Genomic DNA, 144179 nt, shown 5'->3' on the forward strand with positions numbered 1-144179 from the left:
ACACAAAGCAGCGACTTGGATCTCTTATGACTTAAAGAAGTAACGCTATAATGGCTTTTTGTTTTGCTGAACTGTGGATTGAGCTTGGAATCCTGCCCTTGTGTGGAGGCAAGCCTGCCTGGAAACAAGCAAAAGGCACCGTACACAATGGTTACGGAAAAATCTAGGTGTGAGGCTGCTCAGTCACCCAGTTCGTCGGGCAGAGCCCGCGGGTCCCTGTGGAATAAAGGAAGGAGTCCAGCCACCAACCAGAGCAAATAGCTGTAGACCAAAGTTTATTGCACAGCAGGTTCAGAGAGGAATTTTGAACCCCAAGGGTGGGGTGACAATGACTTTTAAAACTTTCCTACCATATCCCAGAATACAGTTCGTACAGCATCACTGATACATCACTGACATGTCACAAAAGGGGAGGGGTAGCAGGGGTTACATTAGTTCAACCTTGGCAAAGATGTCCAGACAAGTCCTTGGTACAAGATTAGCATAAGCAGACATGTCAGGGCAAGACCCAGGTATAAGATTAGCATAGGCAAACACCTCTGAAGTCCCACCACCCAAAGTACAATAGAACTTCCTTTGCATGTCTGGACCCCTTGGCAAGTTTGGTGATGGGATTAGGCTTTCCTTGGCCAACAATCAGCTCAGCAATTGCCACCTCTAGGAACTTCCTGGAGTCCTTTTTCGAGGGGAAAATAGCTTTGGAATAGAGGAAACTGGCAAAGGAGTTGATTTTATATAATATTTTTAAAGCTAGGTAACTTCCCTGAGCTGTCAAGTTGAAAGGATACATTCAGGTTTAATATTTGTAACATTTAGCAACTTTAAAGCTGTGCCCCCCCCCCCCGTAATTTCCATAAAGACAATGAACCCAAACCTCCCAGCACCAGGGCAGCTGTCCTGCAAGCTCCTTTCTTTAACGAGGTTGTTTTTCTTGCCTTCGTTCTTACACCCCCTCCCTCTCCTTTGTTCAGGATTTCGTGCTCTTGCTTCGGAGACTCGGTTTGAACAATACGCCGCAATTTCTTCCTTGTTGATGGGGAATCACAACCCGTCAAGCCGAGCTTTTGAGAAAGTTTTGCTACTAATCAGCGTGATTAGCTCGGAGTCCACTCTCCAAAGAAGGGTCACGATCAGGCCTCGGCTTGCAGCACAGCACACAATGCTTGCTCGCATTTCAAAGCTCTTGCCCTGCTAACAGACCGCCCTGCACGTATCTGGCTGAAGTGTAGCACACACCGCCGAGCCGAAAGGAGTTCAGTGGCCTTGACAACTGGCAGGCATAAACTTTTATGTGTCAAGCTTTCCGTGGCAAAGGGCTATTATTCTCTGGCACGGCGAGAGCAGCGTGCGCTTTTTACTGAGCGGAGGCCCCTCCTTTTGCATCGCAGAGCTCCGTGGCCCGGGGATATTATGTGCATTGTACCAAACAGCAGAAGCCAATCATACATTATTCTGCGAGGCGACAGCGGAGGAGCACCTTGACAAAGGACAGCTGCTCGTTGACTTCAACAAGCTTTGGAATCCTTCCACACAGATCAAAGGGGAATTTGGCAAGTACGAACCAGAAAAAAAGGAGGAAATTGCTGAGGACTCATGGCTTTGTCTCAAGACACGTCCTAACGAAGGGAACCGAGTCTGTCGTTTTAAGACTGCAAGAAATGCCTTGCTAGATCACACCAAGGTCCGTCTAATGCAACATGTTGCTCCCTGCTGTCATAACACGGGAACAACTTTCTCCAACCTCGTGCCCTCCAGACATTTTGGGCTACAACTCCCATCAGCCCCACCCAGCATGGTCAATGGTCAGAGATTATGGGAACTGCAGTCCAGAACATCTGGAGGACACCAGAGTGGGGAGGGCAGCATAAGGACCTAAGAGCCCTGCAAGATCAGACCAAAGGTGAATCTAGTCCAGGACCCCATTCCCCATAGTGACCTAAAGGTAAAGGTAAAGGGACTCCTGACCATTAGGTCCAGTTGTGGCTGACTCTTGGGTTGCGGTGCTCATCTCGCTTTATTGGCCGAGGGAACCGGCGTACAGCTTCCGGGTCATGTGGCCAGCATGACTAAGCCACTTCTGGCGAACCAGAGCAGCGCACGGAAACGCCGTTTACCTTCCCGTCAGAGCAGTACCTATTTATCTACTTGCACTTTGACATGCTTTCAAGCTGCTAGGTTGGCAGGAGCAGGGACTGAGCAACAGGAGCTCACCCTGTCGCGGGGATTCGAACCACCGACCTTCTGATCGGCAAGTCCTAGGATCTGTGGTTTAACCCACAGCGCTACTCGCATCCCCATAGTGACCTACCAGATGCCTATAAAAAGCCCACGAGCAGAGCCTGAGTGCAATGTCGATCTCCCATTACAATTCTTTTCTCTTGCAGGTAGTGCATAACCATCATGGCTGGTTGGGTATTGTTTTGTCTAATCCTTTTTTAAACACCACGCTCACAATGACATCTTGTGGTGATGCATTCCACAGTTTCACTATGTGGCATGTAAAGTACTTACTTCTTGTTTCCAGCATCACATCTCGCTTCCCCAGAAGAACATAGAGGTATTGATGGTCCCCCCCACACACAATGTTTGTCTAGGCAAGCTGCCCGTCTCGACATTTGACTCCATTTATGACTAGAGTCACTGAAAGCCTTGTTCTCCTTGAATTTGCCTAACACGGCATATGCAGAGCACTCAGGTGAGAGGTGGGCAAGTATTTTCAAGGGAGGCAAAGGTGATGTCATAGGATCCTTGCTCCCAGGGAGAGGTGCTGCCCTGTCACCCTCCTGACTGGGGCGTCCCTGCTGTGTACTTGGATGGGGCAGGGGGGCCCGGTGATCTCACCAGTGCCCTGGTAAGCGACATCGCTCTTGGGAAGGCAGTGGTTTGTCACCACTCCTTTCTGTGGGGTTTGTTTATTTTGCCCCACTATTGTCTCTGTCCAGACAGGTTTGGAGATTTTTAGTACAGTACAAAAATAAGCCAAACGAGAAAAATGTGTGCACCTTCCACAAGTATTGATTTCTCTACGGCACCACATCCACTTCTGAAAAATTCTTCTTTCTTTTGTCTCCTGGCTTGCAGGTGGGGAGCATTGGGGGGGGTGTCTAACAAAGAAAGAGCCCATATCATGCAATCCTCATAACCAATGTCAAACAGTGGCGTCCCCAGAGGGCTCTCACGATATTTCTCCGCTTTCATGCTTGCACGCAAAGGCATTAGCAGAAAGAAGATAAGAAGGAACCAATAGGTGTAAGATGTGGTATTGAACAGATTTCCCAATGCGTTTTTTTTTTGTTTTTTTTAATAAATTTTTTATTAATTTTCCAAACACAAAATAAAAACAAACAATACACAATACAGAAACATACAAACATATAAACATGTATAATTTCATCCCCTTATTTTCATAAACCTTGTTTCTAGGACTTCCCCATACCTCCCCTTTTCTGCATCCTTGCTTTTAAATTTCTTCAGCAACTCCTCCATTTAGCTAATTATTCAAATCACTTCTTTTAATTTCTTCCTTAACTTATTAATACAGCTGCACTTCTTTATCTCATTCCCCTGACATCTTAACATTCCTCAATTTTACAACAGTTTTTAAGATATATCTTGAACTTCTTCCAATCTTCTTCCACTGTCTCCTTCCCCTGGTCACGGATTCTGCCAGTCATCTCCGCCAGTCCCATGTAGTCAATCACCTTCGTCTGCCATTCTTCCAGAGTGGGTAGTTCCTGTGTTTTCCAATATTTTGCTAGAAGAATCCTTGCTGCTGTGGTAGCATACATAAAAAATGTCCTATCCTTCTTTAACACCAATTGGCCCACCATACCCAAGAGAAAAGCCTCTGGTTTCTTAGGAAAAGTTCTTTTAAGAGCTTTCTTAATTTCATTATAGATCATTTCCCAAAAGGCCTTTATCTTCGGGCAGGTCCACCAAAGGTGATAGAAAGTACCTTCAGTCTCATTACATTTCCAGCATTTATTATCGGGCAAGTGATAAATTTTTGCTAGCTTGACTGGGGTTATGTACCACCTGTAGATCATTTTCATAATATTTTCTCTTAAGGCATTACATGCCGTGAATTTAACACCGGTGGTCCATAACTGTTCCCAGTCAGCAAACATAATGTCATAACCAATGTCTTGTGCCCACTTAATCATGGCTGATTTCACCGTTTCATCCTGAGTATTCCACTTCAACAGCAAGTTATACATTCTTGACAAGTTCTTAATATTGGGTTCTAACAATTCTGTTTCTAGTTTTGACCTTTCCATCTGGAAGCCTATTTTCCTGTCAGATTTCCCAATGCGTTTTGAACATCCATGTTCTTCTTCAGGGAAAACAATCAGGAATACAAGTCGTGGAAACAGCATTCAATATAATCCAGCCTCTAGCAGACCTGTGGCTAAACTGATCACCTTGTTCAACATTTAAACACTAAGCTCATCCTAAAGAAGCTGTTCTCTTAAATCTAATAATCGATTACTGATTAGATGCTGAGTAGTTCCCCCTGCGGAAGAACAAAGGTATTCGGGGGCTGGACTAGATGCCTCTTGAGACCCCGTCCAGCTCTGTGATTCTATGATTCTATGATTCTATGATTCAAAGCACCCCCAATCCACACAGATTTTAATCCAGGTGTTCTCCCTGCCCCCTTTGCTTGAAGAAAGCTATGGTTTTCCCAGTAGTGATGTTTGGAAGTGAGAGCTGGACCATAAAGAAGGCTGATCGCCGAAGAATTGATGCTTTTGAATTCTGGTGCTGGAGGAGACTCTGGAGAGTCCCATGGATTGCAAGAAGATCAGACCTCTCCATTCTGAAGGAAATCAGCCCTGAGTGCTCACTGGAAGGACAGATCCTGAAGCTGAGGCTCCAATACTTTGGCCACCTCGTGAGAAGAGAAGGCTCATTGGGAAAGACCCTGATGTTGGGAAAGATTGAGGGCACAAGGAGAAGGGGACGGCAGAGGACAAGATGGTTGGACAGTGTTCTCGAAGCTACTAACATGAGTTTGACCAAACTGCGGGAGGCAGTGGAAGACAGGAGTGCTTGGTGTGCTCTAGTCCATGGAGTCACGAAGAGTCGGAGACGACTAAATGACTAAACAACAAAAAGGGGGACTGAGAGAGAGAATGCACCCCATTGGATTACAATCCTCAGGTCCCTTCCCACTCCTTGATTCTACCATTAAAATCTGTGTGGGCCATGTCTGGAAGCAACAGGAAAACTAATCCAAATATGTCCTCAAGCTGCAAGCCTCTCTTCTGCAGGAGACTTTTGCATCAGAGAGAGAGAAAGACGACAGTAAATTTTGTTGTGATCTGCCACTGGTACAGGATTTTGAGACCCTGGGCAAGGCATCACTGGGCAGACTTCATCAATGCTTCTTTCACTACTGTTCCCTTAAGGAATTTCCCACCTGATAAGCAGGACTCCCAAAGTGTCTTCCACAGTGGGGTGATGAATGGTCCCAAGGCACTTATGAGCCATACGTACACATTTTTGTAAGGAACAGGGTTGTATATTGAATGAGATCATTAACTGGGTAAGATGAATGACCTTCTGAGACACAGGCCACATCACAGAACCAGCAGAGAGCAAAAGAGGCAGAGGCCATTGAGCCTTAGGGTTCCCCTCCCCAAGGAATAATTCCAAATTAGCCAAGTGGCACCTTGCCTTACACGATATAAATCTGTTGGATGACCTGTTTATTGAGCATGCTTATTGAACATTCATCCTGATTTATTTGCAGGGAGGTCATTCAATGTTGCATCAAGCAATCTCGTTCAGGTCTGCACAAACTAAGGCCCACCAAGCCAAACCCCGCTGGCTTAGGGTTGCCAGGTCTCATGATCTAATCTGAAATTTCAGGGCTTCCATTTCCTTCTCCGGATATCAAGGGAAATAAGTAAAATCTGATATTAAGCAGCCTAAGCCAGCTGGAGACAGCCTCTCTTCTGCTCAGATAGGAGGTTTTAGTCCCGGTTCTTTACTCCCATGATCACCAGCCCCCACTCCTCAGCCACCAGATATGGCCAGGATCTACTTCCTGAACTGCCAGATGCCTGTAGTTTTCACCATGCCCTCACCAGGGGCAGGATCCCAAACTCAATTCACAGTTCAACCCACAGTTTTACAAACCAAACAACCAACCTGATAAAGGTAAAGGTAAAGGTACCCCTGACTGTTAGGTCCAGTCGCGGACGACTCTGGGGTTGCATGCTCATCTGACTCTATAGGCCAAGGGAGCTGACGTTTGTCCGCAGACAGCTTCCAGGTCATGTGGCCAGCATGACTAAGCCGATTCTGGCGAAACCAGAGCAGCTCACGGAAACGTCGTTTACCTTCCCGCCGGAGCGGTACCTATTTATCTACTTGCACTCTGACGTGCTTTCGAACTGCTAGGTTGGCAGGATCTGAGACCAAGCAACGGGAGCTCACCCCGTCGCGGGGATTCGAACCGCCGGCCTTCTGATTGGCAAGCCCTAGGCTCTGTGGTTTAACCCACAGCGCCACCCTTGTGGTCCTTTAAGTCCTAAGAGACCTAAGCAAAGGCAGATTCAGGGCAGCTCAACTGGTCCCACTGCACTGGGACGCCACAGCCTAGGGGCACCACAGGGCATCACAGCTATGGTATGGTCAATTGAGCAGAAAGGAAGGCAAGAGGTGCCAAAGTTTGGGCTCACACAGGCGCCGCTGAAATTTGAAAGACCAAAGTCTGCCCCCGACCTAAGCCACTGCTTGTGGGGCATGAAGAGCTCCAATGGGGTTGCAAGGTGGTTCCAAAAACTTCATCCCCCAGGAAAATATTTCTATGTGTCCCTTTCCCAGTCTTCTGTGATTGGATTGGATTGGGGAAGCAGAACAGAGTCCTTCTTTTCACTTCACTCCGTAAACAGATTCCAGCTTATCTCTCCACACCTTCACTCAGATCGTACAGATCTTTCTGGCGCCAAATTAACAGAAGAGAACGCAAACAGCAGTAGTCTGCCAGTCAGAAGCAGATGGACTTGGGGTTTTGCTATTCTTTTTTGAATTCCCTGGGATGGGGGCAATCCAGCTTCACTCAACAACAAAACGTGGATTAGATTCTGGTTGTGGGCATTGTCATGGGAACAACGCCCAGAAATCTTGGTGAAGCCCAGTGTGGACAAGCCCTCTGATGGGCACCATCTCTTCTCCCCTCCCCCCCCCCACTGGGTCTGGGTTACCCTGGCAACCCAAAGCCTAGCAAAATTTTGAGGTTTGCCCTGCCAGAGCCTCCATAATGCCACTGCTTATTCTGTATTTGGAGGCCTGCAAAAACAGAACTGAGGGGAAACTTGGCAGGTCACAACACACTGCTGGTTCTCTGTGTTATTCCTTTTTCTTTATAAAAAAACCCCCCAACTTATATTGATTTTCACTTACAGATGAAACAGATATAAAAAACAAAGGAAAACAAAGAGAAAGAGAACAGCATCAACAACAACAAAAGCAAATACCGCGTGAAGCTCTCTGTGTTATTCCTGGTGGGTCATACGATGGTCAAGTGTCAGCCCAAAGTTTATTCATGCGCAAAAATGAACTGTAACTATCCAGATCAGAAGGAGCACTCATTTGAAAGGAACTGCACAGCTTGTTTGCAACCTGTACAGCACATTTCAGACACACAGACAAACCAACAAATAATCAGCTATCTCCATGGCCGGGTTTATGCTTTTCTTGTTAAATGACAGGCACCGCCAAAACGTAAGAATCTGCAATTACTATTTAAAAACAGCGCAAATAAGATCTGCAGTTCAGAGAATATTTGTCACCCCTGGAATGCTAAAGCCTTTTTTTTACTGCTGATGTGCAGCCAACACAATGGATTCACCTGCTCAAGTAAGCAGGCTGACTGAACAGGACGTGCTGGAGATTAAAACCTTCCAATCTCCGGTTTCACAGAGCCGCTCAATGCCCAGTAGCAAGTCCGATGAGCCAGACGGCATTTCTAACAAACAGCTATGCAAGGAAACCTCTGAACAAAGTTCCTGCCTTCCAAAATTTGAAGCAACATGCCAGGGCTATAGTTTCCCCTCTCACCAAGCTACAATTTCCAGCACCCTTAACAAACTACAATTCCCGGGATTCTTCCCAGTGTTAACAGAGAAATCTGAGAGCTCCCTTGGACAAAAAACAAGGACACCAGCCAGGAATACTAGAGCAAAACAGCAGCCAGTAGGCTTGGTCTTTATTGAAGACGGTCGCGACAGGACTCCCACCTGCCACCAGGTGAAACAAAATGGAAGCCCAGAACAAAAGAAGACCCCAACTTTTATTAGTTACTAATCCCCCAAACTACACCCCTAAAACTACATCACAACTACACAGGGACGCGGACTTATAAAAAATATTGGGGGGGCCCGGGAAAGCTCATGAATAATAAATAAGCTCATGAATATGCAAATAAAGTGGCGCCGCCTCCTCGTGAGTGAATAGGGGAGAGCGTGCTGCGCCTATTAATCAGCTCCAAAGGAAATTGGGTGGAGCTTTTGCTCGGGAGGGAGGGCAGGAGGCATGCAGCCCGCCCCTCCCTGTGCATTTTGGGCTGGGGGAGGGGCGGCGATGGCGCTCTGCTGGAGGGGCGCGGAGATTATTGGGGGGGCGGAGCCCCCCCAAACGAATTTTTGAGGGGGCTCGGGCCCCCTCAAGCCCCATGGAGTCGGCGCCTATGCAACTACATCATTGATACATCACGAAAAGGAGGGGTTGAGGGAGGAGTTGTGGTGGTAATCTGAGTGTCCTGTCACTTGGCTGGTTCCCCCTTTCCCCCTCCCCATGAGTACTTTCCAGGTGACAAAGGGGAGTTTGCAGTTTCCTGCCCCCAGAGGGAAGAGCTGGTCATTGTCCTTTGTTCCAGTCCCTGTTGAATCCACTCCCATATGGAAGTTCTTTGTGATCTTGATGGTCTTCTGTCTGGGACCATCAGGGTTGGCATAGCAACTGGGCAGGGCTCCTGTGGATGTGCTGGTATGCTCAAGGGATTATGGCTGCCCTGTATCAAACCTTCCCCATTTTGTAGTCCTTCCTTCATGGAGTAAAATAAAAGTGGAACGGTGCAGATCCGATGTATGGTTGATTTTCTATGAATTTATAACAGAAGCGTAGCGTATGTCATATGCGAGTGTGTGTGGAGTTTGTGCAAACTGAATGATTGGGGGGTGGGTTTCCTGCGACACAGGGAAGCCATGTGCTTTAAAATGTGCATTGCATGTGCTTTAAATTTGTGGTGCAGATCCAGGTGCCATCTATCACTGCACCCCCTACTTCCGTTAGTAGGGTAGATCTCAGTGGGTTGCGGTGGGGGGGCACATGTTTCAGTTTTTTAACCCACTGTTTTGTGCAAGTGTGGTATACTGGAAAACATATATCTCAAAAATAAAAATAAAAACAAGTTTGCCATGAACACACCTTTGTGCATGCCCACAATGGACCTCAGGTTTCCAGAATTCAGAGAGGGTAGGGAAGTAGTAATTGAATGCAAGGGACAACACCACACAGTGCGAGTCCTGCTCATTATGTGGAAGGGAAACACTTCCATTTAAATCACTCGTGTGGACAAATTTGCACAAAAGTGCATAGAGAGAAATCAGATCTGTGTGATCCACACATGCAGTAATATGCTGGTGTGTATGTCATTGCCCAAATAATGCATCTGTTGAGGGCATGGCTGAAATTTCCCTGCATTTTGGAGCTACACAGAAAACCTTTAGCCCAAAAGGTTTTTTGTCAACTGAATATTTTTACAGTCTGTGAGTGCAGCCTGCCCCTCCTTATCTTAACAGCAGATCCCAAAAGCATGACAGAGGAGAGGATCAGGGTGTGTGTGATCAAAAGGGGGAGATATACAACAATTCCCACAAATCAAAGTATCTGCTTTATTGAACAAAATGCCTCATACCAAGCCCAAGGCAATAATATTAAGTGGATAGATGAGACTTCCCTGACACTTGACAATGGCAAGTTTCAGTGAGTCAGGGCAAGAGATTTCAGTAGGGGACAAACCAAAATGCCAGTAGACAGAGCAGGGTGGAGAGAAGGTGGGAGAATTTAAGTCTATGTCAATGAGTCCTCCCTGAGTCTATGTCTGTTGGATCACACCACAAGAAATTAGAAAGATCCATAAGGTAAAGGTAAAGGGACCCCTGACCATTAGGTCCAGTCGTGGCCGACTCTGGGGTTGCAGCGCTCATCTCACTTTACTGGCCAAGGGAGCCAGCCTCCAGCTTCCAGGTCATGTGGCCAGCATGACTAAGCCGCTTCTGGTGAACCAGAGCAGCACACGGAAACGCTGTTTACCTTCCCGCTGGAGCGGTACCTATTTATCTACTTGCATTGCGTGCTTTCGAACTGCTAGGTTGGCAGGAGCAGGGAATGAGCAACGGGAGCTCACCCCGTCACAGGGATTCAAACCGCCGACCTTCTGATCGGCAAGTCCTAGGCTCTGTGCTTTAACCCACAGCGCCACCCGTGTCCCAGAAAGATCCATACTTGCAGTTAATCCCATACTAAATACTAGCAAGTCACATCTGACTTTTCTTTCTCAGTACTCATTCTTTTTTTATAAAAAAAAATTCATGTGTATAGAATATCAGTTTGTGGGGAAATCGATTTAAAAGGGAAACATTTTGTGCAATTATTAGTTTGGGGCAATTATTAGTTTTTACTGATACAGTGTAGAGGTGACCTTTAATAATCCACATTTTAAGATTTCAGGTGACAAATCTGACAGTATTAGAATGAAGGATGGACTAACCATTACATTTGATTTCTAAATTCACCACACACCAAAGTTCACCAAAAGTATAGAAAGAAACTACCCAAGTTTCCTTGAAGACAATGAGCTGCAGACACAAGCAACACTTCTACCCACTCAGGAATATCTTGCATTATCAAGCTGATTTTCACGTGGCTCACCCCCACCTTTATTCTTCCCTCTCCCCCAAATAATGATGTTGGAAAGATGTTACCATAGCAACACTGCAAATGTGAACTGAGGTCAGATCCAATCCATACATTAACGCATTCCTATGCCATGTTAACAGTCATGGTTTCCAATTCTGGGAACTGTAGTCTCTTGAGGATGCTGAGAGCCACAGCTCCCTGAGGGGTCTCCTAACAACTCTCAGCCCCCTGAACTACAGTTCCCAGGATTATTAGGTAGAAGCCAGGATTGTTAAAGCGGAATCAGAGTTCTTTCAATGCCACAGTGTCAATGTTACCTGGTCTATAATGAGCAGGCATCGAAGCTGTGATTTGTGTTGTTATTGTCCTCACTCAAGATTGTGGAGACAAGATTTCTTCTATCACATTTGTATCTCAACTTGCACCCAGAGTTCAAGGTGGCATGCATGTTTCCTCCCCATTTTATCATCAGAATAACCCTGTGAGGAAGGAAGATAGGCTGAGAGCTAGTGATCGTCATGGCCGATTAGGGATTTGAATATCGGTCTTCTGTCTTGCTCATTTTAAATTTGCACACAAGCTCTTGCAAAGGGTACTGACTTGATACAACAATTCAGTTTTGGGGGAGGCTGCCTTTGCTTATCCTAACTGTCAGTCATAGAATCATAGAATCATAGAATCCTAGAGTTGGAATAGACCACAAGGGCCATCGAGTCCAACCCCCTGCCAAGCAGGAAACACCATCAGAGCACTCCTGACATATGGCTGTCAAGCCTCTGCTTAAAGACCTCCAAAGAAGGAGACTCCACCACACTCCTTGGCAGCAAATTCCACTGTCGAACAGCTCTTACTGTCAGGAAGTTCTTCCTAATGTTTAGGTGGAATCTTCTTTCTTGTAGTTTGGATCCATTGCTCCGTGTCCGCTTCTCTGGAGCAGCAGAAAACAACCTTTCTCCCTCCTCTATATGACATCCTTTTATATATTTGAACATGGCTATCATATCACCCCTTAACCTCCTCTTCTCCAGGCTCTTCATTTTGGGGAGGTGTATGCTGTTTGCCCCCGGGAGCCAATGTCGCATCACCTTCTGGTTTTTGTTTTGCAAACACTTAGGCCTATCCGCGTTTCCCAATGGGCAGCTGTGCTGTCTTCTAAAGCAAAGAGAGACACCTTCTGTTGGACGAAGAGATGGGCAGGGTTTCGTCTGAAAGTTCCTTGAAAGGGCTGTTACAGGGAGGCTTTCTTCTCCTCACAGGTTCAAGTCTCTATCGATCCTTTTGCAAGGGTAACGCTTTCCAGGAGCCCTGCGGTCTTTTTCTCTCTCAGCTTCAGCTGCCCCATTATGCTCTGAGGAGGTAGGTGTTTGAAGAACATAGTAAATAATGAATAGCTAATGGACATTGTTAGGATATTTCCGTTCCACCTTAAAAGGGAGCAGGATGTTTGTGCCTGCGTATTTCCTGTTCACAGGATGTCACTGTTGTGTCTATGCTTTCGTTTCTCTGTGCCTGAGGAATACTGAAGCAGGCAGTCATGTTTTTTTCTTTGTTCTGACCAACGCTGAATAAACGTAAATAATGCTCTCCTGGGTGCATCTTTCGCTGTGCATTATCTGCTGATAAGAGCGTGCATCAGCTCTGGAACGTGGCTAGCTATTTCTGGAGCTCATGTCACTAATTGATTGATACTGCGTTTCTACGAGAGACCTATGGGTCGTCCGGAGACGGCATGGGGCCTTGATGGATGATGTCTCCCTGGCAGTATCCCAACAATTCAGCTGCACCATTATGGTCTGAGGAAGTAGGTATTTGAAGAACATAGTAAATAATGAATAGGTAATGGACATATCCCGTTTTATGCCTTCAGCCTCTTTTGCCAAACTGTCACTCCCTTGCCCTTGCCAGCCCCGCCACCTTCCTCCAAACTCCCTCCTTCTCCTCCACCACCACCCCTGGAATATTTGCCCCCGCCAAGCTCTTTGCAAAGGGTTATGGGCGGTGCATCCCTTTGAATGGGCTGCACCAGAAACCCTATTTTCTAGCCTGAGGGCTGCACTTCCTCTGGGACGACATGTGAGTGGTGCACATGGTCAGAGGCAAAAGTGGGTAGGGTAGCAGGTGTGACTTTTACCTCTAAACAGTAGGCTACATTCCAGCCACACGCAAGTTGGAGATTTCTACACACACTTCTCTCCCACATTTCTCGAGAGCCAGTGTGGTATAGTGGTTCAGAACGGTGGACTCGTAATCTGGTGAACTGGGTTCACTTCCCAGCTCCTCCACATACAGCTGCTGGGTGACCTTGGGCTAGTCACACTTCTCTGAAGTCTCTCAGCCCCACTCACCTCACAGAGTGTTTGTTGTGGGGGAGGAAGGGAAAGGAGATTATTAGCCGCTTTGAGACTCCTTAGGGTAGTGATAAAGTGGGATATCAAATCCAAACTCTTCTTCTTCTTCTCTCCATCAAGACAAACAAGAGGTTTCAATAATGCTTGAAGGACCCAGTCTAGCCAGGCAAAAGCACTCAAGGAAGGCACATACCAGCGCCAGTGAGAAATGTGGCTTGCAGAGACACAAGGCCTAGAAAGAGAGGGCTGGATTTGGCCCCTGGGACTGAGGTTCCCCACCCCTATTTTCAATTTGAAAGAGCCAATATGTCCGTGTCCGAAGTTGTTTTTCAACACACTAGAATGAAAGCTGCAGTCCTGTGCACCCCACTTACTTGTGTGTAAGTCCCACTAAATTCAGTGCACTTCTGAGTAAATAAGCAGATTTGAGTAACCCGTTTTCCAAAAATAAATATAAAAGACAGTTAATTGTGTTTAAGGGAGCATTAGGCTCAATAAACTCAAACCATGTCATTTGAAAAGGGATTTTAAGAAGCTTCCTTATATTCTCTAGTGACTGCATCAGAAAGGTCTTAGGTGCCTTTAACTAGAGGTGCTATTTTTCGAACTTGGGAGTTTAAGCGTAGAAACCACGTGTTCTTTCCCTCGCACGTACCTTGCATAGAATTAAAATGTAAGAGTGCCACCGCACAGCCCCCATGGGAAGATCTGTAGAGCTGCATCATTTGCATGAAGTCAAGGCAAGATAGGAGAGGAAAAGAGAAGACAGCTTCTATAATGCAAGTGGCCGTGCCATGGGAGGAATGCCGAGTGGGCGAAAGGGGTGGCTTAAAACACCAGGAGAGGTCTGACTAGACTGGAAAGGAGGAACACTGAAGGCTTTAAAAAAAAGTTTTAACAAGAAGAAACAGGTTCTGTGTTGTACCCATTTCTGCCAATGCTAAAACCTAACACAACAGAGCATTTCCAAAGACCTTTCTCACTGTATTCAAACCTTTTAAACCAGGGGTCAGCAAACTTTTTCAGCCGGGGGCCGGTCCACTGTCCCTCAGACCTTGTGGGGGGGCTGGACTATCTTTTTTGGGGGGGAAATGAATGAATTCCTATGCCCCACAAATAACCCAGAGATGCATTTCAAATAAAAGGACACATTCTACTCATGTGAAAACACGCTGATTCCCGGACTGTCCGCGGGCCGGATTGAGCAGGCGATTGGGCCAGATCCAGCCCCCAGGCCTTCGTTTTAAAACACCACTTTCCACTCCCACTCACAAAATTCAAACCTCTGCCACAGTTTAAAATTGCCACTTCACACGCGTCTCTGCTGGTGTCTCTCCACTCCTGCTTTAGTCAAACCTCTGTCATTGTTTAGAATGGCAACTTTCTTCCTCTCGGTATTTCTCCATTCCTGCTTTATTTAATTTTTATTCATTTATTTATTTATTCATTGCATGTAAACACCACCTTGATCTTTCAAGGAGCTCAATGTGGTGTAAATGGTTCTTCTCCTCCTCATTTCATCCTCATAATAGCCCTGTGAGGTAGGTTAGGCTAAGACATGGGTAGGCAACCTAAGGCCCGTGGGCCGGATGCGGCCCAATCGCCTTCTCAATCCGGCCTGCAGACGGTCTGGGAATCAGCGTGTTTTTACACGAGTAGAATGTGTCCTTTTATTTAAACTGCATCTCTGGGTTATTTGTGGGGCATAGGAATTCATTCATTATTATTTTTCAAAATATAGTTCGGCCCCCCACAAGGTCTGAGGGACAGTGGACCGGCCCCCGGCTGAAAATGTTTGCTGACCCCTGGGCTATGAGATGGTGACTGGCCCAAGGTCACCCAGGCAGCTTCATGGTTGAGTGGAGATTCGAACCCTGGTCTCCCAGGTCATAGTCCTGCACTCTAACCACCATGCCACACTGGTTCAAATCTCTGCCGCTGCTTATAACCACCCTTCTTCTCCACATCTCTCCTTTATTCAAACTTCTGCTGTTGGTTAAAACAGCCACTTAAAAAGGAGGGATAGGATAGGATGGGGATAGGAGATGAACACGAAAGTGGGGATATGAACAGGGCTGCAAAATAGGAGGGTTGTCAGTTTCATAATTTGGCGGAAGGTGAATAGGGAGCTTAGTAGTTTAATGGGGTGGGAAGAGGAAGCTGCAGTGAATTCATGTGCAGAGGTAGGTTGGGAAGAGCAAAGCACACAGGGACATAGCTCCTTGTCGAAGACTGAAAAGAAAACTGCTAAGACTTGTTCGTCTCTCCTTCTTTGGTGTAATGGAGGGCCCACTCTACTAAATTCCATTTTCCCCTTCCCCCAGCAGCTGCAAAATGCCCATTGTGTTGCATTTCTGCAAGCTGCGGAGTTTCAATTTGTACCACATCAATAATGCAATGGAGTACTTACTTACATCAGCGAAGGCCCTAGTGATCCATAATTTTTATCCACCGGATTCAAGTGCTGCTCGGCTACCAGGTGAAAGGCTTCTCCCCCCCAGGACCTCCTACTATCAACATAGATTAAGGGATGTTAAGAGCGTCCGGCCAGCCACCTTGCTTGTTTAGCAGGGTTCCTAATTAACTGTAAGTTTTAAACGCAGCTCACTGGGACATTGGAAGCCTAGTTCTTATGGAGGCAATATATCTATGTCTGGAGTGTAGCAATGGAGATTAGAAAAGGCTTCTCAAGTAGGAGAGAGAGAGAGAGAGAGAGAGAGAGAGAGAGAGAGAGAGAGAGAGAACAACCACACACTTCTTTCCACACACTCACCTGCTATTATGTCAGGGGAAATGGCTAAAATATTATCTCTGACATCTAGGTTTCTGTTGTGGGGTTGTGGTTTCTCTCTTTTTAAAGAGGAGCAAGCCTTTGATACAAGTCTTTACCTGTAGCCTAAAGTGAGACAGCTGAGGGTCTGATGCCAGGGATTTTTCTTAGCTGCAACTTCAGATCTTGAACAGGAAACACCGTGGATGAAATGTGCATCTGACAGAAGCACTGGAGAAGGAGGTTTGCACCAGGCCATTAAGACCCCGGCAGTATCTCACGGTTTAGTTGCAAGGCACTTTGATCCAGGACAGGGCATTCCTCCAACTGCTGCTTCCTGCCTTGGCCCTGCCCCACCTCTATGGGGACTTCCCAGCGCAGGTGATCATCAGGTTTCTGGAGGCCCTCCAAAGCCAGTTTCTCACACCACAGCTTCTTCGGTATTCTCAAAAAACTTGTATACAAAGGTAGAAGTTTCACAAATTTCATATTGCCAAGACAGACAGAGGAAAGCTCATAATAAGTGTTCCGCTCTCTTGCGGGTTTATGACAACCAAGATAGATTGCCCCATACTATTTCAATAATACATATTGATAAACAAGCCGAGGTGCACCTCCTCCATGGAGAGAAGGCGGGAGATCCTATGGGGGTGCAATTTTTACATCTATTTTCAGTAAACGTATTCATAGCTTTCAATTTATTCCAATTAGGGGCCCTTGAAGAACATGATGAATGATTAGGAACACTAGGTAGCCCAGCCCTCCTGGAAGTGGGGCAGAACATGGGCAATTATTTTTATTGCTTTTTAATGTGCCATGGCTGTAGCCAATGTGGTTGCTGGGAAGTTTTTGGCATTCCCAATTGAGAAAACTTGCAGGAACAAAGTTTCAGTGGTTAGACTAGGGAAAACAATGTCTGCTAGTGTCATAACCCAACTCACAACCCTGATCCTTTTTCATATAAATATGGGTGTTAATTTCAAGCTGTGTTGAAAGCCATTTTCCCTTCAGCAGATAATTAGTTAAAAAGGAATACCTCCACGATGCAGGAGATTGTGTCTCCCCCCTAATTAACTTCCCAAATCTACAAGTCTCAATAGCTTCAATGGATCTATTGACTGCAATCATTGTCCTGGGGGAACAGCTAAGGATCGAGCCAGAGATGTGGTGGGGAAATCCCAATTTGGGAGAAAGACAGGATATAAATGCACTAAATAATAATATCTGAAAGCAAAATATGGCAGGGGAGAATGGGGGATTCTCAGAGTACTCAGTAAGGGGTGAGATTCAAGGCAAAGGAAAACGGGAAGCATTGACAATGTTGTTTTATGTTCTCCAAGTTTATTCTTGCCAGCTACTTAAAAAACCTCAAAGACCCGTTCCCCTTCTTCTGCCTAAACCAATCACATACTCCACTGGTTTTATTCTCCAACCCTGACTGATTGGTTTGACCCGCAAATCTCAGGAGCTAGGAGGTAGCCAGCAATCAAGCTCTCCAAAACCCGGAGAAATGATCATGTCTTCACTTGACACAAACAGTTGCATCCCCATTAAAAACGCGGTAATATTGTATAAATGACTCCTAGGCCCTGTCACAGATTCCATTCCAATAGAAAAGAAAATAATATTTATCCATTGTGTCTGAAGAGTTTCTGTTAAGAATGGCCATTTCATGATACAGTGGTGCCCCGCAAGACGAATGCCTCGCAAGACGAAAAACTCGCTAGACGAAAGGGTTTTCCGTTTTTTGAGTCGTTCCGCAAGACGAATTTCCCTATGGGCTTGCTTCGCAAGACGAAACATCTTGTGAGTTTGTTTCCTTTTTCTTAAAGCCGCTAAGCCATTAATAGCCGCTAAGCCGCTAATAGCCGTGCTTCGCAAGACGGAAAAAACGCAAGACGAAGAGACTCGTGGAACGGATTAATTTCGTCTTGCGAGGCACCACTGTACAAACTATGCCAAGAACAGCGAAAGTATTAGAAAAACTTTAGGACAATGTCATAAAACACAACTCATTTCAATATTATACTTTTATTAACAGCTTCACACGCAGAACAGAATGGAATGGCAGCTTCTGACCCAACCAAACCAAATGCACAAGACACACAGGACTGGATGACACTGCTGCAATAAGCATCAAGGCATCCACAGAATCCACGTTCCGATTTCCATTCTGGGCCACAAAGAGTCTTCCAGAAAAACAGCCCCGGAACACAATGATCAAGCTATCCAAAAAACCCACCCAAATGCGCCAGTCATGCACAACTGGATGGCATTCATGAAGGATGCCACGCAACATCCATAGAAGCAAATTAGCCATTCTGGGTCGTCAACTCTATTCCAGTTTCTGATGCAGCCAAATGAACCAAATTCATGGGTCATACATGACTTGATGAGGTTCCAGCCCAGTTCTGCTTATTGGAAAAGGTGGGTGGATGATAAAACGCTTCCTGGTGGTATTGGCATCGCGCTTCCTGGTGGTACTGGGAATATTTAGTGGTACAGATTTCAGAAGCAATGAAAAGTTAACAAGCCAAACTTGCAACTCTTTGAACCAGGCCATTGTAATTGCACAACTTGTTCTGCTGTCATGCCTGATGAAATGTGCTGTCCCTTGAACTCTGTTTTATTGAGGTGATGACGGCAAGCGTTGCCATGCATTGTTATTTTTCTAACCGTGTCTCCTACCTACACAGCTCTCAAACTGCACGACATGATTAGGGGGATAGTGGTGCTTAATGGTACTAAAGTAGCTTCGTAAAGAAAACCAAGGTCATTGCAAATTACACAGGTTTTATTTAGTCTTCTTAACTCTTGTCCTCAGTTCATTATGCATCTCATGTTTTCCATTTATTTCTCATACAGAATAAGAAAAAATGCAGACTTTTTCCCATTGAAAAGAAGCTGGAAATTCTAAGGACAGTTACTTTGTATTATTTTTTGAAATGTGAATTTCACTGAAAATATGTTTTAATGTTTCTTACTTAAACAGAGCAATCTTTATAAGAACATCTTTATAAGAACTAGATTTTTTGTTAACACAAAGATGTTTCTTTGAAAAATGTGAATGTATTTTATATGTACTGTATTTTTCCGTGTATAAGACACCACCTATTTTTGGGGACTCCGTATTAAGAAAACACCCCTCAGCACTACCCGTGTATAAGACAAGCCCCAATTTTAAACTAACTTTTTTGGTAAAGAAACCTAGTCTTATACACGGAAAAATACGGTACTTTTGCCATAGAAATGCTTTCTTTAAATAAATGGCTTCTTTTCATTTCTCGTTTTCTTATGCATTTTGCAATAATCATTCTGTTTGCTTCTTCTAGTACAGCATTAATTCATGCAGCTACAGCCAAAGTGAATTATTTTTCTCTAAAGGAAAAGTTAAGAAGGAAAGCTTCACAAACCCTTTGAGCAATTATTGCTGGCGTGTGAGGCTTTTCAGCGCCACCAAAGCAAATAAACAAAAAACAATTAGGGCCAACAACACAACTGAGGATCAATGAGCAAGCAAACTTTTAAAATAGCCAAATAGTAAAACAAAGTACAAACTCTGTGTGTCCTCCCCCTCCTCACCATTTTTTTGGGCTTTTTCCCACTCTTCCACTCCTGCCAAACCAGCTTTCCCCTTCGTTTGTCATCTTTTGCCAGCTGAGCAGAACACAACCCAGAAGCTGTCCCCCACTCCCCAATTTATCCTAACCCCATAATTCCTGCAACTATCCCAAAATTCTGCAGGTTAGTTTTCTAGGGATACCTCTACAGTGTATTGATGGATTCATTTTAAAAATGCCCACAAAACCAAAAAGATGCTAATCTCTTTTAGTCCACCCACCCAAATAACAAATAACTATAAAAGGTACTTGGCACACACAAAAACAACCCTGGGTCTATCTGTTTGTAATTTGGCCGGTTTCTATGTTGTATGCCATTTCCATATAAATTGCTCACAAAACAATAGGAGCGAACAAAGGAATAAGGGAAAGCCTTCCGTTCCATGCCTTGCTTGTGAGCTTCCAGGGGTACCTGGCTGGATACATCTCAGAATGGAGTGCCTTGTTAGATATGCCTTGGTCTCACCCAAATAGGCAAGGTTTCTCTCTTGGCCAGAAAACTGCCGAATGAAAATTTCCCCTTGCCATGCATAGTTAGGTGCAGCAGATGAACAGGTCCCTGGAGGTGCCATGCCTGGCGTAGGAAGCTCACCCTCAACAAATTTATGATTACAGTGGTACCTCAGGTTAAGAACTTACTTCGTTCCAGAGATCCGTTCTTAACCTGAAACTGTTCTTAACTTGAGTTACCACTTTAGCTAATGGGGCTTCCCGCCACTGCCACACAATTTCTGTTCTCATCCTGAAGCAAAGTTCTTAACCCGAGGTACTATTTCTGGGTTAGCGGAGTCTGTAACCTGAAGCGTATGTAACCCGAGGTACCACTGTACTCATGTTTGTAAACAACAGTAGCCTATAAAAATCCAAGTCTTCTCATGTGTAAAATAAAGCCCAAGAATTACACAACTTTGAGAAAACATCTGAAGGCTTACGGAAGTTTTTAATGTACAACATTTTATTATTTTTTATATATTGCTGGAAGCTGCCCAGGTTGGCTGGGGAAACCCATCCAGATGGGGAGGGTATAAACAATAAATTTATTTTTATGATGATGATGATGATGATGATGGAGTAGCTGCACACCAAACTATTGGGTTCTTTATTTACTCCGTAAATTACCGTATTTTTTGCACCATAACACTCACTTTTTTCCTCCTAGAAAGTAAGGGGAAATGTCTGTGCGTGTTATGGAGGGAATGCCTACGGGTGGCGGGGGGGATCTGCTGCAGTCGTGAGCAGAGGATCCATAGTTCCCCTTCCTTTCCTCCTCCGTGGCTCGCTTTGAAACAGCAAAGCGGGAGAAGAGCCGCTGAGTGGGGAGGAGAGAGGGACAGAGAGCCTGCTTGCTTTAAAGGAGCAAAGCGGGAGAGGAGCCTTCTCCTCTTATACCCCTCTTCTGCATTATTAACAGCATCCTTCTCCACCCACCCCATGCGTGTTCCTTGTCCCTTGAGTGCTTTTCCTTCCCTCCCCACTTAAAATGTGGTTACAAGGCATGGATCCACATGGACCGTCAGATCACATGTCTGTGGCCACAGCATGAACCACAAAAATCATACATCCACTGTTTTGTTTAGAATAATTTTTTCTTGTTTTCCTCCTCTAAAAACTATGTGCGTGTTATGGTCGGGTGCGTGTTATAGAGCGAAAAATACGGTAAGTGTAACAAAAGGAGGGATGGCCTAATGTGTGCCATCTGAGACCCATCAGTTGTAGGGGAGGGCTACTTTTCTTATGTAACCCTCTCACCTCTTCACTGGCAGAAAGTAAGGTTGGGGTCCTGGGGGTCTACTAGTGCTCACTGCACACGCACACCAACACACACACAAAAGCCTGGATTTCAATTTCGAAACTGTTTTTATTTAAATGTGGGGGGAAAGGGACAATAACTTGCAACATCAACTGTTTTGTATTAGAAAAAACAAAGAAGGGTGATAACACAGGGTTAAAGGGCAACCCAGTAGTCTAATATACTCCCTAAAGTCCAGACATGACAAAGAGATACATCACATGGGCCATTTGGGAACCTACAAATAACTCTACAAACGGTGCAAATTTCCCTACTTTCCCCTGCAAGATTCCTGATGCGCCTGCCCCCTGCTTGCAGGCTTTCCGTCGGCACGTGGTTGGCAGCTGGAAGAATAGGATGCTGGAGTAGATGAGCCTTTGGTCGGATCCAGCAGGGCTCTTCTTAGGTTTTCTGAAACCACTCCAAGTAACGTTGTTGTCTACTTACTGCTGAGTAGGTCTGCTAGGTTGGCTAGCCGTCTCGGCGACTGAGGTTTTGGAGAAGGGCTGAGAAAGATGAGGGCACCACAATACAAAGCCCTCTCCAGGTGTATGTTCATAGCAGTTCTCACAGACCAGCATGTCCTCAGACATCAGCACTTTTGCCAGGCAGAAAGGAGACTCAGGAGATCTCATCTTCCCCTCCACCCAGTTCATGGGCTTGTTACTATTATTCTGTTTTTTAGTCGTGTTGGATTGGGATCACAGTCATTCATTGGGCAGTGGGAATAACATCCAACCAAATGTAGTTTTTGAAGCCTGATCGTTTTACACGAGTCCGTGTACTCTCAATTCACACGTAAGTTGACTCATTCCCAAGTGATTAAGCTGTTTCAGAGGTTCAGCCTCCTGCAGTACGTCAAATCCTAGGCACATTTGCTCAAAATTAAGTGGTTTGCACCCAAGCAAAGGATCATAGGATTGCAACCCCAAAGTGTGACCCTAGGCATATTTACTTAGAAGTAGGTCCTATTCTGTTCAATGGCTTTTGTCGTGAGTAAGTGTATGTAGGATTGCAGCCTCAGCACCCACACTTTCATGGGAGCAAGCTTCATCAGACTTACTTCTAAGTAAATATCCACAGAGGTCGGCTGCATGCCTTGTAAGATTTATTCACACTGAATAGACGTCAAGTGGGTCTGAAAGTATGGCAGCAGCCATCCTAAAGGACCAGAGGTTCCCCATTCCCCAAAAGGAGCCTCAGTTATTCTTCCTTATGACTGGATCATGAGCAGCTCTGCCTACTGGCAATGGAGAGAGTCAACTCCGCCTTATTTTCCCAGAGCTTCTCGTCTCCTTGAAAAATAGGGCTGCAATCCTTACCCCACTTCCGTGGGAGAAAGTCCCATTCTATTCCTATAAAAGGAAGTGGGAGTCTTCCTTTATTTCCCTTTTGATTAACTTCTGGCCTCCCCAGGGCTGACCTGAGATACCTTTCCTTTTGTTCTTGTTGCACATGAAAAGAGTTGCACCTGAATAGCACCTGCTTAACAACACTTTAAACAAACAAAAAGGGGGGAAGGTATACCTTCACCCCCTCAAACTTTTGCTTATACTCTTTGGCCACAGAGCTGCAATACCAGAGGATGAGGGGAAGGAATGGGCAGCCAGCTGCCTAACTCAGATCAGACTGGGCGGATGGTTTCTGATCTGCCAGAGGGCAGAAACATCTTCGTAGTTAATACACACACACACACACACACACACACACACACACATGTATTATTGTGGATGAGGTGGGTAGCGTCGCTGGAAAATTCTTGGGCCGGTGCCTGAGGCTGCTGGCATGGTAACCTGTTAAAGAAAGAATTAGAAATTCAACTTAACGCAAACCCTTCAAAAATAATGCAAACAGAAGTTAAATAAACATTTGCACATGCAACCCATTTGGATACAAGGCCTCCATTTTCATGCATTTTATAGTCATGGATTTTGAGATGCTTAACAGAATTTTGGACATGCACCCTCTCAAATAGTCTTAGCTCTCCCTCTACAGTAGGCATGATGGCAGGGCCAGCCTTGAGCACAGCTCTACACTCAAACCAGCACCTGCATCAGACATGCTTCATGAGCTTTGACAAAGGACCTTTGCCAAATGGTAACTGTCCATGAAACCAGCCAAAAAAGGAACAACCCTACAATGGAGAGGTATCATTGTTTTTATCCAAGTGTAACCTGCACGTGCATAAGCAGTATAGCTCCAGGGAGAAAGAGCAGGAAAGGCGACACCGCCCCCCCCCCATGCCCTAACAACAGGCTGCCGCTTGAACAAGAGAGCTGGACTTGAACACGCTTCCCCGATTTAGCTACTCCAGTTGTTGTAGGACTGAATCCCTTACCACCCCTTTGACTCAGGCTCTTAAGGAACTCAGTAGTCCAAACAGGGGTCAGCAAACTTTTTCAGCAGGGGGCCGGTCCACTGCCCCTCAGACCTTGGGGGGCGGACTATATTTGGGGGGGGGGTGAACGAATTTCTGTGCCCCAGAAATAACCCAGAGATGCATTTTAAATAAAAGGACACATTCTACTCATGTAAAAACACCAGGCAGGCCACACAAATAACCCAGAGATGAGTTTTAAATAAAAGGACACATCCTACTCATGTAAACACGCTGATTCCTGGACCATCTGTGGGCCGGATTGAGAAGGTGATTGGGCCATGAAAGCACTGAAGGGTTGGACAATGGCAGATGAAGTTGATGGACTATATGGAATTGGCGGAAATGACTGGCAAGATCCGAGACCAGGGAGAAGAGTCAGGGCAAGAAGACTGGAAAAAGTTTAAAGACTATTTATAGAAATATGGTAAAATTAATGAACGTTAGAAGAATATTGGAATGAAGTTATATGGCTTTAGTAGAAATGTTATAAGGAATTAAGTATAAATAGATTAATAGAAAATTAAATGAAAAAATAAGGCAAGAATGTGTTAAGATAATTATAGGATAGAAAACAGAGGAATATGGAAAGGAATTGCTGAAACAATAAATAGAACTGGAAAACAAAAAGGGAGGTGAGAGGAGGTCGTTGGAAATAAGCGAATGAAAGATAGGACATTGAAAATGTTTGAGGTGTTTTTAAATTGTTTTTGTTTGTTTCTGTTTTGTTTTGTATGTAGTGTTTTTGTACTGTATTTGTATTGTTCTTTTTTTCTTTTTTTCCCTTCTTTTTTGTAGTGTTGTGTTGAAGTTGTTTGAAAAGTAATAAATATCATTTTTTAAAAAAAGAGAGAGAGAAGGTGATTGGGCCGGATAATAATAATAATAATAATAATAATAATAATAATAATAATAATTTATTATTTATACCCCGCCCATCTGGCTGGGCTTCCCCAGCCACTCTGGGCGGCTTCCAAAAGAATATTAAAATACTATAATACATCAAACATTAAAAGCTTCCCGAAACAGGGCTGCCTTCAGATGTCTTCTAAAAGCCTGGTAGTTGTTGTTCTCTTTGACATCTGGTGGGAGGGTGTTCCACAGGGAAGGCGCCACTACCGAGAAGGCCCTCTGCCTGGTTCCCTGTAACTTGGCTTCTCGCAGTGAGGGAACTGCCAGAAGGCCCTTGGCGCTGGACCTCAGTGTCCGGGTAGAACGATGGGGGTGGAGACGCTCCTTTGGGTATACGGCCTTTGAGGCTGTTTAGGGCTTTAAAGGTCAGCACCAACACTTTGAATTGTGCTCTGAAACGTCCTGGGAGCCAATGCAGGTCTTTCAAGACCGGTGTTATGTGGTCTCTGCGGCCGCCCCCAGGCCCCCAGGCTTTAGTTTGCCTACCCATGGTCCAAAACCTGGGGAGGACACCAGGTTGCAGATGGCTGAACAAGGAGGGATGCCTGGCCTCACCCAAGAAAACAATTCTTACATTGCTGCTGCTGCTGCGGTTGTTACCATCATTACTAGAGTTTATTTGTATACAACGTTGCGGAAATGCACATGCGCAGAAACCATACCTGAGCCGGACGGTAAAGTGGAACTGCCCCTCCTCTTGGGGGTGGAGGCACATGATCAGGGATGGAGAAAGTAGCCTGAAACATGAACCAGAAGACCCAAGGTGTGAAACCCAGCGAAGATGCCAGGATCCATTGCTTGGCAGGGGGCGGGCAGAGTAGGAAGGGAGCAGCAGAACCACCAGAAATGCAGGACATTATATTGGGAGATAAGTGGGTGGTGCTGTGGATTAAACCACAGAGCCTAGGACTTGCCGATCAGAAGGCTGGCGGTTCGAATCCCTGTGACGGGGTGAGCTCCTGTTGCTCTGTCCCAGCTCCTGCCAACCTAGCAGTTCAAAAGCACACCAGTGCAAGCAGATAAATAGGTACCACTCCGGCGGGAAGGTAAAGGTTGTTTCCGTGTGCTGCTCTGGTTTGCCAGAAGCGGCTTAGTCATGCTGGCTACATGACCCAGAAGCTGTACGCCGGCTCCCTCGGCCAATAAAGCGAGATGAGTGCCGCAACCCCAGAGTCGTCTGCAACTGGACTTAATGGTCAGCGGTCCCTTTACCTTTACTATATTGGGAGAAATGCTCTCAAGGCAGCTGGATTTGCACTTCTGTCAACACAGACTCAGAGGAGCAGTTTTCCAAAGTTGAGGCCTCTCCTCACAAGCAACATGTTATTCCCGCCCCCACTTTCTCTCACCTGGCCTCCGGCATCTGGAAACATGGAGCCTTCCCTGCTGCTAAGGCCCAGTGGAGTTTGGGCCCCTGTGACGAAAAAAGTGCAATGAGATTGTTTCAGTTTGTACAAGGGGGCTATTCTGCCGCAGCCCCTTTGCCTTACCACTCCCCACAAAAGCTTCTACAAAAGACTAGGGGATCCCTCCAGAGTTATTTGCGGGGTCCTATGGGCCACAGCAAGGTTCGTACACAAACAGCCTTTATTACCACCCGTCAAGAACACATTCTGCAACGCACACAGGAAGATACTTACGAAGAGAGCTTTTTGGGAGAGGGTTGCCACCTGTGGGCGGCAGGTGAGGAGCAGCTGGAGGAGGAAGTAATGCAGGCCTTGTCTCCTCCACAGGAGGAAGGGGTGGTTGTGAAGTCACCTGCTGCTGCAGAACAGAAATAATATATCAGTGATGGAGCCAAGTAGAATTTACCCTCAGTCTACCTTTGTTAGGAGGGACGCAGGTGGCGCTGTGGGTTAAACCACAGAGCCTAGGGCTTGCCGATCAGAAGGTCAGTGGTTCAAATCCCTGCGACGGGGTGAGCTCCCGTTGCTCGGTCCCTGCTCCTGCCAACCTAGCAGTTCAAAAGCACGTCAAAGTGCAAGTAGATAAATAGGCACCACTCTGGTGGGAAGGTAAACGGCGTTTCCGTGCGCTGCTCTGGTTCGCCAGAAGCGGCTTAGTCATGCTGGCCACATGACCCGGAAGCTGTATGCTGGCTCCCTCGGCCAGTAAAGCAAGATGAGCGCCGCAACCCCAGAGTCAGCCACGACTGGACCTAATGGTCAGGGGTCCCTTTACCTTTACCTTTGTTAGGATCCCAACAGATTCCCCCACCACTTCTTTTTTTTAATGTATTTTTTTAAAATGATCACTCAGTACTAGATCCTGCACTTGACTTGGGGGAGTGTAGTTTCCCTAATTTGTTTTGTTTTGTTTTGTACTTTCACAAACCTTGTAGTACATGCTGATACCTGCCTCTGGTTTCTTCATTTGCCTGCAACCCTGTTGGCCCTCGCCAACTGAGCTTGCTATTAGAGGAGCAGGTCATTATTTTTTGACCACCATCGCGAAAACTTATGACAAGCCACATGGCTGCAGGCTCACCATAATGACATGGGGAATTGGGAACAGAATACAGGATTTGAGGAGGCATCTTTCAGAGGAGACAACCCTGGAAATATGAAGCAAGGTCCTATAAAGCGGTTTGCCCCCCCCCCCCAAACTCTTGGGTGTCGCTGAAGTTATTGGCAGGCCAGTAAAGGATTATTCAGCCTGCTGTAGCAATTGTAATGCACTGTGATAATGCTATATGATTTTTAATTGCCTCTTTATTGCCTCTTTTATTTCATATATTGTATTTTGCTCTACTACAATTTGAATCCCACAGAATTCAAATTGTAATACGATAAAACACAACGGAGGAAATACAAGAAGCAATAAAAAAAAAGTACAATTGGAAATCAGTGTGAATATTTAACATATGGATGCGCCATTTCCCGTCTACAACCACAAATCCACAGTTTGGGAAACCCTGGACTAATAAAACTCAGAAGTCAGAGTTCCAGCAGATGAACTTCAGTAACTTGGACAATTCCCTAATCCTTTTCCATCGCTCCTGTTTGCTCCTCCTTTGGCATTCCTGACCTGTGCCCCTTCCTCCTCCTTTATTCTGTCATAGAATCATAGAATTGTAGAGTTGGAAGGGATCCCAAAGGTCATCTAGCCCAACCCCCTGCAATGCAGGAATCTCAGCTAAAGCATCCATGACAGGTGGCCATCTAGCCTCTGCTTAAAAACCTCCAAGGAAGGAGAGCCCAAAGGAGCTCCCAAAGGAGCCCATTCCACTGGCGAACAGCTCTTGCTGTCAGAAGGTTCTTCCTGATCTTCAGCCGGAATCTCCTTTCTTGCAACTTGAAGCCATTGGTTTGAGTCCTGCCCTCCAGAGCAGGAGAAAACAAGCATGCTCCCTTCTCCATGCGACAGCCCTTGAGATATTTGAAGATGGCTATCATATCTCCTCTCAGCCTCCTCTTTTCCAGGCTAAACATATCCAGCTCCTTCCATCGTTCCTCATAAGGCTTGGTTTCCAGACCCCTGATCATCTTGGATGCCCTCCTCTGCCCACTCTCCAGCTTATCAACATCCTTCTTAAATTGTGGTGCTCAGAACTGGATACATTATTCCAGCTGTGGTCTGACCAAGGCAGAATAGAGTAGTACTATTACTTCACTATACTTCTGTTGAGGCAGCCTAGAATAGCCTTAGCTCTTTTTGCTACTGCATCACACTGTTGACTCACGTTAAGCTTGTGGTCCACCAAGACCCCTAGATCTTTTTCACACGTACTGCTAGTAAGCCAGGTGTCTCCCATCTTATATTTGTGCAACTGGTTCTTCCTTCCTAAGTGCAAAACCTTACATTTGTCTCTAATGAAATTCATTTTGTTAGTTTTAAAGCCCGGGTCTGTTGTTTCAGTCAAAGAATTCTAATTGTGATGTGAATTATCAAGCGGACAAAATCGGTGCAAAATTTCTTCCTCCACCTAACTTTTTAAAGCACAGGACTGGCCTTGCTTCATTCCAAGAGCATACTGTATAATCCTAGTTGTTTTTAGCTTATTGATGAGTTTATATTTTGAATGATTTAAAAAAGTTGTTCTACGTTTTTTACTGATCATTCTGGGTTTTCACTGATCATTTTACAGTGGTACCTCGCAAGACGAACGCCTCGCAAGACGGAAAACCCGCTAGACGAAAGGGTTTTCCGTTTTGGAGGCGCTTCGCAAAACGAATTTCCCTATGGGCTTGCTTCGCAAGACGACAGCCCATAGGGAAATCTCCGGGACAGCGGGGAAGCGCAGCGCAGCGCCTCCCCCCGCCCCCCGCCATCGGGACCATGCCCCGATGCCGCCGGCGGGCGGGAACGCCTCCCCCCGCCCCCCGCCATCGGGACCATGCCCCGATGCCGCCGGCGGGCGGGAACGCCTCCCCCCGCCCCCCCGCCATCGGGACCATGCCCCGATGCCGCCGGCGGGCGGGAACGCCTCCCCCCGCCCCCCGCCATCGGGACCATGCCCCGATGCCGCCGGCGGGCGGGAACGCCTCCCCCCGCCCCCCGCCATCGGGACCATGCCCCGATGCCGCCGGCGGGCGGGAACGCCTCCCCCCGCCCCCCGCCATCGGGACCATGCCCTGATGCCGGGCGGCGGGGACGGGGCGGGGCATGGTCACCGCCGCCGGCGTTTAAAAGCACTCTGGGGAAAGCAGCGAAGCGCGCTGCTTTCCCCGAGGATCGGGAAGTCTGGCGGCGGTCCTTGGGATTCCCTCCCAGCCCCCACCTTTAAAAGCACTCCAGGGAAAGCAGCAAAGCGCGGCGCGCTTTGTTGCTTTCCCCGGAGTGCTTTTAAACGCGGGAGGCTGGGAGGGAATCCCTTGGACCCTCGCCAGACTTCAAAAGAGCTTCGGGAAGTCGGGGGGGTCCAAGGGATTCCCTCACCACCGCCCACCTTTAAAAGCACTCCGGGGAAAGCAGCAAAGCGCGGCGCGCTTTGTTGCTTTCCCCGGAGTGCTTTTAAACGCGGGCGGCTGGGAGGGAATCCCTTGGACCCTCGCCGGACTTCAAAAGAGCTTCGGGAAGTCCGGCGGGGGTCCAAGGGATTCCCTCACCGCCGCCCACCTTTAGAAGCGCTCGGCGTCCTTTTAAACGCAGGCGGCAGTGAGGGAATCCCTTGGACCCCCTCCGGACTTCCCGCAGCTCTTTTGAAGTCCGGTGGGGGGAGAAGGGCTTTTCTTCCTACCGCCAGCCTTCAGAACAGCCTTCTGAAGGCTGGCGGTGGGAAGAAAAGCCCTTGTCCCCCCCACCAGCCTTCAGAAGAGGTCGGGGGACAGACTGTCCCCAGACCTGGTCTGAAGGCAGTTTCCCTAGGAACGCATTAATTGATTTTCAATGCATTCCTATGGGAAACCGTGCTTCGCAAGACGAAAAACTCGCAAGAAGAAAAAACTCGTGGAACGAATTAATTTCGTCTTGCGAGGCACCACTGTATTGTTCTTGTTGTAAATGCTTTGGGGGCTTTTGAGGGGAAAAACATTCAGAATTGGTGTATATAAATTATGAAATAAAATAAGTAATTGTAGACACTGAGATTAAGAGCTGCTATCCATTACTTCTGCCCCGTTTGCCCTCCCGTCCTTCTTTCCTTTCCACTACATTTCTGATACTACAATTTTAAGTCCACCATTGTCTCATGACACCAACACATGACAGGCACTTATGAACTACACTCCTTGCATGGATCTGTGGCAGCCATTTTCAGGCTGTGCACCAGAGAACCCGGAGGCCCCTTGGATGCTTATCAGTGTGCAGACCACAATGGTAGTTCTTAGGAACTTTGGGTGTGGGGTGCAGGTTATTCTGATTATTGCAGCAAGCAGAAAATTCCTCTTAAAGAGATCCTGCATTACCTGAGAATCTGGAGCAGCAGCAGATGGTACCTTTTTGGAGGGTTCAGCTTCTTTAGAGGGTTTCGATCGGAACCAACGGAACCAGCCAGACCCAGAGGCCTGGAAAAATAGAAAGGGTGGGTTCATTAAGACTACAAACCCTATGCACACTTACCTGGCCGCAAGCTAAACACAGCAAGAGTCACTTCTGAGGAAACATGTATAGGACGGGGCTGTACTTAAACGCTGTGTGAAGTTCTATATGAATGAATTAACTGCAATACTCCCAGCCACCTGAAAGGTGAATTAGACCTTGATCGTGGCTCTAAATCCAAGAGGACATGATTCTGTCCTTCCTAATCTGCTGCAAAGCAGAAATGAAATCCTGTGGGCCTGGGCATATTTTTCAGACACCACTGGTGCCCTTCTCAGTCAGATGCCTCACTGTTATATACTGAGTTGAATAGGATCCAAACTGCAGCAGTCTGATTGGTCCTAGAACAATAGGACCCAAAAGGCAGCAGTCTGATTGGTCGTAGAACAATAGGATTCAGAATGCAGCAGTCTGATTGGTCCTAGAACAATGCAGCAGTATGATTGGTTGGCAGGAACTACCCAATCATGCTCCAGATAGAAGTGAATCCACAACCTGATTGGCTTACAGTAGAATTCCGGAATTAGCCAATCATGTGCAGCCCATTGTGTAAATAATGTATATAAAGCAGATACTTTGAATGGACTTTCATTCATTCCTCCTCACCACTATGAGCTGAATAAAGAGCATGAAATCACTTTGCGACTCTGAGTATATTTCACTCACCTTTGCTTCTTTTTGTTCCGTTTCATCCTGTGGTAGCTTCTCTGATGTGGCTTCCTCCCCTGATGCTTCTGTGAGCTGTGGGACATCCTCGACCATGGATACTGTGGAACTCTCAGAAATGGTCCGAGTCCGAGCCTTTAAAGTGTTCTGGCACCAAGAAGAAAACACGGAGCAGGTTCTCTTCACTGAAAAAACTTCGTGGCTTCATCTTACCGGTTTATATTGTAACCTTATCCCCTAAGGACCTCTCCTGACATCACTCACCATCACAGGAGTCCTGTGAGACAGATCAGTATTACTCCTGTGGGAGCGGGAAGGGCCAAATGTGGCTGGAACATGGCAGCCTTGGACAAGTCACAAAGGAAGTCCTGCTATGGCAGAGTTGGGACATGAGCCCAAGTTTCCTGAACCCACTTACTTTTTGAAATTGCTGTATAGTTTAAAGAAAAATCAAAATGTTGTGTAACAATTAAAGCAACAGCTCTCCCGTGGCGTTCCACTAGACCACATGGCTCACCGTTTGTTTATTTAATAAAATAATGTTTGATTGTCCCGCCTGGCCTTTGGCTTGGAATCTACTTGATCCCCTCCCCATCTTTCCTTTTTCCTTTCTCCTTCTGTGATGGAACTCCTATTTGGGGACTTCCCTGGCTTTTTTCTGGCCCACGTAGGACCAGTCTGAATAGTTGGCCTTGATGAAGATTTGACGTTTTCATCCCCCAAAAGTTTTTGATTTGAGTTTCTATTGAAATGAGGCTGAATTTTAATGTTGCATTTTAATCTTATTTTTAAGTTGTATCTTAATCAATTGTTTTATATCTGGTGTTAGCCGCCCTGAGCCTGGTCTTGGCTGGGGAGGGCGGGGTCTAAATAAAATTTACTATTATTATTATTTATTATTATTACTATTATTATTATCACTATGTTGCTATTATTATTATTATTATTATTATTATTATTATTATTATTATTACCGTATTTTTCACCCTATAGGACGCACCGTCCCATAAGGCGCACCTAGTTTTTTGGGGAGGAAATAAAGGGGGGGAAATTTTTTTTTCCCCAGGTGCGGGGCTGGGGCGGGGGAAGCTCGAGCTTCCCCCCACCCCAGCCCCCAAACAGGCAGCTCTCTGCAAGCCGTGGGAGCGCTCCCGCTGCTTGCTGAGAGGTGCGCGAAGCCTGGACGCGCTGAGCTGAGCGCGCGCAGGCTTCAGCATGCAGGCAAGTCTCCGCAAGCAGCGGGAGCACTCCCGCTGCTTGCGGGGAGGTCCGCGAAGCCTGGACGCGCTGATCTCAGCGCGCGCAGGCTTCAGCATGCAGGCAACTCTCTGCAAGCAGTGGGAGCCCAGCGCTGGGCTCCCGCTGCTTGCAGAGAGGTGTGCGAAGCCTGGAGAGCGTGAGGGGTCGGTGCGCACCGACCCCTCTCGCTCTCCAGGCTTCAGCGAAAGCCTGCATTCGCCCCATAGGACGCACACACATTTCCCCTTCATTTTTGGAGGGGGAAAAGTGCGTCCTATAGGGCGAAAAATACGGTAAAAACCAACAACCTCAAAGCGGTTTACAAAAAGATTAAGAGCAATACAGTACAATCGAGAAAAATTCACAACCCTACTTTAAAACATACAAAAGTTAAAATACTGAAACAGATTAAAATTCCCTCAGTTTTCTAAGCATCTGGGCTGGCTTGTATAAACAAGAATGTTTTCAAGCAGGCACCAAAAAGAATCAGATAGGAAGGGGCCCCGAGGGTCATCTAGTCCAACCGCCGGGGGTAATGCAGGGATCCTGCCCACAGCTGTCCCTGGTGGGCTCAAACCACCGACCTTCTGGTTAACAGACAGACGCACTGACAGATGCGCCACAGGAGGGCAAGGGCAGCGACACGTCAGCTGAGAAGGGTAGGTGCATGTGTCAACACCACAGCAATAAGAAGATGAGCCCTGCTGGGTCAAACCAAAGGCATATCTCCCCATCTGAGAAGCTCACAGGCAGGACAGACAGGCAGTTGCCCTTTCCTGGTGGCTTTAGCCATCACGACTAGCAGAAATTCAATTCAGTTCACATTGGAAGCAGAGGTTTACCAAATTTGGACTTTGCAAAACAATATCACAATTGAAACACAACGGTTCTTCGAAATTCATACTTTCGAAATTCGAAATTCATCCAGATTTTGTGACACAGTTCTCCAGCCATCCAAAGTTCACAAAAGTGATTGTATTAGGTGAAAGTGTGCATAAAAACCTAACATGTTAGTGAAAATAGCATTTAAAAAACAGCATTTAAAAATAAAATAGCATTTAAAAATAAAATAGCATTTAAATAAAATAGCATTTAAAAATAAAATAGCATTTAAAAAACAATGCATATGAAGTGGTGCTTATTAGGAGCAATTTGCACAAAAATGTTGAAGGATGCTCGTGAGCAGCTATTAAAAGGAAATCCACCAATTGCTTCAGAAAGGTGGGGAACTAAATTTAAGATTGGATTAAAATGAGAAACGGAGAGATCTTTCCACCCCTAACAGCCACTGTAAGTAAGCCTTATCCTCTGTGGATTTGCCTAATCCCACTTTAAAGCCATCCAATTTATCACCATATCTTGTGGCAGTGAGTTCCATAGTTCAGCTACCCCCCCCCCCAAACTCTCACCTGATGCTCCGGGATGCTCTCCTGATCACCCAGGAAGCGGTACGCGCCACAGGATTCCGCGGTGCCCCCTGCAGATTACACCAGAACAGGTTTTATTGGACCCACCAGCCAAGATCTGGAGTTCAAAATGGCAAGAGCTGTTAGAAGGCAGTTCCCTGGAAATGGCCTCTGCAGCCAAAGCGTCCAGGACACAAGCACTGCCAGGTAAAACAAAGGCAGAAGCAGGAAGCGAACTCTTATGCCTTTCCACAAAAGAAGGGACCTGCTTTTCCCCCCGCCCCCCTCCCAATCCTAAGCATGTCTGCTGGGAAGCAAGTCCTGCTGGTTTCAATAGTGCCCGGTTCTATGTTGGGACGGGGCTCCTGTGCCTTTAAAAAAAACAAGCCTGAGAAGTTGAAATTTTACGGGCGAAGCGTTCTCCATCAGGCGTAGGCAAACTCGGCCCTCCAGATGTTTTTGGCCTACAACTCCCATGATCCCTAGCTAACAGGACCAGTGGTCAGTGGTCAGGGGTGATGGGAATTGTAGTCTCGAAACATCTGGAGGGCCAAGTTTGCCTATGCCTGATATAGACTGTGAGGCAGATGTTAAATGCTTAAGAGCCCCTCCACCTGCAAAAGAGGAGCGACAATCATTTTCCAGAACCCTGATTTATCGCTGATTCTTTTGCCCACCCTCCGTCTCGGTCATCTTAAATATATCTGGGCCCCCCAGCAGAGACAGAGGACGTGGGAAAGGGCATGGCTTGCCTTATCTCCCAAGGCCACCAAAATCAATAAATTTTAAAAAATGCAATACGTTTTCCAGATGGAGACCAGGGAACTAGTACAGTGGTGCCCCGCAAGACGAATGCCTCGCAAGACGAAAAACCTGCTAGACGAAAGGGTTTTCCGTTTTTGAGTTGCTTTGCAAGACGATTTTCCCTATGGGCTTGCTTCGCAAGACAAAAACGTCTTGCGAGTCTTGCGATTTTTTTTCGCTCCCCCCCCCCTTTTTCTAAGCCGCTAAGCCGCTAATAGCCTTTTAGCCGCTAAGCCGCTAAGCCTTTAATAGCCGCTAAGCCGCTAAACCGCTAATAGCGCTAATCCGCTAAGCCACTAATAGGGTTGCTTCGCAAGACGAAAAAACTGCTAGACGAAGAGACTCGCGGAACGGATTATTTTCGTCTTGCGAGGCACCACTGTACATGCACACACCATCGCAAATCATTTCAACCGTCTCTTAACCTGGTGGTTGTTGTTGTGAGGAGAGGTCAGCTGGGTGTCCTCCAGGAGGGGAAACATAACCGTGGTCACTTCCTGGAAGACAAGTCTCCACACCAGCATCAGTTGTATCTACAGGAGGCCCAGGATAGAAATGCCTTCTCTGTCCCACATCGAGCTGGTCCTGAGCTGAGTCCACCGGTGGCAGGTAAGTCGAAGGATGAGGCTCCAGGTCCTTCAAGCAGCCTTGGCTTTGTGCAAACTCAGAACGGGGAGCCAAATCTGGATAATGTAAGATTTGATGGATTAGATCGGTATATCCCCCATTTCATAGATGGCCTGCACACCTGTTCAAACTCCAAGGCTACAAATGAGATACTTTAAGCAGGACTGCCAATAGCTATTAGATCAGAACAGCTGAGCAGCTGGATCCAACCCTCTTATTATTCCCACTTACTGTTTCCAGCAGAAGCCAGTCTCTTAATAAAGCATGAAGGAGTGGGGCTTCTCCTTTAATTTGTCCACAGCATCTGGTATTCAAAGGTATACTGCCTCTTACCATGGAAGTTCCATTTAGCTACCCGTTAGAAAGCCTATATTCCACGAATAGGCTTATCTTTTCAGCTTTAAAAAACAACAACAAAGCCTTTCAGAGACTGGGGCTGAATATCTGGGAACTTTAGTAGCTGATCCTGTTAAAACTCCTCAGAATCTTTAGGTTTGAACAGTAGTGGGGAAACCCAGCTTGACAGACCACTCATCCAGCTAACATTGCAATCTTCCCCATATGACCCATTGAACTCTCCTGGGCTTTATTCAAAAGCATACAGGAAGCAAACAGGCCTTCTGAAGGGCTTGTAGAATTTAGATCCCTTGCCCAATGAAGGCTAGAGACAGGAAGAACAGAATGAGACCCTCAGAAACAGCCAAAGCCGAGCCCCTTTTAACCTATTCTGATGCATTTACTGCCAGAGCAACAGGGTCCACCACACTGTCAACAAGGGGCTGTTATGGTCCAAATTGGAGACAATGGGCCTAGAACCTAGATTACTTTACCTGATCAAAAAGCTTTACACAAAGAACACCTATTGCATAAGAACAACACCAGGGAATGTAATGACAGATCCTGTTGTTATAAGAGGAGTAAAGCAGGGCTGTGTACTCGCTCCCTCTCTTTTTAACCTTTTTCTTAACGACCTCGCTTCTCTATTAAAACAGGTGGATGCCCACAGCCCAAAACTCAACCCATCAAGCACTCCCATCCTTCTATACGCAGATGATATGAATTGGCCTAAAACGTTTGTTTAATTCCTGAATTGACTATCTGTCCGGAATGAAATTGTGCATGAACTTTGATAAAAAGCAAAATAATGGTTTTTGGGAATTCACGCAAAAGCTATAGCTGGGTATTTGGTGGAAAACCCATCTAGCAGGTATTCAAATTCACCTACCTGGGAATCACATTCCATCATAGGCTCCTATGGTCCTCGCACCGTGCAACGGCAGTGAATGCCAGTAAGATGTCTATGCAGACCATAATGCATTTCTTTATAACAAGAGGTAATTCGCATATCACCTCTGCCCTTAAGATCTTCAACGCCAAAGTTATAGCTCAATTGCTCTACGGAATTCCAATCTGGCTGCCAGGGTTTACCCAGCTGGTAGAAGGAGTGCAGGAAGCTTTCCTTTTTAAGATTTTTGCTGTCCCACATTGTGTACCCTATGCAGCCTTGTGTCTAGAGGGAGGTCAACACAAGGTAGAGACCGTAGTCTGGGCGAGATTTCTTACATGCTGGTTAAACATCTGATTCACAACAGATAAAGATCCTCTCCCTAGTGAAGTTTTGCTAGATCCCTTTCTTTCCCCAGGACTACAACAGTTTAACAAGAAGGTACAGCAACTTGGGCTGTCAGTGGAATTTTTGCGATCGATCCCCCCACCATCTGCCAAGGCTATAATAAAAACTAGATTGTGGGACACTGAACGCCAGGAATTAGCAGCAGCAGCAGAGAAAACATGTTCCCCTCTTAACTTTCAACTTTCTTGGGCACATGAAATTAACCACAATTATCTTGAATTTTTGATTGATCCTCGAGAAAGAAGGGCATTTTCGCTGGCCAGGTTTAATTCAAATCCTACAAACCTCCTATGGGGAAGGTTCTCAGGAATGGTGGAAGGAGAAAGAATTTGCCCATGTGAAGACCATCAGGTGGAAACTCTTACACATATGGTTCTGAAATGTAAACTACCGTATTTTTCGCTCTATAAGACGCACCAGACCACAAGACGCACCTAGTTTTTGGAGGAGGAAAACAAGAAAAAATATATTCTGAATCTCCGAAGCCAGAACAGCAAGAGGGATCGCTGTGCAGTGAAAGCAGTGATCCCTCTCGCTGTTCTGGCTTCTGGGATAGCTGCGCAGCCTGCATTCGCTCCATAAGATGCACACACATTTCCCCTTACTTTTTAGGAGGGAAAAAGTGAGTCTTATAGAGCAAAAAATACGGTATACGTTGATCTCTGCCAGCAGTTCCTAGATCAACTCTGTATCCCCGAATGGAAACCAGAGATAGAGGTCATACATTTTCTATTATTGGGGAATAATCAGGAGCTCACCAAGTTAGTGGCTAAATATCTTTATCGGGTTTTTTGTCATCGAAACACATTGCAGACGTGTGATCTCCCTGGAGACCTAGAGATGTAATGTTAGACTGCTTTGCCTCTTTCATTTGACAAATGTTTTGTGTCACTGGGAAGGTGGGAATTCCGTATTGATTTGCTATGGATGCTTGTATATGATACCAATAAAAGGTTTGATGATGATGATGATTAAGGATACCAATAGGCTTCTGCAAGTCATACTTCCAGGGAAGTCTTTGAATCCAATCCAATAGCGGAAAGGAACAGTCTCAGATGTGCCAGAATAAATGTAAAAGGGATTCATTTAGATGCAGTGCAGCTGTGTGCTCCTTTCTGTGAACACCTGCCACTGTTCATCCTTTCGTTCTTTTACCTGGTGTTGATCCACTGGTCCTGGGAAATTCCGGCTGGGTGCAGTTGGCATTGCAAAGACTTCCTTCCTCCTTAAATGAGACGAGAAGAAGAAAAACAGGTTAAGCAGAGCTTGGAGCCAAGTGGGGGCAGCTCTGGGGCAGCAGGCAAGAAGGCAGATGACGTGCCAACAAGGGACAAGTCACAGAGGCCACAGACAAATCACCAGGGCTCATCGTGAACAGTCTCCGTCACCCACCATTGAGAGGAGGTGGGAGTGGAAGAGTTTGGATTTGATATCTTGCTTTATCATTAACCCAAGGAGTCTCAAAGTGGCTAACATTCTCCTTTCCCTTCCTCCCCCACAACAAACGCTCTGTGAGGTGAGTGAGGCTCAGACACTTCAGAGAAGTGTGACCAGCCCAAAGTCACCCAGCAGCTGCATGTGGAGGAGCAGGGAAGCGAACCCGGTTCCCCAGATTACGAGTCCACCGCTCTTAACCACTACACCACACTGGCTCTACATAGAACTCTATGTCATATATGTAGTCAGAACTCTACATAGCAATCCCAATTACATCCCCTGAACCGAGTAGCACATCCAGGGGGTCACCCGTCTTTTCCCCTTTAGGCGGCAGTTCCACAGATCTCTGCGGAGAAATCTTCTGTTCATCAATGCAAAATGTATACGCCACACTCTCCGACATCAGGATGGCACCCGATGTGGTATAAAACCACAAGAAAGCTACACGAAGCCAAAACAAGTGTTTTCTGAAAGCAGCCACGTCGCTGAAGCCGAGGGAGGGAAACCAACGGAGGAGAGGCGACACTGGCGAGTGCCAGATTCTGCCGTCAGCGTGACAATGGAGGCATGGCCTCGCCCGTCCATCATGGGGAATGGTATTCAGAGGAGTACCATCGCCTGGCAATGGAGACACATCCCCTGGTCTTCCCAGAGATGGCAGCCATGCAGGAGGTGGAGCAGGAATCTGCCTCAGATGGTAAAGCAGGCTTTGGGTGCCATGTGCCTCAAGCTGGGAAACAGCTGCTTCTCTTCAGCTTAATCCAAGTGGCCAGAAAGAGCTAGATCACAAATCAGCCCATCGACACCCCACCCAAGAAGTCTTACCTCCCACTGCCGACATCTGGTTCGGAGCTCTGAAAGCCAAGCCGGTTCCCAAGTCGCCTCTTGCCCAGGCTTCTCCAGCAGGCAGGGGTCAGAGAGTTTCAGGCGCTCGGCCAGCTGTGCGATTGGGAAGAAGCGAGGAGAGTTAGTTCAGAGGATCCAGAGTCCCTGCCCCAAACAGTCAGCAGAGGGCTCTTTAAGTTAGGTGGCAAAAGAGGATTTTTTAAAGGGCAAGCAAGAGCCAAGCAAGAGCTGTTAACTCTGCCTTCAAGACAAAAACTCTTCTTTTGATAATACCAAGGGGTGAAATCCTGATCCTCTCAGCGCCATTCTAGAAGGCCAGTTGTGGTTACTGGGAGCAGAAGATGGGATGCTGGTGAGTGAAATCATTGGTCCATCTAACTTAGCCCAACCTATTGCTTTTTTGTAACACACTGCCATGGTGCTTAACTGCATTCCAGAAGGCTCCACTGCCTGTTCACCTGCCTTCTCCAAACATTCAAGCTGTGGGGGAAAATGTCAGTGCAGAAGCATCTTTCTCCACTGGCCTCTCCCCCCCCTCGCCCCAATCTCAGCAGTTGTGTGGACTGGGCCAGAGAGAGAAAGTGTGTGTCACAGCTGCAACATCACTTGTGCATTGCCAAAAAGCTGGGCCCACAGAGAACATCATCCAACAGCCCCCAAAATCTGACATGGGAATTGGATCTGCCACCTGGTGACTCCACTACCTAACATCTCAGAATGTCCCAAATGGCACATTTTGTCCCAAATTTTGCCCCACAGAACTCAAAAGCAGCCACGGAGAACCAAGACTCTCCTCCACAAGAGCTACGCTTGCTAAATTACTTCTCTAAATTGCAGCGCTTATCCCACCTGTGACAACTCTCTCCAAATTCAGCAATTATTAGCAGGTTATTCATGTCATTTGCTCCTCGCGAGAAACGTGTTTCTTGGAACATGTCGAGGTCCCTTCTCAAATTGCGGGGCTTTCAGCCATTCGTGTTAACGTATGTGCGAAACACAGATTAGGCAAATGCGATTATCATCAAATGAAACATTAGAAAGGAATTAACAGCTCAGCCTGTAACTAACTGAGCTACTTAAGCCCTGTGCCGCATTTGTAATTTGTGCTGTTTCTGATTTAGCCGTCTTTCCTTCCATTTATTCTGAATATTTATACAGCTGAATCCACTATGGAGGGCAAACAGAGGTTGTTTGCTACGGGCTGACATAATTTCGGGTCTCCTCAATCAGCTGCTGAACAAGTCCACGATGAGGCTGACTCCCAAGCAACACCCCTTCTTGGGATACAATTGTTTGACTTCTCAAAGCATGCTCATGTCACATCTGAGTCGGGTTGCTGGAGCATTTTCTGTGCGGGGCAGCCCTAGGGAAGTGTTTGGAAACATGGGCTGGTTCAAAACATGGCAACCAAGTCGGTAACAGGAACTGGCCATTGTGAGCATAAAGGTAAAGGTAAAGGGACCCCTGACCATTAGGTCCAGTCGTGGCCGAGTCTGGGGTTGCGGCGCTCATCTCGCTTTAGTGGCCGAGGGAGCCAGCGTACAGCTTCCAGGTCACGTGGCCAGCAGGACTAAGCCGCTTCTGGCAAACCAGAGCAGCGCACGGAAACGCCGTTTACCTTCCCACCGGAGCAGTACCTATTTATCTACTTGCACTTTGACGTGCTTTCAAACTGCTAGGTTGGCAGGAGCAGGGACCAGACAACGGGAGCTCACCCTGTTGCAGGGATTCGAACTGCCGACCTTTTGATCGGCAAGCCCTAGGCTCTGTGGTTTAACCCACAGCACCACCTGCGTCCCTTCATGTCCCTCTTGTGACATGAAGTTCATTGTGAGCATAGCACACCTGTAATCAGATCCCTCCCCATAAACAGAGCTAAAGGAATCAAGCACGTAAACAGGTGTGTTCCAACAAAAGACGCTTGTGTTCACATATATACTGTATTAGTCTCAATATAGGATGTGCTCTCCCACCCTTTAATCTGGCTTGCATAAAACCTGTGCGGCCTACAATTGTGCTCCTATAGAAATAGAAACCGTTATTTAGGACGAGACCTTGGGAGCCATGTGGAATTTCAACATACTTTAGTAGTTTTTGTAAATGTTGGATGGCGGCTAACAGATTGAGGTTGAATCCTGACAAGACAGAAGTACTGTTCTTGGGGGACAGGAGGCGGGCAGGTGTGGTGGATTCCCTGGTCCTGAATGGGGTAACTGTGCCCCTGAAGGACCAGGTGCGCAGCCTGGGAGTCATTTTGGACTCGCAGCTGTCCATGGAGGCACAGGTCAAATCTGTGTCCAGAGCAGCTGTTTACCAGCTCCATCTGGTACGCAGGCTGAGACCCTACCTGCCCACAGACTGTCTCACCAGAGTGGTACATGCTCTGGTTATCTCCCACTTGGACTACTGCAATGCACTCTACGTGGGGCTACCTTTGAAGGTGACCCGGAAACTACAACTAATCCAGAATGCGGCAACTAGACTGGTGACTGGGAGCGGCCGCCGAGACCACATAACACCGGTCTACATTGGCTCCCAGTACGTTTCCGAGCACAATTCAAAGTATTGGTGCTGACCTTTAAAGCCCTAAATGGCCTCGGCCCAGTATATACCTGAAGGAGCGTCTCCACCCCCATCTTTCTGCCCGGACACTGAGGTCCAGCTCCGAAGGCCTTCTGGCGGTTCCCTCATTGCGAGAAGCAAAGCTACAGGGAACCAGGCAGAGGGCCTTCTCGATAGTGGCACCCGCCCTGTGGAATGCCCTCCCATCAGATGTCAAAGCGATCAACAATTACCTGAAAGTCAGAAGACATCTTAAGGCAGCCCTGTTCAGGGAAGTTTTTAATGTGTGATTTTAGTGTATTTTTTGTTTCTGTGGAAGCCGCCCAGAGTGGCTGGGGAAACCCAGCCAGATGGGTGGGGTACAAATAAATTGTTATTATTATTATTATTATTATTATTATTATTATTATTAATGGATGACCCACTCCAGTTGTCCAGGGATTTATTTATTGTGAGACAAGTAGCACTGGATGGTGCCAGAGATTGACTATATACATAAAATTTCATTTCAAAGGGATCTCATTTTAGGGGTGCAGTCTATATTCAGGGGAGGTTTCTATTCAAAACCAATACTGTACTAATTTAGGGGTTGGAATAACTGCTGGCATAAAGCAGAAAAGGGAAGGTGAGAGAACAGCTGGACACAAACTCGTACCTTAAAAACGGTAATGGTCAGAAACCAGGGGAGGCTGTGTCACACTTCAGAAGAAAACTCCACTGTGGAGGTAAATTTATACATGAATAAATCAATTCTAACACTATGGCACTTGGGCATGGGAAGGACGGGGCATGTCTTGATTTTATTGTTATTTACGCTTTATACCGTATTTTATGCTGTTTTTTTGTTTTGTTTTGCTTTTTGTAGCATCAATTAAGTGTTTTAAAATTGTTGTTAGCCGCCCTGAGCCCAGTTTTCTGAACCGGGAAGGGCAGGGTATAAATAAAAATTTATTATTGATTGATTGATTTACGTCTAGCTCGCTGTGGAAAGAGTTTGTCCCTCTTCCATATGAGCATTCATCTTGCCAGTTCACCACCAGTTTGGAATAAGGATCAAGCTCTCTTGCAGGCGTCAGCAAACTTTTTCAGCAGGGGGCCAGTCCACTGTCCCTCAGACCTTGTGGGGGGCCAGACTATATTTTGAAAAAATGAAGAATGAATTCCTATGCCCCACAAATAACCCAGAGGTGCATTTTAAATAGAGGGCACATTCTTCTGATTCCTAGACCATCCGCGGGCCGGATTGAGAAGGCGATTGGGCTGGATCCAGCCCCCAGGCCTTAGTTTGCCTACCCATGCGAGTCTCTTGTGACATGAAGTGCATGGCTTTTCCTCATAACCCAAAGCCCACCTTGATCACTTGCTCCAGGAGGACAGGGTACGTGTTCTGCTTCTGAGCAAGAAGCGCTGTTGCTGCCGCTTCGCAGTAATGCAAGGCCTGGGCAGGGAGGCCGCAGTCCACCAGGCGAGAGGCATAGACCAGCTTGTAAACCTGCAAAAGACAATTGGGGGGGGGGGGCTTATACAGATTGCAGGGGGAGAGGAGGAATAGATGCATTTGGGGGCACTCTGTTCAGGTTGCTGTGGGGAGCTGAGCCACTGAAAAGTAAGCAGATAACCCTCTTTCTGTTATGATATAGAAGCAATGCACCTGCGAGCTGCTGGTAGCTTGAAAGCAAAACATAATGGGAATGTTGGGACTGTTCCATGGGAAACAGAGGGACAGTCTATTCACAGTGCGAAGCACCGGAATTAGCTCAGAGTGTAATATGAGCTGTACAGGAAGTACAGGAGGAGTTTTCTCTCTCGACTGTTGGGATTTGGAGAGAGCAGTCATGTTTTTTGTAACGCTGCAAAGACAGAAATAAAGGCATGTAAATACGTTTCTGTCTAGCTCTTTCCCCTGCCTGGGGGGGCAGGAAAGAGGGGTGTATCCTTCTCACGCTGAGGAGGATCGCCTATCGCGACCTCTGCCTGGATCTTGCTGGGGAAATGCAGACAGGGAGGTCAACAGGAGATCAAGCCGGGTGCCTGGGAGAGTTGCCAGTTTCTCCTGATAAAGGCTTGATTCCCGACACTTTCCACTCTTGCAGGAGAGCAGCAGTCCCGCAAAAGTGGCAGGGTTGATATTTGGGGCAGACCTCATCGAAACAGCTCATGCACCTGAAGGCCGGCTTACATGATGTTAAGTTCTTTTAAAGTGTTTACAGTTAAGTTAGCTGTAGCGTTACTGGCTAGGAGACAGCTGTGGAACAAGAAAGTCTTCTCTCTTAACCTGAAGATAGTGTTACGAGTTCAGGGTGGGAAGCAGAGGCCTGGGACCACTTCTAATTCATGGATCCGGCATGAATTCAATTCCTGGAATAGCCAGTCTAGCTTCCTGGTGAAGTAGTGGCCCTCTAAGTATGGGCCATTAAGGTAACAAAGGAAGTGGCTCTGTGCCAGATATCAGATGGTTAGGCCTTCCTCCCTCAACTCACTGGGAGTTAGAAAGCCAAAAGCCAGAGTTGAGAATTGAGTTCTGTGAGCTATAAGTTGGGAGCTGGCAGGCTGCAGGCTGGGAGACAGAGCTATGCCTTGGATTCTGTTGGAATCCAAGGCTGCAGCGATGGGGGAGGCAAGATCCACTTGGGATGCCAATGCTGTGAGCCCCTTCACTGGAGGCTCAGGGGGCTTATATGTGTAAACAAACCATATATCATAAAGACACCACAGTCTCTCCTGTGCCTTATTCCAAGGGAACCGAATCCTGAGTAAGCTCCTGGAATCTTGCAGGGCTTGGAGACTGGGCAACAATAGAAAGTCATATCCCTCTTAAAAACTTCTTTTGCACCTCAAACTAAGCTAGAGGAAGGGGCTTCAGCTTGGGTGAAGTCTGGTCTAAGGACTTTGTCTATAAACCCTCATTTACTAGCTCTTAGTAACTCAGCAAAATTTGCCAAGGCAAATTCACTTTATGGATTCGGTTTGCTTGATTCAGCTACCACAGAAGGCAGCTGCCGGGGGTGTGTGAGTGTGAGATATGGAGCAGACAAAATGGCCAGAGGTGAAGAATAAGCAGCCCCTCTCTCCCCATTCCCGACCCCAATCACTCATCCTCTGCTCAAGATTGCAGCTTCCACAGCGGCTTTTGATCTGCCGAAAATGTCAGGGGGAAATTATATGTGATTGAGCATCAAGCATCCTTGGGTCCTTTAAAATCCTGCCAAAGGCCAGGCAAAGAGGCTTGATTTCTCCTGCCCTTGCGATAGACAGGACTATTTTACTATTTTAATCATGCTTTTTAAAGGGCACTTCCACAAATGAGGCTTCGGCCTAGTAATGATGTATTGCGCTCATCCCACAAGCTGAATCAGGTACAAAGCTACAAAGCAACTCAGCTCTGTTCTTCAACGTTACTCCCCCAAACCCTGGCAGTTAGGGGAGGCAGGAATGGCGATTAACATTGACCCCACCCCCAATAACAGCTAACCCAGATAATAAGGGGTGGGGAGAAAGGAGGGAGCATAGCACCTGCTAAGTGGGATTTACTTGATTCAGATTGTAATGCCCATTGTACAGGATGCTCATTCACATAACAAACGCCTCTCCCCTGCTTCACATTCCACATTAACAATGATCGCACACTGATAGCACAGGAAAAGCTCAAAGGTGTGAGAAGTCTCAAAGTGCAACTTTGGCCAAGTACAGATCAATATCCTAAACTGGCCTTACGTCCGGTTAGATCAGAGCTTTCCAAACTTCTCATATCGGCGACACACTTTTTAAGACATGCATCGTTTTGCGACACAGTAATTCCATTTTACAGTGGTACCTCAGGTTGAAGACGCTTCAGGTTACAGACGCTTCAGGTCACAGACTCCGCTAACCCAGAAATAGTACCTCGGGTTAAGAACTTTGCTTCAGGATGAGAACAGAAATCGCGCAGCAGTGGGAGGCCCCATTAGCTAAAGTGGTGCTTCAGGTTAAGAACAGTTTCAGGTTAAGAACGGACCTCCGGGATGAATTAAGTTCTTAACCAGAGGTACCACTGTATTAGCAAACCAGAGGTTAAACTGACCCCTTTCCAGCCCCGGGGGGAGCGTTTGTGCGACACGCCTACACAATGCAGCTGACACACTAATGTGTCACGGCACACAGTTTGGAAAGCTCTGGGCTAGATCATTAGCCCACACTTCCTATTGGCAGCAACCCGCCCAAAGAGACCTCCTGGTCCCTCCAAATGGAAGTTGCTGGGGACTGAACCAGGAGCTTTAAACATGGGGTGCAGGTGGCCCCTATAGCCCATCCCCTAGGGGAAGCTTTGTTAACCCTGACAAGGCTCAAGACCTGAGAGCTCTTGTTTAAAAAGCATTTTACAGAGATGATCCATTAAACCTCAATGAGCTCCGGATGTTCTTAAATGACTGGTTGGACCCAGAGGGGATCTGTTACCTGGAAAGAGGGAATGAAAGCCTGGGGGCTCCTCAGCAACTGGCAGTACTCAAAGATCTCTGTCCTGTGGATGCCCTCTGTCCTGGCAAACTGGGCAAAAGTCTGGCTGAAAGGAAGAAACAGACAGAGAGTCAGGGATGGAAAGCGAACAGCATTCTCTAAAGCAGCCTCTTAGATTCCGGTCTCCACATTTCCACGTCACTTTGTGGTGGTGGTGGTTAAAAAAAAAAAGCCCTCGTGAAAATTCACCAGTATTTTAATGGGCATTTCTCTTAATGCACCCATTTTGGCAAAGTAATTCCCCCCATTTTGTATGTTATTTTCACTAATATACACATTTCTTACCCTTGCATACGCATTTTGTACACATTACTTGGCTGGACAGCTGCGCTACAAAATTCGGAAAACCACAAATTTCAAAGGATGGATGTGTTTCAGTTATGAAAAGCGAAAATCTAGGCAGATTTTTGTCTTTAAACGAGAACCAAAATGGATTTCTCCACCCATCCCTAACTCATTGAATCCAACAGGACTCATTTCTGAGTGGAAGGACGTGTGGATCCAGAACTGGCCTCCACAGTCACTTATGGACTCATTGTTAAAACCCATTTTTATGGAAGACAATCTTACTTGCCTACAAGTGATCACCAAAGGAGAGGAAGAGATATTTTCCTCCAAGTGGATCTCACACACCCAGCTCAAGAGCTATCCTCCTCTCCAGCTGAAAGCTAAGAGCTCCAACTCTCAACTCTCTTTTCTTTCTCCCTCCAAAAGCACTGACTTCACCCCCTACTCTGGCTATCGGTAAGGTAAAGGTAAAGGGACCCCTGACCATTAGGTCCCGTCGTGACCGACTCTGGGGTTGCGGCGCTCATCTTGCTTTATTGGCCAAGGGAGCGTACAGCTTCCGGGTCATGTGGCCAGCATGACTAAGCCACTTCTGGCAAACCAGAGCAGCGCACGGATACACCATTTACCTTCCCACCAGAGCGGTACCTATTTATCTACTTGCACTTTGATGTGCTTTCAAACTGCTAGGATGGCAGGAGCAGGGACCGAGCAACGGGAGCTCACCCCGTCGCGGGGATTCGAACCACTGACCTTCTGATCGGCAAGCCCTAGGCTCTGTGGTTTAACCCACAGCGCCACCCACGTCCCTTTCTGGCTAGCGGTACCTGCAACCAATCACAAGGAGGCTAAAGCTGAGCACTCTGGTGGAATGCCCAGGCACTGCATCACCCAACCTCTGGTCCAGCGGAGCTTTTCATCAGATGCCCCCATCCCTAACGCATTGAATCCAACAGGAGTCGTTTATGGCTGCACATTGATAGGGCTGCGCTGCAAGCCTTTCTTCCAATGCCTGGAGCTGGCAGCAGCCACTGAATTCATTTCAGTTCATTACTCACCCACCCATTAACTGGTTAATCAGTTAGGCTTAAACAAATCTGCAAATTACAGAAACTTCAGTAGATCAGCCCTTCGGATAAGTGAAAGGAAATGTCACACAACCTACACTTAATAAACCAAAGCTGGTTGCCATTGCTAGAATGAAATACCATTTTTAATTCCCGCCCACCCTCCATTACATTCCTAAGACGCAAGAACCAAAATAGCTTTATAAAAAATAAAAAAGCCTTTAAAAATAAACAAACGTTTCTGTGGCTTATAGTCCCACCAGTTTGCCCTTGCTAATTGGAGTTTGTCTGCACAACTCAGAGAATGTGTTTACACTTTTCTGTTCCCTGGTTCAGAAGCAGACGAAGCAGAAGGTACGGCTTCTCCTACAGACCACAGACCATGTCCTTATATGCTGCCCCTACTACTAAGATGCTCGTATAACGATTATTGCCCCCTTGCTAAGAATAATGCCCAGATGTTCTAGTTTGGAATTGTCCAGTTTTCTTCTAGAAGATGGAAAACCAGAGATTACAGCATTAGTCACAAAATTTTGCACGACAGCCTATAAAATACATCAGTCATTCTTACCTGCTGGATCTACATAGACTTTTTATCTCTCTCTTAAATTATTAACTTTTCAATTTTGCTTACAGTGGTGCCCCGCAAGACGAATGCCTCGCAAGACGGAAAACCCGCTAGACGAAAGGGTTTTCTGTTTTGGAGGTGCTTCGCAAAACGAATTTCCTATGGGCTTGCTTCGCAAGACGAAAATGTCTTGCGAGTTCCTGCAGGGTTTTTTTCCTCCCCCCCCCCTTTTTCCCAAGCCGCTAAGCCGCTTATCAGCTGATCCGCTAAGCCGCTAAGCCGCTTAACAGCTGATCCGCTAAGCCGCTAAGCCGCTTATCAGCTGATCCGCTAAGCCGCTTATCAACTGATCCGCTAAGCCCGCTAAGCCGCTAATAGCGCTAAGCCGCTAAGCCGCTAATGGGCTTGCTTCGCAAGGCGAAAAAACCGCAAGACGAAGAGAATCGCGGAACGGATTCTTTTCGTCTTGCGAGGCACCACTGTACTTACTATTTTATTTATTTTATCCGTGTTAGTAATTGTTGTATGAAATAGAGTCCACAAGCACATTCCAGGCAGAGGGCCTTCTCGGTAGTGGCCACCACCCTGTGGAACGGCCTCCTATCAGATGTCAAGGAAATAAACAACTATCTGACTTTTAGGAAACATCTGAAGGCAGCGCTGTTTAGGGAGGTTTTTAATGTATGACGGTTTATCGTGTTTTTAAGATTTTGTTGGGAGCCTCCCAGAATGCCTGGGGAGGCCCAGCCAGATGGGTGGGGTATAAGTAATAAAATATTATAACAACAATTTGAGAACCTCATCATCAGTCCATCAACTAAAGCCCTGGTTGACAAATCTATTAATTAAACCAATTTTAAAAACCACCTAGCCCTAGTAAATGCAGAGTTAGCAGGGAGAAGAATCCTTGCCACTTTCTTCCTTCTCTAATCAGACGGGCATTTCCTTTTTCTAATTCTAAGCTAGGAGGTTTCACTGTCTTAAGGCACCACACCACTCAGCTAAAACTGGCTGCTTCTTTCTGTTGTGCAAAATACCAAAAAGGGTGTGTTAATGCTTCAAGTCAGATGCTTGGAAAGAAGTCTCCCATTCCTCATGGTATCATAGAATCGTAAGGTAAAGGGTAAAGGGACCCCTGACCATTAGGTCCAGTCGTGACCGACTCTGGGGTTGCAGCGCTCATCTCGCTTTATTGGCCGAGGGAGCCAGCGTACAGCTTCCGGGTCATGTGGCCAGCCTGACTAAGCCGCTTCTGGCGAACCAGAGCAGCGCACAGAAACACCATTTACCCTCCCACCAGAGCGGCACCTATTTATCTACTTGCACTTTGATGTGCTTTCAAACTGCTAGGTTGGCAGGAACAGGGACCGAGCAATGGGAGCTCACCCCATCGCAGGGATTCGAACCGCCGACCTTCCGATCGGCAAGTCCTAGGCTTTGTGGTTTAACCCACAGCGCCACCCGCGTCCCCATAGAATCGTAGAACTGTAGAATTAGAAGGGATCCCAAGGGTTATCTAGTCCATCCCGTGCAATGCAAGAATCTCAAGGTAATGCAGTCCCTCATCCAGTTTGAACCCGTACACATAGCACACTTGGCTTTGCATATTTTCTTTCAGTTTTGTTGCTGAACCTGTTGCAGTTTGTTTCATTCTTCCTCACTCAGCTAAAGAAGGTGTGTTGCAACTAGAGGCGTATTCTTTCAAACTTTGAACTGTGTAAGCCATCCTGGAGTCAGAGATAATTTAGGGCAGTATCTGAATGCTTTCAATAAATTAAACAATGGCTTTCCCTTCTCCAGTGCTTGTTGTTGTTGTTTAGTCGTTTAGTCATGACCAGAGCACACCAGGCACTCCTGTCTTCCACTGCCTCCCGCAGTTTGGTCAAACTCATGCTGGTAGCTTCGAGAACACTGTCCCACCACCTCGTCCTCTGTCGTCCCCTTCTCCTTGTGCCCTCCATCTTTCCCAACATCAGGGTCTTTTCCAGGGAGTCTTCTCTTCTCATGAGGTGGCCAAAGTCTTGGAGCCTCAGCTTCAGGATCTGTCCTTCCAGTGAGCACTCAGGGCTGATTTCCTTCAGAATGGAGAGGTTTGATCTTCTTGCAGTCCATGGGACTCTCAAGAGTCTCCTCCAGCACCAGAATTCAAAATCTCCAGTGCTATGCTGGTTAAATCCTTCCTTCCTCCCTCCCTTCAGTGCCTGCTGAACCAAGCCAGACTTGGCTTCTCTGCTACAATAGAGCTTGCTTGGAGAAAAAAAGGAATGAAGACCAAGGGAGAGAGAGGCTGGAATAATAAAGAACCTTGTTTTCTCCCTTTGAGCTCCCCATCACTGATAGCATTCAGAGTTTATATGCGTCGGCGAAAGTCTGAACTTTGCACTGAAATCCCTTGGAGGAACACGCTTACCTTGGAAGCAATTACACGGAGGCCTTTAGTATGGAAAATAAGAAAGCTAAGTTTATCATAGCAAATATGTGTTTGATGGTAAAGAGCTCCTAGTTTTATTTAACTATGTTGGAAAGGCAAGAAAGAGGCGCGCTGATCTCAGCGGAGACACACAAAATGCCTCCTCTCCCGTGGTGGGTCAAATAAGAAAGGAGGAAGAACAGGAAATGAGAGCAGCAACTCAGCATGGTATCAGTTTAACACCAGAAGGAAGCTCAACACGGCAGTCTAGGACGTCTGGAGGTCCCCTCTCTACATTCCCCCCTCTCTACAAACTTCATTCGCCTTAATACAAGCTGAGCTGTATCCCAACCCTTCCAACTAAGAACACATTGACTGCACAGCAGAAACTTTTTACAGTTTTCCCAGAACTATGAGACATTTGTTCAACAGTCTCCACGGTTCCAATTCAAATGTTCTAGATTCAGGTAGGTAGCCGTGTTGGTCTGACGCAGTTGTTGTTGTTGTTTAGTCGTGTCAACTCATCGTGACCCCATAGACCAGAGAACGCCAGGCTCTGGTCTGACGCAGTAGAAATATATATAAATAAATAAATAAATTGTCCAGTGACACTTTGTTGTTGTTGTTTAGTCATTTAGTCGTGTCTGACTCTTCGTGACCCCATGGACCAGAGCACGCCAGGCACTCCTGTCTTCCACTGCCTCCCGCAGTTTGGTCAGACTCATGTTTGTGGCTTCGAGAACACTGTCCAACCACCTCGTCCTCTGTCGTCCCCTTCTCCTTGTGCCCTCCATCTTTCCCAACATCAGGGTCTTTTCCAGTCCATGGGTCTCTCAAGAGTCTCCTCCAGCACCATAATTCAAAAGCATCAATTCTTTGGCGATCAGCCTTCTTTATGGTTCAGCTCTCACCTCCATACATCACTACTGGGAAAACCATGGCTTTAACTATGCGGACCTTTGTTGGCAAGGTGACGTCTCTACTTTTTAAGATGCTGTCTAGGTTTGTCATTGCTTTTCTCCCAAGAAGCAGGCATCTTTTAATTTCATGACTGCTGTCACCATCTGCAGTGATCACGGAGCCCAAGAAAGTAAAATCTCTCACATTTCTTCCCCTTCTATTTCTTCCCCTTCTATTTGCCAGGAGGTGATGGGACCAGTGGCCATAATCTTCGTTTTTTTGATGTTGAGCTTCAGACCATATTTTGCGCTCTCCTCTTTCACCCTCATTAAAAGGTTCTTTAATTCCTCCTCACTTTCTGCCATCAAGGTAGAGACCAACTAAGTTTGTTCTTGCACACTTTCAGTGTATCTGAAGAAGTGTGCATGCACACGAAAACTCATACCAAGAACAAACTTAGTTGGTCTCTAAGGTGCCACTGGACAATTTTTTTATATATATACATATTTCTACTTCAAATGTGGTAGCGCTAACTGACAGACGTTCGTGTGGGTTTGAAATATACACCAAGATTATTTCTCTCCTCATACTTCTCTCTCACACCTCGAGCTGAGAGGTCAGCTTGGAGCTACTCTCTGAGAGAATGCAAAAATAATAATTTATTATTTATACCCCAAGCAAGTGCGGCTGCCTTGTTCTGCTCCAGACTAGTTAGTTAAACTACAACTAGAAACTTTTCCATCCAAGTTATGTATTTCCCATGTTAAGCTGCTAACCTACAAGCCAAGGGTTGCCATAGGTAGCTGAACCAGTTAATCCCAGTACAAAACACAGCATGGGACGTGGGGGGTGCTGCAACAGCTGGGCGGCTGCTGGATCCCCCCCTGGCAACAGAAGCTGAGGCTCAGCTTTGAGGTGGCAGAAAGTCCAATTAGATTTCCTTTTAGAGAACTGTTGTGTCCCCCTTGCCCAAATGCCCTGATTCTGAAGGAGCTACATTCAACAGCACCAAAGTTGTCAGTTACATGTGTTGCTTGAAGACGCAAGGCTTGTTTAGACCTGTAATTCTAATAAGGAGCGAATGGTTTAAAGGTGAAATGAATCGTTAAAATCCTTTCCTTTTTATCTAGCCAGAGCACCATTAGCATAAGTGGAACTGTTGGCTCTTTAAATTGGATTTTTAACCTTAGCGGAGCCTCTTAAGGTGAATGACTAAATCGTTTGCAGCCGGCATGTCTCACCTTACAAGAAGATGACTTCTTGGGGCACTTTAGAAGATGCAGAAAACCCAAACCTCTGTCTGTCTCACTGGTCGTGGAAGCACTTGTACAGAGAATCATAGGGTTGCAGAGTGGCAGCTGGCATGTGGCAGAAGCCAGTACTGGACTGTGACTTGTGTCTCACTCAACAAATACAAGATTTGACAGGTGAGTGCAATAACGTCAGCGCTATCGTGCATACACCAGTTTCACAATATCAGAAACAGGGCACACAAGAGCAATGAAGGTTAAATTGCCAAATGTTGAGTTCAGATTCGGGGAGGGGGTGGTACTGAATTGAAGCATATTGCAAAATTTCGTTTTGGTTCTACTCTGACTCCAGCGAGAGTAACTTTGGTCCGGCTGTGGAATGTTGGTGGCAAGGAGACCACCGGCATCTCAAGATTTGCTGGTTGGCTACTGAAGTGCCATCTCTCAGCTTCGGAAGAAGCTAAATGCTGTAAATCTAGTTTCCCATCCAAGACTCCTAAATACTGCACAGTGGGCAAAGTGAGCTTTAGTTCATCCCGTAACTTAAGATTAGTTTGGAGCTACAGTGACCTCGTGTGGCCAGGTTGTGGCATTACACTCCATGCCCACAGCTGGTATTTCCACAATACGTGTCAAGCCCATATATCCGGCTATCGATGGAAATGTCACATTAGGCCTTGGGGCAGGAACTTGGAAAATAATGAATAGGTGTAGCTTTGCACAGGCATAGTGCTGTAATTATACATGCATAGCCCTAGCCCTCCCGCTCAACCCTATCAGAAAAAAATCTTTTCTTTTCTTTTTTCTTTTCTTTATTCTTTTCTTTTTATAAAAAAAGGATTGCTAGAGCCAGTTCCTACATCCCTTCTACAGTCATACGTCATGTTACGTTTGCTTCATGATACATTTTTTCAGGTTGCGTCCCGCGGCGACCCGGAAGTACCGGAAAGCATTACTTCTGGGTTTCACCGCTCACGCATGTGCAGAAGCGCTAAATCATGCTTCGTACATGCGCACAAGCGCCAAATCGCACCACGCACCTGCGCAGATACGGCGCTTCAGGTTGCAGGCTTTTCATGTTGCAAGCGGGCCTCCGGACCGGATCCCGTTTGCAACCAGAGGTACCACTGTATTACCATATCAGTTGCCACCATGCAGTAAAAATCAGTTATCCTGTCAGAAGAGCATAGCGGATGATGCCTCCACAAGCAGCAGTTCGTCTTATACACTACCCAACATGACATTGCACATCAAGGGACACAAGGCAAAGGCGCAAGAGCAGGCCAAGCAAAGTCCTTCTGCCTCGCCAGTCTGCACCCCTTGCCCTAAGCCAGTCTCACCTCACAGCCATGCCCTCGCTGGAAGGGCTTAAGGACACACCTCCTCTCCCATTTTTGAACCCCCGGCCTGCAACAGAGGAGGAAACTTGGCTGGCTTCAGAGCAGCATTGTAATGCTGAGCTAATGTGCCGTTTTGAATGCTTGCAGTGAGCTACAGAAACGCCAAGCGCTGCTAATTAAGTTGGACCTTTCCGTTCTCACTCACCTCTGGCTACTGCCCAGCAACACCATGCGGTCTGTTTTGACTCCATAGTGGCCGAAGGGGACGTCTGCCACCAGGTAGCAGAGGTGAGCAGCTTCTGTTAATCCCTTTCCAGCTGGATAGGTAAAAAGAGGAGCATATTGCATCATGGAAGGATAAGAAGAGATTAAAAGTTAAAGGTAAAGGACGACTCTGGGGTTGTGGCGCTCATCTCGCTTTATTGGCTGAGGGAGCCAGTGTACGGCTTCCGGGTCATGTGGCCCGCATGACTAAGCCGCTTCTGGAGCACTAGAGCAGCGCACGGAAACGCCGTTTACCTTCCCGCCGGAGCGGTACCTATTTATCTACTTGCACTTTGACGTGCTTTCGAACTGCTAGGTTGGCAGGAGCAGGGACCGAGCAATGGGAACTCACCCCATCACAGGGATTCGAACCGCCGACCTTCTGATCAGCAAGTCCTAGGCTCTGTGGTTTAACCCACAGCACCGCCCGTGTCCCCTAAGAAGACATTACGATATGCATTATGCCATAAGTGCTGTAGCCTACCCCTGCTGTAATACAGGGAATACGGGGTTTTGTTTTTGAAAAGGGTTTTCCCTCCCTTACATCTCTAACACTGATAAAACACGAGCACAACACCCAGTTCGCAAACTCCATAGTGAAATTCAGCATTCAAATCCACAGTGGGAAGGAGGACCCAATGTGGCTATCGCTAAATATTGCCCAAGGTGACCTTAGCGGTCCTGAGTCAGTGTCTCCATTCAGCCCAATAACGGAGCTGAGAGACCAGTGGTCTCCTCGTATAACCCTCCTAGTGAGTGTTGTCGGCTTTCATCATTGAGCCTGCATAGCCTGTTTTACTGCGTAAGTTTTTCCAATAACGCTAATTGCCACACCAGCCCTACAAAGGTACCAGATTTTATATAAATGAACAATAGGGGGAGAAATGGCCTCGGTCCAGTATACCTGAAGGAGCATCTCCACCCCCACAGTTCTGCCCAGACACTGAGGTCCAGCTCTGAGGGCCTTCTGGCGGTTCCCTCACGGAGAGAAGTGAGGTTACAGGGAACCAGGCAGAGGGCCTTCTCGGTGGTGGTGCCTGCCCTGTGGAACGCCCTCCCACCAGATGTCAAAGAGATAAACAAGTCCCTGGCATTTAGAAGACATCTGAAGGCAGGGAAGTTTTTAATGTGTGACATTTTAATGTGTTTTTAATCTTTGTTGGAAGCCACCCAGAGTGGCTGGGGAAGCCCAGCCAGACGGGCAAGGTACAAATAATAAATTATTAGCATTATTATTATTATAAATGGAGGGAGAACATGGGGTAGGTGGGATCCCATGGGAAGAACGGTGCTAGTATCCAAAGTTAGGCCTGGGCTCTGTCCCTGTGGTTCTTCCCTAGTGGGCCCCACCCCTTCCTTGCGATTCCTCCGTTCCTATGAAGCTGGAGCGGTGTGGGAAGCAGCCACGCTACTCTCGTGGCTTAAGAACTGGAATTGTGGGCCCTTGGTGGGTCTCCTCACCCAGCGTCTCTCCCATGGTGACAATGGCTCTGGAGTTCAGATCTGCCTCCCCCACTCGGTTGGACAGGATAGCAGCCAGATGTGGCCTCCAGTCGCCCCATTTCTCATCGGCGCAGCACTGCATTCGAAGAGGGGAGGGAGGAAAAAGGGAGGGAGGAATCAGGACGCAAAATACATGAAACATTAAAATGCATTAAACTTTGCTCAACGTTTAAGAAACAGAAGAGATGTTTCCACATGAGATTGCCTTTCAGGAGATTTGCCTCGCTTCAGTTCACAAGTTCAGCAGAGAATGGAAAAGAAAGGAAATGCTTGAGTCCTGGAGCAAATCCAAGGCTTTTGTCCTTAGGAGAATATTGTAGCTATAAACATATATGCCAACGCTGCTGCCTCCATGCTAGCATCCAACAGATGAAGGACTTTGTGCAACGCCGTCAGCATCTGGTGCCGCCGTGGAACTTTCCTTTGCAGGACAGGCCCTGCCATGAGACAGGTGGGAGAACCTGCCTAGGGCAGAAGCTTCAGAATGCTGCCAAGAACAGCTGGATCTTCCCCTTAGACTCTGCAGCAAAGGCTAATCATGCAGTGGAGCCAGTGCATGACAGCGCCACCCCTGCCCCCGGGAGCTCAGGAGTAATGCAGCAAAAAGGAGGCATTGCCAGAACAAAACCCAACCACTTGACCCCACTGCCTATTCCACCTAGGCCTATGCCTAAGCAAGAGAACCAGGAAGGGATGGCAAAATGTCATCCATTACATTACGTTACATTGCATTGCATTACATTACGCAGCTCTCTGTGCCTAAGCAATCAAGCGGCAGCTACAAAAAGTTGAATCAGGGTTTCACCTTGGGACAGGGCATCCTGGCTCTTAGGATAAGGTTCTTGGGCTTACCTGCCCGGTTTGTCCCTATCTCAACCACCAGGGCTTTTGTGGATCCAAAAGGAACTTTTGTGGAACCACCAGGGCTTTTGTCCCTGTCATGGGAGAGGCAACAAAGCCCAGCCAACACTGTGCTGTGCTTTCCTTTCCACTGGTTCCAGCGGAAAGGAAGATGGCGGTGTCTACAGGCAGAATGCTGCACCGATCAGGGCGCCCTCCCACGGATGCTGGAGCTTGGACTGGCAACTTCTGGGGCTGGGCCATGAGACTGTGCGCATGCAGGCGAGGAACCCCTCCTCAGGCACAGAAGGGGGCTGCAAGTGCAAGCATCAGATTGTAGGACTGGCGGGCAAAACAAAGCTGCTTCATTAGTCAGGATTTTTCTAACACGCAGAAAAGCCTGCCCTTCTGCACTTGCCTGGTCAACAAAGCAGTACCTGCTGCTGTGTACTTGCTCAAGTACCTAGTCCCAGGAATTGGTTGCAGGGTCCTACACCTGGAAAATGCCAACCTGATTCCTAACCTGGGCTGGAAGAAGCTGGGAAATTGTGGCCGTAGCTCCGCCTCGATGCTGTTGATTGGCTGACCTACAGAACAGCATTTTACAGCTGATGGTTTTGCATAAATGATATTCTTAAATGCTCAAAGAGCTTTGGCCAGGACGCAAACTATAAGCAACAAGCAAACAATCCCCCTTGTATGAATGCCAGGTTTTGGCACATGAGGTGAATTAAGTTTGCCCATTGAGCTCTTCCATGCCCTTCCTCTTCTCTTCACGGCATAACAGAACATCACATTCCGACTCACCACCATTCACCCTTAGGACACCTGCATTTTAACTGTTCATTTGGATGGATGGATGAATGAATGGAATCTAGGAAATCAGCTAGATTCCATCTATCCAAACAGCTAAAATGCAGGTTTCCTAAGGGTGAATGGTGGGAGGCTGGTGTTCATACGCTATAAGAGCAGCCTTTTGCGCCAGCAGAGTCTTGTGGACACTTAACTGAATGGCATATGGGCAACAATAACAGCGCCTAACTATGGAATTAAAGCACCTTCAGGTGGCAGCCTTTGCTTTTGAGAGGCAGCAGGAGGGGCAAAGCAGAGGAGCACACAGGAGGGGAAAAAAACTTGGCCAATAATTTCTCTAGAATAAGCCTCCTTAGGGACGGAGTGGGTCTTCACCCAGAGCTGACACTGCAGAGTGCCAGGGGGGTCTCAAAGCAGCGACCCTCGCAAACAGGAACAAGCAACACAAAGCGCCTTGGAAGCCACCCAGAACTGCTGTCCTGGTCTCTGCTTTGCTAGAGTGCTACTACTGTAGGTAGTTAGCTGCCAGTTCAGCAAAGGTCTGGTGACAAGGGGCCAAAGAGGTTTCCACCTGGTCCTATCAAGCTGCTGTCTGGGGCTTGGCTCCTTAGTCTAAAATGCCCTGGGGTTGTGTATCCCGGACCACCAGCCCTGACAGGTTCAGGTGGCTGATCCTAGATGCAGACAAGATACTTAGGCAGAAAAGGCGGCAGACATCAGTACCAGGGATGCCTGAGGTATCCTTCCAGACATGAGCTGGAAAAGCGTTTGTAGGGGGTCATTGAAGGCCAGAGTGCTAGTGAACCTGCAACGAGATGGAAGAAAGCATTTTTAATAGACTTGGCAAGCGATGAAATGCTTGGCTGGTCTAAGACATTCTGTTGCCTAAATTGACGGACAAGGTGGTGCCCTCATTCATACACACACACACACACACACACAGAGAGAGAGAGAGAGAGAGAGAGAGAGAGAGAGAGAGAAGTTGACTGACAGTTGAACTTTTGCATTGCTTTTCCACCACACCCGAGGACAACAGCTAGCTTACAAGATGCAGAGCAGGCCTCATTGCGCACAAAGCTCTGTCCTCCAACATGACCCAACAGTTTTCTGCACACTCCAACATTTGCTGCCTCATTCTGCCTAATGTTAGGGCCGGCCCTGCTGAAATCCGGAGAAAAGTGCACTGAGAGATTTTGTGGTAGTGGGTGCTACATACCCACTCACGACCCAGCTATAGGTCCTCGGGTCCATCTTGCTTGATAGAAAGAGAGCGTGGCCCCACAGATGGTTTCTCATGGCCCAATCCAGAGCTTCCTGCAAGAACCAATAAACAGCCAGCTCTCGACATTCCATCAAACTCCCCTGTATTCTGCCACACTCCAGCATTGCTAAGAAACAGAAGCCAGTAGAAGGGACTGTGCAGAGAAGGGCTGGCTTAGTGGTCAGAGGCCACCAGTGAGTTCCACAGACAAGACATTGGTCGACCTGAGGCAGGGGCATCAATGAGGGACAGAAAGTGCAAGAGAAGCACTGGGAAGAGACTGGAATGCTCTATGTCCACTCCTTCATATGAAATTATGATGCTGGCATACATGGCTCCCTCTTCCTCGCCAAGATGCTAATGTGAATGCCAATGAACAGGTACCCACATGCATTTCTGGATTTTAATTTTTCAAGGGACAGGTATACATTTAACCTTTCTCTCCAGATGGCACCTATAAATTTATTTGAAAATGGAGATGTACCTTCTCATTGTAGAGAGCTAGTGTCACATCTGCTAAAAGCAGCCAGGACTGTTATCGCCAGACACTGGAAAGACTTAGAATCATAGAATCATAGAGTTGGAATAGACCACAAGGGCCATGGAGTCCAACCCCCTGCCAAGCAGGAAACACCATCAGAGCACTCCTGACATATGGCTGTCAAGCCTCTGCTTAAAGACCTCCAAAGAAGGAGACTCCACCACACTCCTTGGCAGCATATTTCACTGTCGAACAGCTCTTACTGTCAGGAAGTTCTTCCTAATGTTTAGGTGGAATCTTCTTTCTTGTAGTTTGGACTTAGTTGGGGCTAACCTTTTATCATGCTTCAACAAAGTGTGGGAGATAGCCTTACTGGAAAATCTTACACACCAATTAAGAGTGGCAAGAGGGCAAAGCAAAACATAAATTATTTGTGATGTGGTACCATTTTATTATGTTAAAAATGATTCATTCAACTTAAATCCACATCCAGCACCCAAAAGACTATGGATGATTCAATAAAATATATTTGACAATCCTGTATCTGCCCCCTCCCCTCTCTGTTTCTATTTCCTATGAACACCAATATGTCTATTCAACATACAATGCTTTAATCTTCTCTTTATAAGAACTGTACAATGTGCTTTCACCAGTGCCCTTTGGGGTTTTTTCTGTATTTAATAACTTTTTGCTTTATTATTTCTGTACTGCATAATTTTAAACAGATGGTCTTTTATAGATGTAAAAACCTAAGTGCTTCTTAAAATTTAACAAAAGAGTTATTTACAAAACAAACTAACAAATTATGAAGATGCCGTTGGGCGTCAGACCATTGGATTGTCTGCCTTGACTGGCAGCGGCTGGCCGAGGTCACAAGCAATGGTTTTTCCAAGCTCTGCTACCTCAAATCCTTTGTAAGAGAACATGGGGCATTCTTTACACAAAGCACAACCAAGTTAACAGTTTTTACATAGTGCTGTAAGGGAGGCCACCACTCAAAGTAACAGGCATGCACTGATTTTTGCTGGTGTGAATGTTGCTGTAGCAGAAGTGGCTTCTGTGCTGCAGTGATTAATTTGTGATGGCTCAGACACAGGAGAAATCATTTGATGCAGCTGGGATGTGTGTATGTGTGCGATCCAGGCCGTTTTCTGTGCATTAAACCCACAAAACTTGCCACAGAAGACACAAGCTTTCATTCAGCTTACCTTTTTCCTGCCGTAAAAGAGGAGTTTGGTGAACTTCTCCACTCTTTGCTGTGGTGTGGCGGCACTTGGGACAATCTCCCCCGTGAGGAGGTCTGGAGTCCCACAACCCTGCACTGGCCACTCCTCATCCGTCAGGTTGATCAGGTTGGCTGCTGGCTCTTGCCTTTTGTACCTTTCCCGGCGCCGGCTGTCCTGCATCAGCAGCTCAGCTGTATCTGAGCCCACCATGGACTGCAAAGGGACGAGGAGAAAGCACAGCGGCTACAGGATTCAGGCGTAATTGCAAACGTTGCAAATTTTACAAATTTACCTAGTTGGACAACAAACAGCTCAAACTCCTGAAACTTGCGTACTGACACGACACAAATTCTCAAATTGCTATGCGTTCTTTTCTTAACAGCTTGCATCTTTAATTAATTTTATTTGCATAACACTTTATGGGTCTTGACCGGTGAAAAGCAGGATAGATTGTTAAATAGACATGCATATTGCAAGGTGCCAATTATGTCAAACCCTCTCCTTAAAAAATGGAAATAAAGGTGACATTTTAACACCTCTGACATTTTGAATATAAAACGTAGGATCGACAGTTTCAAGTTCATGCTGCACATGATTCAAATTTATTTCAGGTTTTACCGGAAAAGGCCAAAAGGTCTGCCTGGTATTAGACCCAGACCTCAAAGCTGAACACTTGAGAAGGAAGAATAAATACCATGCCCTTTCTTCTAGGGTTTTTGGGGAAATAAGGGTAACGTAAGGACACCAGACATTGAGAAATCCTCCCAAAATCGATGGAAACCTGCACTCACTTCCCAGAGGTCTGGGTCCACACTGCACATACAGACTCCAAAACCAAGGAAGACATCAGATATCAGTTGCAAAAGTGATTGGGGAGGGATAAAGGTGAAGTCTAGGCAGAGGAAGTCGGTGAAAACTTGCACCCCAAGGGGGTATGCTAGCCAGGCTCTCTAACTTATCTCTGCAAAGATACACACCCCGTTCTGCCGGCAAAGGAGGAGGAGAAGTTTCCAAAGCAAGGCAGAATCTCTGCTTCGGCTGGAGTCCAGGTCACAGGCCACAGCTGCTCTGCGCTGACAAAACGTCATCACGTCCACCTTGTGCAGATCCTCCCTGGAAGAGAAGAAAGGGGCGCAAGGACTTTCAGACCCATAGGTGGCCCAGATCTTGTGTAGGTTTGGAGGTTTGGAGGGCTGCGGAGGACAAGATTCCCCATCCCTGCTGTATAACATTTCCAAAGGCTTCGATGTGACCCCTCCAAACTGAACGCACTCACACACTCTTGTTGAAGCAAGTATCATCCCGCAACTCTCCAGGGCCTTTTCCCCATCACTTTCCTTACTGCAAAAAGTCCAGTTCTGCAAGGAAGTTGGCTTACTGCGCAAGACCTCCCAACCAACCATAACTGTGCAACCTGAATGTGTAGCTACACGACTGAATCCGTCCTGAAATCAGTGACTGAGCACCCTTCTTGACAACTCAGCAATCAATGCAATAATTTTAATGCATAAGCAAACCCTCTGGCTTTTGCCTAGGTGCTGGTAATCAAATAATAACGACAGTTTAAGAGAGCATTCACCATGACAACTACCTGGGGGAGGGGGAGAAGTTTTATTTCCACCCTCCCTCACCCTCAACTTTTTATTCTAATCTCATATAATTAGAGCACTGTGACCAGTGCAACATGTTAAAATAGCCTCCTGCATGCAGCCCAAATGGCAGAAATGAAACACTTTCTTCAGGCTACTCTAGTGCCTGAAACAGAAAATCCAACCAGCACCCTTCCTCTGATTGACAAAGAAGACAATTCACTGGGCAGTTCTTCTGTCACAAGAAAACAAAGAAGAGCCGCAAAGGGGGAGTTGTGCGCTCTTAAACAGCTCCTATTCATTTCAGTGGGGCTTGCACAGCTGAACACCCTGGTACACAGCGCCCCATGAGTCAGATCCCCTGACTCCCATTTTGCTACCCATCAATAACATCCAGAGCCTGTTGCCTGGGACGTCTCAGCTTGCTTCAGAGTAGGGCTGCCTCAGGGCTACGGTGGAGAATGAAAACTTAAGTTGTACTCTTTCAGAGGTCATGTACCTGATCAGAGGTCCTGGGAAGACTCTCAAGGCTTCCTGCTCAGCTGTGTCATGTAGGATCACCTGGAAAACAAGGAAAGAGTCAGTGAGTGGGATTCGGATAATTGCCTGCACTCACTGTAGCTAAAGTGGTTGTAGAAAGTATGCTATGTTGTGCTTGTTTTAGTCATCTAGGGTTGCGTAAGCTCTTTGAACATCTTCCTGCCCTTGTCTCTCTTCCTGGGGCACACAATCAGGCAACTGCAAATTTGCTTGTGCAGCTTTCTGGTTTTATGCATATCTGAGGGATCAGAAGTGTGTGTGTGTGTGTGTGTGTGTGTGTGTGTGTGTGTGTGCAAGCTGCCACTGGCTTGTGAAGTTTTCTGGGTTCGTGCTAATCTGAGGGATCAAAAGGAAAAATATATATTCTTCCATTCAGAAGCACACAGGAAATACAGTGGTACCTCAGGTTACATACGCTTCAGGTTACATACGCTTCAGGTTACAGACTCCACTAACCCATAAATAGTGCTTCAGATTAAGAACTTTGCTTCAGGGTGAGAACAGAAATCGTGCTCCGGCGGCGTGGCAGCAGCGGGAGGCCCCATTAGCTAAAGTGGTGCTTCAGGTTAAGAACCATTTCAGGTTAAGTACGGACCTCCAGAATGAATTATCGTATTTTTTGCTCTATAAGACTCACTTTTTCCCTCCTAAAAAGTAAGGGGAAATGTTTGTGCGTCTTATGGAGCGAATGCAGGCTGCGCAGCTATCCCAGAAGCCAGAACAGCAAGAGGGATTGCTGCTTTCACTGCACAGCGATCCCTCTTGCTGTTCTGGCTTCTGGGATTCAGAATATTTTTTTTCTTGTTTTCCTCCTCCAAAAACTAGGTGCATCTTGTGGTCTGGTGCGTGAAAAATACGGTAAGTACTTAACCCGAGGTACCACTGTAGTTACAAGCACAGCCTGTATTTTAATACTTGGTTGGAAGCCGCCCAGAGTGGCTGGGGAAACCCAGCCAGATGGGCGGGGTATAAATAATAAATTATTATTATTATTAGAAATGAAAATAAGAAGTAGTAGGCCTGAAAAGAGGAGTACCAGAAAGTGACAACTGATCCACCTGCCCCAAAACACCAAAACAAATAATCCGCAATCCCGAGGGAAGTTGTTTGGAGCCCAGTTTCCCCCAGTTTATCAAGTTATCCCCATATCAGGTAAACCCAAATATACAGGGGCAAAGCATGGGGACCGGTGTCATCAAGGGATGTGGGCTATGCAAATAAAAACAGTTACAAACACATAGCAAATGTCTCTGTAGACAAGCCCTAACAATATTATGATGCCTGCACAGTAAATCAGCCGAAGCTGAAAGGTAATGGCTTATCTGGGGCAACCTAGTAAATTTATGGTGGGGAGATTTGAACAATGATATTTGTGACCCCTTAATAACTAGAGTAGCTATTTCATAGGAATCCCCATGGCAAGAGGATCATAGAATAGGGTCTGCAATATGAATTCTTCCAGCTGCCTGCAGAATCTCTGCTTCCTTCTTTTTAATGTTTCTACTGGTTGTGATGAACCTTGAAATGGATGTTGGGTGTTTCTTCTGCCAAAGAGCTGGAAATCAGAGGGTGTCTAGAAGATGCTTTAAGCAAACACCAGGGGACAGGCTGATGTTGGGAGGTGCCAGCAGAAAGAAGACATTCCCAAATCCACAGATAAAGGAGTTGTTAAAACAAGGCTCAAAGCTGACTGACAGCAAAATAAAACAACGAGAGGTGAGGCAGGAATGAAGGAGTGAAGTCAAGACTCAGGAGAAAGGACTGTCAAAGCAACGGAGGGCAGATTTGCAACAATCCATCTCACTTCCAAGGGGCAAGTTAATGTTTACCTCCAGGCTGTGCATTTCCACAAGAGCAGGTTGCCCATCTGGTGGGTAATTAGGACATCCTCGGACCAGCTGCCCCGCAGCTCCAAAGCACACAGGTACATGAGGGACACGAAACTTCAGAGGTGCCACAGGGTGAAGAGGAACTGGCATGTCTTCTGCTAAATGACAAGACCGGGACTGTTAGTGGCTTGTCATTGGCTTAGGCCAGAGGCTGATCCCAGACTGACAAGAAAGCAAGCCAGCTAAAACGCACATCAAATAAGCTGCTCAGTGAACTGTAAATCTGAAAGCAGGCAGGAAGAATAACTGCCTTGTCATAGGGGGTGACAGTGAAGGGAACAGAACTCAACTCAACTCAAACAGAAAGCAGGAAAGACAAAGAGGAAGCTGATGGGGCAACACAAAAAGAGTTTGGCCAAGTTCAGGCACCTGTTGGGCAGCTGCAGTCTTTGCATTGGGAAGGTGGGAGCTTTTGTGTTTACAGGCAAGTGTGGCCCCTGCATCACACATTATTGTAGATCAGGGCTGTGAAATCTGGCACTCTCCAGATCTTGTTGGACTCCTACAACTTCCATCAATGCCAAGCCAGTGCGTCCGATGATCAGTGATGTTGTGAGTTGTGCTTCAACCACATCTGGATGGCTACAGGTTACACCTTCCTTGTTTTAGATCCACGGGGAAGGGGGAAGATGCACAGCCAGGAACCCCACCACACAAAGACGGTGGCCATCCAGGAGGTGGCTGAAGTTTGTTTGACATGCCTCCTGCCAGACTCTGAGCCCCAGACTAGAAGGATGCCTGTCGTTCAATGTGTCTAAACAAAGAACTGACTTGGTCTCACAGGAGGATGTGATTTCACAAGCAAAAAGGGTACATGGATGAGAAGTGCAGATCACTACTCCTGCCAAACCTTCCCACAGCTTTTCTCCATCATAGTTTTTGTCTTCAGCTGAGCTCTGACACCAGTTAGAAAAGAACTTGTAGGTAATTCACAGGCAAATGGAGGGTTTTGTGCAAATCTGCTCCTGCACCATCCTTCTGCTTTTAAACTCAAACCTCACCCCTCTTTTAGGTGATGGGAACACTCCCATGTTTAGACACACACAAATAGCATTATTTATTTAACGTATTCAGAAAGGACTCATTCAAGTGTCCTACATGCCAGGAAACAAAATTCCTGCGGATCTGTTGTCTAAGGTTGTTAACAGAGAACAACTTAAGGTTTAAGAGAGCCAGTGTGGTGTAGTGGTTAAGAGCGGTAGTCTCGTTATCTGGGGAACCGGGTTCGCGTCTCCGCTCCTCCACATGCAGCTGCTGGGTGACCTTGGGCTAGTCACACTTCTTTGAAGTCTCTCAGCCCCACTCACCTCACAGAGTGTTTGTTGTGGGGGAGGAAGGGAAAGGAGAATGTTAGCCGCTTTGAGACTCCTTAAAAGGGAGTGAAAGGCAGGATATCAAATCCAAACTCTTCTTCTTCTTCTTCTTTATGTACAGCGTTTGCAATTGGGTTAAACCACAGGTAATACAGGTTACACAGAAAGCGGGAGGATGTTAGGATACTGATGTTCCATTTCACCTAAACAGATGTGTGGAGCTGTTGAATGTCACATGTCTGTTTACATTCCAGCACAGCTTGCTGGGAACTTCCATTTGTGTATAGCTTTTGCCTTATGCTTCTTGCTCTTAGACATGAAGGAGAGCAGACATGTTTTCTTTGCCTTGATCTATGCTGAATAAACTGCTTGTAAATATGCTTTCCATATACCTCTGTCCGCCAATCCATCGCGAAGAGTTTGTTATCTCTGCTGGCTTGCGTGCTCAGCTTCTGAAAGGCTTCTGAAGCTCTGAGTCGCACCTTTTGATGCAGAACCGAGGACTGGAGTTCGACCAGCTGCCGGCCGGTGGGCTGGAGCCAGCTGGGGGGTCTGCAAATTGCCCCCGTTCCCTTGGACACATCCCAACACTCACAAGGTGTCTTACAGTGCAAATGTTGAAAAGAAAAGGGCTGAACATGCACAATAACAACACCAGATTAAAAACCTATATCAGGGGTCAGATTGGAGGGATGAAGAAAAATCCACGCAAAGAAAGAATGCGCAGTGGTGGCCCTGATGCTAGCCTCGAGGTGTTGGCAAATGCCTTGGTCACCCACACCCCAGATGTTGCTGGTGTTGGAATACCTTACCTGCCTGAATGGGGCTCCAGTCCTTGGAGGGAGCTGCTTCGTAGAGGCTGGAGGGATCATACATGTACTGGCTAAGCTCATAGCTACTCGAGCTGAGGCCCGATTCCTTATACCTTTGGAGCATGCTTGGTTCCTCAGGCAATGGAACCTACAATGGAGAAGAGGAGCGGGGAAGAGGCGGAATAGAAGGAAAGATGGTCTTGATGAAAGCAAAGGGAAAACGAACTGCAACGCCCTTTACAGAGAACTTTAAAGCTGGCATTTGCTTTTTAAGGCTCTCAGGCCTATCCGAGTAGCACCAGCTGGGATGAGGGAAGAAGAAAGGATACCCTGGACAAGCCCCAAAGCTCGCACCTCATGCGCTGGAAAACTGGTGTTCTCCTGGAACTTCCACTGGAATTCATCCTGAATCTGTCCTTGTTGCAAAGGATAACTGTAGTTTATATCATAGGAGCCATCTTTCTTTGAAATGTAATTGTCTTCGTAGGACTCGTGCCTCTTTGACCTTATTGAAGAAGGGTAGCAAAAGGGGGGCGAGACAGAGAGATTTTGTTTACAAATCTGTTGGCTGCACTCTCACAGAGAGCTCATGCATCTCCCCACAGGAGAGCATGGTTATGCATTAAGGGCACATTTGTGCATATTTTGAGGCTGTTTGGGTTCCAGGGTCTTACTCTGAGTGAAAAACAAAAATGGATCTATTAAAGATGACCTCCTAACTTTTCTTTATTGAAATGTTTGCAGTGGTTGGATTTCAGGTTTGCTGCAAATAACAGAGCAACATATCTAGTTCTCCAGGACCTACACAGAAGCCTGGGCACCCCGGGACTATACTCACCTGGCAAAGGTCTCAGGAGCCTCCTGTGGGGAAACGTGCTTCCCTGAGGCACATTGCAAGAGCAGAGAGTCACCAAGTGTCCTTCACAGACACTGGATTAAGGAGATCTTAGTCATTTCCCAGCTGGGTGGGTCAACTCATAGGATTTCCTTACCAAACTGGAGTTCCATTATGATGCTCTGCAAAGCCGCTGCTTTCTACCCGACGTTGATCTCTGTAATAGTTCTGGTCCCAGTAATTTGTACCTTCACCCCAGGTATCTCTCTGTCTTGGATCTACATACTCAGAGAAAACAAAAAGGAGCAGGCATCTGCAACATTTAAAACACTTCCAGGCATCTGCAACATTTAAAAACTGATAAAGCTACACCAGATACGATTGCCTTTTGTTGTCAAAGGGGCTATGCTTAGAAAAAAAGTACAACTGATTACAGGAGGCCATTAAAAGTCATGTACACTAGAGGTTTTTTTTACACATGTGAATGCACAAACATAGACAACATGTGTGTACATACTTACACACCAGAACTTACAAATGTTTGTTCATTCTTAAAATTTCTATATTGCCCCTCATCAATGACACAAGGTCTGTTCACTATAATACAAAACAATTCCAATAAAACCATATGAAAAAGTGACAGAATCCACAGGAGAACAGTCAGCTACACCCCAGGCGCCAGGATTATCAACTCACAAATGCTCAGAGGAACATTTATAATTTGTTAGGCTCAGTCAAAGGCTCACTCAAAATCTACCTTCAGATTAAGAAAGGTCTATGTAAGACTGAAACCTGGCAGGGGCAAAATGGCCTTCCTCTCTCCATCTGGCCCAAGTTCACACCCCATTCTAAGCCATACCCTCTCTCCCCTCACCACCCCTGATATACGCCCACCTTGAGTGTTTTTTGCCAGATTGAAATACAGTGGTGCCTCGCAAGACGAAAATAATCCGTTCCGCGAGTCTCTTCGTCTAGCGGTTTTTTCGTCTTGCGAAGCAACACTATTAGCGGCTTAGCGGCTTAGCGCTATTAGCGGTTTAGCGGCTATTAAAGGCAGTGGCGTAGCGTGGGTTGTCAGCACCCGGGGCAAGGCAAGTAATTTGCGCCCCCTAACCCGTGGATTTGCGCCCCCTAACCCGTGGATTTGCGCCCCCTAACCCTAACCCCCAGATGTTGCACCCGGTGCGGCCGGCCCCCCCTGCACCCCCCACACTACGCCACTGATTAAAGGCTTAGCAGCGTAGCGGCTAAAAGGCTATTAGCGGCTTAGCGGCTATTAAAGGCTTAGCGGCTTAGAAAAAGGGGGGGAGCGAAAAAAATCGCAAGACTCGCAAGACGTTTCCGTCTTGCGAAGCAAGCCCATACGGAAAATCGTCTTGCAAAGCGCATCGAAAAACGGAAAACCCTTTCGTCTAGCGGGTTTTTCGTCTTGCGAGGCATTCGTCTTGCGGGACACCACTGTATGTCCTTGGACTCTGATCATGCTTTTGCCTGCCTGTCTGAATGGAGAAGGGTAGGTGTGGGTGGAAACTAACCTACTGTGCAAAGGTAAAATTCACACTCTTGCCCCGCCCACTTTAGCCTCTGGTTCTGCCTTCCACTTGCATGTGGCCAGTCTCTCGCTCTCCTAGAAAGAAAGTTATGCGGCAAAATGTGCCGGTACTTTCTAAGCAATTTCTGTGAAATGAGAGTGGTGTTGGCTACCACATTTATTTTTTCTGAGAGAGAGATCTCCATAATCAGGACCAGCAGGACATAGATAATTTCCCACAGTAAGTATAAGGTTGCCAGGGGCAGCTGTCTCTCTAACTCTATGTCATGCCATGCTCATGGTGGCAGACATTTTGTGTTATGCCATGCCCACTACATGGCAGCCATTTTGTGACTGGCACCCCCAGCACTCCCTCAAAATTTGAAATGTGCTCACTAATACAAAACGGTTGGCAACCCTTGTCTTACTATATTGTATCCAAATTGTGCATGGTGGTTCCTCAGATTAAGGAGTGAATATTCACCTATGTTTGGATAGTGTTGGACATCATTTTAAATCAAGATAACGGGCTGAACCTTTCAAAACTTCTAGATTCTATCCACCAATTTCAAAACTGCACTGATTTTTTTGGTTTCTTAAAATTCCTGCATAACTCAAGGTATAAATGTATTAGTAATTAAATAAATCTGGGACTTCCAGGGCCTGTAAATGGGTCCCACGAAATGTGGTGACATTTAGGCTCAGAACTAGTTCTGGAAAAGTACTGAGAATTTTGAGCCTGTGAGACAGAAAAATCACATTCTTGCTGAGATGGACTTCTTTTTTGTTTCTTTTTTTTAAAAAATCCAGAATTTATCAAATGAGGAGGGTCACTGAACACAGCAAATGAGACAATGGTAAATCTAACCACAGAGAATTGTTGGGCTGCGTACATTTAAAGCATGTCTAAAATACATGAGTTCCTTCAAAGAATCCTAGGAAGAGTAGTTTGTAAACCACAGTTCACACAATTTATTTTCTGGGTTGGGGAAAATAATGGGGATTCAATGTGGTTTCAGTGTGTGGAACAAGCATGGCGTAAGGAAGGCTTTGAATATGTACACAAGCACACACCACCAGAATGAATTCCAGAATTCCTCTTGAACCCAGTTCCATCAAGTATTTTTAAACCAGTTTTGTTTCTGTGGAGAATGCAGTACCTCTCTCACTTTGCCAGGTTTGGGGGTATCTCTGGTAGTCGCCATGCGCATAATCTTCCGCAAAGGTCCGGTGGTGGTCTTCATAACTTTGCCTGAAGCGTGGCCCAAAGGAGAGAGAGAGCAGAAAGGGAGATGGAGGAAGCTGCTTTGGGTAACTGTCTAAATTCCTCGTTATTTGTGAGGATAAAAAAATCAGGAGGGAAATGCTGTCAGAAACAGTTCCAAAAACTGCTATGGAAGGTAATAAATGGGCTATAATGACCACTTGGTAATTGAAATGACCTTCTCTCCCATTTCCAGCTCTGTATTTGATCATTGAAAAATATGAATACAGACCACAAATAAATCCCTTGATGTTCTACTTACTTTACCGCACTGATGCAATGAATAGCAAACCTGTCTATAATTCACCAGGGTGAATTGTGAGAGGAGACAAGGCAAATGAGATCAGGAATGAGAGCAGAAACAAATTACAGGATAAAGAAGCAGTGTGACTACAACAGTAGATGTGATATAGGAGATACATAGGCCCAAATCAGATAAAGCAGGAAATCATGGTTTCTGCTATTGCTATGTAAACAAGCTGCAGCAAGCATAATGTTTGTATACTCCTCTTCTTTCACAAGCTTTCAATTTCAGTTCTGAACTAACCACGGTTCCCCAGAGCATCCAAATTAAGGTAACTGTGGTTTGTTTTAGACTATGTTTAGTGAGAACTTGTTGGGAGCAAACTGTGATTTCAGGACCCGTTTGTTTTCTGGAACAATAGTTTAAAACAGGGTTAGGCAACATGGTGCTCTCTAGATCCTGTTGGACTCCAACTTCTATCAGCCCCCACCAGCATGGCCAGTGATTAGGGATGATGGGAGCTGTAGTCCAGCAACTTCTGTAGGGCCTCATATAATAATAATAATAATAATAATAATAATAATAATAATAATAATAATAATAATAATAATATATTTATATTCCACCCATCTGGCTGGGTTTCCCCAACCACTCTGGGCAGCTTCCAACAAAATATTGAAATACAATAGTCTGTTAAACATTAAAAGCTTCCCTAAACAGGGCTGCCTTCGGATGTCTTCTAAAAGTCTGGTAAGGTAAAGGTAAAGGTACCCCTGCCCGTACGGGCCAGTCTTGACAGACTCTAGGGTTGTGCGCCTATCTCACTCAAGAGGCCGGGGGCCAGAGCTGTCCGAAGACACTTCCGGGTCACGTGGCCAGCATGACATCGCTGCTCTGGCGAGCCAGAGCCGCACACGGAAATGCCGTTTACCTTCCCGCCAGTAAGCGGTCCCTATTTATCTACTTGCACCCGGGGGTGCTTTCGAACTGCTAGGACCGAGCAACGGGAGCGCACCCCGCCGCGGGGATTCGAACCACCGACCTTTCGATCGGCAAGCCCTAGGCACTGAGGCTTTTACCCACAGCGCCACCCGTGTCCCATTAAAAGTCTGGTAGTTGTTGGCTAACCCTGGTTTAAACAAACAACAGTTTCCTAATTCGGGCATCGCTGAGAACTGTGGTTTGTGTAAACCTGGAAGTGAAAGCTTCCAACTTCTCTGCAGATGCATTAGGGGAGGAGAGAACAGCTAAAACTCATCACAGCTTGTTCATATAGTGGGAAAACACAAGGCCTGAGCACATGAGGTCTTAAGCGTGAACAGTGCCCCACCCTCACCCCCCTCAGCATCCTCAGACGCACAGGCTCCTGTTTAGACTTCCGTCAAATTAGCTCAAATATCTGATGCGTCTGGTTGAACATGCAATTGGAAACCTTCCTAAGAGAAGAGATCCTGGTCACAGGGAGATTACTGAGGACCTTCAACAAAAGACGCTAAGAAATGCTCTGCAACCTTTGTGCTAATTACTCAAAGGTCTAAAGCATACCAAATGTGTACCCAATGATGCTGAGTGGGACCCAAGTGTGCACCCCAACATCATCCATGCTGGAAATGCCTATAGTTATCCAATGTCTGAATCAGGCCATTGTTTTTTCAGTGATTTTTAAAATTCTTTACTGAGGTCACAGGGAGCTCCAAATTAGTTTGGAGTAGTGCAGCAGGAAAGGGGCTGAATAATTCTTTTTCCCTGGGCATTTTCCAACTAAAAATCCCACACACAATCTCCTTCTTTCACCCCAGCAGAAAAGATCTGCAGATCCAGTAGATTTCCCACACAGAGAGAGAGAAAGCTACTAGAGGGATCCTGTAAGTGAGGAGATAGTTATCCCTCTCCTCCTCCTTTGGAACTACTTGGATTAAATACTCTGATTTGGAGTTCCACACAGCTGCATTAATATAAAAAACAAAACATTGGAATCAAAGTGATAAATGAATGTTTGAGGCCCTCTGTATGAAACAGAGAAGGGCTAGGAGACTATATGGAAGAAGAGGCTCTGCTGATTTCTCTGCAAAGTCCCCCAATCCTTCTGAGTGTTTCCCCAGCCACTCTGGGCAACCTCCAACAAAGATTAAAAATACATTAAAAATGTAAAGGTAAAGGTACCCCTGCCCATACGGGCCAGTCTTGACAGACTCTAGGGTTGTGCACCCATCTCACTTAAGAGGCCGGGGGCCAGCGCTGTCCGCAGACACTTCCAGGTCACGTGGCCAGCGTGACAAAGCTGCATCTGGCAAGCCAGCGCAGCACACGGAAACACCATTTACCTTCCCGCCAGTAAGCGGTCCCTATTTATCTACTTGCACCCAGAGGTGCTTTCGAACTGCTAGGTTGGCAGGTGCTGGGACCAAGCAACGGGAGCGCACCCCGCCGCGGGGATTCGAACCGCCGACCTTTCGATCGGCAAGCCCTAGGTGCTGAGGCTTTTACCCACAGCGCCACCTGCGTCCCTAAAAATACATTAAAACATCACAAATTAAAAACTTCCCTGAACAGGGCTGCCTTAAGATGTCTTCTGAATGTCTGATAGTTGTTTATCTCTTTGACATCTGATGCAAGGGCGTTCCACAGGGTGGGCGCCACTACCAAGAAGGCCCTCTGCCTGGTTCCCTGTAGCTTTGCTTCTCGCAATGAGGGAACTGCCAGAAGGCCCTCGGAGCTGGACCTCAGCATCTGGGCAGAACGATGGCAGTGGAGATGCTCCTTCAGGTATACTGGGCCGAGGCCGTTTAGGGCTTTAGAGGTCTTACCTTGAATACGACCGGTTGGGATAGCCAGTTTCATAATACTCTGCTCTGGAGTTTGGCCTCCTATAGTCCTGGAGTCTTGGGTGATGGGCAGAATGGTGGTATTCTACTCGAGCATCTGGCCAAGGCTGAGGCCTAGCCCAGGGTTCATGGTGGTACAGCCACTCACTGGATTGAGGCGGTGGAATGCCATGGGAAACTGCCCTCCATGGGCCCCTCTCATAGCCTTCCATGTGGGGAACATGTCTCCCTTGTGGCTGGGGCTGCTGCGGTGGGACCCATGGGTCCATCTTGGACTCTCTGCAGGGACTGCTTTCGTTCAGATTTCCTTACCAAACCAGCTTCGGCTTCCTGCAAAGATAAGCATAATTGTAAGAGAGGGGACACAACAAAAACAGCCCATCTTCAAAATGAGATACACAAAATCCCAAGGTTTTCATGCCTCATGGTCCTCTGCAGACACGCATTAGAGCACATGGGGCCTGCAAAGGGCTCCCACATAAAAAGCAAGGAAGCGCTTTGTCAAGCTCAGTGGCAGGGCAGGTCACAGGTTCAATACCCGGTGTCTAAATAAATGCACTAAAATTGTATGACTTGGTGCAAAAGATGCGTCTATGTAAACACATATTTTACTTTGCTTTATTTTGAACACTGAGTTTGTTCAGAGGTTGGCATTTTAGGCACAGAGTTCTGACAGGCTAGGAACACTGAATGGACAGCATTCAACATGACTGATCTCAACATTTAACAACAAGAATTACAAAGCACTTTTTCTAAGTCCTCAGAGAACTTCACATACACTATTTCAGCATCTTACAAGCAGTCCTGTAAAACTGTGGCCGGCATACGACCAACTAATAAATTCATAACTGAAGTGAGAACGGAACTGAACACTTAGTTGCTCTCTCAACTAGTACATCCCTGTGTTCAAAACACACCTGCGAAGAAATCTTAAATGCCATGTTCTGTAAGAACAAAAGGCATTTCTTCCCCTGCTGGACCATTTTTTAAAGTAACCCATGCCCTCTATATTTTGCACTACTAATCATTGTCAACCCATCTGCAGCAAGTCCTAACATCTGACCCTGCACAAATGGTACTGACTCAATTTGGTTTTGCTTTTGTTTCACACCCACACCCTAGGCAGAGCAAACCGAGTTTCAATGGGGTGCTCCAGGATAAATCCTGGGGTGAGCAACAATATTCCCACCAACACGTGAGCTTGTTTACACACACAAACACACAGACACAACACACCTGTTTAAAAGTGAGACCACCAGCTACAGCTCTAAATGCCGGCCTCAGTCCTTCTCGTCCCCAAAGGCAGCTGTCAAAGTCCGCCTGCCACATCACTTGATGGCTCACTAACTCTGAGCCTGCGCTGGGTCAACGCTCCCTGCTTCTTCCTGTGCCAAAGTCCCAGCCACTTCCATAGCACTGATTAAGCCGGGCAAAGGGCGCCTGGCCTGCTTGCTCAGAGACAAAGATACCTGTGGCTGTTTGCAAACGGCAGAGGGGATCCTTAGCAAACAGACAAAAAAGGCAAAAGAGTTTTCCGTATGTAGAAATACCAGGGAGCAGGAGAATTTGAAAACCCAGCATAGGGATGGCAATAATGTTCAGCATTTCTTTTCTTTTTTCCAAAAAGAAATTATTGGTTTTCACAAAATTATAAACAAACAAACAAACATAAATCATAACCTTATTAATATTACACTTATTAACATTGTTAAGTGACTTCCTCGTTTCCCCTTGGTTGAATTTCAACGCATATCCTTTTAACGGGTTTCCAAATCATAGTTCTTATAAATTTAACTTGAACATTAACATCCTTAAATCTTTTCATTTTGAGATTGAACATATTAATTCATCACTTAACTTATATAAAATCCTAAGCCAATCAAGTATCTGCAGGTTGTTTCCAATTAACTTAACACATTTAACTAAATAATCATTAAATTTGGTCCATTCTTCCTGATACTCCTCCTCCTTCTGGTCGCGGACTCTTCCGGTCAGGTCGGCCAGCTCCGAAAACTCCATCATCTTCATCTGCCATTCTTCCACCGTAGGAAGTTCTTGCGTTTTCCACTTTTTAGCCAGCATCTTTCTTTCTTTCTTTCTTTCTTTCTTTCTTTCTTTCTTTCTTTCTTTCTCTTTGCACCAGTCTTTTGCCTCACATCTTCAAACATCCTCCTGCAGGCACAAGGGCCCCAAACTACTACTACTTTGTTGGTACTGAAAAGTGAGTTGCTCCAAGAAGGAAACTGTTCCAAAGCAATGTGCAGCAGCCACTGGTGAAAAAGCATTGTATGTTGCAGGACTAACTGCACACTCTGAACCACGCGTGGCCCATTCAGAGGAAGTAAGCCCTACCAGACTTGGCGTGTCATCCCTTGACATCTTTTCGACAGTAGTCCACATTGTATTTTGCAGTTTGTTTGTTTTCTGTATTATTAGTTGAATTTATATACCACTCTACAGTGGTACCTCGGGTTAAGTACTTAATTCGTTCTGGAGGTCCGTTCTTAACCTGAAACTGTTCTTAACCTGAAGCCCCACTTTAGCAAATGGGGCCCCCCGCTGCTGCCGTGCCGCTGGAGCACGGTTTCTGTTCTCATCCTGAAGCAAAGTTCTTAACCCGAGGTAATATTTCTGGGTTAGCGGAGTCTGCATAACCTGAAGCATATGTAACCCGAGGTACCACTGTATATCCAGAGGTCTCAGGGTGGTTCACATAAAAAGTTTCCATCCTTCCTGCCCCCCCCCCCCCATCTTCATTAATGTAATTATTTAAAACAAAAAAATTCCTTCCAGTAGCACCTTAAAGACCAACTAAGTTAGTTCTTGGTATGAGCTTTCGTGTGCATGCACACTTCTTCATCTGAAGTGTGCATGCACACGAAAGCTCATACCAAGAACTAACTTAGTTGGTCTTTAAGGTGCTACTGGAAGGATTTTTTTTGTTTTGACTATGGCAGACCAACACGGCTACCTGTCTGTAACTGTAATTATTTAAACAACTGGTGCTTACACACACACACTGCCCCCAGCTGGACCTCTCTGTGCTTAAAAATCTACCAGTCAACATGCCAACTTGATTTAAGCATTTTAGAGCAAAGTTTTACACAATTCCTGCGAGGGTTAATTCCTTGGGATGCAGCTGAAAGAAAACACAAACCGGCCTGCAAGTGACTTTAACGTACAAAAGAAGGATTATTAGAATCAAAGGCTCCCCGCCCACCTCCAGAGAGTGATCAAGTTTCCTAAAGACGTTAACAAGTTGCATTTCATGCATTCTGCTTTTTACAAATTTTGAAATTGCGCCCCCCCTCCCTTGCTTGCCTTATTCTTTGAAATGACTTCCTTTATTTATTGCTAATGCTTTTTTAAAAAAAAGGTTTTACTTACACCACCTATCACTAAAACAAAGTCTTTGCTTATGCCTCTGCATCCCATCGTGACAACAAGCTGTGCTTCTGTCTGGCTTATTAGCATAGCCACGCCCACAGGCATTCCCCGCCACGTCAGCTAGTCGGAACCTTCCAGCTGGGATCCTTGCTTGCCGCCGGAACGTTAGTTACGCGCACTACAAATAAGGGAAAAGGGAGGTGGCCGCATTGGCACCGCCATATAGAGAAGGTCACTTCGCTACTGGACAAAGGAATGAATTCCTTGGGCGCCTGCAAAGCGTTTTAATGCCCCTAATCGCTCCAAGCATCCAAGCAGCTGTACATATGTCAGCTGTGCCTTGAGACAACTGCACCAGATGCATTTTTTTAAAAAAGAGAGTTTTTTACCCCATGGAGGGCTGTTTGCCGTGTTATTGTTATTTATTGATTAAATCTGCATGCCGCCCTTGATCCGAAGATCTCGGGGCGCTGTGGGAGCTATGGATTTTGCACTCTTGCGTGCAAATACATGAGAACAAGTGGAGCCTGTAACAAAACGTTGCAGGGTTTGAGCCACTCTCTTCTCCCTCTCCGCACCTCCCTTTCCAGGCGCAATGTGTGTTATCACATGTGTGTCTTCCTTGGGCTGTTCGTTTGCAACGTTTTTGTAGTTCTGCAACACCAAGCCTGCTGGTAGCATCCTCTGCATGGAAAATGCCATTTTGGCTGCACACATAAGGCATGTGTGGCTGCACACCTAAGGCATTAGCATGTGGGACCATGCAACAAAATGCTGCAGCGGGAAGTGTCTCAGAGCAGAAACATCTGCATGCCCTTTAAGCATGTAATCCTGATGTGGAAGACAGGAATGTGCTGCATCAGCCTGCAGGTAAATGGACACTTTTGTGATGAATGAAAACACTCCCAGCCAAAATTAAAACTAACATAGCGAGGAGGAGGCTGGAGAGACCCTTTCCCCCTGACGAGCTAGCTTTTTACTTGCAGGTAGTTGTTTTATTACATCAGTGTTTCCCAACCGGTGTTCCGCGGCACACTACTGTGCCGCGAGACGTTGCCTGGTGTGCCGTGGGAGGGAGGCGGGCGAGTCGCACGGCGCCTCGGCGTCGGGCGGCAGCGAGCCCAGGAAGCGGCCCAGCCGGCCGGGGTCGCCCGCCTGCAGCAGCGCCTCGCACCCGCACGAGACCTGCTCCGCCGAGAAGCGGGCGAGCGCGGAGGATCGGGCGCGGCGGAGGCCAGCCCCGCGCTTGGAGAGGACGCAGCAGCCGTCGCCAAACCCGATCCTCCTCCTCCTGCTCCGCCGCCGTCCTCTGGCTCTCGGCCGGGAGGAGCCTGCGGCGACGGGGCGGGCGCCGAAGTTGGCAGAAGTTGGCGCGCCTCCTCGGCAGCGCCTTCGTCCTCCTCCTCCTGCCTCTGCTCTCCTCCGGCGGCGGGGGCGCGTCGGCCGGGGGGCTCGGCGGGGCCCGCGGGGAAGGAGGCCATGTTCGCGGCGCGCGGGATCGCGGCCCCCCTCGCCCGCCTCCGGCCCGCTCCCCTCCCCCTGCGCGCTGCCCTAGCCGTGCGGGTCTCCTCCCCCTGCGCCGCCGTCCCCTTTCCACATCCTAGGAGCCGCGGTCCGCCTACCGCCCCCGGGCCGCGGCGCGGCTCCCAGCCCGGGCTGGCCTCCGCCTCCTGGGACGCGCGCCCACCCCCGCGGCCCCCCAAACTTCGGAGCAACTCTCCAGACGCTTCTCCCCCGCCTCGGTCTCCCTCCTTTCCACTTCTCTTCCCCCCTTCCTTCCCTCTTTCTTTCTCTTTCTCTCCCACCCGCCTTTCCTTCTATTAACTTTCCTTTCCCCTCCCTTCGTCCTTCCTACTTTTACTCCTGGGCTCCTCCCCCCTTTGCGCAGCCACAAATCAATCTCTCTCTCTTTTTTCCCCTCTCTCTCTTCTTTGCTCAGACGCAAAAAAGCGCCGCTTTTTGGAAATCCGGACTGCTGTCCCCGCTGAAACGATACTTTAAAAAAGGAAGAACCCACTGGCTCTTATTTCTGTTTAAAGCAGTAGATCCCGAACTCTTTTGGCCCACTGCCCCCTTGGTTCCACATCCCCCAGTGTCCCCTATGCTTACTCTATAGAAAGCATTACAGGGGTTAACGCGGCTCGCTAAGGAAGATATTAATAGAATTCTGCATTTGGGGGGAGACCCTAACAGTCATCTACCATTACCTTCTATGCTGTTACTATTTTTTTTTTTTTTTTTTTTTTTTACATAAGTAAAAAGTGACCTTTCCCCATCTGGCATGGTGGTGTGCCTCGAGATTTTTTTCATGACACAAGTGTGCCTTTGCCCAAAAAAGGTTGGGAAACACTGTATTACATGATGGAGCAGTCGTTCCACCTAAAGTCAGCTCTGTAACCTCTATATTCCACCACCTCATTCTGCCGCACGCGAAGTGGAGGAGCTCCAGCGAGTCCGAGTGCTCTGTGCATGACTTTTCGTCTGAATCGTTAGTGGAAAGGCACACTTCTGTTAATTGACGGAGCAGAAAACAAAACATTTCCTATCCACTCTGCCATGGCTCTGTAATTAAAAATGTTCCTCTGGGCTATATAGTATAGCCAAGAGACAATGGCACTGGAATATCCATAATTCATGAGGATGCATTATTTATTGGACTGCTTTAAATTTTAAGATTGGTTTAAAATGAGAATAAAACACTCCACACACAGTTTATGTGCAGCTTGGTGGTGGTTGTTTAAAGACCAAAACTCTAGATTCTTGGTAGCTTATGGATTTTTTTTGGGGGGGGGAGGTTCTGTCTTTCTCTGTATAACACCACTGCTGCACATCTAACACACACACACATATAAAAACATACAGAAATTGGCACCCTAAAACTAAGCACATTCCTAGATCTCAGGATGGCTGAGAATAGCTTCTGAAGACGGCTTAGGAACCAGAGGAGGGCTTGGCAGAGCAGGGGGTGATGTGGAGGAAACCCAGCAAAACGCTTTCAGTTGATATAAAGTTACTACAGGTTTTTGCTTAATCTCACAGGGCACGTTGCTCATGCGTAAGAGAAAACATCCTTGTGACCAGATGACCAGGGACAGGTTCCAGATTGCCATGTGCTGGACTGATGTGATGTGTACGCTGAAGCACTTGCATTTGCACCCATGCTAGGTCGTATTGCTGTAAGGCAGGGGTGGGGAATCCAAAGCTGGCCCCCCAAGCCTCTCTGTCTGGTTCTCGCGACTCTCCACAGGCCAAGGCCCCTTCCCAGCCACCTCCCCTTCTGGCTTGGCTTTGCAGCCACCTTGGGAGTGTTTTCACCTTGTCTCCCTGAACTCTGGTGGAGGAGTGTGTTTGTGTGTGTACAGTGGTACCTCGGGTTAAGTACTTAATTTGTTCCGGAGGTCCGTACTTAACTTGAAACTGTTCTTAACCTGAAGCACCACTTTAGCTAATGGAGCCTCCCGCTGCTGCCACGCGATTTCTGTTCATATCCTGAAGCAAAGTTATTAACCCGAGGTACTATTTCTGGGTTAGCAGAGTCTGTAACCTGAAGCGTATGTAACCTGAGGTGTATGTAACCCGAGGTACCATTGTATATAGAAACCAGGCTACTGATTCTGTTTTGCGTGGAATGGGTTTATATGTTTTTATTATTGTACAGTTTTTATAATTAGACACAGGGCTACTTTTCTAGAACAAGAGGTGCCGGAACTCACCTTGAATGGGTGATGCTTGAGCTGGCCAATGTGTCTTCTGGCTTAAAAACCACAAAACCATGTGGAGGGCAGTAATAACAGAACTTCGGGCAATGCCTTGTTCGGCTCTCGCTCCGTGGGACCTGCCTTCCATTGACATGGTCGCAGCAGGTGCTGTAACTCCAATGATTTGACTTCCCGCTGTGGCGATCACACAGGGTCCCTGGACGTTTCACCGTCTATTGATCCCTGTGCCACCACTTTATTTCTCGCTGCCACCACCCAGGCCCTAGCTGGGACAATACTGAGTCCAGTCAGGGTTAAATTGGAACATAAACTTCTGTTTATTTATTGCAGTTTAACAAGCGTGTGGTTTCATAAACGGTATCGGTCAATTACAGTCATGGGGTGCCTATCCAGACCTATAACGTCCGCTACCTGCTCTCACTCACTAAACCACCTCTCAGATATTTACTTGTCTTCCTAGCCCTTAACTGTTCCTGACTCAGCTTATTTCGCTACACTAACTCAACCTACCCACAGGTAAAGGTACCCCTGCCCGTACGGGCCAGTCTTGCCAGACTCTGGGGTTGTGCGCCCATCTCACTCAAGAGGCCGGGGGCCAGCGCTGTCCGGAGACACTTCCAGGTCACGTGGCCAGCGTGACAAAGCTGCTCTGGTGAGCCAGTGCAGCACACGGAACGCCGTTTACCTTCCCGCTGGTAAGCAGTCCCTATTTATCTACTTGCACCCGGGGGTGCTTTCGAACTGCTAGGTTGGCAGGCGCTGGGACCGAACGACGGGAGCGCACCCCGCCGCGGGGATTCGAACCGCCGACCATGCGATCGGCAAGTCCTAGGCGCTGAGGCTTTTACTCACAGTGCCACCCGCGTCCCTACCTACCCACAGACTCTATCCCAATTCACTCCCACTCCAACCAACCACCCAACTCCCAACAAACTCCTCCCAGAGCTGCTTTTATAGTCCCTCTGACTCCACCCCCCTGGGTTCTGATTGGGTAACTTGTTTAACTATTTCACCTCCAGCACTCTCATATGTTAACGTCACACCGCCGTCCCCCAAGGCACACTCTCCTGTTGTCTCCTGAAGCAGGCGGATGCCGACTCACTCACAGGTGAGAATTAGCTTGGCAGAGCAGGAGGAAATGAGGATTACTGAAGTTTACAACACCAGTAGACCTGGTGCCTTCTCCACCCTGCAGTACGAGTAGGCAAGAGGGTCCCCTGGCTTCTTATTTGCCAACCTTGAGATGGATACGAAACAGAGCAGCAGAGGCAGCAGCAGTGGAGGTAAAGGGTTTTGCCGGCAAGTCACTTTGGCAGATAGTTGAGCCTTTGTCTTCTACCCCTCCTTTCTTCTTAGTGTAGCACAGGCTTAGGCAAATGTTTGGGGACTACAACTCCCATCATCCCTGACCTCTGGTCCTGTTGGCTAGGGATGATGGGAATTGTAGTCCCAAAACAGCTGGAGGGCCGGGTTTGCCTATGCCTGGTCTAGCAGCAGCAAAAATAGGTGCTGAGCATGCCACTAGAGACAGCTCTACTCTGCTCCCTTCTGTACTGTTCTTCCGCCAAAGAACTCAGAGTGGTTCCTAAGCAGGCAGTCTCTCTTGCAGGCAACTTGGAGGGCCAGAAATGTCTCGTTCTCTAGGCTTGAATACTCTAGGAGTGTAGTCTGGGGCTTGTACACATGCCAGCACTGCTGCTGCTGCTCCAATATTTTTTGAAGATGGCAAGAAAGCTGGGTGAAGAGCAGACAAGGGTATAAATACAACACTGTTGGGTTCTGACAGGTAGACGCTATACGGATACCATGCATTCAGCGGCTGGCCCTGCACATTATCCTATCCGCTCCCATAATCCAAAACCGCCTTAGTGGCTTAAGTGAATCATTTGGCTTTCATGGTGGCAGTCTCCTTCCTCTTCAGCAGGATGGAGCCAAGGGTGGTTTCCTCCAAAAAAAGACAGGCTTAACTAACGGGGATGACCACCTTTCCTCTAGACTTACGCTGCGTCACGTGTGCAAAGGCTTCATTTACCTGAAAAGAATTCAAACACAAAGGCACGATAAGTTTTGCAAAGATGCCAGTGTACACATATCTCTGCATTGTGCGCAACAAATGAAGAAAGCAGGTCACATTTACAAACATGCACTCAAAGTGCTAGAACATCAGGCCCCTTTGAGGCTGCTAAACAGCTTTTTACGGCAGCCAAGTACAATCCTTAATCGTTGCCGGTTCAGTTAAGTTGTGGGTGAACATATCAGACGACACAGCGATTCTTCAAACAGCTCTTGTTTATTCAGAGGCCAGAACAGAACTGAGCTGAAGGGCTCAGTCAGCCTGCTTATATAGAGCTCCAGTACAACGCAACTGTAGCAACTTTCTAAAACTATCCAATCACTGAACGTCACTTTCGATCCTTCATTTGCATAACTATCTACAGTATGCCCCTGCTGGCCCAGGGTGAGAACTTCAGTACATAACAAGTTCCTTTTGGCTTTATGCTAAAGGGCCACCCAGATTTAAACAGGCTAGGCAAGCCAAAGGCTACCCCATTGTTCCTGGGACATCTGTCACTGAAATGGCCTTGCCTTGCTTCTGTCTGTTTAAGATGGTTTTGTGGTTTTATTTTGCCCTGTCATGCATTTGGCTATGTCATCTTTTATCATTAAGAGCAGTATATGAATTAATAAATATATGAAATATATACTAACCAGATGGCACAGCACTTGGACTTCTTCAGATATTGGCCACGAAGAAGCCAGAATTATACAAGGTCAGAAACAAACCCCCTCAAATAGCACTTCTCCAACCTGGTGCCCTCCAGACGTTTTGGACTACATTGTGCTGGTTCCCACACAGGTATCCCAAAATATAATTGGCCAATTTGGGGAGGGGGGGATCTTTGGAGATGGTTTAGAGCTCACATCCAGGTAAACCCTCCAAGATGAAAGGGCCCTTGTAGGTCATCCTATGGCGTGTGAAGTAGATGCAGGCCCCAGGTCACCTGTGAAACGCCTCCTTGAAGATGTCCCCGCCAACAGTGTCAATGACCATATCCGGCCCCATTGTTCTCAGTCAGCTTCATCACTTCTTCTCTCAAGCTGGCGCTGCTGTAATTCACACTTTGGACAGCCCCTTTCCGGAGAGCCAGATCGCATTTACTGTCACTACCTGCTGCTGCTATCACCTGCAATCACAGAAGATACAGGCACACACAAAGATTGCCTTCCAGCTGCTGTGGCAGGGAAACCTTTTGCCATTACTCTTGAATGAGTGTTGAAGCAATGATTCTTCAACATCAACTTCGTTGGACTGGTCATGTTGTGCGGATGCCTGATGATCGTCTTCCAACTACTCTATTCCGAACTTAAAAATGGAAAGCGTAATGCTGGTGGTCAAGAAAAGAGGTTTAAAGACTGTCTCAAGGCAAATCTTTAAAAATCTAGTATAAACACTGACAATTGGGAAACACCGGCCTGCAAGTGCCCCAATTGGAGAACAGCCTTTACCAAAGGTGTCATGGGCTTTGAAGACACTCGAACTCAGGATGCAAGGGAGAAACGTGCTAAGAGGAAGGCATGCTTGGCAAACCCTCACCGTGATCTTCTCCCACCCGGAAACCAATGTCCCCCACTGTGGAAGGACGTGTGGATCCAGAATTGGCCTCCGCAGTCACTTATGGACTCATTAAAACCGTGTTTATGGAAGACAATCTTACTCGGCTATGAGTGATCGCCGAAGAAGAAGAAGAAGAGTTTAAAGAGCGCAACAGCAGCCACTCGGAAGGAAAATAAAAGAAAACTAGGCATAATTGCATGAATCCAAGAAAGGGGAGGAGATTCCTCCTTTCCCCTGCAGCCCGGGGGATTGTAGAACCATCCATAATGCCATCTGAGTCTAAAGGCCTCCTGATGAACATGGACGGGGGCCTACCTTTGCCTTAAGAACGTTGGTTGCAACATACACAGTGGCAAGTCCAGTGGCACCAGCAGCTGCTGTCACCAAAACAGTCTCCCTGTAACAGTCAGAACCCACCACAAGGCAGCACGAGACTGGAGAGGCCACACAGACCTTCCTTATCCAAAACACAGCGACATAAAAAGATAAGTAAATCAGAGCATATCAGGCATGTATCCCCCCGTAGCCTGATTTAAAGAATCCTCCAGCTCTATATTATGCTCATCAAGTGAAAAGCAGTCATGTGTAAACCAAGTTCTGAGATGGCTGAGAATTGTGAAGGCTTCTCAGGAGGCAGGAGAGGAAGCTGGAGGGGGTGGAGAAAGTGCCGGCTGGCTGCCTTTCTCCAACAGTTGGTTGGTTGATCTCTGCTGATCTTAGTCCTTTTCTCTCCCCACTCCACTCCATAGGGACAGCTAGCTGCTGAAGAGACGTAGGCTAAACAGATAAACAATAGATGGGGAAAGGAACCATGCCCTCTGCCTGTTTCTGGGGAGTCTTAAGAATTTTCACCAGTCAAAGCCTGACTTAGGACTCAGATACACAGCTGCAAATAAAACATTTTAAATGTTTTGTAAAATGCAATAGAAAAATGTGACACCAGATGGTGACAGTGAGCTATGCAAAATCCAATGTATTTTCAGAAGGTTTTTTTAAAAAGCATTTTTGCAGCATTTTTTTTATATGTGTGTAGATTCCATCTTAGACACAGCTACTGGATTCTTCCTTTTTAAAAAAAAAATAATAATTTTTATTCATTTTCCAAAAAAGTTTTATACAGTCAACAAATTATTGCTTCAATTTTTGACTTCCCTCAGTTTCTCTGTCAAAGTTTCTCTGTCGAAAAATTTCTATTTATTGATGTATTTCTAAACATGATATTGCCTTTCCCCACTCCTTTTCCTCTTACTCTCTTTTTTGCAGTATTTCTTACTATTCCAAAAAAGTTTTATACAGTCAACAAATTATTGCTTCAATTTTTGACTTCCCTCAGTTTCTCTGTCAATCTTTCGAAAAATTTCTATTTATTGATGTATTTCTAAACATGATATTGCCTTTCCCCACTCCTTTTCCTCTTACTCTCTTTTTTGCAGTATTTCTTACTATTTCACAGAGTCTCTTCAAAACCAACAAGCGTTGTCTGTGCATCACATATATTTTTCAGATATTCTGTAAATTTCCCCCAGTCCTCGATAACCTTTTGGTCTTTCTGGTATCGAATCTTCCCAGTCAATTTGTCCAATTCTGCATATTCGGTCAATTTCCTTCTCCATTCTTCCACTGTTGGAATTTCTTCCTGTTTCCATCTTTGGGCCAGAAGTATCCTTGCGGTAGTCACTGCATATTGAAACAGTTTACAGTCTCTCTTATTGATTGCATTTCCTACCATTCCTAATAGAAAGGCTTCTGGTTTTTTAACGAACGTATATTTCAACATCTTTTTCAATTCATTGTATATCATTTCCCAGAAGTCTTTCACCTTTTTACACTCCCACCACATATGATAGAAAGTACCTTCTTTTTCTTTACATTTCCAACACTTATTGCATGTTTTATACATTTTGGCCAGTTTAACTGGCGTTATATACCATCTGTAAAACATTTTCATTACATTTTCTTTCAACGCAGTACATGCCGTAAATTTTAGCCTTTCATTCCATAATGAAAGGAATGAAATTATGGAATGGATTCTTCCTTCTCATTTCTTGCTGCCTCTTTCTCCTGCTTGCCTGCCCCACTTGTATACAACAGTCTATCTCCCTGGTTGATTTCTTATTTAGCCAGCATTTTGCTAACTTTATTGTTCCCATAATAACAAAGCACTGACTCCCTGCCTGGAAAAGCAGCCATTTTATATTCTAGCCACCAACAAAATCAAAACATTTCTTCACGCTGATCTACAGTATTTACATCATTTTGTGTAATATCTATATTGGCAAAAGATCCGAAATATAGAGCAACAACCCTGAACTTTACTCAAAATGCTGCGCTGATCGGGTTAATCCCCTCACTATACACCAGGGAATGTCTCAAGGCAGCCAGCAACTGCAACAGGAAACTGAATTTTGTTGGCCAGTCATAATAAGGTTTAATCGCACTGATCTGTGTGCCTCCTCCCCTTACCCTGACTGCGTCTTTGCTCTCCGTTCAAGGGCCAGAATGGGTGTGCCATAGGAGATGGGCAGAGGGGCAGCATCTTCATAAGCCACTCCAGGTGGGATCAACCAGAGGAGCTCCACAAAAGAGACAAACAAAAATACCAAACTTCCAAAAAAAGGTCTTTCTTTCCAAAGGCCTTTCCCACCCCTCTGGTTTTTTTGTTTTGAATGTTTATTTTGCTCAGACGGTCATTTACCCTCGCTAGATTCAACATGCTGCCATCTGCCTTATTGCAGGGCAGATTTGAGGGTAAACTGTTATGTACTGAAGTTCTCACCCTGGGCCAGCAGGGGGATACTGTAGATAGTTTTCACTCAGGTCCACGTCAGTTAATTTAGGTAGGAAACCCTGGGTTGTTGTTGCTACAATGTTGACAGCTAGCTGCCTATAAAAGCAGGCCGGCTGAGCTGTTTGCAGTTCAGTTTCTGTTCCAGCTTACAAAATAAAGAGCTGCTTTAGAGAAATCGCTGTGTCGTCTGCCATGTCTACCCACTATTCAACATAAACCATATGCGGAACAAGTCTACCCCTGCGGCTTGATGGAGGTAGAAACTGTCTCTCGTGCCTTGTTACGTTGCCGTTCCTACGGGGATATACGCTTGGTTATTTATTACCCCTGCTATACAAAAATCTCCAAATGAATCCAAACTTCAATGTCTAAAATCCCTGGTAGAGGACAAGGATCCTGAGATCACGTTAAGGGCAGCCAAATTCTGTGTGATTGCCATAAAACTTAGGGAACAAGCTGTGCTATCATAATGATTAAGGTTTTAAATGATAATTTTAGGTTATATGTTAGTGACTAAGTTTATATATTTTTTTAACTGTTGCTATATCTGTATTGTCCCTGTTCTAACTAATTGCAAATTCAAATGTATCCCTTTCGTGTTTTATGAATTCCTTGATATTGTATGTGGGCTGGAACTGGTCTGTGACCGAAATAATAAAATTCATTCATTCGTTTATTTTGCTCTAGGTTGTTGTTGTTTAGTCGTTTAGTCGTGTCCGACTCTTTGTGACCCCATGGACCAGAGCACGCCAGGCACTCCTGTCTTCCACTGCCTCCCGCAGTTTGGTCAAACTCATGTTAGTAGCTTCGAGAACACTGTCCAATCATCTCGTCCTCTGTCGTCCCCTTCTCCTTGTGCCCTCCATCTTTCCCAACATCAGGGTCTTTTCCAGGGAGTCTTCTCTTCTCATGAGGTGGCCAAAGTATTTGAGCCTCAGCTTCAGGATCTGTCCTTCCAGTGAGCACTCAGGGCTGATTTCCTTAAGAATGGATAGGTTTGCTCTAGGGTAGGGCTTTCTAAATAGATAAGCACAAGTCCAAAGTTGCTGTCTATGTTATGTCACCCTGGTCTTCAGCAACAAGGAGGTCCAGGGTGTTACAGCCACACCCTTGTTCATAAGGCACTGTAGCAGAGGTCACAGAGTACCAAATTTTTCCGTCTATAAAACACCCCCATGTATAAGACTATTTTGGGTGACTCGGATTTAAGAAAATGGCCTCAGCACTATCTGTGTATAAGATGCCCCCTAATTTTTGACATAATTTATTAGGGGGGGGGGGACCTAGTCTTATACATGGAAAAATATGGTAATTTCACTGCAGTTGAAGCAGTCCTGGCTGTCTTCAAATACATGCGCATGAGAGGAACACACACAGCAAATGGGCCCAAGTGATAACAGACATGGCCAAACACATAAAGATGTTGCCACTTTTTTCATTAGAAGATTGGCCAGAAGGTTAACTAACCTCACTTGCTAGATTCGGGATACAACACAGGTCAGTGCTGTCCAAAATGTCATGATGAAAATTCCCAAAAATGCCAACCCAAAGTTGCACAGGCAACCCCCTCTTAACACATCTGGAGCAGTGAGGTTGCTTTGGCCAATATTTCAATGGATTAGACATCTACACGCTGCAACCCTAAAGAATGATACTTTGGGGGCTTGTTTTCAATTACCTTTTGATCTGCAATGTACCGTATTTTTCGCTCTATAGGACGCACTTTTTCCCCTCCAAAAATTAAGGGGAAATGTGTGTGCGTCCTGTGGAGTGAATGCAGGCTCCTTGGCTTCAGCGATAGCAACGCGAAGCCTCCGAAGCGCAGAGGGAGCGCTCCCAGTCCCACCAGGAGATGCTGGGGACTGAACCTGATGCCTTCTGCATGCTAAGCAGTTGTTCTACAACTGAGCTATGGCCCTAGCTCACAATATTGCTGTCAGGATAAAATGGAGAAGGCGGAGGCTGAAGTGTGTATGCTCTGTGGAGGAAAGGTGGGATAGAATTATAAGAAGGAATAAAATATGTAAACTAGCCTATAAGTGAATAAACGACAGTATATTTTTAACTTACTTCCCTAATAATTTGTATATAAATTATAAAAGTGGTATATAAATTTTGTTAAATAAAAAAAGAGGAAATGTTCAGACTTTCAAACAGTATGTTATGCCTGAGCCTTCATTGCTGAAACTCCCAACAGCATTTTCATGCTCACAAACACCTGATGAAGGAACCATTGTGACATAACCCATTCAAGCAGAGTGAAGGGGCAACAGGCTGTCAACAGTGGCAGTAGTTGGGGGCTCCCATCTATTAAAAAGCCACAGAAAGTCTTTTCAAACTGCCTGAGGAATTAATCCCATATTTAACGTTCATAATTGCTGGATCGATTTAACAGGACTGGAGTTAACATTTGCTTGGATTTGGCACCATTGCTAGGGAACTGCCTGCTGCGTCCTCCGCTTTGAAGTCACCCTGTTCTTTGGGCCTCCAGCACCTTCTTCAGCATGTCCAACCCATCTAAGAGGCGTATGACACTGGTGTTCCACTGGGTTAGGAAGACGCCCCTGACAGAGAAGCTGTGCTCTACCATCTCGGCCAGACCTTCTGCCTCTGCACCGGCTTGCAACACTCCTCACATTTCACCCTACTTCACAAGGAGCAAGACACAACCCACTCCTCTCAGGAGGTCCAGCAGGCGCAAGGTGCTGCGATTGCCGAATCTCACCGACCCCAAGTTTTTAAGATCTGTCATTGGCAGCGTTGGCCGGAAGAGAGCCCGCAGGCGTGGCAAGCAAACGAAGACTCCAGCGGGAACAGGAAAAGGGGTGAGGGCTAGGCTAGAGGCAAGAAGGCTCCAAAGCTATTTGCGGGGTGGGATTGCTTTGGAAGATGCCTTCTCACAATCTCTACCCTTGAACCACGTAAGGACATAAGAAGTGAATGCTGGATGAGGCCACATTGGCCTGTCTAGTCCAGCATCCTGTTCTCACAGTGGTCAACCAGAGGCCTGTGGAAACAAGAGCATTTTGTATTCCCTTCCTGCATCTTCCAGCAACTAGTATTCACAAACGTTACTGCCACTGACTGTGGAGGTAGAGTATAGCCATCGTGCCTAGTGGCCATTGATAGCCTTTCCTGCATAAAACCATCCAAGTTGGTGGCCGTCACAGCTTTCTGTGGGATTGAGCTTCCAGAGGGGTAGCTGAGCATGCCTGCTGCAGGAAAAACAGGCATGAAAAGCACATTTCTCCCCAAGAATCCTGGGAATTGCAGTTTGTAAAGGGTGCTACAAATTGTAGCTATGCAGTAGAAGGGTAATCTACAGTTCCCAGGATTCTTACAGGGGAGAAGCGATAATGCTTTTAATGTATGGTGTGTACACAGCCTCAAATTAGCTCCCCCAGCTCTGTAATACTAGAGCAAAGATTATAATGCATATTGTTGTTGTACTTTTATAAATATTATAAAACTCATTCCTGCAAGCCATGTAGTCTGGAATAAACTCAGTCACCCCTCCCATCATTAATTGTTTCTACTAGGTGGGGAGGGGTGTTGGATCTGCTTCCCTGCCTTGAAGAAAGGCGCAGGTCAGATGTGTGCCCAGACCTGGCCACGCTTCGCAAGAGAGGTGTGTTGGTTCAAAGTGTCCACCCTGCCTGCAACTTGCACTCCTTCCTGACGTGTCTTCCCCAAACCCTTTCTTCCAGAGGCTGTGTTGAAGTTTTTCATCACGTGGAACACAAACTGGCGGAACTACCTCGAGGCTCAGGCAGTGGTGGAAACCCTCCTCAAGCATGAGACGCCAGAGAGCCTCTTGCAATACGAAGGGATCAAAGCAGCTGTGGAGTCTCTCCTACCACACACAGCACTTCCAGAGGCTGGGCCGGTTACTGCAGGCCTCCATGTTCCTTGATTTCATGTGACAAAACATGAAGTTGCCTGACGCCGCCAAGTGGGACGAGGAGATGGACACGTGATGAGCTTTATTTATTTATTATTAATTTTATTGAGTACAAATTAGACAAAAAATACAAATATACAAAAAAAGGAAAATACATGTAACCAATAGAAAATTAGAAAACATTTTACCTCTTCTCATATTTACAATTATTTGCAACTCTACAAAACAATATTCACAATAAGGAAAAGAAATGAAAGGTAAAATATAAAAGAAAAGAACAAGAAGAAGAAGAAGATAAAGAAAAGGAAGAAATAAGATCAAGAATGAGAATTTTAAAAGTAGATAAGTATTCACTATACACAGCCATTTCCAATCTATATTTATGGAAGGGGCTCCGTTTCTCCTGCCGCTTCACTGAAGGGGCGCTGAGCAGAGAGGGGGAGATTTTTTCCCCCTCTTGTTCTCCCACTCTAAAACAAGGTGCGTCCTATAGAGCGGAAAATACGGTACTCCTCTGCCAGAGCTTTGGTATTGGCCACACCAATTACACGATCCCCCTAGCCCAAAAGCCATCAATGGAAAGCTATCAACACACGAGATAATTTGATGCCCTACCATTTCTCCCCGCAAAACAGTAAAACATCCAGACATGTTGAAAGCAGCGCTCTTGACCTGACAGCAGCAGCTTTGCAAGCATTTTGCCAATTCCCCTGGCTCTAATCCAAATGGCAAGCTGGGATATGGGAGCTAACAGGATCTGTGCAAGCAGCACAACCCTGGGCAGCCCCTGAACTGTTTGTTTTTGTTTGTTTTTTTATAAAATTTTATTAGGGTTTTTACATTGCAAAATAGAAAAAGAAAAAGAAAAAAAAATACAAAATAAAAATAGTTAAAAACAATCAATCTTTTCATCACATTATTTTTCATTTACTTGTTTCCCGGACCTCCTCATATCTCCCTTTTTTGTATTCCAATTCAATTTATTAGCTCAGCAGTTTCTTTCCCTCTTCATTCTACCCTGATCTTTAATCTTAAGTTATTATAACATTGAATTTTTACTTATAAAAAACCATTTTTTCATATTCTTTTATACCATTACAGCTAGAAACCACTTAATTTCAATCCAACATCATTCTAGCATTCATTAATTTTACAATATCTCTGTAAATAGTCTTTAAATTTCTTCCAGTCTTCTTCCACCGACTCTTCTCCCTGGTCTCGGATTCTACCAGTCATTTCCGCCAATTCCATGTAGTCCATCACCTTCATCTGCCATTCTTCCAGAGTGGGTATGTCTTGTGTCTTCCAATACTTTGCAATAAGTATTCTTGCTGCTGTTGTAGCGTACATAAAGAAAGTTCTATCTTTCTTTAACACCAATTGGCCAACTATGCCCAGGAGAAAGGCCTCTGGTTTCTTCAGCCCCTGAACTGTTTGATACCTTTGCCTGGCACAACTCCATGTCTCTGCTTCTGGCCTCCTTAAGTGCGACAGAGCAAAGTCCGCCCCAACTGAAACCGTTGCACAAATATTATTTTATTTAATATAAGGCTAATATTGCTTAATGTAATGAAACTCGTTAAGCCGGTTCCCTAAAAACAATTTTAAAGAACAGCATTCAATAAACTTTCCTTTGGGGGGAAAAATAGATTAAAAATGTGATTCAATCTGGTGAATTGATTTCCATTCCAAACATGGGACAAATAAGGAAATATTAGTCATTTTTGCCAGAATTCTCTTGACACCTCCAGCCCCAATGAATTCCTCTCGCCTCCTTTAGGCTGTTGACAACCTCACCGGTCTCCATCACATCCCCAGAAAACTCCATTCCTAAAAAGAAAACATCAGGAATAGTGTTGCTGCATATATTATCTGTTGCTTCATTCAATGGACCGAACATACAGAATACAGATGCTAACAATGAATAACAACGGTGAAATAATCCTTCTTTCCTGACTGCATTTTCCTGCAAATTATAGCACACACAGTACATACTTGGGCATATCACAAAATACACAACTTTAATAGAAATCAGTGCTGAGGAACGGCCAGAAGGTGTCACTACAAGCACAATAAAGAGAACGTTGAACAAAGTTTTTCAAAAATGGAGGGAAAGGTTGAATTATTATTATTATCATCCCCACTCCTCCCAGAGCAGAGCTTGGCGGGGGCTGAAGCACAAGGAAACAAGTCAAGTAATGTGCAGCAGGTAAAAACATCCTTCCCCCGCTCCCTGCTATATAACAATGTAAAAATGTGATAAGCCGCTTATACATGTGGCGGTTGCAGCCCCTCTCTGAAAGAAAAATGGTGTCCTGTAGAGGTCAGGGGGCATGTATTTTGTTTCTCCCTCCATTTTCATTTCCTCCGTATTGTCACTGGTCCTTCCCCCTTTTTTATTTGTGTTTTTATTCATTAAATTTATATATTGCCCTTCATCTCAGGGCAGTTCACAACGTAAAAATGCAATATAAAAACCCCCAAAAATACATAATTAAAATAAGAACAACAACAAACCAATAATTCCCCACCCTGCCCCTACACACAACACATTTAAAAGAGCATTGGATGTCAATAAGCCAAAGACATAAAGGTGTGCAATGAAAACACCAGGTGAGCTTCCCTGGGGAGAGCACAAATGAGGAGCCACCGCAGAAAAGGCCCTGTTCTCATGTTGCCACCCTCTGGACCTCTCGTGGAGGAGGCACATGAAGAAGGGCCTTAGATGATTATCTCAAGGTTCGGGTAAGTTCTTTTCTTAAACGAGGATGCACTGGTTGCAATCCTGAGTCTAGTTGGGATGCCTAAAATATTCTTGTACACTTTCCCATTCACCGGTGATCACGGATGAGTAAGAATCATTTATTTATTTAGGAAATAATTACAGAGCTCTGCAAGCAGTGTAGTAATAACTTTGTAAATTTTAAAAAAACAGCTAAAATCCATAAACCAATGGAATAGACATAAAAAATATAATCATTACAAACAAAGGTAGCATTAAAAAAATTATTAAAACCTGGGTAGACTGGGGAAAAATAGCATTTTTAGCAGGCATCAAAAGCAACATAGCAAGGGCACCTGCAATGTCAATAGGGACTTTTACAGCAGAAGTGCTGACACTTTAAAGGTACAACTCCTCAGCAACGGACATTACGTGGCATTTGTAAAAGTGCAAATTAGGCAGATTGGAGCGATCAAATCAACATGTACGGGGCATGGCAATCCCTTAAATAAAATGGGTCCCAAGCTTTTAAGGGCTTTATATACCCATATTAAAGGTAAAGGGACCCCTGACAATTAGATCCAGTCGTGGCCGACTCTGGGGTTGCAGCGCTCATCTTGCTTTACTGGCCGAGGGAGCCGGCGTACAGCTTCCGGGTCATGTGGCCAGCATGACTAAGCCGCTTCTGGCGAACCAGAGCAGCGCACGGAAACGCCGTTTACCTTCCCGCTGGAGCGGTACCTATTTATCTACTTGCACTTTGACGTTCTTTCGAACTGCTAGGTTGGCAGGAGCTGGGACCGAGCAACGGGAGCTCACCCCATCGCGGGGTTTCGAACCGCCAACCTTCTGATCGGCAAGCCCTAGGCTCTGTGGTTTAACCCACAGCGCCGCCCGCGTCCCTTTCATACATAATACCCATATTAGAACCTTTAATTTCACCCAGTAACAAATCAGCGGCCAGTGCAGATCTTTGAGCAGTTTTGCCAAGAGGCCTGGCCAGCAAACATTTCTAACCCAAAAATGAGGTGGTTCTTTAAATCTTTTTAGGTTACTTATGTACCACAAATGATTCATAGAAGTTGTTGGTCTCATAAAAAGGAGCATTGTTGGCTAGTAATTTTTGTCATCTTACTTGCAAGGCTGGCTCATATCCCACTGACTTCTTTTAAGCAATACAGTGGTACCTTGTTTTACGAACTTAATCCATTCCGGAAGTCCGTTCTTAAACCAAAGCACTCTTAAACCAAGGTGTGCTTTCCCATAGCAGCGGGGGACTCAATTTACAAATGGAACACACTAAACAGGAAGCAAAACATGTTCTGCTTCCAAGGCAAATTTCACAAACCAAAACACCTACTTCTGGGTTTGTAGCGTTCTTAATCCAAGTTGTTCGTAAACTAAGCTGTTCTTAAATCAAAGTACAGTGGTGCCTCGCAAGACGAAATTAATTCGTTCCGCGAGTTTTGTCGTCTTGCGATTTTTTTTGTCTTGCGAAGCACGGTGTCAGGAAAATTTTGGAAAAGCTTCAAAAATCACCAAAGTCTTTAAAAACCTCAAAAAAGGCTACCACACCGCGTTCTATGAGTTGCTCCTCAAAGTCGGGAAGAAGACTGGAAGAAGTACAAAGATTATCTTAAGAATTGTTACAAAATTAATGAGTGTTAAAATGTCAAGGGTATTGGAAAAAATAGAATTACAGCTGTAAATGATTGGGTAAGAGAGGTAGGATTAAAGAAAGCGAATAAATATGTTAATGAAGTGAGGGGTTGCTGAGAAAATCTTAAAATAGGGATGCAAAAAAGGGAGGCATGGGGAAGTCAGCGAAACAGGCTTAAGAAAAGGTGGTTATGAAATTATACGTGTTTTTATGTTTTTGTTTTGTTTTTGTTTTGTTTTTGTTTTTTTGTTTGTTTGTTGGTGTATTGTGAAGTGTATTGTGTTTATTCTATGTTGGAAAATCAATAAAAATTTTATATATATAAAAAAGAGTTGCTCCTCGAAGTCAAGTCGCAACTGTATTAACGGTGTTAAGAAAAAGGAAACAAACTTGCAAGACGTTTCCGTCTTGCGAAGCAAGCCCATAGGGAAAATCGTCTTGCGAAGCAGCTCAAAAAGCAAAAAACCCTTTCGTCTAGCGAGTTTTTTTGTCTTGCGAGGCATTCGTCTTGCGAGGTACCACTGTACCACTGTATAACATATTCAGGACTGGAGTTTCTGCAGCTGAAGAAACGCTGACTAAAGTCTGTCCAAACATTCCTGCAAGCCCTAAAAAAAGATTTCACAGCTCCCATAGGGAGCATGTTGTACTGCTTGAAGTTATCATTGTTCCATTCTGGCTAAATATGTAAGCGCATAAAGCGCTAAAATTGGGTGAGCAGCAATCACAAGACTGGGACAGCAACGTCATACTGCATCCCCAGTGCAAACAAACAGCGTTTGTTTTCAAGAAATAAGTACAGATCTTTGCCACCGCTGTTGCAAAGGCAGCTGCTCACTGTCATGGAGTCTGTTCTTCCTCTGGATGCTGTCTAAGAAATAAGTCACTTCAAGTTCAATAGGGCTTACTTGTGTGCATGGGACTGCAGCCTCAGGGACCTTCTTTTTCTGCAGAAGGCTTTTCTGTTTTTTTACCCTCCCCTGCTCTCATACTAGCTTAATCAGCCGGGTTTAGCAGGAGATAGCACTCATCTCCATGCTGTGAAAAAGCAAAATGTGCCACCGAATGATTCCTATGAATCAAGAATCAATGGGAGCCACAAGAAAGGGCAGTCTTTCTTTGTTTCTGGTTAGCTGGCAGTCCTACTTCATAGTTGCATTGGTCCAAAATTTTTATCTGACTAGTGCACTCTCTTAGGATGCTATTAGGATGTTTCTTATACTCTGTGTGTAACCTAAACCTCCTCTCCTGTGTTTCTTCTTCTGACTTCATTATTTCATGCCCTATCCTAAGCCGCTGGCAGTTACCCCTGGAGGTACATAATGACCTAGAAAGTGTGTGTTTTTGTGGGAGAAAGGGAAGCGCTGAATTAAAATTCCTGTAGAAAATGTTACTTTAAAATCTGTTGATTTGTGGTGGTTATTGTTTACTCATTTCTCCATCTGCTCCCTCACTGGCCTGGTTTGCATATCACGCTGAACTGGAGTACAGCTTGCCATCACGACTCCTTAACCAAGACCTGTAACTATAAGGAAAACCTTGGCTGCGCATTGTGGCCATGGAGGAGAGACCCTAACTATGATCCCAGGCTTGGACGATATGCTAGACCCAACCAAAAAAGCCGGGGGGGGGGGGCAGCAATGCAGCTCCAATCTCCTCCTCAGGAACCAACACGTTCATGAATTTGCACTGCCGTGGTTTGGCTTACCCTGGTTTGAGGACACATCAGACATGCACAAACATACTATTTAATATTCACTCGTCCCATGTGGGTCCCATGCGTTCATGTGGTACGCGGGTGGCGCTGTGGGTAAAACCTCAGCGCCTAGGACTTGCCGATCGTATGGTCGGCGGTTCGAATCCCCGCGGTGGGGTGAGCTCCCGTCGTTCTGTCCCAGCTCCTGCCCACCTAGCAGTTCGAAAGCACCCTTAAGTGCAAGTAGATAAATAGGTACCGCTTTATAGCAGGAAGGTAAACGGCATTTCCGTGTGCTGCGCTGGTGCAGGCTCGCCAGAGCAGCTTCGTCACACTGGCCACGTGACCCGGAAGTGTCCTCGGACAGCGCTGGCCCCCGGCCTTTTAAGCGAGATGGGCGCACAACCCCAGAGTCGGTCACGACTGGCCCGTACGGGCAGGGGTACCTTTACCTTTACATACCATGCTATATTGATCTTCAGTCAGGCATTAGTGAAATGCTATCTTTCCACAGGGCTAATATTACAGCACTAACTCACAACCCTGGTGCTGTTTCAGCTGTTCAAGGTTCAAAGCACTATTACGGATGAGTGACAGGCCTTTGGACAGTTTGTAATCAGAGTTCCACAGGTAGAGAACCCACAACCATAGGGTGAAAGTACTCCTGTTATTGCAGGAGTGAGGAAACCATGGCAACGACTATCTTTTCCATGATATGAAAAGCCCTGGGCCACACGAGAGGAGCCTTCACTGCAGCATCTAACCAAACTGGTGCTAACCCTTAGGAAACTGTGCCAATACTTTTATGGGTCATCACTGGCACATCCAGGGTTTCGCACAGCAGTGCAGAAGGACTGGATGTTGCTGCAGTAGCTCAGATGCTGACAAGGCTAGATGAGGATCAGGCCTCAGCCGGAGAAACTCAGTAGCTCAGGAAAATTTCTACAGCTGCAATACTTATAAAACTTTATTCATCTTAGCAAGGTTTAGAAGCCCACACTATACTGGGAAACATCAACGCCTCCTCCCAACAAGTTTTTTTTTTTCCATTTTACAAAGGGATGAACAGAGACTTGCATAATTCTACTCAGCGATTCCATCACCTGAAAGAAGATCTGGACCCATATCCTACAGGCCTATACTGACCACTGGAATCAAAACATGTATCAGACCCTCACAATCCACCCCCCTCAAACCTCTAAGGTCTGTGAGCTGCCAACTGAAAGTCCAGCACTTTCCCCGAATACCCAGGCATATGCATGCTTTAGAAAGCCATGCGGAATAATCTCATAGTGTGTTGGCAGTGAAAATGCTCTCTCTGCTGCAAGAGCCCAATTTACAGTCCAATTTTTAAAACCATGTAAAACAATCTGGATTTTTAGCTCACACAAAGCCCAACGAATGGTAAACTTAGAACATATAACCAACATACACACTTGTTTATTTTGAACTGCAAAAAAAAACCACTGTCTGATCTTTTCAGCAGCAAGATGCTTTTCCATTTTGTGGGATGCAAACTAGTATTCAGCGGTGCTTCACAGGGCAGCCAATTTTGGTTTATCCTTGTCAAGAGTGACGATCTGTGTTTGGTAGATTTGCACCACATGCTTCCCAGCTACAGGGGCACTTTTGTAAGATATTTTTGCAAAGATCGAAGTGTGGAAATAATGAGTGTAGTATGGGCAGAAGGTAGCTCAAGGTCGGGGAGATAGATGTGGTGGCTGGTGGGGGGGGGTCAGTGTGGGTGCAGTGGTCAGTGTCTGGGAGATTTGAAGTAAATCAGAAAATATTTTAGACTCTGACCTAACAATACCAACAAAACAATATCCCTCCCAGTTATGCTGCTGAAACGAAGAAGGGGAGGTACCAGAGTGGATTTTCATAGGGAAGAACCATCAGCCTCAGTCAGTTCTAGTACTCAGAGCTAGGTAAAGGGACCCCTGACCATTAGGTCCAGTCGTGGACGACTCTGGGGTTGCAGCGCTCATCTCACTTTATAGGCCAAGGGAGCCGACGTTTGTCCACAGACAGTTTTTCCAGGTCATGTGGCTAGCATGACTAAGCTGCTTCTGGCGAACCAGAGCAGTGCACGGAAACACCGTTTACCTTCCTGCCGGGGCGGTACCTATTTATCTACTTGCACTTTGACATGCTTTCGAACTGCTATGTTGGCAGGAGAGTAAGTAAAGGTAAAGGTACCCCTGCCCGTACTGGCCAGTCTTGCCAGACTCTAGGGTTGTGCGCTCATCTCACTCTATAGGCCGGGAGCCAGTGCTGTCCGCAGACACTTCCGGGTCATGTGGCCAGCGTGACATCGCTGCTCTGGCAAGCCAGCGCAGCACACGGAACACCGTTTACCTTCCCGCTAGAAAGCGGTCCCTATTTATCTACTTGCACCTGAAGGTGCTTTCGAACTGCTAGGTTGGCAGGCGCTGGGACCGAACGACGGGAGCGCACCCCACCGCGGGGATTCGAACCACCGACCTTTCGATCAGCAAGTCCTAGGCGCTGAGGCTTTTACCCACAGCGCCACCCGCGTCCCCCAGGCAGGAGAGTACTCAGAGCTAAATAATACTGACTCCAGGAGCTTCTTGTCCTTTGCATCAGGCTCGGCTTGGTGGATGTCAAGGTTGTAGTAAGAAAACAAACAAAGTGGATCTCAGAAGCCTGAAGTCTGCCCACCCCTGGCGTATACAATCGATTGTGCCCCTTCTGACCTGTGCGCCTGCAGGGACACCAGAGCTTGTGATCTCGCTACAGAGCAAGCCCTGCACACAATACACCTAACCCAATAATGTCCACAGGGATTCCGGCTCTGGGATTAGACCAAGGTATGTTATTTATTTAATTAGATACTCATTTGAAATAAAAGGGTTTTGTTCTTCTCTTTGTACCTTCAAGAGACAGTTCACACTACTATTTACACATTATAAATCAACAAATGCCTACTCACCTGGGCTGAGAACTAATAACCTCAAAGCAACTAGGCAAGCGAATCTTTCCACACCCAAAAAGAGAAGACTCTTCCACACCCAGCTGCCTTGTTCAGGCTATCCCTGCACCACGCTGTGGGTGGGCTAGTATCTATTTGTGAGGGCTAGCAAATTCTTTGGCCTGTTTTCAAGGCTTCTGTAAAAGCACTTCCTATGACGCAAACGCACTCTCATCTCTTGTAGGATAGCCACCCCTAGGGAGGCCAGCTGGGAAACTTACACAACTTTATCACATTTATTTCGCCCAGAGAACTTGCTTAAGGCAGTCAGTGATGGTGGGATAACAAATCTGTTTCTCGTTTCGACATCTGATAAGAGGCTTGAGGAAAGCTGAAAATGAACAGAACCCGAGACTGTAAGCAGGGGTGGGTGGGAAGCAGAGTTGCCTGAGAAAGCAGAGAATGGCTTTGAACAGAGATCAATATCCTGTTTAAATAGGGCGGACACCTTTTGCCCCGCAAGTGGAGGTTCCAGATAATAACCCTAAATCTACACAAGCTGGAACACCCTTTGATATCTCAGAGCCCTCTTCACCTGAACAACCTGCCAAAGTACCTGTAAGAAAAATCCTCTAAATGCCTCAAGCCTTGCCGCTCCTTTACCTCATATGGTTGCGGTGAAGAAGACAGGATGTCCCTGACAACCTTTTTCTTTTCTTTTTTATTTATATTTATTAAAGTTTTACAGTAATACAAAAGAAAAACAAAAATAAAAAATAAAATACAAAAAACAGGAAAAATAGAATAACAATTAAAAACAAATCAGTATTTCCATATCTTATCTTTCGTTTACTTGTTTCCCGGACCTCCTCACACCTCCCTTTTTTGCATCCCAAATCAATTAATTAATTCAGCAAATCCTTTCCCTCTTTGTTCTTATCCTAATCCTTTTTCTTAATATACTTTTACTTCAAATTCCCATCTATTAACAATCCATTTTTACATAACCTTAATAACATTACTGCTAAAACCACTTAATTTCATTCCAACATCATTCTAACATTCATCAATTTTGCAATATTTCTGTAAATAGTCTTTAAATTTCTTCCAATCTTCTTCCACCAACTCTTCTCCCTGGTCTCGGATTCTGCCGGTCATTTCCGCCAGTTCCATATAGTCCATCACCTTCATCTGCCATTCTTCCAGTGTGGGTAGATCTTGTGTCTTCCAATACTTTGCAATAAGTATTCTCGCTGCTGTTGTGGCATACATAAAGAAAGTTCTATCCTTCTTTGGCACCAATTGGCCGACCATGCCCAGGAGAAAGGCCTCTGGTTTCTTCAGGAAGGTATATTTAAATACCTTTTTCATTTCATTATATATCATCTCCCAGAAAGCCTTAATCCTTGGGCACGTCCACCAAAGGTGAAAGAATGTACCTTCCGTTTCTTTACACTTCCAACATTTATTATTGGGCAAATGATAGATTTTTGCAAGCTTGACTGGTGTCATGTACCCTGACAACCTTTTTCAGCTCAGTGCAAAGCGCTGCTAGGTAGGTCCTCTGGGGCTGCCGGGGGACAAGGCTGCTCAGACAGGATCCAGACGTTCTCGGCCAAAAGCTTTCCTCCTGCAACACAAGAATGGATACCAAGGTCACAATGTCATCCCACATACCACCATGCTCACTCCGCATCCACAATTGTAAATATAAACACCATTAATGTAGCCAACGTTTGTTGGCACATAAACATTCCCAATTTCAAGTTTGGCAAATGTCGACGACCTAACACAGATGCAACGGTCACTACAGTGGTACCTTGGGTTAAGTACTTTATTCGTTCCGGAGGTCCGTTCTTAACCTGAAACTGTTCTTAACCTGAAGCACCGTTTTAGCTAATGGGGCCTCCTGCTGCCGCCGCGCCGCTGGAGCACAATTTCTGTTCTCATCCTGAAGCAAAGTTCTTAACCCGAGGTGATATTTCTGGGTTAGTGGAGTCTGTAACCTGAAGCGTATGTAACCTGAAGTGTATGTAATCCAAGGTACCACTGTATCTCTAAACTGTGGTAAGGAGAGTCACTTCCACAATCCCTACAGAATCCTCTTCGCTGCTTTCCCTGGTTGGAGTTAACTATGGTACGATGTCACACATGAATTGGTACTAGCCAGAGTTAGCTTGAACCAGGGTTTGCAAACCAGTTTCTAACCCTGATTTAAAAGAAACCCATAGCAGTGAAGACACTGCACAGTTCAAGCTCATCTCGGAAAGGGTAGGGAGCTTCTGCACAGCTAGGCAAGGACAGAAGAAAGTCCATGGCACAGGATCTCCTGGTCAGGTTTACATCTCTAGTAATTTGTACAAATGTTGCTGTTGTTATATGTCACCTTTCCTCCTAGGAACTCAGGGCAGCAAAGACAGTTCTCCTTCTCCCCACCAACCCAAGGTCACCCAGTGAGCTCCATGTCAGGGCGGGGGTTTGAACCCGGCTCTCGCATATCGCATATCCAGCACTTTAACCCCTACACCGCAATGACTCTCAGTATTTGCATAGCGCAGGGTGTCCCGCATAGCATGGTCCAGTGACGTGCCTATATCGGGCTTCAATCATAAGTTCCAGAAACAAAAAGATACCTGATTATCACAAAAAGATACCTGATTATTTGGGAGCGGAACATTACTAAGGCACTACCCAAATGTTGTGTTTTAATTGTTGTAACCCACCTAGGGGACCTCAGTATGAAGGGTGGATAATAAATTGTAATAAAAGTAACAGTAGTAGTAGTAGTAGTAAATAATTAGTGCCCCCTCTAGGCATAGCTAGATGGAATCACCGGCCTCTGATATATGAGAAAACCTTATCGTAGATCTTTCCTTTGCACAACTTCTCTTACTCTTAGTTTGGAAAATATTCAGCCTCTGTGGCGTTTGCCCCCTATGTGTGTGACATCATACTGGGTTCATAGGGAAAGAGTTAACTAATTGTAAAATGTCTAACCAATGGGAACCCAGGGGGCAGAGTTAACTGTGTATAAGGTTTAAGCACAGAGGGTTTTTTTTAGTTAGAGTTGTTGAGAAGTCAGTCTGGAGGTAGAAGAGACAGAGAAGATACGTCTGTGGGTTGGGCTAGTCTGGTGTGAGAAAGTGAGAGAATCTGTTAAGAGGCATCAGTCAAACAGTTGAGATAATCAGTCAGAAGGTATTAGGAAGGTATAGGTCGGTAAAGAAACTAAAGTTAAGATACTGACAGGAATGTTATCGGAGAAACCATAAACTTGTTAATGTCTGTAAAATAAACTTGTTGGGGTTTTCTTTTGGTTCACTTTTAAAAACTGAGTGGACTCAGTGTTTTACCAGAGGGACGCGGGTGGCGCTGTGGGTAAAACCTCAGTGCCTAGGACATGCCGATCACATGGTCGGCGGTTCGAATCCCCGCGGCGGGGTGCGCTCCCATCGTTCGGTCCCAGCGCCTGCCAACCTAGCAGTTCGAAAGCACCCCTAAAGTGCAAGTAGATAAATAGGGACCGCTTACCAGCGGGAAGGTAAACGGCGTTCCGTGTGCTGCGCTGGCTCGCCAGATACAGCTTGTCACGCTGGCCACGTGACCCGGAAGTGTCTCCAGACAGCGCTGGCCCTCGGCCTCTTGAGTGAGATGGGCGCACAACCCTAGAGTCTGTCAAGACTGGCCCGTACGGGCAGGGGTACCTTTACCTTTACCTTTAACTGGTTGGTGGCAACAGGGAAGTGAGCACGGTGGTGGCACAGGGATCAACAGACCGTTAAACGTCCGGGGACCCTGTGTGATCTCCACACAATCCTTCCAGCTATCAGGAAATACATATCGATGCCCAAAGCCTTGTCCTCTACACACCAGCAAATACATTGCCTGGAAAACTGGTGCAGCAGACTAACACGGCTTCCCCCTCTGGTCATGTATGGCTTCTACAAGCGTCAGTCGCTAACATCTTCTCTATTCTGTTGGGCCGGTGTTTTCTTCAGACACTATAAATGGGGGCTAGGAGAACCCATTCCACATTCTACAACAAAGTTGCCTACTATTACAGAATCATGGAATTGTAGAGTTGGAAGGGACCACGGGGGTCATCTAGCCCAACCCCCTGAAATTAAGTGCCTACTGAGCGCTTTTAAAGCGGCTGACTGCATTCTGAAGAGAGATGAGAGGGTCCTTAGTTGTCGTGGGGCTGACTCCCTTCCGTTGCATCGTGCACGCTCCAAATAAATGGGAAGAGAGGCAAGTAGCAAGCCTCCAAATAATTATGAGAGTCAATGTGGTGTAGTGGTTAAGAGCGGTGGACTCGTAATCTGGTGAACCGGGTTCGATTCCCTGCTCCTCCACATTCAGCTGCTGGGTGACCTTGGGCCAGTCACACTTCTTTGAAGTCTCTCAGCCCCACTCAGTGTTTGTTGTGGGGGAGGAAGGGAAAGGAGATTGTTAGATGCTTTGAGACTCCTTCGGGTAGTGATAAAGCGGGATATCAAATCCAAACTCCTCCTCCTGATGACCACAAAGCCCCCAAGCCAACCTGGGGACACACGAGGACCGGCGGGAGAGCAGCCTTGTTGGGCCACAGCGGACGTCCTTGCATGGGTTTCCGCTAGTGGGACTTACTTGTGGAGAGCCAGGGCGGTCTAGTGGTTTAGAGTGTCAGACATGTCTAGCCCAAATATGGAAACAAGAAGAAGTACCAACGAAAGAAGAGTGGCAGGTGAAGATGATGGACTTTGCAGAACTGGCGAAGCTGACAGGAAAAATCTGAAACCAGCAAGATCAAGCATTCCGAAAGGACTGCAGTAAATTTAGACGATATCTGAAAGATTATTGTAAGCGGTTAACATCACTAGCAGCATTGTCTGAAGACTTGTAATGAGAAATTTTCTACCCTTCTATATTTATTTAAAATTTTGAGTTGGAGGGAAGGAAGTTGACAGGCTCCAAAGAACCAGGGACATAAAGTGGAGTGTTATGATGTGAACATACAGTGGTACCTCTGGTTACAGACGCTTCAGGTTACAGACTCCACTAACCCAGAAATAGTACCTCGGGTTAAGAACTTTGCTTCAGGATGAGAACAGAAATTGTGCTCCGGTGGCGCGGCAGCAGCAGGAGGCCCCATTAGCTAAAGTGGTGCTTCAGGTTAAGAACAGTTTCAGGTTAAGAACGGACCTCCAGAACGAATTAAGTACTTAGCCCGAGGTACCACTGTATATTGTTGTTGTTTAGTCGTTTAGTCGTGTCCGACTCTTTGTGACCCCATGGACCAGAGCACACCAGGCACTCCCATCTTCCACTGCCTCCCGCAATTTAGTCCAACTCATGCTGGTAGCTTCGAGAACACTATCCAACCATCTCGTCCTCTGTCGTCCCCTTCTCCTTGTGCCCTCCATCTTCCCCAACATCAGGGTCTTTTCCAGGGAGTCGTCTCTTCTCATGGGGTGGCCAAAGTATTGGAGCCTCAGCTCCACTGTATATTATAAAATGGAAAATAAATAAAAATGGTGTGTGTGTGTGTGTAAAATAGAGTGTCAGACATGTCGGCCCAGGATCTGGGAGAGCAGGGTTCGAATCCCCACTCAGCCATGAAGCTCCCTGGGTGACCTTGGGCCAGTCACCATAGACCAGTGTTTCCCAACCTTTTTTGGGCAAAGGCACACTTGTTTCATGAAAAAAATCTCGAGGCACACCACCATTACAGCCCCGTGACGTCAGCGCGCAGCGTCACGCCGGGAGGGACGCACGAAAGTGTAAGTTTCATTTTTTTCCCCTCCCCCTTGCCTTCCTTCTGTGCCAACCGCCAAAAAGCCAAGAAAAAAGCCAAGACTTTAGGGCAGCAGGTCGACACGGAAGAAGCTCCTACTTAAGGACAAGTGCGACGGCCGTGTCCTCTTCTGCCACACTTGGCAGCCCTGCCTCACGGTCGTGACTCCCACCCTGATTTCTCCCCGCAGGTCGAGCGGCACAGGCAGCCCAATGTGTCCAGCCCAGACACAAGCCCCGCTTCCCCACTCTAGATCCTGAATGCGACCAAGAGCTCTGGACTCCCGAGCAGGGTGGGAAAGAGGACTCGCATCTGGCAGCCTCCGGGCTCCTCGCCTGCTCGAGGGATGGCATTGCAGGCAAGCTGCCGGTCGTCGCCATCGCCGCCCCCTCATGCGAGTGGACCTGCCCGGAGTGGTGGGCCGGGGGAGGCTCGCTCTCTGTGGGGATGTGGCCCGCACGCGCGGCCCCGCTTCCTCCTGCCCAGGGCTGAGCTCCTTACCCGCGATCTCGGTCTCGCGCACGCGGATCCCACTTATTCCGAAGCTCGCGCTACTAGCCGGGGCTCTCACACCGTGCCAGGGCGAGGCGGCGCGGCCCACTGACGTCATCGCGGCTCGCCGCCGTCCTCAACTTCCCTGTTCCCTCCCCTCCCTTGGGTCGCCGTGGTTACCGAGGACTGCAAGCTGCTCGGGCGAGCGTGGGGCATTAAGTGGGAGAAGGAAAATTAAAATTAAAACTCGCCTGAAGGCCGCCTCTTCGGATATCTTTCGAATTTTTTAATTTTTCCCGCGGCACCCCAGGCAACGTCTCGCGGCACACTAGTGTGCCGCGGAACACCGGTTGGGAAACACTGCCATAGACGCACCTACCTCACAGGGTTGTTGTGAGGCTGGAATGGGGAGGAGAGGAGAGCCCTGTACCACCCCGAGCTCCTTGGAGGGGATTCAGAGGGGCGCTCACGGGGGGAGCAGGGCTGATGCTAAGGAAGGGGGCGCATCCATCCAGCTTGGATGCCGGGGGCGCCGAGGATCTTCCTCTCCCAGCCGAGAAGGAAAGCGCAAACTCCGCGTGCAAGCTGCGCAATCCAGCGGCCAAGGAGAGCGACAGCGGGCGGGTTCCTGAGCTCGCACCTGCCGCCCGGGAGTGCGCCCGGCTCCCTCAAAGCGGCGCAGCGCCGGGGACCCGCTTCCCTGTTGTGTATTGAGTCGAAGGATTTTATATCTGTAGTATTATTGTCTGTATTTGCATTAAGGTAAAGTAACTGCCTTTTGGATCCAGAGGGTACAGCTACTATTGGTTCATTTAAGCTGCTGTATTTGGATCCTCTGTCTTATTGGTTTCCTCCAAAAGGCAGGGCTGTGATTGCCTGATATTGTTCCCTCCAAAATGTATCCTTTATAGCTACTTCTCTGTCCCTATATATGTAGCTCTCCCCTCCTCAGGTCTTAGTCTTGTTTGCTGTAATAAAGAAGTGTTACTAGAGAACTGTCTCCAGCATATTATGTCAAGAGAGCTGAAATCACAAACCCCACGTCACAACAAATACAGAGCATGAAATCCACTCTCGACTCCGAGTATATTTCAGGGGAAGAGCTGTTTGGGATATTTCCTGCTTGTGAATTATTATTTTTGTCTGTGTGTGTGTGTGTGTGTGTGTGTGTGTGTGTGTGTGTGTGTAAAACACATGCCTAAAGTTTTAAATCTGGGATGGGCATGGAAGTTCCGAGGTGGGCCACCAGGTGGCACTGCAGGCCATGCTCCAGCTGCTGCTGCTGCTACAGGTGCCAGTAAGTCTCGCATTTTCAACCTCTTCCTCCTCCATTGCACTAGCTAAATGATTCCTTGCTGGACTCCCATCGCTGAGGCCAAATGTACCTTTACCGAGCAAAATATCCTTTCGAATTATACACCCAGCACATGGAACCTGACAAAGGGGCAATACAAGTGGACTCTCTGAGCCCTTACCACAGTAAAAAGACTGATACTGGTGAGCTGGAAAAATAAAAATGTGTCTCCCTTCTATGATTGGATTGAAGACTTCTACAAACTCACCACATCTGAACAACCTGCAGATAAACGCAGACTTGCCATGGACAAATTCAATGATACAGTGGTACCTCGGGTTAACATACACTTCAGGTTACAGACTCTGCTTGTAGCCTTTTTAGCCTCGGGTGAGAAGAGCTTTGCGCCCGGGACGGGGAAATGGGAATCAACAGACACTCAAGGAATAGTTTCAGAGAAAAGCTTTATTCTGCCATCCGGGGTGGCAGAAGGAGCAAGTGTGATAGATTCACAAAACAAGCATGAGTTCACAGCCATTTGCGCAGAGCATATATTCCCCTTCCAGTTCCCTCCCCTTTCTCCTCCTCCTCAAGAGTCCTGCCCCATTGTGATGAAATTCCAGTGCCTGTCTTCAGAGAACTTCCTGACATTAGTGACGAAGATGCCTCCAGTGCTGAAGGACATGAAGAAGAAGTGGTTCTTGAAGATGATGCTCCACATCCATTTTCCCAAAAGGAGTTGAATGATCTAGTTCGCGACCTCAGCTTGTCAAAGGACTCTGCCGAACTGTTGGCAACCAGATTGAAGGGGGAAAAACTCCTCTCTGACATCAGCTTCTTCCACAACAGGCATCAAGAGTACCTCCGTTTTTTCTCAGAAGAGAAGGACTTGGTGTACTGTGCAGATATTGCGCAGCTTCTGCTCAAGCTTGGAGTGCCACAGTACGAAACCAAAGATTGGAGACTGTTCTTTGACAGCAGCAAGCGATCACTGAAATGTGTTCTGCTACACAACAGCAACCAGTTTGCCTCTATACCCCTGGCTCACTCGACTACACTGAAGGAGAACTATGAAGCAGTGAAGTATGTGCTGGAGAAAATTGGTTATGGTCAGCATAAGTGGTTTATTTGTGTTGACCTGAAGATGGTGAACTTTTTGTTGGGACAACAGTCTGGCTTCAACAAGTACATATGTTTTCTGTGCATGTGGGATAGTAGGGACCATGCTCAGCATTACACGAAGAAGGACTGGCCTGTGCGGGAGGAATTGGTGCCTTGCAAAGAAAGGAACGTCATCAACGACCCTCTGGTGGACAGAGACAGAATACTCTTCCCACCGCTGCACATCAAGCTCGGCTTAATCAAGCAGTTCACCAAAGGCTCTGGACAAGGATGGTGACTGCTTCACTTGTGCCAGGATTGACCATGGAGAAGTTGAAAGCTGGCATCTTTGACGGTCCTCAGATCCGTCAGCTCATCAGAGATCCAGAGTTCAGAAACTCAATGAACGAAATGGAACTGGAAGCGTGGAAGGCATTTGTTCTGGTAGTGAAGAACTTTCTAAGCAACAATAAGGTCAGAAACTATGCAGAACTTGTCAACAACATGCTGACTGCTTTCAGAAACCTGGGCTGCAACATGAGCGTCAAGATGCACTACCTATTTTCACATATGGACCGGTTTCCTGAGAACCTGGGTTCAATGAGTGACGAGCAGGGGGAGAGATTCCATCAGGACATGAAAGAGATGGAGACCAGGTATCAGGGTCGCTGGGACGCAGTCATGATGGCTGACTACTGTTGGACTCTGAAGAGAGACCTCCCTGCCGCTGAGCATTCCAGGAGTTCCAAGAAACGGAAGTTCAAGCCCTGAAGTTTGAAAAATGGTGAAGCAACATGCAATTTATGTGTACTTAACTTTTTCAATGCCCAGCATTCAGTTTACAGTAATCGATGTTTCTATCAGGTAATCAATATATGTTGTTGGAAAAACATTATTTTCTCTTAAAAACATATTTAGGATGATATGTGTTGACAAAAATCAGCTGATAATGCCACAAAATGTAATCGATTTTGTCACAAGATCTGATTTTTTACAAATCAACAAAGCACAACAACCTGACCTGATGGAGAGAAACGGATGCCATTTCACGATGCAGCAGTGCAAAAAGACCCTAAATCAATTGTAGAAATCTAGACAACATTCAAAAGGTAAAAAATTGTTGCCCAGTGTATAATTTAACATCTTTTGGGGGCAATTCCAAACCTGTTATTCCAAGAAGAAAGGCCTCTGGTTTCTTTATAAATGTATATTTCAACATTTTTTTCAATTCGTGATAAATCTTTTCCCAGAAGTCTTTCACCTTGGGGCAGGTCTACCACATATGATAGAAAGTACCTTCGTTTTCTTTACATTTCCAGCAATGGTTATCACAGTTATGATAAATCTTTGCTAATTTAACAGGGGTCAGATACCATCTATACAGCATTTTCATTATGTTTTCCTTTAGTACAGTACATGCAGTGAACTTCACCCCTTTCTTCCACAATCTTTCCCAATCCTCAAACATTATGTTATGTCCTACATGTCTTGCCCAATCTATCACCACTGATTTAACTTGTTCATCCTTCGTATGCCACTCTAACAATGGGAAATGTAGTGTTTTCAAAGCCCCCCCCCCCAATGTTGCAGGGGGCATTCTCTGGGTGTTTGGTGCTGCTTTGGAGTGAATCAGATGACATTGGACCTTTGGAGAAATCGTGACCCTGTGGGTTAGGGCACTGAAGCCTCATTTTTGGGGGGGGGCGCCATAAAACGTGAGGTTTTCACTGCCATGGATCACAAAACAGCTGCTGTTTTGTGCAAAGCTGGAAGACTGAGAAACTAGTATTTTATTGTTATTTTTAAAAAGATAAACTAAAGGTGTGTGCTTACAGGTAAACAGATACCAGTGTGCATGCCCATTATGACCTCAGGCAAGAATCAAGAAAATACAGGTGCTCCCTCTTAACTGACATTCTTAACTGAACAGAACTGAAGGGAGGGGCTGGTTCTGGAGCCAAGCTGTTTAGATTGGGTTTGGGTGGATGCGAAGAGGATGCCTCCAACTTCTTGGGCTTTGCTTCTCAACTTATTCTGCCTTCTGGGACCCCCCAGCCCAAGACCAACCACCTCTTGGATAGGTGAGCATGCAGATATTTTGGAATGTGAGTGTGGGGCAGGATGACCGCGTATGAAAGCTCATTTGAGCACAAGTGCTGGCCCCCCTTTTCTCTCCCATGGAGGCCCTGAACTGGCCAGCTCCTGGTTCAGGGCCTCCAAGGGAGAGAAAAGGGAACCTCAGTTACTCTTTGCCTTCTGAGGACACTGTCTCACTCCCAGAGCCCCAATACTTATGGCTGCTGCTCTATCAGCCTCAGGACATCCAAGGGATCATGAGCAAAGCACACAAGCCCTGCCCGCCAGATATGAAGCACTCTCCTGAGAGAATTTGGGTTTTTTAATTGGCTGAACAGAGTTTCAGCCCTTGGGGAATTTGATTGCTTAAACATAGGCCTTCCCCTTCCTTGTGTCCCTGGGGAGAAAAGCCAATCCTGCTTTATTCCTTTGGTAATTTAATCAGAGGAAATAAACTCTTTCAGTGGTCTAATAGATTTGCTGAATCATGAATTCTGTACATGCACAGAGGCTATACCTCTTGAAACCCCAAAGATGGGCAAGATGGGGCATTTCTCTCCACCTGGCTCCACCGGATATTGCTGATGGCCAATGAAAGCCCAAGTAGGGATTCCTAGTGGGGGATGTTGCTGTGGTATAGTGGAGGAGCAGGGCCAGGAGGCTAACTTGGACACCTGAGAACACAAAAAAGCAGCAGGAAAACAACTACATGTTTCCTTTTAAATGGGCCTTCCTGCTGAGTGTAAAGCATAGATCCTCAATTTTTTAAGGGAAAAGGGAGAGAAGGCTTCTCCCAAAGTGTTAGAAGGCCACAAATAATGTAACAATAGAACAAAACAAATGTGCCGTTTCATGTGATACAGAATCCTATGTGCAAATCTGTTAGATTGAGAAATTTGTACTAAATAAGAAAAAAAAAATAAAGGTGTGTGCTTGCAGGTAAACAGATTGGAGATTTTCTGCAAGATCTTGTGAGATCTCATTGAAGTCTTGCAAGATGTCTAGGAGAGCAAAATATGTATTGAGATTTGGGAGAGATCTTGCATGCTCTTTCAGGGACCAAAGCCATCACTGCTGCAGCGCCAAAGGCAGGTGGCTAAGGGGTGGTGAGTGTCCTACGGGGCGAAATGGGATGTACCCCCCCTCAAGCTCAGGATTCCAGAACTAACAACTGTCAGTTGGGAGGGACGGAAGGCAAGGACCCACAGCCCAGGTGGGGCTCGCTAGCTTGGGGAGGAGGTGTGTGATTCCTCAGCTGGAGTAGATGCAGGACAGTTGAGGCTCACATGCCTCATCACCGCAGGAGCTATAACTGGAAAGCTGAATTATGATTTTCAAGTTTATACATTTCAGTAATTTTGCAGTCATTTTAGCATTTCAAAACTTGACTTCCTTCCCCCTCTTTCTGCAGTTCTTTAAATTGATTCTCCATATCTTATGCATATCCAAATTACCTCAATTTCTTCATTTATGCATCTGCTTTAAATAGATAATCTTATTAAACTGCAGGTTATTCCAATAATCCTGCCAATGTTCTTATCTGTTTACAGTTTGTAACTATTCATTCAACCATTTCCATTCTTTAATAAAAAGTTTGTTCTCTTGCTCCTAGAAACGGTCAGCATGTGACAGAGGCCACATCCTGGGAACGGTTTGACTGGCCACCTAAACCAGGTGAGAGCAGCCAAGGAGTCTCAAATGCTCAGGAACTTCCCCTGTGTGCCAAGACGGGCTCCAGCAGATTGAGCGGACAAGACCAAGCGTGGGCCCAGTGGTCAAGAAGGTGGTTTCTGCAATGCTGTGGAGGGAAGTGAGGGGCAGATGGGGCTCATCCACCTATAAAGATAGCCCATCGAAGAGAAGGAAAACTCTGATCCTAATTTGCCTTGTGGGATATCTTTGGGAGCTGAAAAGGCTAAGGAGTAAAGCCTACACAAATCTGGAGTGGAGTCCCTCAGGCGGTTGGATGGCGCCGTTTACAACCCCTTCTGACATCTCCTACAGCCCAACTGGTGCCTAACTCTGCTTTCCTTGGAGACACATCTGCACAGCCAAGAGAGGGAGTCTTGTCATCTGGGAAGCCCAGGACCTCCAGACACACTGCCCAGTCTTCCTCCCTGGAGAGGTCACTTTGGGACTGCTGACACCGTTGCTTGACTTTTGACCTCACCCCCAGAGGCGCACTCCATTGCTTCTCAAGACAGACAAATGACAACATTAAAAAACTATTTGAAAGAATTTTATTTCATTCAAAAAAGACAATCTGGCATGTGATTAGGACAGTGGTTTTCAGACAACGGGTGACACGTTTATTGATCCAGTTTGGAAGGCTCTGTCTTGTCTTCGCACATGCGCAGTTCCATCTAGGAGCAACAACAAGGGAAGGAGCCAAACTGTCAACTCCTGCAGCGAGACTCAGGATTTCCACTCATGCTCACAAACGTAGGAAAAAGCACCGCCTAGGATAAAAGGATGATCACAGAATAGCATGTTTGTAAAGGAACTTGATTAGAATAATAATGATGATGATGATTTTTATTTTATTTTTCTATTTGGGTTTGTGGGGAAGGGGGGGACTGGGTCTTGGTGGGGAGGGAGATCTGTGCTGGAGTTGCTGGCCTCACTGCTGTCGCTGCCCGGAAGAGAGAAGAAGAGAAAATATTTTTAATCTTTCCATTTTTTATTCTGTTGACAACCCATCTTTCCTTCAAGGATCTCCAGGTGGCTTACGCTATTCTCCCTTTCTTTAATTATATTTACTTCCTCATTCCATTTCTCTTCCAATATCTCTTCCTCCTCCTCCTCGCAGACCAGGGGGTGGATTTTAGGGGCACGACAGCAGGAGGCCAGCAGCTCGCACAGCCTGCCACACTGGCCATTCTCTCTTTCAACAGCCTTGGAGAACAACTGAGTAGGCATCTAGAGCGTCAACTGAACAGGCATGTGGATCAGCTAGTCACTGGGCACAGTCTATTCTTTTGGAGGGGGCTTTCCCCAGTTTCCATTTATAAGAAGTTTGAAAGGTTGCCTCTTTATAAAGTCTGTTTCCTTGTGACGAGAGACCACACTGGAGACTCAGTGTTTTTGAAATATATCAAGGTAAAGGGACTCCTGACCATTAGGTCCAGTCGTGGCCGACTCGGGTTGCAGCGCTCATCTTGCTTTATTGGCGGACCGGTCATGAACAGCTTCCGGGTCATGTGGCCAGCATGACTAAGCTGCTTCTGAACCAGAGCAGCGCACGGAAACGCCCTTTACCTTCCCGCCGTAGTGGTACCTATTTATCTACTTGCACTTTGACGTGCTTTTGAACTGCTAGGTTGGCAGGAGCAGGGACCGAGCAATGGGAGTTCACTCCGTCGTGGGGATTCGAACCGCCAGCCTTCTGATAGGCAAGTCCTAGGCTCTGTGGTTTAACCCACAGCGCCACCCGCATCCCTATTTAGATACTTGGGTTTTGGGCGAAGGGAGAACTGGGTCTTGGAGTGGGGTAGAGCTGTACTGGAGCTGCTGGCCTCACTGCTATCGCTGCCTGGAAGAGAAATGAAGAGAAATGAAGAGAAAAAATTCTTAATTTTTTCATTGATTACTACATTGATGACCCATCTTTCCTGCAAGGATCTCCAGGTGGCTTGCGTTATTCTCCCTTCCTCCCTTCCTCATCCCATCCCTGAACTCTTCTTGAATCAGGGAGCTGCCTCCCCCCATCCCAGTGATCCAGATTCTCTCTGGCCTCCCTGTTCCTCAAGAACAAAGATCAACACTCCCCATCTATATATCGCTGGCATCCACCCCCTGGTCGCTTGGTCTTACATAAATTGTTTTCACCTTCACTAAAGATTCCTTCTGATCTTCATAACCATCACTTCATCCTCCCATTTCTCTTCCAATATCTCTTCCTCCTCCTCCTCACAGACCAGGGGATGGATCTTTGGCACGTGACAGCAGGAGACCAGCAGCTCACACAGCCAATCTTTATAAACTAATCTAACCATGACTTGGTTCCCTATGTTTCTGAATCTTGAGGGATAGTAAAAGAAACAGAATGCAGAAGGAATTAGGAATCCTACTTATACTTTATATGAAGAAAGTCTCTTCATTACACCAGAAAACGTATTTCCTTTCTCACAAACTAGCTCCTCAAGCTAAAGAAGCTCATCTTTAATTTTATAGTCCCTTTCCTCTTTTGTGCAGTTCTGCCCCTCCTTTCGCCACTTTTCTTCTCTTCCCGATTCTCCAATTAGTCCAGCCGTTTCTCCTAGACCACGCTATGCCATCTTTGCCATCTTTATAGGTTAGTGTTTAATATAAGTTCAATATTAAAAGTGTTGCCTTCTCTTTTACCTTTGTTTTCCAGTAACTTCCACTCTTTTACCACAAACAGCGCTGACAATCCAAGTCTTTTAACTCAGTCTCTTTCGCTGGGCTCACGCCACTTCAAAGTAAAAAACAAGTTAAGTCCTTGAATTCCGCTTCTTTTAATGGGCTACTACTGCTGCTGCAGAGTGAAATTTGAATCTGTCTTCCTTTTCTTACTGGTACTTGTTAGAGAAATCTTTGCTTATGGTTACGTATAATGAGAAAGATTTCCAATATGTTTAAGATAAAATCTCCCGTTCTTTACTCTTTATGTGCTAGTCTTTTGGGTCTGTTTCTGAGCAGTTCAGTTTGTATAAATAAGTCTCACAGACCCTCTTCTCCTCAAGCTCTCCTTGTTAGCTGCCGTTCTTACCGTTTGGGACTTTGAGGCTTGCTGCTGAGGATTGCTCGTGTCCTTGTGTCTAGGTACTCTCTGTTGACTCACCTCTTGGTTAGGACGTGGGCTTCGAAGGGTTCCTTTTTTGACGCTGCCGGACAATGTCAGCCCTGGGCCACGCCCAGAGCCTTTTTGGGGGTCGTGTAGCCTTCGCGTTGCCCCCCAAAGTTCCCTCTAACAGCTGCTAGGCGCGGAGAACCCGCGAAGCACATCCACAACGGAGGGCGGAAAAACCGGAAGCCCTTACATACCAGGTTTGGGAGGGGGATTTGGTCTGCGATAGGCTTTTTCCGTAGGGACACGGGTGGCCACAGAGCCTAGGGCTTGCTGATCAGAAGGTCGGCAGTTCGAATCCCCGCGACGGGGTGAGCTCCCGCTGCTCGGTTCCAGCACCTGCCAACCTAGCAGTTCGAAAGCACAAAGTGGAAGTAGATAAATACCGTATTTTTCGCTCTATAAGACGCAATTTCCCCCCTCCAAAAATTAAGGGGAAATGATCAAAGCAGCAGAAATAAGAGATGATTGGATCCCTTTAAGAGCTCAAAGCATGGGTACCCCCAACAAAAATTTAAAATTCGGTTTTGTAATTTGGAACTAATGTGATTTGATTGGTTTGCTAATAAAAAATATATTATAAAAAAAACAAAAATTAAGGGAAGATTTGTGTGCGCCCTATGGAGTGAATGCAGGCTGCGCAGCTAAGCCCAAAGCCAGAGCAGGCAGAAGGAGCGCAGCGCAGCGCTCCGTCTCGCTGTTCTAGCTTGGGGTTAGCTGCGCAAAGCCTCCGCAGGACAGCGGGGTGCCTTCACCCCGCTGCTCTGCAGAGGCTTCAAAGGCTGCACTCCGTTGGCTTCAGGCAGCTATCCGCAAGCTTTCGGAGCGCAGCAGGAGTTCCCGCTGTACTTCGAAGGCTTGCGGATAGCCACCTGAAGTCACCTAGCAGTTCGAAAGTGGAAGTAGATAAATACCATCTTTTTTACTCTATAGGACGCACTTTTCCCCCTCCAAAAATTAAGGGAAAATGATCAAAGCAGCAGAAATAAGAGATGATTGGATCCCTTTCTGAGCTCGAAGCATTGGTACCCCCAACCAAAATTTAAAATTCGGTTTTGTAATTTGGAACTAATGTGATTTGATTGGTTTGCTAATAAAAAATATATTATAAAAAAAACAAAAATTAAGGGAAAATTTTTGCGCCCTATGGAGTGAATGCAGGCTGCGCAGCTAAGCCCAAAGCCAGAGCAGGCAGAAGGAGCGCTGCGCGGTGCTCCGTCTCACTGTTCTAGCTTGGGGATGGCTGCACAAAGCCTCCGCAGGGCAGCGGGGTGCCTTCACCCCGCTGCTCTGCGGAGGCTTCAAAGGCTGCACTCTGGGGGCTTCAGGCAGCTATCCGCAAGCCTTCCAAGCGCAGCAGGAGTTCCCGCTGCACTCAGAAGGCTTGCGGATAGCCGCCTGAAGCCTGGAGAGCGAGAGGGGTCGGTGCACAGTTTTCCCTCTCTGCGCAGCGCCCCTTCAGCGAAGCAGGAGGAGAAATGGAAGGGGCTCCATTTCTTCTGCCGCTTCGCTGAAGGGACACTGAGCAGAGAGGGAGAGAATCCCCCCCCCCCGTTCTCCCCCTCCTACAATCCGGTGCCTCTTATGGTCCGGTGCGTCCTATAGAGCGAAGAATACGGTAGGTGCCGTTCTGTCGGGAAGGTAAACAGCCTTTCCGTGCACTGCTCTGCTTTTGCCAGAAGCGGCTTCGTCATCCTGGCCACATGACCCGGAAGCTGTACGCCGGCTCCCTCAGCCTATAGAGCAAGATGAGCGCGCAACCCTAGAGTCGTCCGCGACTGGACTTAACGGTCAGGGGTCCCTGTACCTTTACCTAGGCTTTTTCCAGATCTGCCTTACTGCCCTATGTTTCTAAATCTTGAGGGAGAGCAAAAGAAGCAGAACGCAGAAAGAATTAGACATCCTACTTACACTCAAGAAGAAGAAATCTTTATTTTGCCGGAAAACATCATTACTTCTCACAAACCACCTCCTTTCTCCTGAACTATCCTCAAGTAGTTGCTCTTCCCAAAGTCCTCAGCCAAGTCACTCAGCAGGGGGACGTGTCACAATGGAGGCCCTGACCCTGTGGCTTTAGCTACCTTGCTTAAGAATGTGAATTGTTCCCCTTAACATTAATTTTTCAAATATATCTTCCAGTGGGTTTTAATTTTTTTTATTTAGGAAGGATCTAGAGCTGGCTTCATCCAGCACAGTGCATTTCTGGACAGGACAGGAAACACCTTGCAAACACACACTTTTCAACATGGCGGTGTCACCAAGGAAAAACACTCCTGGCCTAGACTATGGCTGCTGTTTCTCAATTAATAGTAAAAAATGACCCTTCTCAACATCCTGTAATCATCTGTCCAGTATTAGGATGGACAGGAGCAGGACTTCACCCTTAGACCCCCTCATCCCCCTGTTTCTTTCTGTTTCTGCCCAGTGTCTTCTGCCAATCAAAAGCTTTCCTTAGCTTGCAAGGAAGTGAAATGTTATGAGTTACTTGGTGCCAGACTCCCCTTTGCCATGAGTTTCTGGGTGCCAGGCACTGAACCCCTGGACACTGAACATCGGGGGAATTGATCTAAGCTGTACCCCAAGCACTACATTTGATTGTTGGTTATTAAAAACTGATTGAAACCATTTTATTTCATTCACAAAAGAAATTTTGACATGTGATTATGATAACAGTTTATATAATAAAGGTGACACGTTTATAGATCCTTTTTGTAAGTTATTATTTGTCTACTTTAATGTATTTTTTATATATATTAATCAGTAAGGGGGTGGGGTGGGAAGCAGTTTTGCATATGAAACTGGTGGATGGCTGTCATTAATCCAGATCAATTTCATAGAATCATAGAAACTTATAGCTGGAAGGGACACCAAGGGTCATCTAGTCCAACCCCCTGGGATGCAGGAATCTCAGCAAAAGCATCCATGGCAGACGGCCACCCAACCTCTGCTTAGTAACCTCCAAGGAAGGAGAGTCCACCACCTCTCATGGGAATCTGTTCCAATGCCAAACAGTCCTTACTGTCAGAAAGTTTTTATGAATGTTTAGTTGGAATCTCCTTTCTTATAACTTGAATCCATGGGTTCGAGTCCTACCATCTAGAGCAGGAGAAAACAAGCTTGTTCCCTCTTCCATGTGACAGCCCTTAAGATATTGGAAGATGGCTGTCAGATCTCCTCTCAGTTTCCTCTTTTCCAGGCCAAACCTCCCCAGCTCCTTCCAGTGTTTCTCTTCAATCTTAGTTTCCAGACCCTTGGTTGTCTTGGTTGCCCTCCTCTGCACACATTCCAGCTTGTCAACACCCTTCTTAAATGATGGTGCCCAGAACTGGACACAGGACTCCAGGTGTGGCCTGACCAAGGTAGGAGAGAGTAGGACTTGGACTTTGTTTCATCAGGACCCTGGACTTCCATAGATGCAATCTAGAACAGCGTTACCATTTTCTGCTGCTGCACATTCCTTGTGGCTGAGGCTCAGGGTAACGCCCCCGGGACCTTTCAGTTCATGGTGTCCATGGAGGCGCAGGTCAATTCTGTGTCCAGGGCAGCTGTTGAACAGCTTCATCTAGTACGCAGGCTGAGACCCTATCTGCCTGCGGATTGCCTCGCCAGAGTGGTGCATGCTCTGGTTATCTCCCGCTTGGACTACTGCAATGCGCTCTACGTGGGGCTACCTTTGAAGGTGACCCAGAAACTACAACTAATCCAGAATGCGGCAGCTAGACTGGTGACTGGGAGTGGCCCCCAAGACCTACATTGGCTCTCAGTATGTTTCCGGGCACAATTCAAAGTCTTGGTGCTGACCTTTAAAGCCCTAAACGGCCTCAGATGCCCAGTATACCTGAAGGAGCGCCTCCACCCCCATCGTTCTGCCTGGACACTGAGGTCCAGCGCTGAGGGCCTTTTGGCGGTTCCTTCCCTACGAGAAGCCAAGTCACAGGGTAGTGGTGCCTTCCCTGTGGAACCCCCTCCCACCAGATGTCAAAGAGATAAACAGCTACCTGACATTTAGAAGACATCTGAAGGCAGCCCTGTTCTGGGAAGCTTTGAATGTTTGACAGACTATTTTATTTTAATATTTTGTTGGAAGCCGCCCAGAGTGGCTGGGTATAAATAATAAATTATTATTATTATATTATGATGATGACTGTGAGGTGTTACAAGTCATTAACTTCAAGCCACACTGCCATGCCTTTGAAGAGACAAACCATCCCAGCTTTTCAGAGCTGGCTATCATGGCTTCTTTAATCTTTGTGTATTGCTCCACCATGTGGCTGAATCATATAAATCACTGACTTTTACATATCTCTTGACCTCTAATTGCAAGAAGATCTCGTTAACTTGGATTATAATCTTTATAAATTGGAGTTGTGGAGCAGGTCCTCGAGAGGGGGGGGGCTCCCACCATTCCTCCTCAGTCCAGCCCCTGACAACCATGTGGGTTACAGCGTCGAGGGCTCATTTTGTGGGGCGATGTGAAACGTAGTGTTTTCACCCCCAAACCTTGCAGGGGGCATTCTCTGGGTGTTTGGCGCCACTTTGGAGTGAATCGGACAACGTCTGGCTTTTGGAGAAATTGGGATCCCGTCAGTTAGGGCGCCAAAGGCTCATTTTGGGGGGTGCCATGAAATGTGGGGTTTTCACTGCCAAACATTTCAGGGGGTCTTAACAGGTGCTTGCCGTTGCTTTGTTGTGAATCCTAAGACATCGGGTTTTCAGCGAAATCGTGGCCACCATATCTATCCTGACAGATGATTTGGCCTGTCACCCTTGTGTGGAAGTAAAGGATGAGATTCCCCTACTACTCCGCCTGGGGTCTCCAATGTGGTGCACCCAGCCTCCACTCACACTATTCCTATGCTGGGGGATTTGGGGGTGGTTTGTGGGGATGTTATGTACTGAGTTGAATAGGATCCAAAATGCTACAGTCTGATTGGTCCTAGAACAAGAGGATCCAACATGCAGCAGTCTGGTCCGCAGGAGCCACTCAATCCAGCTCCAGGTGGAAGTGAATCCACAACCTGATTGGCCTACAGGAGAATCCCAGAATTAGCCAATCACGTGCAGCCCATTGTGTAAATAATGTATATAAAGCAGATATTGTGGGGGAACTTTCATTCCTCGCTACTATGAGCTGAATATAGAGCATGAAATCCACTCTCGACTCCGAGTATATTTCAGGGGAAGAGCTGTTTGGGATATTTCCTGCTTGTGAATTATTATTTGTGTGTGTGTGTGTGTGTGTGTGTGTGTGTGTAAAACACATGCCTAAAGCTTTAAATCTGGGATGGGCATGGACGTTCCGAGGTGGGCCACCAGGTGGCACTGCAGGCCATGCTCCAGCTGCTGCTGCTGCTACAGGTGTCAGTAAGTCTCGCATTTTCAACCTCTTCCTCCTCCATTGCACTAGCTAAATGATTCCTTGCTGGACTCCCATCGCTGAGGCCAAATGTACCTTTACCGAGCAAAATATCCGTTCGAATTGTACACCCAGCACATGGAACCTGACAAAGGGGCAATACAAGTGGACTCTCTGTGCCCTTACCACAGTAAAAAGACTGATACTGGTGAGCTGGAAAAATAAAAATGCGTCTCCCTTCTATGATTGGATTGAAGACTTCTACAAACTCACCACATATGAACAACCTGCAGATAAACGCAGACTTGCCATGGACAAATTCAATGATACAGTGGTACCTCGGGTTAACATACACTTCAGGTTACAGACTCTGCTTGTAGCCTTTTTAGCCTCGGGTGAGAAGAGCTTTGCGCCCGGGACGGGGAAATGGGAGTCAACAGACACTCAAGGAATAGTTTCAGAGAAAAGCTTTATTCTGCCATCCGGGGTGGCAGAAGGAGCAAGTGTGATAGATTCACAAAACAAGCATGAGTTCACAGCCATTTGCGCAGAGCATATATTCCCCTTCCAGTTCCCTCCCCTTTCTCCTCCTCCTCAAGAGTCCTGCCCCATTGTGATGAAATTCCAGTGCCTGTCTTCGGAGAACTTCCAGACATTAGTGACGAAGATGCCTCCAGTGCTGAAGGACACGAAGAAGAAGTGGTTCTTGAAGATGATGCTCCACATCCATTTTCCCAAAAGGAGTTGAATGATCTAGTTCGCGACCTCAGCTTGTCAAAGGACTCTGCCAAACTGTTGGCATCCAGATTGTTTTTTTTTTATATAAATATTTTTATTGAATTTTTAAGAGAAGAAGATAGCAAAACATATATCAGACACAAAACACATAGCTATCAACAATATATAAAGAAGAAAAGAAAAAACTCACAGTTTTCCATACATATTTTCCATAACCAACTGGACTTCCTCACATTTCCCTTTCCTGCGTTCTCCATAGAAAAGTTATGTTTAGCAAATTATTACCTTCTTTCCAATTTTATGTTCTAATTCTAATGTATTATGCCTCTAGTAAGTATTTCCATCAAATATTTAAGTGCTTAGTTTTGGCATAACTTTACTTCAAATCTCATCTTTGTATTTCAACTTATTCTCATCCATATCTCATTTAAACTTCTGATGCCATAGTCTTTCCTTTCATGCACCTTCTTAACATTCATGCAATTTATATAATTTTTGTAAATAGTCTTTAAACTTCTTCCAGTCCTCTTCCACCTCCTCTTTCCCCAGGTTTCGAATTCTGCCAGTCATCTCAGCCAGCTCCATGTAGTCTATCAGTTGCGTTTGCCATTCTTCCAGTGTGGGTAAATCTTGTAACTTCCAGTATTTTGCAATGAGTATTCTTGCTGCTGTTGTTGCATACATAAAAAAAAACTCTGTCTTATTTTAACACCTTCTGGTCGACAATACCCAAAAGGAAGGCCTCTGGCTTCTTAGGGAAGGTATACTTAAATACCTTTTTTAACTCATTGTAAATCACTTCCCAGAAGGCCTTCACTTTCGGGCAGGTCCACCACAGGTGAAAAAACGTTCCTTCAGTCTCCTTACATTTCCAACATTTGTTATCATGCAGGTGATATATTTTTGCAAGCTTGACTGGGGTCATGTACCACCTGTATATCATTTTCATAATATTTTCTTTCAAAGCATTACATGCCGTAAACTTCACACCGGTGGTCCATAACCTTTCCCAGTCAGCAAACATGATGTTATATCCAATATCCTGTGCCCATTTTATCATAGCTGATTTAACTGTTTCATCTTGTGTGTTCCATTTCAACAGCAGATTATACATTCTTGAAATTACCTTGGTCTTAGGTTCTAACAATTCTGTTTCTAATTTCGATTTTTCCACCTGGAATCCTATCTTTTTATCCATATTGAAAACCTCCTTAACCTGGGCATAATGTAACCAATCTCGCACTTTACCCTCCAGTTTCTCCAAGCTCTGCAACCTCCAGGTTTCTCCGACCTTTTCAATTATTTCCCAATATTTCGGCCATTCAGCCTCCATATTGAGTCTTTTCCGAGCCTTAGCCTCCATAGGTGACAACCACCTTGGAGTCTTGTTTTCTAACAAATCCTTGTATTTTGACCAGACATTAAATATTGCTTTCCTGACAATATGGTTCTTGAAAGTTTTATGAATCTTTACCTTGTCGTACCACAAATAAGCATGCCAACCAAAAGCATTATTAACCCCCTCCAGATCCAGGACATCAGTGTTCTCAAGGAGTAACCAATCTTTCATCCAGCAGAAAGCTGCAGCTTCATAATACAACCTTAAATCCGGCAGGGCAAACCCCCCTCTTTCCTTTGCATCGGTCAAAATTTTAAATTTTATTCTGGGCTTTTTGCCCTGCCAGATAAACTTAGAAATATCTTTCTGCCACTTTCCAAAACATTCCACTCTGTCCACGATCTGTAGGGCCTGAAACAAGAACAACATTTTTGGCAACACATTCATCTTTATAGCGGCTATTCAGCCCAACAAGGAAAGTTTCAATCTTGTCCAAATTTCTAAGTCTTTTTTAATTTCTGACCAACATTTTTCATAGTTATCTTTAAACAAATTCAAATTTTTCGCAGACAAGTTGACCCCTAGGTATTTCACTTTTTTAACCACATTTAAATCAGTCTCCTTCTGAAACCTCTCTGTTTCCATGGATGTCAAATTTTTTTCCAACACCTTAGTTTTCTGCTTGTTTAATTTAAATCCCGCCAACCGACCAAATTCATGAATCAATTCTAAAGCTCTTTTCGTACTAGATTCTGGCTCCTGTAATGTTAAAACCAAGTCATCTGCAAACGCCTTTAATTTGTACTGTTTGGCTCCGACCTGTATCCCTTCCACCAACCGGTCCCCTCTAATCATGTTCAAAAGAACCTCCAGAACCGAGATAAATAACAGAGGGGAGATAGGGCAACCTTGTCGTGTTCCTTTTTCAATCATAAACTCTTCTGTCACCACATTGTTAACTATCAGTTTAGCTTTTTGCTCTGAATAAATTGCCTCTATTCCATTTTCGAACCCCCGTCCCACTCCCATCCCTTCCAAATTTTTCTTCATAAACTTCCATGAAATATTATCAAATGCTTTCTCCGCATCTATAAAAATTAACACTGCTTTAGTATTGATATTCGTCTGTAAAAGTTCCAAAATGTCAATAATGTTCCTCGTGTTATCAAACAAATGTCTACCTGGGAGAAAGCCTGCCTGATCTTTATGAATTACTTCGTTTAGCACTTTTTTAAATCTACTTGCCAAAATGTCAGCAAAAATTTTGTAATCCACATTCAGGAGCGAAATGGGACGGTAGTTCTTAAGTTGGGTCTTTTCAGTTTCCGATTTAGGTATCAATGTGATGAAAGCTTCTTTCCACGATTCCGGTGCCTTCTTCCCCTCCAAGATCTCATTACAAACCTCCAAAAGTGGTTGTGTCAGATAGTCTTTCAATGTCTTATAATATTTTGAGGTAAGTCCATCTGGCCCTGGAGACTTGCCAAGTTGCATATTCTGAATGGCACCTTCAATTTCTTGTTGTGTTGTTTTGCAATTTAGGATTGACCTCTTTTCCTGAGTTAATTTTGGTAGTCCATTCTTCTTTAGAAATTGATCAATCTCTGTTTCTTTTTGTGGCCCTTGCGTATAGAGTTGTTTAAAGTATCTCTGGAAACACTTTCTAATCTCTTCGGGGTTTTGTATATTTCTCCCTTCATTTTCTAAATTTGTCACCGTGTTCAGTTTTTGTCTCTTCTTCAGCTGCCATGCTAGCAGCTTCCCACATTTATTTGCTGACTCAAATGTCTTTTGTTTCATTAATTTGATTTTCCACTCCACTTCTTGATTTACCAATTTGGTATATTGAGCTTGATGAAATTTAATTTCTCTCAAAATCTCCTGCGACTTTGGTTTCAGTCTCAACTTTTTTTCTCCTTCTCTTATTTTCTCCAAAATCTTATCTTTTCTCTCATTCTGTGCTTTTTTCTTAATGGAGTTCTGTTGTATCAAAAACCCCCTCATAACAGCTTTGCTTGCGTCCCAGATTACTCTTTTTTCCACTGTAGTGTTTTGATTTATTTCAAAATAGTCTCTTAATGTCTTTTGGGCCTTCTTAATAACTTCCTGATCTCTAAACAAGGTGTCATTCATTCTCCATCTGAAGGAGCCAGTTGGAGTTAGTCTCATTTCCATTTTCATAGCGTTATGGTCGGAGCAAGTTTTTGGGCAGATTTCCACTTTTCTAGTCTTCGGTGCCAGTCCTCTAGTTATCCATATTTGGTCGATTCTTGTCCATGACAGATGAGCTTCAGAGAAGAATGTTCCTTCTCTTCCTAGGGGGTTCTTTGTCCTCCAAATGTCAATCAAGTCCAGATTGTCAGTTAGCTCAAAAAAAGTTTTAGGTAGTCTGCCGTCTTTTGTCAAGTTTTGGTTTTGTGATTTGTCCATGTTGGTAGATACCACCCCATTCATATCTCCCATCATGATGATGTTATTGTAATCCAAAAAATCCAGCAATGTCTCATGCAGCTTCTTATAAAATTCTGACTTCCCCTCATTTGGAGCATAAATTCCCAATATCAAAACCTTTTCGCCTTGTGCTTGTATCTCAATTGCCAAGATTCTTCCTTGCTCATCTTTAAATAAAAATTTTGGTGCTAGGCTCTCCTTTGCGTAAATCACCACTCCTCTTTTCTTGACTCTGTCCGATGATATAAACTCTTGCCCTAATCTCTTGTTGACTAACACTTTCCTGTGGAGCCTAGTCACATGCGTTTCCTGCAAGCAGATAATGTCCAATTGCTCTTTCCTTAATATGTTAAATATTCTTCTCCTTTTTTCCGGGGAGTTACCACCGTTGATGTTCCAACTAAGAACCCAAAGATTGGAGACTGTTCATTGACAGCAGCAAGCGATCACTGAAATGTGTTCTGCTACACAACGGCAACCAGTTTGCCTCTATACCCCTGGCTCACTCGACTACAGTGAAGGAGAACTATGAAGCAGTGAAGTATGTGCTGGAGAAAATTGGTTATGGTCAGCATAAGTGGTTTATTTGTGTTGACCTGAAGATGGTGAACATTTGTTGGGACAACAGTCTGGCTTCAACAAGTACCCATGTTTTCTGTGCATGTGGGATAGTAGGAACTGTGCTCAGCATTACACGAAGAAGGACTGGCCTGTGCGGGAGGAATTGGTGCCTTGCAAAGAAAGGAACGTCATCAACGACCCTCTGGTGGACAGAGACAGAATACTCTTCCCACCGCTGCACATCAAGCTCGGCTTAATCAAGCAGTTCACCAAAGGCTCTGGACAAGGATGGTGACTGCTTCACTTGTGGCAGGATTGACCATGGAGAAGTTGAAAGCTGGCATCTTTGACGGTCCTCAGATCCGTCAGCTCATCAGAGATCCAGAGTTCAGAAACTCAATGAAGGAAATGGAACTGGAAGCGTGGAAGGCATTTGTTCTGGTAGTGAAGAACTTTCTAAGCAACAATAAGGTCAGAAACTATGCAGAACTTGTCAACAACATGCTGACTGCTTTCAGAAACCTGGGCTGCAACATGAGCGTCGAGATGCACTACCTATTTTCACATATGGACCGGTTTCCTGAGAACCTGGGTTCAATGAGTGACGAGCAAGGGGGAGAGATTCCATCAGGACATGAAAGAGATGGAGACCAGGTATCAGGGTCGCTGGGACGCAGTCATGATGGCTGACTACTGTTGGACTCTGAAGAGAGACCTTCCTGCCGCTGAGCATTCCAGGAGTCCCAAGAAACGGAAGTTCAAGCCCTGAAGTTTGAAAAATGGTGAAGCAACATGCAATTTATGTGTACTTACCTTTTTCAATGCCCACCATTCAGTTTACAGTAATCGATGTTTCTATCAGGTAATCATTATATGTTCTTGGAAAAACATTATTTTCTCTTAAAAACATATTTAGGATGATATGTGTTGACAAAAATCAGCTGATAATGCCACAAAATGTAATCGATTTTGTCACAAGATCTGATTTTTTACAAATCAACAAAGCACAACAACCTGACCTGAAGGAGAGAAACGGATGCCATTTCATAGAATCATAGAATCATAGAGTTGGAAGAGACCACAAGGGCCATCGAGTCCAACCCCCTGCCAAGCATTTCAGGAACCATTTCCTGATTCAGCAGTGCAAAAAGACCCTAAATCAATTGTAGAAATCTAGACAACATTCAAAAGGTAAAAAATTGTTGCCCAGTGTATAATTTAACATCTTTTGGGGGCAATTCCAAACCTGTTATTCCAAGAAGAAAGGCCTCTGGTTTCTTTATAAATGTATATTTCAACATTTTTTTCAATTCATGATAAATCTTTTCCCAGAAGTCTTTCACCTTGGGGCAGGTCTACCACATATGATAGAAAGTACCTTCGTTTTCTTTACATTTCCAGCAATGGTTATCACAGTTATGATAAATCTTTGTTAATTTAACAGGGGTCAGATACCATCTATACATCATTTTCATTATGTTTTCCTTTAGTACAGTACATGCAGTGAACTTGACCCCTTTCTTCCAAAATCTTTCCCAATCCTCAAACATGATGTTATGTCCTACATGTCTTGCCCAATCTATCATCACTGATTTAACTTGTTCATCCTTCGTATGCCACTCTAACAATGGGAAATGTAGTGCTTTCAAAGCCCCCCCCCCCCAATGTTGCAGGGGGCATTCTCTGGGTGTTTGGTGCTGCTTTGGAGTGAATCAGATGACATTGGACCTTTGGAGAAATCGTGACCCTGTGGGTTAGGGCACTGAAGCCTCATTTTTGGGGGGGTGCGCCATAAAACGTGAGGTTTTCACTGCCATGGATCACAAAACGGCTGCTGTTTTGTGCAAAGCTGGAAGACTGAGAAACTAGTATTTTATTGTTATTTTTAAAAAGATAAACTAAAGGTGTGTGCTTACAGGTAAACAGATACCAGTGTGCATGCCCATTATGACCTCAGGCAAGAATCAAGAAAATACAGGTGGTCCCTCTTAACTGACATTCTGAACTGAACAGAACTGAAGGGAGGGGCTGGTTCTGGAGCAAAGCTGTTTAGATTGGGTTTGGGTGGATGCGAAGAGGATGCCTCAAACTTCTTGGGCTTTGCTTCTCAACTTATTCTGCCTTCTGGGACCCCCCAGCCCAAGACCAACCACCTCTTGGATAGGTGAGCATGCAGATATTTTGGAATGTGAGTGTGGGGCAGGATGACCGCGTATGAAAGCTCCTTTGAGCACAAGTGCTGGCCCCCCTTTTCTCTCCCATGGAGGCCCTGAACTGGCCAGCTCCTGGTTCAGGGCCTCCAAGGGAGAGAAAAGGGAACCTCAGTTACTCTTTGCCTTCTGAGGACAATGTCTCACTCCCAGAGCCCCAAGACTTACGGCTGCTGCTCTATCAGCCTCAGGACATCCAAGGGATCATGAGCAAAGCACACAAGCCCTGCCCGCCAGATATGAAGCACTCTCCTGAGAGAATTTGGGTTTTTTAATTGGCCCTCCTCCTCCAATATACCACAGAGTTTCAGCCCTTGGGGAATTTGATTTCTTAAACATAGGCCTTCCCCTTCCTTGTGTCCCTGGGGAGAAAAGCCAATCCTGCTTTATTCCTTTGGTAATTTTATCAGAGGAAATAAACTCTTTCAGTGGTCTAATAGATTTGCTGAATCATGAATTCTGTACATGCACAGAGGCTATACCTCTTGAAACCCCAAAGATGGGCAAGATGGGGCATTTCTCTCCACCTGGCTCCACCGGATATTGCTGATGGCCAATGAAAGGCCAAGTAGGGATTCCTAGTGGGGGATGTTGCTGTGGTATAGTGGAGGAGCAGGGCCAGGAGGCTAACTTGGACACCTGAGAACACAAAAAAGCAGCAGCAAAACAACTACATGTTTCCTTTTAAATGGGCCTTCCTGCTGAGTGTAAAGCATAGATCCTCATTTTTTAAGGGAAAAGGGAGAGAAGGCTTCTCCCAAAGTGCTAGAAGGCCACAAATAATGTAACAATAGAACAAAACAAATGTGCCGTTTCATGTGATACAGAATCCTATGTGCAAATCTGTTAGATTGAGAAATTTGTACTAAATAAGAAAAAAAATTAAAGGTGTGTGCTTGCAGGTAAACAGATTGGAGATTTTCTGCAAGATCTTGTGAGATCTCATTGAAGTCTTGCAAGATGTCTAGGAGAGCAAAATATGTATTGAGATTTGGGAGAGATCTTGCATGCTCTTTCAGGGACCAAAGCCATCACTGCTGCAGCGCCAAAGGCAGGTGGCTAGGGGGTGGTGAGTGTCCCACGGGGCAAAATGGGATGTACCCCCCCTCAAGCTCAGGATTCCAGAACTAACAACTGTCAGTTGGGAGGGACGGAAGGCAAGGACCCACAGCCCAGGTGGGGCTCGCTAGCTTGGGGAGGAGGTGTGTGATTCCTCAGCTGGAGTAGATGCAGGACAGATGAGGCTCACATGCCTCATCTCCGCAAAAGCTATAACTGGAAAGCTGTCCTGGCCAGGCCTGTGTCCTTTGGCTCCAGTTGGGAGTGAGACAGATGATGTCTGATTTTTGGCGAAATATTTTTTTTTTTTTAAAAAAATATGATTTTCAAGTTTATACATTTCAATAATTTTGCAGTCATTTTAACATTTCAAAACTTGACTTCCTTCCCCCTCTTTCTGCAGTTCTTTAAATTGATTCTTCATATCTTATGCATATCCAAATTACCTCAATTTCTTCATTTATGCATCTGCTTTAAATAGATAATCTTATTAAACTGCAGGTTATTCCAATAACCCTGCCAATGTTCTTATCTGTTTACAGTTTGTAACTATTCATTAAACCATTTCCATTCTTTAATAAAAAGTTTGTTCTCTTGCTCCTAGAAACGGTCAGCATGTGACAGAGGCCACATCCTGGGAACGGTTTGACTGGCCACCTAAACCAGGTGAGGGCAGCCAAGGAGTCTCAAATGCTCAGGAACTTCCCCTGTGTGCCAAGACAGGCTCCAGCAGATTGAGCGGACAAGACCAAGCGTGGGCCCAGTGGTCAAGAAGGTGGTTTCTGCAATGCTGTGGAGGGAAGTGAGGGGCAGATGGGGCTCATCCACCTATAAAGATAGCCCATCGAAGAGAAAGAAAACTCTGATCCTAATTTGCCTTGTGGGATATCTTTGGGAGCTGAAAAGGCTAAGGAGTAAAGCCTACACAAATCTGGAGTGGAGTCCCTCAGGCGGTTGGATGGCGCCGTTTACAACCCCTTCTGACATCTCCTGCAGCCCAACTGGTGCCTCACTCTGCTTTCCTTGGAGACACATCTGCAAGGCCAAGAGAGGGAGTCTTGTCATCTGGGAAGCCCAGGACCTCCAGACACACTGCCCAGTCTTGCTCCCTGGAGAGGTCACTTTGGGACTGCTGACACCCTTGCTTGACTTTTGACCTCACCCCCGGAGGCTCACTCCATTGCTTCTCAAGACAGACAAATGACAACATTAAAAAACTATTTGAAAGAATTTTATTTCATTCAAAAAAGACAATCTGGCATGTGATTAGGACAGTGGTTTTCAGACAACGGGTGACACGTTTATTGATCCAGTTTGGAAGGCTTTGTCTTGTCTTCGCACATGCGCAGTTCCATCTAGGAGCAACAACAAGGGAAGGAGCCAAACTGTCGACTCCTGCAGCGAGACTCAGGATTTCCACTCATGCTCACAAATGTAGGAAAAAGCACCGCCTAGGATAAAAGGATGATCACAGAATAGCATGTTTGTAAAGGAACTTGATTAGAATAATAATGATGATTATTATTTTTATTTTATTTTTCTATTTGGGTTTGTGGGGAAGAAGGGGACTGGGTCTTGGTGGGGAGGGAGATCTGTGCTGGAGTTGCTGGCCTCACTGCTGTCGCTGCCCGGAAGAGAGAAGAAGAGAAAATATTTTTAATCTTTCCATTTCTTATTATGTTGACAACCCATCTTTCCTTCAAGGATCTCCAGGTGGCTTACGCTATTCTCCCTTTCTTTCATTATATTTACTTCCTCATTCCATTTCTCTTCCAATATCTCTTCCTCCTCCTCCTCGCAGACCAGGGGGTGGATTTTAGGGGCACGACAGCAGGAGGCCAGCAGCTCGCACAGCCTGCCACACTAGCCATTCTCTCTTTCAACAGCCTTGGAGAACAACTGAGTAGGCATCTAGAGCGTCAACTGAACAGGCATGTGGATCAGCTAGTCACTGGGCACAGTCTATTCTTTTGGAGGGGGCTTTCCCCAGTTTCCATTTATAAGAAGTTTGAAAGGTTGCCTCTTTATAAAGTCTGTTTCCTTGTGACGAGAGACCACACTGGAGACTCATAGTGTTTTTGAAATATATAAAGGTAAAAGGACCCCTGACCCTTAGGTCCAGTCGTGGCCGACTCTGGGGTTGCGGCGCTCATCTCGTTTTATTGGTGGACCGGTCATGTACAGCTTCCGGGTCATGTGGCCAGCATGACTAAGCTGCTTCTGAACCAGAGCAGCGCACGGAAACGCCCTTTACCTTCCCGCCGTAGCGGTACCTATTTATCTACTTGCCCTTTGACGTGCTTTCGAACTGCTAGGTTGGCAGGAGCAGGGACCGAGCAACGGGAGTTCACTCCGTCGTGGGGATTCGAACCGCCAGTCCTAGGCTCTGTGGTTTAACCCACAGCGCCACCCGCATCCCTATTATTTATTTATTTAGATACTTGGGTTTTGGGCGAAGGGAGAACTGGGTCTTGGAGTGGGGTAGAGCTGTACTGGAGCTGCTGGCCTCACTGCTATCGCTGCCTGGAAGAGAAATGAAGAGGAAAAATTGATTACTACATCTTTCCTGCAAGGATCTCCAGGTGGCTTGCGTTATTCTCCCTTCCTCATCCCATCCCTGAACTCTTCTTGAATCAGGGAGCTGCCTCCCCCCATCCCAGTGATCCAGATTCTCTCTGGCCTCCCTGTTCCTCAAGAACAAAGATCAACACTCCCCATCTATATATCGGTGGCATCCATCCCCTGGTCGCTTGGTCTTACATAAATTGTTTTCACCTTCACTAAAGATTCCTTCTGATCTTCATAACCATCACTTCATCCTCCCATTTCTCTTCCAATAGCTCTTCCTCCTCCTCCTCACAGACCAGGGGATGGATCTTTGGCACATGACAGCAGGAGACCAGCAGCTCACGCAGCCAATCTTTATAAACTAATCTAACCATGACTTGGTTCCCTATGTTTCTGAATCTTGAGGGATAGTAAAAGAAACAGAATGCAGAAGGAATTAGGAATTAGGAATCCTACTTATACTTTATATGAAGAAAGTCTCTTCATTACACCAGAAAACGTATTTCCTTTCTCACAAACTACCTCCTCAAACTAAAGATGCTCATCTTTAATTTTATAGTCCCTTTCCTCTTTTGTGCAGTTCTGCCCCTCCTTTCGCCACTTTTCTTCTCTTCCCGATTCTCCAATTAGTCCAGCCATTTCTCCTAGACCACGCTATGCCATCTTTGCCATCTTTATAGGTTAGTGTTTAATATAAGTTCAATATTAAAAGTGTTGCCTTCTCTTTTACCTTTGTTTTCCAGTAACTTCCACTCTTTTACCACAAACAGCGCTGACAATCCAAGTCTTTTAACTCAGTCTCTTTCGCTGGGCTCACGCCACTTCAAAGTAAAAAACAAGTTAAGTCCTTGAATTCCGCTTCTTTTAATGGGCTAGTACTGTTGCAGAGTGAAATTTGAATCTGTCTTCCTTTTCTTACTGGCACTTGTTTGAGAAATCATTGCTTATGGTTACGTATAATGAGAAAGATTTCCAATATGTTTAAGATAAAATCTCCCGTTCTTTACTCTTTATGTGCTAGTCTTTTGGGTCTGTTTCTGAGCAGTTCAGTTTGTATTAATAAGTCTCACAGACCCTCTTCTCCTCAAGCTCTCCTTGTTAGCTGCCGTTCTTACCCTTTGGGACTTTGAGGCTTGCTGCTGAGGATTGCTCGTGTCCTTGCGTCTAGGTACTCTCTGTCGACTCACCTCCTGGTTAGGACGTGGGCTTCGAAGGGTTCCTTTTTTGACGCTGCCGGACAATGTCAGCCCTGGGCCACGCCCAAAGCCTTTTTGGGGGTCGTGTAGCCTCCGCGTTGCCCCCCAAAGTTCCCTCTAACAGCTGCTAGGCGCGGAGAACCCGCGAAGCACATCCACAACGGAGGGCGGAAAAACCGGAAGCCCTTACATACCAGGTTTGGGAGGGGGATTTGGTCTGCGATAGGCTTTTTCCGTAGGGACACGGGTGGCCACAGAGCCTAGGGCTTGCTGATCAGAAGGTCGGCAGTTCGAATCCCAGCGACGGGGTGAGCTCCTGCTGCTCGGTCCCAGCTCCTGCCAACCTAGCAGTTCGAAAGTGGAAGTAGATAAATACCGTATTTTTCACTCTATAGGACGCACTTTTCCCCCTCTAAAAATTAAGGGGAAATGATCAAAGCAGCAGAAATAAGAGATGATTGGATCCCTTTCTGAGCTCAAAGCATGGGTACCCCCAACAAAAATTTAAAATTCGGTTTTGTAATTTGGAACTAATGTGATTTGATTGGTTTGCTACTAATAATTATTAAAAAAAAAAAAAAACAAATTAAGGGAAAATTTGTGTGCGCCCTATGGAGTGAATGCAGGCTGCGCAGCTAAGCCCAAAGCCAGAGCGGGGAGAAGGAGCGCTGCGCAGCACTCCGTCTCGCTGTTCTAGCTTGGGGTTAGCTGCGCAAAGCCTCCGCAGGGCAGCGGGGTGAAGGCACCCTGCCGCCCTGCGGAGGCTTCAAAGGCCATCCCCGAAGCCAGAACAGTGAGGCGGAGCACTGCGCGGCACTCCGTCTCACTGTTCTAGCTTGGGGATGGCTGCACAAAGCCTTCGCAGGACAGCGGGGTGCCTTCACCTCGCTGCTCTGCGGAGGCTTCAAAGGCTGCGCTCTGGGGGCTTCAGGCAGCTATCCGCAAGCCTTCCAAGCGCAGCAGGAGTTCCCGCTGCACTCAGAAGGCTTGCGGATAGCCGCCTGAAGCCTGGAGAGCGAGAGGGGTCGGTGCACACCGATCCCTCTTGCTCTCCAGGCTACGCTTCGCTGGAGAGGCGCTGCACAGTTTTCCCTCTCTGCGCAGCGCCCCTTCAGCGAAGCGGGAGGAGAAATGGAAGGGGCTCCGTTTCTCCTGCCGCTTCGCTGAAGGGACCCTGAGCAGAGAGGGAGAGAATTCCCCCCCCCCCGTTCTCCCCCTCCTATGATCTGGTGCGTCTTATGGTCCGGTGCGTCCTATAGAGCCAAAAATACGGTAGGTGCCGTTCTGTCGGGAAGGTAAACAGCCTTTCCGTGCACTGCTCTGCTTTTGCCAGAAGCGGCTTCGTCATCCTGGCCACATGACCCGGAAGCTGTACGCTGGCTCCCTCAGCCTATAGAGCGAGATGAGCGCGCAACCCTAGAGTCGTCCGCGACTGGACCTAACGGTCAGGGGTACCTGTACCTTTACCTAGGCTTTTTCCAGATCTGCCTTACTGCCCTATGTTTCTAAATCTTGAGGGAGAGCAAAAGAAGCAGAATGCAGAAAGAATTAGACATCCTACTTACACTCAAGAAGAAGAAATCTTTATTTTGCCGGAAAACATCATTACTTCTCACAAACCACCTCCTTTCTCCTGAACTATCCTCAAATAGTTGCTCTTCCCAAAGTCCTCAGCCAAGTCACTCAGCAGGGGGACGTGTCACAATGGAGGCCCTGACCCTGTTGCTTTAGCTACCTTGCTTAACAATGTGAATTGTTCCCCTTAACATTAATTTTTCAAATATATCTTCCCGTGGGTTTTTATTTTATTTATTTAGGAAGGATCTAGAGCTGGCTTCATCCAGCACGGTGCATTTCTGGACAGGACAGGAAACACCCTGCAAACACACACTTTTCAACATGGCGGTGTCACCAAGGAAAAACACTCCTGGCCTAGACTATGGCTGCTGTTTCTCAATTAATAGTAAAAAATGACCCTTCTCAACATCCTGTAATAATCTGTCCAGTATTAGGATGGACAGGAGCAGGACTTCACCCTTAGACCCCCTCATCCCCCTGTTTCTTTCTGCTTCTGCCCAGTGTCTTCTGCCAATCAACAGCTTTCCTTAGCTTGCAAGGAAGTGAAATGTTATGAGTTACTTGGTGCCAGACTCCCCTTTGCCATGAGTTTCTGGGTGCCAGGCACTGAACCCCTGGACACTGAACATCGGGGGAATTGATCTAAGCTGTACCCCAAGCACTACATTTGATTGTTGGTTATTAAAAACTGATTGAAACCATTTTATTTCATTCACAAAAGAAATTCTAACATGTGATTATGATAACAGTTTATATAATAAAGGTGACACGTTTATAGATCCTTTTTGTAAGTTATTATTTGTCTACTTTAATGTATTTTTTATATATATTAATCAGTAAGGGGGTGGGGTGGGAAGCAGTTTTGCATATGAAACTGGTGGATGGTTGTCATTAATCCAGATCAATTTCATAGAATCATAGAAACTTATAGCTGGAAGGGACACCAAGGGTCATCTAGTCCAACCCCCTGGGATGCAGGAATCTCAGCAAAAGCATCCATAGCAGACGGCCATCAAACCTCTGCTTAGTAACCTCCAAGGAAGGAGAGTCCACCACCTCTCGTGGGAATCTATTCCAATGCCAAACAGCGCTTACTGTCAGAAAGTTTTTATGAATGTTTAGTTGGAATCTCCTTTCTTATAACTTGAATCCATGGGTTCGAGTCCTACCATCTAGAGCAGGAGAAAACAAGCTTGTTCCCTCTTCCATGTGACAGCCCTTAAGATATTGGAAGATGGCTGTCAGATCTCCTCTCAGTTTCCCCTTTTCCAGGCCAAACCTACCCAGCTCCTTCAAGTGTTTCTCTTCAATCTTAGTTTCCAGACCCTTGGTTGTCTTGGTTGCCCTCCTCTGCACACATTCCAGCTTGTCAACATCCTTCTTAAATGATGGTGCCCAGAACTGGACACAGGACTCCAGGTGTGGACTGACCAAGGTAGGAGAGAGTAGGACTTGGACTTCGGTTCATCAGGACCCTGGACTTGGACTTCGTTTCATCAGGACCCTGGACTTCCATAGATGCAATCTAGAACAGCGTTACCATTTTCTGCTGCTGCACATTCCTTGTGGCTGAGGCTCAGGGTAACGCCCCCGGGACCTTTCAGTTCATGGTGTCCATGGAGGCGCAGGTCAATTCTGTGTCCAGGGCAGCTGTTGACCAGCTTCATCTAGTACGCAGGCTGAGACCCTATCTGCCTGCGGATTGCCTCGCCAGAGTGGTGCATGCTCTGGTTATCTCCCGCTTGGATTACTGCAATGCGCTCTACGTGGGGCTACCTTTGAAGGTGACCCGGAAACTACAACTAATCCAGAATGCGGCAGCTAGACTGGTGACTGGGGGTGGCCCCCAAGACCTACATTGGCTCTCAGTATGTTTCCGGGCAAAATTCAAAGTGTTGGTGCTGACCTTTAAAACCCTAAACGGCCTCAAAGGCCCAGTATACCTGAAGGAGCGCCTCCACCCCCATCATTCTGCCTGGACACTGAGGTCCAGCGCTGAGGGCCTTTTGGCGGTTCCCTCCCTACGAGAAGCCAAGTTACAGGGTAGTGGTGCCTGCCCTGTGGAACCCCCTCCCACCAGATGTCAGAGAGATAAACAGCTACCTGACATTTAGAAGACATCTGAAGGCAGCCCTGTTCTGGGAAGCTTTGAATGTTTGACAGACTATTTTATTTTAATATTTTGTTGGAAGCCGCCCAGAGTGGCTGGGTATAAATAATAAATTATTATTATTATTATTATTATTATTATTATTATTATTATTATTATTATTATTATATTATGATAATGACTGTGAGGTGTTACAAGTCATTAATTTCAAGACACACTGCCATGCCTTTGAAGACACAAACCATCCCAGCTTTTCAGAGCTGGCTATCATGGCTTCTTTAATCTTTGTGTATTGCTCCACCATGTGGCTGAATCATATAAAGCACTGACTTTTACATATCTCTTGACCTCTAATTGCAAGATCTCGTTAACTTGGATTATAATCTTTATAAATTGGAGTTGTGGAGCAGGTCCTCGAGAGTGGGGGGGGGGGTCCCACCATTCCTCCTCAGTCCAGCCCCTGACAACCATGTGGGTTACGGCGTTGAGGGCTCATTTTGTGGGGCGATGTGAAACGTAGTGTTTTCACCCCCAAAACTTGCAGGGGGCATTGTCTGGGTGTTTGGCGCCACTTTGGAGTGAATTGGACAACGTCTGACTTTTGGAGAAATTGGAATCCCGTGAGTTGGGGCGCCAAAGGCTCATTTTTGGGGTTGCCATGAAATGTGGGGTTTTCACTGCCAAACATTTCAGGGGGTCTTTAGCAGGTGTTTGCCGTTGCTTTGTTGTGAATCCTAAGACATCGGGTTTTCAGCGAAATCGTGGCCACCATATCTATCCTGACAGATGATTTGGCCTGTCACCCTTGTGTGGAAGTAAAGGATGAGATTCCCCTACTACTCCGCCTGGGGTCTCCAATGTGGTGCACCCAGCCTCCACTCACACTATTCCTATGCTGGGGAATTTGGGGGTGGTTTGTGGGGATGTTATGTACTGAGTTGAATAGGATCCAAAATGCTACAGTCTGATTGGTCCTAGAACAATAGGATCCAACATGCAGCAGTCTGATTGGTCCTAGAACAATGCAGCAGTCTGATTGGTCCGCAGGAGCCACCCAATCCAGCTCCAGGTGGAAGTGAATCCACAACCTGATTGGGCTACAGGAGAATCCCAGAAATAGCCAATCACGTGCAGCCCATTGTGTAAATAATGTATATAAAGCAGATATTGTGGGGGAACTTTCATTCCTCGCTACTATGAGCTGAATATAGAGCATGAAATCCACTCTCGACTCCGAGTATATTTCAGGGGAAGAGCTGTTTGGGATATTTCCTGCTTGTGAATTATTATTTGTGTGTGTGTGTGTGTGTGTGTGTGTGTGTGTGTGTAAAACACATGCCTAAAGCTTTAAATCTGGGATGGGCATGGACGTTCCGAGGTGGGCCACCAGGTGGCACTGCAGGCCATGCTCCAGCTGCTGCTGCTGCTGCTACAGGTGCCAGTAAGTCTCACATTTTCAACCTCTTCCTCCTCCATTGCACTGGCTAAATGATTCCTTGCTGGACTCCCATCGCTGAGGCCAAATGTACCTTTACCAAGCAAAATATCCTTTCGAATTATACACCCAGCACATGGAACCTGACAAAGGGGCAATACAAGCGGACTCTCTGTGCCCTTACCACAGTAAAAAGACTGATACTGGTGAGCTGGAAAAATAAAAATGTGTCTCCCTTCTATGATTGGATTGAAGACTTCTACAAACTCACCACATATGAACAACCTGCAGATAAACGCAGACTTGCCATGGACAAATTCAATGATACAGTGTTACCTCGGGTTAACATACACTTCAGGTTACAGACTCTGCTGGTAGCCTTTTTAGCCTCGGGTGAGAAGAGCTTTGCGCCCGGGACGGGGAAATGGGAGTCAACAGACACTCAAGGAATAGTTTCAGAGAAAAGCTTTATTCTGCCATCCGGGGTGGCAGAAGGAGCAAGTGTGATAGATTCACAAAACAAGCATGAGTTCACAGCCATTTGCGCAGAGCATATATTCCCCTTCCAGTTCCCTCCCCTTTCTCCTCCTCCTCAAGAGTCCTGCCCCATTGTGATGAAATTCCAGTGCCTGTCTTCGGAGAACTTCCTGACATTAGTGAGGAAGATGCCTCCAGTGCTGAAGGACACGAAGAAGAAGTGGTTCTTGAAGATGATGCTCCACATCCATTTTCCCAAAAGGAGTTGAATGATCTAGTTCTCGACCTCAGCTTGTCAAAGGACAAAATTGGTTATGGTCAGCATAAGTGGTTTATTTGTGTAGACCTGAAGATGGTGAACTTTTTGGTGGGACAACAGTCTGGCTTCAACAAGTACCCATGTTTTCTGTGCATGTGGGATAGTAGGGACCGTGCTCAGCATTACACGAAGAAGGACTGGCCTGTGCGGGAGGAATTGGTGCCTTGCAAAGAAAGGAACGTCATCAACGACCCTCTGGTGGACAGAGACAGAATACTCTTCCCACCGCTGCACATCAAGCTCGGCTTAATCAAGCAGTTCACCAAAGGCTCTGGACAAGGATGGTGACTGCTTCACTTGTGCCAGGATTGACCATGGAGAAGTTGAAAGCTGGCATCTTTGACGGTCCTCAGATCCGTCAGCTCATCAGAGATCCAGAGTTCAGAAACTCAATGAACGAAATGGAACTGGAAGCGTGGAAGGCATTTGTTCTGGTAGTGAAGAACTTTCTAAGCAACAATAAGGTCAGAAACTATGCAGAACTTGTCAACAACATGCTGACTGCTTTCAGAAACCTGGGCTGCAACATGAGCGTCAAGATGCACTACCTATTTTCACATATGGACCGGTTTCCTGAGAACCTGGGTTCAATGAGTGACGAGCAGGGGGAGAGATTCCATCAGGACATGAAAGAGATGGAGACCAGGTATCAGGGTCGCTGGGATGCAGTCATGATGGCTGACTACTGTTGGACTCTGAAGAGAGACCTCCCTGCCGCTGAGCATTCCAGGAGTTCCAAGAAACGGAAGTTCAAGCCCTGAAGTTTGAAAAATGGTGAAGCAACATGCAATTTATGTGTACTTAACTTTTTCAATGCCCACCATTCAGTTTACAGTAATCGATGTTTCTATCAGGTAATCATTATATGTTCTTGGAAAAACATTATTTTCTCTTAAAAACATATTTAGGATGATATGTGTTGACAAAAATCAGCTGATAATGCCACAAAATGTAATCGATTTTGTCACAAGATCTGATTTTTTACAAATCAACATAGCACAACAACCTGACCTGAAGGAGAGAAACGGATGCCATTTCCTGATTCAGCAGTGCAAAAAGACCCTAAATCAATTGTAGAAATCTAGACAACATTCAAAAGGTAAAAAATTGTTGCCCAGTGTATAATTTAACATCTTTTGGGGGCAATTCCAAACCTGTTATTCCAAGAAGAAAGGCCTCTGGTTTCTTTATAAATGTATATTTCAACATTTTTTTCAATTCATGATAAATCTTTTCCCAGAAGTCTTTCACCTTGGGGCAGGTCTACCACATATGATAGAAAGTACCTTCGTTTTCTTTACATTTCCAGCAATGGTTATCACAGTTATGATAAATCTTTGCTAATTTAACAGGGGTCAGATACCATCTATACATCATTTTCATTATGTTTTCCTTTAGTACAGTACATGCAGTGAACTTGACCCCTTTCTTCCAAAATCTTTCCCAATCCTCAAACATGATGTTATGTCCTACATGTCTTGCCCAATCTATCATCACTGATTTAACTTGTTCATCCTTCGTATGCCACTCTAACAATGGGAAATGTAGTGCTTTCAAAGCCCCCCCCCCCCAATGTTGCAGGGGGCATTCTCTGGGTGTTTGGTGCTGCTTTGGAGTGAATCAGATGGCATTGGACCTTTGGAGAAATCGTGACCCTGTGGGTTAGGGCACTGAAGCCTCATTTTTGGGGGGGTGCGCCATAAAACGTGAGGTTTTCACTGCCATGGATCACAAAACGGCTGCTGTTTTGTGCAAAGCTGGAAGACTGAGAAACTAGTATTTTATTGTTATTTTTAAAAAGATAAACTAAAGGTGTGTGCTTACAGGTAAACAGATACCAGTGTGCATGCCCATTATGACCTCAGGCAAGAATCAAGAAAATACAGGTGGTCCCTCTTAACTGACATTCTGAAGTGAACAGAACTGAAGGGAGGGGCTGGTTCTGGAGCACAGCTGTTTAAATTGGGTTTGGGTGGATGAGAAGAGGATGCCTCCAACTTCTTGGGCTTTGCTTCTCAACTTATTCTGCCTTCTGGGACCCCCCAGCCCAAGACCAACCACCTCTTGGATAGGTGAGCATGCAGATATTTTGGAATGTGAGTGTGGGGCAGGATGACCGCGTATGAAAGCTCCTTTGAGCACAAGTGCTGGCCCCCCTTTTCTCTCCCATGGAGGCCCTGAACTGGCCAGCTCCTGGTTCAGGGCCTCCAAGGGAGAGAAAAGGGAACCTCAGTTACTCTTTGCCTTCTGAGGACAATGTCTCACTCCCAGAGCCCCAAGACTTACGGCTGCTGCTCTATCAGCCTCAGGACATCCAAGGGATCATGAGCAAAGCACACAAGCCCTGCCCGCCAGATGTGAAGCACTCTACGGAGAGAATTTGGGTTCTTTAACTGGCTGAACAGAGTTTCAGCCCTTGGGGAATTTGATTTCTTAAACATAGGCCTTCCCCTTCCTTGTGTCCCTGGGGAGAAAAGCCAATCCTGCTTTATTCCTTTGGTAATTTTATCAGAGGAAATAAACTATTTCAGTAGTCTAATAGATTTGCTGAATCATGAATTCTGTACATGCACAGAGGCTATACCTCTTGAAACCCCAAAGAAAGGCAAGATGGGGCATTTCTCTCCACCTGGCTCCATCGGATATTGCTGATGGCCAATGAAAGCCCAAGTAGGGATTCCTAGTGGGGGATGTTGCTGTGGTATAGTGGAGGAGCAGGGCCAGGAGGCTAACTTGGACACCTGAGAACACAAAAAAGTAGCAGCAAAACAACTACATGTTTCCTTTTAAATGGGCCTTCCTGCTGAGTGTAAAGCATAGATCCTCATTTTTTAAGGGAAAAGGGAGAGAAGGCTTCTCCCAAAGTGTTAGAAGGCCACAAATAATGTTACAATAGAACAAAACAAATGTGCCGTTTCATGTGATACAGAATCCTATGTGCAAATCTGTTAGATTGAGAAATTTGTACTAAATAAGAAAAAAAAAATTAAACGTGTGCTTGCAGGTAAACAGATTGGAGATTTTCTGCAAGATCTTGTGAGATCTCATTGAAGTCTTGCAAGATGTCTAGGAGAGCAAAATATGTATTGAGATTTGGGAGAGATCTTGCATGCTCTTTCAGGGACCAAAGCCAGCACTGCTGCAGCACCAAAGGCAGGTGGCTAAGGGGTGGTGAGTGTCCCACGGGGCGAAATGGGATGTACCCCCCCTCAAGCTCAGGATTCCAGAACTAACAACTGTCAGTTGGGAAGGACGGAAGGCAAGGACCCACAGCCCAGGTGGGGCTCGCTAGCTTGGGGAGGAGGTGTGTGATTCCTCAGCTGGAGTAGATGCAGGACAGTTGAGGCTCACATGCCTCATCACCGCAGAAGCTATCACTGGAAAGCTGTCCTGGCCAGGCCTGTGTCCTTTGGCTCCAGTTGGGAGCGAGACGGATGACGTCTGATTTTTGGCGAAATATTTTTTTTTAAAAAAAATTATGATTTTCAAGTTTATACATTTCAATAATTTTGCAGTCATTTTAGTATTTCAAAACTTGACTTCCTTCCCCCTCTTTCTGCAGTTCTTTAAATTGATTCTTCATATCTTATGAATATCCAAATTACCTCAATTTCTTCATTTATGCATCTGCTTTAAATATATAATCTTATTCAACTGCAGGTTATTCCAATAATCCTGCCAATGTTCTTATCTGTTTACAGTTTGTAACTATTCATTAAACCATTTCCATTCTTTAATAAAAAGTTTGTTCTCTTGCTCCTAGAAACGGTCAGCATGTGACAGAGGCCACATCCTGGGAACGGTTTGACTGGCCACCTAAACCAGGTGAGGGCAGCCAAGGAGTCTCAAATGCTCAGGAACTTCCCCTGTGTGCCAAGACAGGCTCCAGCAGATTGAGCGGACAAGACCAAGCGTGGGCCCAGTGGTCAAGAAGGTGGTTTCTGCAATGCTGTGGAGGGAAGTGAGGGGCAGATGGGGCTCATCCACCTATAAAGATAGCCCATCGAGGAGAAGGAAAACTCTGATCCTAATTTGCCTTGTGGGATATCTTTGGGAGCTGAAAAGGCTAAGGAGTAAACCCTACACAAATCTGGAGTGGAGTCCCTCAGGCGGTTGGATGGCGCCGTTTACAACCCCTTCTGACATCTCCTGCAGCCCAACTGGTGCCTAACTCTGCTTTCCTTGGAGACACATCTGCAAGGCCAAGAGAGGGAGTCTTGTCATCTGGGAAGCCCAGGACCTCCAGACACACTGCCCAGTCTTGCTCCCTGGAGAGGTCACTTTGGGACTGCTGACACCCTTGCTTGACTTTTGACCTCACCCCCGGAGGCGCACTCCATTGCTTCTCAAGACAGACAAATGACAACATTAAAAAACTATTTGAAAGAATTTTATTTCATTCAAAAAAGACAATCTGGCATGTGATTAGGACAGTGGTTTTCAGACAACGGGTGACACGTTTATTGATCCAGTTTGGAAGGCTCTGTCTTGTCTTCGCACATGCGCAGTTCCATCTAGGAGCAACAACAAGGGAAGGAGCCAAACTGTCGACTCCTGCAGCGAGACTCAGGATTTCCACTCATGCTCACAAACGTAGGAAAAAGCACCGCCTAGGATAAAAGGATGATCACAGAATAGCATGTTTGTAAAGGAACTTGATTAGAATAATGATGATGATGATGATTTTTATTTTATTTTTCTATTTGAGTTTGTGGGGAAGGGGGGGACTGGGTCTTGGTGGGGAGGGAGATCTGTGCTGGAGTTGCTGGCCTCACTGCTGTCGCTGCCCGGAAGAGAGAAGAAGAGAAAATATTTTTAATCTTTCCATTTATTATTCTGTTGACAACCCATCTTTCCTTCAAGGATCTCCAGGTGGCTTACGCTATTCTCCCTTTCTTTAATTATATTTACTTCCTCATTCCATTTCTCTTCCAATATCTCTTCCTCCTCCTCCTTGCAGACCAGGGGGTGGATTTTAGGGGCACGACAGCAGGAGGCCAGCAGCTCGCACAGCCTGCCACACTGGCCATTCTCTCTTTCAACAGCCTTGGAGAACAACTGAGTAGGCATCTAGAGCGTCAACTGAACAGGCATGTGGATCAGCTAGTCACTGGGCACAGTCTATTCTTTTGGAGGGGGCTTTCCCCAGTTTCCATTTATAAGAAGTTTGAAAGGTTGCCTCTTTATAAAGTCTGTTTCCTTGTGACGAGAGACCACCCTGGAGACTCAGTGTTTTTGAAATATATCAAGGTAAAGGGACTCCTGACCATTAGGTCCAGTCGTGGCCGACTCTGGGGTTGCAGCGCTCATCTCGCTTT

At 46.2% G+C, this 144179-nt stretch overlaps 1 protein-coding gene across 8 annotated transcripts; it reads right to left on the reverse strand.

The window, feature by feature from the left end:
- Positions 1-21508: 21508 nt before the first annotated feature.
- On the reverse strand, positions 21509-76967 carry SEC16B (SEC16 homolog B, endoplasmic reticulum export factor). Of its 8 annotated transcripts, none has more exons than XM_077928229.1 (27): positions 76882-76944; positions 74731-74994; positions 73477-73824; positions 70322-70413; positions 67788-67908; positions 67150-67300; positions 66796-66943; positions 64611-64768; positions 62741-62802; positions 61630-61765; positions 60635-60865; positions 58901-58998; positions 58408-58489; positions 55990-56107; positions 54470-54581; positions 46382-46487; positions 43299-43439; positions 39365-39478; positions 38258-38327; positions 35268-35525; positions 34042-34109; positions 31394-31540; positions 30625-30693; positions 26389-26509; positions 26098-26162; positions 25411-25485; positions 21509-23252 (listed from the first exon to the last, which is right to left on the reverse strand). In XM_077928229.1, the coding sequence occupies exons 3-27, from the start codon at positions 73761-73763 to the stop codon at positions 23181-23183; spliced, it is 3102 nt and encodes a 1033-aa protein (XP_077784355.1). In that variant the 5' UTR covers positions 73764-73824; positions 74731-74994; positions 76882-76944; the 3' UTR covers positions 21509-23180. The 8 variants fall into 8 exon arrangements, with proteins under 8 accessions (XP_077784355.1, XP_077784354.1, XP_077784353.1 ...); XM_077928228.1 differs by having other exon boundaries at positions 26389-26512; positions 76882-76943; XM_077928227.1 differs by having other exon boundaries at positions 30595-30693; positions 76882-76943.
- Between the last annotated feature and the right edge of the window lie 67212 nt (positions 76968-144179).

The sequence above is a fragment of the Podarcis muralis genome, chromosome 5 (genome assembly GCF_964188315.1).
Source record: "Podarcis muralis chromosome 5, rPodMur119.hap1.1, whole genome shotgun sequence".
Lineage (NCBI taxonomy): Eukaryota > Metazoa > Chordata > Lepidosauria > Squamata > Lacertidae > Podarcis > Podarcis muralis.

What these genes read in the sequence shown, in the direction of transcription:
- SEC16B (XM_028732348.2), bottom strand. Translation starts at nt 73,763, where the DNA reads ATGGACCCATGGGTCCCACCGCAGCAGCCCCAGCCACAAGGGAGACAT. An exon ending in TGGAAATGCACAGCCTGGAG is followed by an intron (nt 62,803 to 64,610) that starts GTAAACATTAAC and finishes CTTGTTTTCCAG; the next exon opens with GTGATCCTACATGACACAGC. An exon ending in CACTTTACCGTCCGGCTCAG is followed by an intron (nt 23,253 to 25,410) that starts GTATGGTTTCTG and finishes TTTCTTTAACAG; the next exon opens with GTTACCATGCCAGCAGCCTC.